Source organism: Blennius ocellaris (genome assembly GCF_963422515.1).
Source record: "Blennius ocellaris genome assembly, chromosome: 22".
Classification (NCBI taxonomy): domain Eukaryota; kingdom Metazoa; phylum Chordata; class Actinopteri; order Blenniiformes; family Blenniidae; genus Blennius; species Blennius ocellaris.
Window position 1 is genome coordinate 6622835 of NC_137671.1, and position 144179 is coordinate 6767013.

General features: G+C 41.3%; 4 protein-coding genes across 5 annotated transcripts in view; all 4 read left to right on the forward strand.

Annotated features, from left to right (window-relative positions):
• Positions 1 to 4024: 4024 nt before the first annotated feature.
• On the forward strand, positions 4025 to 64250 carry LOC308146294 (proton myo-inositol cotransporter-like; the record flags this gene model as incomplete). Its single annotated transcript, XM_080518038.1, has 10 exons — positions 4025 to 4622; positions 14574 to 14733; positions 16398 to 16606; positions 39395 to 39503; positions 57275 to 57438; positions 57531 to 57651; positions 61361 to 61486; positions 61608 to 61726; positions 62875 to 63027; positions 64024 to 64250. The coding sequence occupies 10 exons, from the start codon at positions 4025 to 4027 to the stop codon at positions 64248 to 64250; spliced, it is 1986 nt and encodes a 661-aa protein (XP_080374164.1).
• Positions 64251 to 72841: 8591 nt separating this feature from the next.
• Positions 72842 to 87541, forward strand: abcd2 (ATP-binding cassette, sub-family D (ALD), member 2). Its single transcript, XM_080518621.1, has 10 exons — positions 72842 to 73922; positions 74973 to 75153; positions 75455 to 75576; positions 79249 to 79411; positions 80659 to 80753; positions 81274 to 81419; positions 82841 to 82986; positions 84210 to 84294; positions 84747 to 84872; positions 84999 to 87541. The coding sequence occupies exons 1-10, from the start codon at positions 72978 to 72980 to the stop codon at positions 85201 to 85203; spliced, it is 2214 nt and encodes a 737-aa protein (XP_080374747.1). The 5' UTR covers positions 72842 to 72977; the 3' UTR covers positions 85204 to 87541.
• Positions 87542 to 92316: 4775 nt separating this feature from the next.
• LOC308146511 (kinesin-like protein KIF21A) lies at positions 92317 to 127155 on the forward strand. 2 transcript variants are annotated; one of them, XM_080518381.1, is made up of 36 exons: positions 92317 to 92511; positions 104577 to 104799; positions 106900 to 107082; positions 107566 to 107715; positions 108728 to 108862; positions 108970 to 109134; positions 109495 to 109610; positions 109897 to 110092; positions 110184 to 110373; positions 111001 to 111064; positions 111359 to 111562; positions 113613 to 113673; positions 113767 to 113878; positions 113961 to 114149; positions 114246 to 114445; positions 115056 to 115163; positions 115285 to 115353; positions 115440 to 115579; positions 115663 to 115807; positions 116920 to 117114; positions 118457 to 118558; positions 119076 to 119241; positions 119513 to 119533; positions 120138 to 120195; positions 121125 to 121179; positions 121312 to 121526; positions 121673 to 121846; positions 122423 to 122455; positions 122610 to 122743; positions 122838 to 122922; positions 123015 to 123104; positions 123183 to 123341; positions 123413 to 123530; positions 124235 to 124405; positions 124497 to 124693; positions 125431 to 127155. In XM_080518381.1, exons 1-36 carry the CDS (start codon positions 92468 to 92470, stop codon positions 125486 to 125488), a joined length of 4725 nt encoding a protein of 1574 aa, XP_080374507.1. In that variant the 5' UTR covers positions 92317 to 92467; the 3' UTR covers positions 125489 to 127155. The 2 variants fall into 2 exon arrangements, with proteins under 2 accessions (XP_080374507.1, XP_080374508.1); XM_080518382.1 differs by lacking the exon at positions 119513 to 119533.
• A 6913-nt stretch (positions 127156 to 134068) lies between these two features.
• LOC308146774 (copine-8) overlaps positions 134069 to 144179 on the forward strand; it is a 94114-nt gene continuing 84003 nt past the window's right edge. Inside the window, exon 1 of the mRNA XM_080518696.1 lies at positions 134069 to 134228. Coding sequence (XP_080374822.1) covers positions 134131 to 134228 — 98 coding nt within the window. The 5' untranslated portion in view covers positions 134069 to 134130. The remainder of the gene's footprint in view (positions 134229 to 144179) is intronic.

The following is a 144179-nucleotide window of genomic DNA, read 5'->3' on the forward strand; positions in this document are numbered from 1 at the left end:
AAATTCTTGGTATTTGTGGAAAAAAGTCATTGCTTTTTTGTCTTTAAGCAAAATTCAAAACTGGAATAAAGAGAATGTATGAAATCATATCACAAAACAATTTAAAAAAAATCTTAAAATGTATTTTCCTGCATTTTTCTACATGAAACAACTACTATAGTAATGTATAGAAATACATTACTATAGTATTTGTTTCATGTAGAAAAATATCTCAAATCATACAAACCAGTTTAAAATCTGTTTCAGGTTGAGTTTGTCCAATTTGATTGAAAGTGTTATTGGATTTCCAGGTGCAGAAATGGAGCGGCTGCTGGTTACCTGAGGCCAGTGAAAGGCAGACAGCCAGCGTCCATCGCGCTGGGGTCATGCTGCCCGATGCTGCAAGGAGAGGAGATGAAACCAGGAGGAAGTGCACCTGCAGCCCATCGCTGGGCTTATATATGCATCCTCCGCACGTAAGACACTCACTCACTCACTCTTCACATTCTGTCAATGAAGCATGAAACTCAAACAAATCAGATTAAAATTCAGTTAGGAAAAACAAGGAAGTGGTCACATGGCGCAGGGAAACCAGCCAGCTTCCAAGCATTGTGATTATCATGTTGCTTTAACAGTTTAAGAAATCTATTCCATAGGTATTATAAGAGCCCCAGTGACATGGAGTCCCGTGGGAAATTGTGAGTGAAAGAGAGATTGCTTAACTAAAAAACTTGGTAAAGAAACTCGCACATGAATGGATGCACAAACACAGTTTAACTGACAACTGTTGAAGGAAACCTTGAAACTTGAGTCCATTTTTTTCTTCAAACCTGTTTCCTTAAACAGGAGTTGCGGGAAATACGAGCATTGGGTAAATATCTGCATTTTCTTGTCAATTTTCAACAAGGAACTAAGAAGGAAGATAAACAGAGGGACAAAGGTAATCAGTCAAATGTGTCCAACCTCATTGCTGATTGGTGAAATACTAGGTGTTGTGAACAATAAAGGAAGCTTACTTTGGGTCAACCCAAAGCCATAGTGGAAAATATGGAGGAAAAAAAAAGATGTTGCGTAAATCACCAGAGTGCATGAACCAGGATGTAGTTGAATATTTTACTGCGAGGGGAAGCACCACACACCATTTCTAAGACGTACGTTTCTGAACTCTTGCCGCTGAGGTACGGGGAATTAACTGGCTGAGGCCTGAGAGCTTTTCCCCAACCTGCTGCTATCATTTGAGGAAACGTGATTCATTCATCGACAGATAGGTGAACAGGGCAACTGGGCATGGAACCAAGAGCTCCAGGCATCGAAAAGCCTTAACGAGTCTTTTAAATAATGAAAGAGAATAGAAAACGAACAAAAAGGAGACGTGACCACTGAAAATGAGATTAAAAATTGCTACCAGGTCAAATGAAGCTTCGACATGACCTGGAAATTGATCAAAAACACGAAGTGATCACAAAGAAAAAACTAATTGACTCAAAAAGAGCAGAAAGAAATAAAACATGGACGTATAAAGCTGTAAGATAAACACAGAAATAGAAATATAAAACAATGACGAGAGAAAAACGGTAAAGATGACCCTAAATAGACATGGATATAACATGGAGACAACAGAAAATACATATCAGAGGTGTGAAATAAGACAAGTAGGTATAAATTGGCAGAAAAATAAGCACCTTTAAACAAAAAAATATCTACAAAAGACAAAATGGTCACAATGAGGCTCAAAGTTCTAAAAGGCACAAAACAACCAGAAGGGAGTATAACCCAATCAAATATAGAAAAATAACAAACCAACAAAGTCACTGTAATTAAAATGAAAAATGACCATTGGAATATACAACATATTCAAATCATAAAACAATGACACTAAAAATAGACATGCAGGAACAAAAAACAAATGAAAAACAATAAGACAGTAAACTGGGGCGATTATCAAGGACATTAAAAACATTAGACATTAAAATCAGCATTTGAACAAACAAAAATGCCATTGTGCTGACCTCACATTATTTAATTACAACATTTCACTTTTGTTTTTGCATGCCATTTTCCCACTTCCCAGTCAACACATGGCAGAAGCTTCTCCAGCATTGATGAGGATTTAAAACGACAATTTTTTGAGGTTAAATTAAACCTGTGCATTCCCAGCTGTGGCAGGTCACAGTGTTCTCTGTGGGAAAACTCCTTCCAGTGGTTTGTTCAACTCAAGTGAATGCACTTCCTGTTTCTCTACCGCACATGCCCAAAATACTGCTAGAAAAATCGACACATAATCTCATTATAATTTCATGTACTGGGAGATAAAGATAAATACTGAAATTTGATTATGTTGTGATAATTGGGCCTTTAAAAGAAAGATATCAATCAAAAATCTTTTTTTTTTTTTATGTTTTCTTATTAATAAGATATTTGAGCTTATGTGATTAATGTTGATATATGAATATTATTCTCATATTCTGACACAAATGTGAGTAATTTTACTCCTTAAATTTGGATCAATGTGTGATTTTGCCATGTATATTTTAAAACATTGGATACTTATAATCCTTGCGTTCCAATGAGAACTCCTTACATATGGACAGGAGTTGTATTGATCCTGAAAAAGCTAGTTACTTGTATCTTTGATCCTTCTAGATATCCTATTGTTCGATTGTGCCACCAATACGACTTGAAAAATAAACATCATCAAGCTTTTTCAAATTGTGTGAAAATGGTGAGATGAAGAGCAGAAAGCTCCTGCAGATGATGTTGCTGTTAGTTTTATCATGCCTCATGTGTGGAAGTGAATACATTGCTTTTCTGTACTTTCTGATGAATATACCCTACTCACATGTTTGCTGAAAAATGGAAAAATGTTTATTAAAAATCAATGTCTGCATACTTGACCTACGTTTATACTATGAGGAACAGCCAGTAGGGGGAGTCATCACATCTTTAAATCATTATCTTTATAAGCAGAAGCATGAAAAGTATAGAACATTAACCACAACTGACTTTTCATAATGGGACACATTTTAAGGAACATCTAATGCTGTTTTATGTAGCATGGTGGAGCAGTGGTAAACTGTGTCCAAGCAAAGAATTTTTTTTTTTTTTTTTTGCATATTCAGGCTCCCTGAGTTATTTGACATCTCAACAAATGTTAATACGATGAAGGTAATTCCCCTTAATTTCATTCGAACAGCGACACTTGCACAGGTTTTGTATTTATTGCACATACATTTCATTAAATGTTTCATTTTTCTATTGATGCTAAAACGGTTAACTGTTCTATATTCCACTTATACCGATTTAACCATATGTGAGGGTGTTTTCCCAAAATGTTTTCTCCTAACGTAAAATAATGTTATTCAGTTGGTGTCATTTTAAACTTGCATATGCCAGGTCACACAAGATTTAGTGATTAGGATTTGAGGGGGAATTAATCTGCTGTCTGATCACTGTGCAACACTAACATTAGTCCTGTAGGGGGAAGTCTTTCCCATCAAGACTGTGGCGATAATATGTATTTTTTTTGTCAATAAAAATGTTGTAATTTGTGTCACCGAAACATTGCAGGAAACCACGTGTTCTATACCATGTTTGTGGGATTAATTTCCTGTTTTTTTATTTTTTACATAATCATTTTAGAATAATAATAATATAACCTTTATTCCCCTGAACCCCCACAGTTGACGATTTACTCTCGACTGTACGCAGCCAAAACAATGTTTTCCTTGCGTCACGGCGACGCTGATGGTGACGAGGAGCTCCACACATCACTCCTCTCTCCACCTTTCCTCCTCACTCCGCTCCAACTCTCCCATCAGGACCACTGGAATGAGATGCTCTGATCAGGCTCCGGGCAGGAGAACAACTTTGCACCGCATCTGAAAGTGTGGCCAAGTGGGAGAGAAGAGTGCGTTCTTGGGGTGGGGTGGGGGGTGGGAGGGGGGGGAGGAGGGTTCTGTTTTTGTTGTTGTTGTTTTTTTTGTTTTGTTTTTTGTTTTACGCTTCTGAATACAACTCCGCCGCCCTATCCTGTGTTGTTTCCCACATGTCGCGAAAGCAGGGCGACCATGACTACAACCTCCGGAGTATGAGCAACCTGATGGGCGAGCGGTGGAAGAAAGTGAACGACGGCGGAGAGCGGAGCCTCATCAAGGCTCCGTCCAACGCCAGCATCAGCAGCCAGGGCGCCTCCGCCGGTGCGTCCTCCTCCTCCGCCGGCGCGCCCGCCTCAGCAGCAGCAGCAGCCGCCGCCGCCTCCTCCACCTCCACCGGGGAGCTGGAGAGGGCTGCCCGCAAGCAGTTCCAGCAGGATGTCACGCCCGGATTCGTGTACGTCCTGGCCGCCTTCTCCGCCCTCGGCGGGTTCCTGTTCGGCTACGACACCGGGGTGATCTCCGGGGCGATGCTGCTGCTGAAGCGCGAGCTGGAGCTGAGCGCGCTGTGGCAGGAGCTGCTCATATCAAGTACTGTGGCCGCGGCCGCGCTCTCCGCCCTGCTGGGCGGCTTCCTCAACGGGCTGTTCGGGCGCAGGGTGTGCATCCTGCTGGCCAGCTGCTTCTTCACCGTTGGGGGGATCGTGTTGAGCACGGCCCCCGGCAAGGAGGTTCTTCTGGCGGGGAGGCTCATCGTCGGACTGGGGCTTGGTAAGACGCATCCAGTCCCTTTTTATTTTTTAAATTGTCTAATCAATGTTTACCCCAACAGATCCACAGACTTGGGGTGTGTCTTGTGTCTGTGACATAAACACCGGCAAATACAACTTTTAAGTATTTGTAAAACATTAAACAAGATGTTTGTTTGTTTATTTTTTGACACCTCCTTCTACGCCTGCAACTTTTTGTTGGATGATGGGATACTTTGACCTGAAAATAGCCTACATAAACATACTTGTGTTTTACAACGATCCGAACTAACAAAACCTTATAAAACTGGTTTTAAATAATGTTTCAAAAATACTTAACCATCCATGTTCTTGAACACAGTCTTGACGGCTTGGTGAAAGAGTGTCACAGTTAAACAATTTTAAAACCTAAATGGCCAATGTGGATTGTCAAGTAAACTTAATTCTACACACACGTTTCTGGTTGATGGGAAGAATCTCATAGTAAACCCAGACTTTCAAAGGGAGAACATGCAATCTCCCCCACCAACAATCCGAGATGTGTACTTTTTGTCGGGAGGGAGCATGTCAACCCTGCATGAAAAAAAACAAAACATGCAAAAGCAATAAATACAAGGAATGATTGAGAGTGTGCGCCCGTCTGCAAAGTGGGATCTGCATGTTTGATTTTGTTCAACACCCCAGCCCTTTGAGGAATAATTCGCCAAATAAGAAGAAATAAATCCCCAGAATCTTACCTGATGCAGCTGTTTCAGTGTCTCAACAATCTGGATCAAGTCTGACATAGCTTTTACTAAACTATTAGTAAAGCCTATTACCCAAAGCGGTTTTATAAAGCACTTTATTGATTCTAACTGACCCTTGAGGTCACGTTTCTCAAAGCTTTTTGTGGTCCTGTTTCTGGCCGTCGTCCCACTGTCTGAATACACGACATTACCCTCTACTGTGCCAAGTTGAATACTGTTGGTGGGGAGACGAGTCACCACCCCTATTATTGTCATCATCACCACCATCATTATGATAATTATCAGATTTGGCCGGATACCAATGAGTGATGGTGTGAAAGCTCATTCTGAATGAAGAGTGAGGTCACCTCTAGCCAATTCTGATGTCAGAAATGCATAAACTTGGTTGGTTGCTTCAATCTCCACTTCCTCCACGACACTCTTGCATGTTCATCTCCATCGCTTGGCATAAATGTGTTTTATTTGTCTGGGTTTACTCCCAATTTTGAATCATCCATATTTCTGCAACACCGCCTCCCCACAAATCTGCACCTGCTTCGACGTGCATCGTGCCTTTTCATCAGATATCGGCTCCCCAGACATTATTTACCACGGCTGCCGTTACTCATGTGTTGCCTGCCGTGAAAAGGGGCTGTTTAAGCGGGCTTTCAAGGCTCAGTGCTCGTTTGCCTGCCGCCTCCTGTGAGAGTAGTAAGCAACCTTGTCGGCAACGGAGGAATTGCAGATCATTTTCTCATCTCGGTGAATAACTGGGATGGAAAAGAAAGCTTAACTCTGTAATGGACACCTCTGGCTAAAGGTTAAGATCCTGAAGTTCTTTTCACAAACTAAAGCCCTTCATTACTTCAGCCTCCTGACAGTATCTCCCGCTGCCTCTTTTGATGAATGACTCTAATTTAGATTGTTGTGTGTTTACTGGCTGGCCATAATACAATTTGTATATGTTCATTCAGCAGGTGGCAAAACACAGAATGGGTAACCCACAGATTTCAGGACATGTGGAATGAATACTTGCTCCATTTGTTTGATCTGCATTTCATATCAAAATGACATTCCATGCACTTATTTCATAGGAGCTGCTAATGAAGTTCAAATGCAATCCAATTAAGGAGGCATAGATGTGATGACATTTTTGTTTAGGGCTTCAAAACTCCAAGGTTTCCCTGTACAGGTCAGGTGATTGACAGTAATTGCTGATATGTATGGTGATATATGCTTGGGTGCAGTGAAATAATAGCCGATACTGTGACAAGACCTTGTTAAGGTTTCGTGTTTGCTGTGATGGACTATTGCTGGAGTCTCTGGAAGAATAAAACATATCAGTGATTTGATAGGGCGAAGTGGGAAAGGTGGGAAATGAGCTGTAATAAATTCACCTTCACTGTGTGCATGAGACGCCATTAGAAAACTAAAACTTATGGTAGCCCATTTCTTGTAATGAAAGTGATTCTCAAGGCGACTTGCATAATGCATCAAGATAAAGAACTAAACAAGCTCAACACCTGGCAGAGGGAAGTTGATGACAGCAAATGCCTGCTACTTTGTCTGATTAAAGCAAATTGAACGTGTGATTCTGAGTAGTTAACATGGTAAATGTGGCTGATGGCTCTGATGGTCTAATTATGCTACTTTCACAAAAATGCTATTGAACATGTTACTCCTCATCCAAAGTTTAAATCTGCCCTCCCCGAGTCATCTTTTAGCACTTGTAAATTTCTATGCAATCATTTCCAGTGCTTGTTGAATTTGTGCTCAAAGCCGCACTTAACCTCTGAAAGACTGCATGAGAAAAGTTGTGTTACTGACGTCAGCGTGCTGAAAGGGGACAAAGTTTTAATGGGAAGTCTGTTCACTGTGACACTGCCGTATATCGTGCATCATCGCCATAAAAGAGGAAGTGTTGGAAGATGACACCCCTCACACGGTATTACATTTCATTTGAATGTTGCACTTAAGTTTTTCACATTATGAATTATTACTGTCAATGTCTATGGGATCCACTGGCAATAAGAACATAGCTCACTCCTCTGCTGCAAGATAACGGCATTTAACATCTTGCAAGTCTCTATATAGTGAGCAACTTTGATACCTGTTACACTTATAGGCTTCCACCAAAGCTTAATTTAATTTGTCTCAATTATACTCACAGTAAAGATTTTTTTTTAAATGTTTTATCAACTACAGTAATTACTAGTTTTACCTCATACTGAGGAAAGACGATGCCCCAACAACTCAATATTATGTTGCTAACCAGTCATTGAAATGAATCATTTTTAGTTATTCAGATCATTTGGGGGGGGGGGGGATCCAGATTATGCATCCCAGTTTAATCAAAATGCAAAACTGTGAAGTTTAGCTCTGTGATAGACGGTAAAGTGTCTGGGGTCGACTCTGCCATTGTGATCCTAACTTCGATAAAACAAGCATAGAAAATCAATCGAGCAATCAATCAATCAAATTTTATTTGTACAGCCCTTTACAATAACCCAGTGGTACCCAAAGTGCTTTACAACAAAGCTATAAAAACAATACATTAAGAAATAAATACAAGAATAATACATAAAAACAATAAATAAAACACAGGTGCAACAGTGCTGCAGGTTGGTGGAAGCCTTCCAGAAAGTCATAAAAACAGAGCATACAGACTAAATACACTGCCCTAGACAGAGTTAAAAGCCAACCTGAAAAAAAAAAGGGTTTTCAGCTTTGATTTAAAAATGCCGAGATCAGTAGTGGTGCGAATGTCGGGGGGCAGTTTGTTCCACAGTCTGGAAGCAGCAACAGCAAAAGAGCGATCACCCCACTGTTTATATCTCGACCTTGGAATGTCTAAAAGTGGATAAATTCACATTTTTAAGTATCTTTCTGGGATTGAAGATTTCAATGAAGTGTTGATGGGCTCTCAGAAAAGCTGTGACGGGTAGAAACAGTTTAATTTAAGTCTTTCTGGTTATGTGTCAGATTGACCTGCATGATGGACTGTTGTGTGCGTTGCATGCACATATTCAGGCATTGCTGTGATGCCATAATTGAATCATCCTCATTGAGCCCTTTCAGAATGACCAGTTGTGAAAAATTAGGTAAAATTATCATTATTTCTTTAAAATTCCAGATGAGCATATTATTCGATCTTTCTCAAATGGGCTGATATAAAATGGTGATTGCTAATGTGTCAGCCACACATTATCCTTCACACAACAGAAGGAAAACTAATCATGCAGGCCATTGAAACAGTTACAATATTAGCAGCCGGTATATTATTAGTATCTCCTCCTCTGCTGCCATCTCATTTTCCCATACAGAGGTCTTCATTAACCGAGCATGTATGAGCAAGGCCACGATGGACAATGAAACACATTCTGGCACTATAATTAGCTCCTCGAAACACTAATAAGGCAACACTTCCTTTTTTTTCCCCCCCTCCCTCTTTGCATCAATTATTCTGGCGGCAGCCCATCACCTGCACACAGACATGACTGCCAGTTCTCAGGAACGCCAACTACTTAGCATTTCTGAACTGAACTCCCCACAAAGGTCATCTGAGCTGTTTGTCAAACCAGGAAAGGCCATTCGCCGCCGTGCCCTGCCTCGTTTTATTCCTACACATAAGTGCGTGGCACGCAGCGCTGTCAAGCTGACCTTTGCCCAAGCACAGGGACTGTTGTGAGATATGAGCCGTTTCCTGTCGGAGCAGACAGACAGTATTGAGCCAGATGTTCATGAATGATAATTTGTTCCCTGACGAGGCAGGTGTGGTCAAATTAAGAGTTTCAGAGTATTTGTGGGGAGATGTTTCAATCCCACGCTGATTCACTGCACATGCAGTGGCTTGCAAAAGCATTTAAACCCTTTGAAATCTTTCACAATGTGTCGCATTACAACTACAAATGTAATTTATTTCAACTTATTGCGAGAGACCAACACACTGTTCTGCATAATTATGAAGTGGAAGCAAAATGTTTCCGTGTTCAGCCCTTCACTCTGATGCCCCTAATTAAAATCCAGTGCAACCAAGTACCTTCACACGTCATCTAATTAATAAAGAGACCACTTGTGTGCAATCCAATCCCAGGATAAATGCAGCCATTCTGTGAAGGCCTCAGACATTCACTAGAGAACATTTGTGAACAAACAAACATGAAAAATCAAGGGAAACACCAGACGTGTCAGGGAGAAAGTTGTCAAAAAGTTTAAAGCGTGGTCTTGCAGGGAGCCATGGAATCCTAACGACCCACGAAGACATGGCCATACACCTAAATTCACATGCCGGGCAAGGAGAGCATTGACTTGAGAAGTAGCTGAGGGGTAACTGTGGAGTAGCTGCAGAGATGCACCACTCAGGTGGGACAATCTGTCCACAGGACATCTATCAGTCTGCACGCCACAAATTGGCCTTTATGGAAGAATGGAAAGAAGATGGAGCTAAATACACATCAGTCTGTGAGGAAAACCTGTTAGAATCTGCAAAACGCTTGAGCCTGGGGCGGAGGTTCACCTTCCAGCAGGACAACAACCCAAAACATACAGCCTGAGCTACAAGCAGAAGGTTTAGATCAAAGTATATTCATGTGTTCAAATGGACAAGTCAAAGTCCAGATCTTAATCCAACTGAAAATCTCTGGCTTGACTTAAATTGCTGTTTACAAACACACACAGTCCAATCTGACTGAGCTTGAGCTATTATGCAATGAAGAAAATTTCACTTTCTCGCTGTGCAAATCTGATAGACGTGTAAATCTGAAGACTTGCTGCTGCGATTGCAGCGAAAGGGGACTCTACAAAGTATTGACTCAATTCTTTGGCACGCCACTATATTCAGTTTTTTAAAACCAGAAAACCATGTATCATTTCCTGCCGACTTCACAATTGTGCAGCACATATGTGTAGGTCTAAAATTCCAGTAACAATACATTTATCCAATCTCCTTTTCAGATGGTTTATGAAAAACGAGTTGTGCCTTTCTTTTTTGCTGTCGGCTTTAACTCATTTCCAGCAGCAGCGGAGACGGTCTAGGTTGATCAAAATTTAAGTAGAAGTGCAGATACAACAGTGCAGCCTAAATACTGTGAAACATGAGGGAGGCACCATCATGCTTTGGAGCTGCTCATCGGTCTCGGGTACTGGAGGATTGAAATGTATTAAACAAATTGTTAAATGTGAAGATAACAAAGATGTTTTAGAGACAAACGTGCATCCTGAGCGAAATCAAACTGAAGCTTATTAGATGAAATTGACCACCGTGGCAAAGATTCCTGCAAGTACGAGTGTCAGGAAGTCACAGGAGACGGGTGAAGAAACTCTCTACATTTACACAAGACTTGTTTGTTCCCTCTGTCAGTTATTTTGTCAGAGGGAACACTTTGGTAGGATGTTTTATTATTCATCTTTCACAACCAGTGATTATCAGCAGCACTGTTTGACAATATGTTCTTTGTGTGCTGTCATGGTAATAAGTGAGGGGTGGAAAGAGCCATGAAGTGTTGTTTCCTGTTCAATCTATGAATCTGCTTTAGTTGGTCATAATCCATTTGCTCAAAACCATGCACAAAACCAAAGAACACACAGTCACTCTCTCACTGAGTCAATAATTGTGTTTTTTACCTTTGCGTATTGAGCAGTTGTGAACGTTGAAACATTTTGTGCTTGGTGGCAGTAGATGGATCCGCAAGAAAAGGCCTGTTAATTACATTTTGAAAACATTTAGTCATGACCTGGATGCTCGATAATTAATTGCTAGGTTTAAATAGCTAAATGTATGAGACACTTGTTTGCGTGTCATTGTTTAAAAGTAAGGTTTTTAAAGGAGATTGAAAAAGTAAATAAAAGGCTGAAATAAATGAACATATGCAGTTTTATTTATATATATATATATATATATATATATATATATATATATATATATACACACATAAAGAATCTGCTGTATTACATTAACAAAGAGCTCAACATTTCTCACTTTTACAAGTGAATTTCAATCGCCTTTCACGCCAGTCACCCATTTGAAAGTCAATAAAGACTTCATCTGGGGGAGGGTTTTTCCCCCCCCTCCTTTCCTTCCTTTGCAGTTTCAACAGTCCTCCATCAGCACTGAATTAGTTTCCTCCATCACAGCCACCCACTAAGTACCAGTACCATCCTGCCTGTCTTTTTAGCAGAGCGCAGTGATGGAGGCTCTGTGTGAAGCGTCTCCCTCGCTCTCTGATCAAGTGAGTCAATCCCCAGCTTTGTACGGCGTGCCTCCAGGCGGCCTTCACAGGACCAGACACGTCCTTTGTTTAAGCGCGCCGCGATGCTTTGAGGCTGAGCGTGATCAGACGGCGACTTCAGACTTCAGACTGTGTGTACCAGAGTGCATGGGGAGCTGTCCTTGGTGCTTAATAGGAAGCTCATTGCCACTGGGTTTGTATAGGGAGACGCACTGGAAGTAGAGTAGCTTATTATAGTACCAATAGAGAACTTCAGAGGAATATAAATGCTTGACATATGGTAGTTCTTATTAAAAAAAAAAAAAATCACAGCAAAACACTTAATTCTTCATGTTGGGTCAATTAATGCAAACCTGTCCAGTATTTAACCCTCTTATGGGCCTGTAATGTGTTTGCTTTATTTGGCTGTAACACAATTCACTGGCACCAACTGCAGCAGAAGGGAAAATGGAAACGATCCATTACTCACTTAATGCATCAGCATCAGCTGTAGCGTCTCGCCATATGGGCAGTCTATAGCAACAGGCGGCGCTTGGACACAGATAAGCCAGTGAAACATTAAGTGAAAATGGAGTAAACAATAGAAGGAGGGGGAATTTGTAAAGTGAAATGGGAGGACGAGGAGGAGATATGGCTGCCTTTACTATATTAAAGGTGTGAAACAAAGATGATTGTCTTCAAGACTGAGTATACAGAGATCTGTGCGTAAGACCACGTATCTATGGAAATCTGCATAGTCACAACTCGGCTGTTGGATACAACAGATTTCAAGGCTTTTGGTGTTCCCTGCTTTTGGTGTTCCACAGTCAGTATGACTTTTTCAATGAAACAGTAATTGTTACTCTCTTGTTTTAGATTGAAATGCGGCTCACCAAGAAAAACTAAAAAAAAAAACAGAACCACTGCAACAGTTTCTGCTGTATGGAAGAGCGTACATGAAAATGCGAGAGTCACTCAGCTGCTGAATGTTTAATCGGCCCACTGTCCTCATTGTATGTTGCACCTTTAAAGTAGTGGATCATTGAAATGCGTCCTGGGAGTTGTAGTTACTCAGGCGTGGTTAAAGCGAGGTCTTGCAGGGAGCCATGGAATCCTAACGACCCATGAACATTTGTCAAAAGAAACACAAGCTTACACGTTTTTTTTGCACACCAGCTTCATTCGTTTTAATGGCTATTGAGGCTTGGAAAGTGGAACAGTGGCCCGCACTGTCATCGCACAGCAGGAAAATCCAGGGTTTGATTCTCTGCTTGGAGGCCTGTCTGTGTGAGTTTACATGTACTGTACTTTCTGTAAACTCTGATTTCCTGCCACCGTCCAAAGGCACAAGATTTGGTGCATTGATGTCAATGCATCATCAGCATACAGTATGTTCAGTTTTGATTAAGGAAAATTCAACACGTTTAAATTTTAAATCCCAAGTTCAAGAAATTCTCAAGAAAATGGGTTGGTCATTGTTCAAATCATGTTGTAAAAACATATAAGAGTCATATTCTTGTTTAAAGAAATCAGAAAAGTTCATAAAGACTAAAATACCTATTTAGTTACTTGTGTCTGTGTACACTGACATTGTGGTTATTTACATAACCTAAATGACTGTTGCTTTTTATCTTTCAAATTGGCCATGTTTGAAAGCCCCTTCCCCCAAAACAGAGCCTCTGGATCGTATTGTTCTTCAAGGTATGGTGGTGAGCATTAAAAAAAAGATGATTGAATGACAGGTGTTTATAGAGAAGTGAACAAAAATGTCGGAGTAGTCGGAGTCGGACCAAAAAAGGGTCTAAATGTGATGTCTCCCACTAAGTAGCAGGAGAGTGTGCCGTTAATGTATCTGAAGTACAACGCAGGCGGCAACATCTCCATGCTAAATGGTAAAGCCGAAGTGAGAGAGTCTTTGGCCACATTATTCCACCTCAAGAACACACTGTTCCACTCACTCATGGGTGGCATTGGAGATGTTGAGCATTATGAAACTGCTGTGCCGTGAACACAGCAGACTCGAGTATACCGTATGACCTGCTGATACTAAAGACTTCTCTCAGCCATTGGTTTCCACGGCAACGGGTAGCCATGTAGTCATGGCGGCTGTTAAGGGCAGGGTGGTGGCAGCAGGGAGGGGAGGGGAGCGGGGAGGAGAGGGTGGGGTGAATAGAAAGCATCAGCAGACTATTAATAGAGCTTATCAGGAGAAAGCTGTAGAAAGGCTCTGTCTCATGGAACCGTGTCATAGAAATACACACACACACACACACACACACACACATTTTGTGTGAGTGTGTGTGTGTGTGTGTGGCCTCCACAATATTTAGTATTTGCTTGGGTTTCGGGGGGGGGGGGTCTTACAGCCGCATGACCCCACCACTACGTTGTCAAGCAGGGTCAGAGTTGAAGGTTAAATATATATATATATATATATATATATATATATATATATATATATATATACAAAAAATAAAACACTAACAGAAATGATTGGAAATACTATTATGCATTTAAATTTAGCAAAGGTCACTCGCATTGAAGCATTTATTACTTTAATTGTCGATTTCACAAAATTGTATTATGCATTTTGTGTGTAAATACTGTAAATATTAACATTTACTATGTTTAGCATTTCTATAGATTTTGAAATTAGAATTTTTTGTGCACTCACCGTCAATGTTTATGTCAATCTGGCTACTAACCTGCCTGGTGTTTGTTGTTGTAATTGTATCTGTCGTACAATCTATAATCATACAATTTAAATATTTGACTTTTTTTTAATAGAAACTTCTTTTAGCTAAATAAAAATATTCTCACACATGGGAGCAACTCAAATATGCATCCCACACATGCATGTTTCTCACAAATGTGGCCCCTCTTCAAAGGGAAATAATCAGGCGTCCTAATGGTCAAAGATTTATTTTGAATGCGTTCCTTTTGCTGAATGAACCAAATTATTAGTGTGCATTTTCAGTCGCTGTGCACTTTCTACTTCCCTCCATCCTTGTTAATGCCCTCCTCTCTCCTCCCGCTGTGCAGGTATCGCTTCTATGACGGTGCCCGTGTACATCGCTGAGGCCTCTCCGCCCCACCTCAGGGGGCAGCTTGTAACCGTTAACACCCTCTTCATCACCGGGGGACAGTTCACTGCCAGCCTCATCGACGGCGCCTTCAGCTATCTGCGGCGTGACGGCTGGAGGTCAGACAGCCGAGCGCACACTTTCCACACGCGCTAAATGTGTGAGAAAAGAGCAGCTTCAGCGCTGCCCTTCATTTTGTCAGGCGTAAATGCCACGTGTAGGTAAACGCAGCAGCTGAAATACAAATCGTACATATCTCGTTACGATAGCCACATGATAGTATTGTGTTTTCTTTAGGGCTCTTATCATATCTGATGCCAGGGGAAGGCGCTGCTGCTCAGACCCTCATTTCAAATGTCAGCCCATGTGTGGGTCAGCCCCTAACATTTAGCACGAGTGGCTGTACTGTACATTTGAAAGACTCCAGACACTTTCTTCTCCCGCTTATCTGCTTCACGCCTTCCCACTCCTGTTTCTTTTGTCACGCTGAGCGCTGCTTTACAGCCTCCAGAGTGTTTAAATGTAGTGCGGACAAGAATTGTCCTTTATCAAAGGATTCGTCTCAACTGCAGTTCTGCTGTGTGCAGTGGAGATGGTTGAGAAAGTCCTCGATGAACATGAATCATACATAATGATGGCTTTTTGGAGGCCTTTGTAGGTTTTACCCACAGTTATATACACACCTACAAGAAATAGACATATCAGGAGAAACAATTATATCAGCCTGTCTTGACATGCATAACTAGCAACTCCAAATTCCAAAAATCATTAAATCACTAGTTTTGTAGGTAATTGTGAGATGATGGTCATTTCGGACACGTTTGAACCAGGTTTCAGTTAAAATCACTGAAAATGAATGTATTACTGAGTCTACTTTAAGGTAAGGAATATATAATGTGTGCGTTTTGATTGGCCCTTTACGGAAATGCTTGTTTTAATCAAATGGTGCAACTTTTCTCAAGTTACTAACTTAATTAACTTCACTACATGGCTTATAAAATGGACAACATTAATAGTTTGAACGTCCTCTGGACAGCTTAAAAACAGTAAAACTCTAGTTAAACTAAACTCAATAAAAGTTGATCATCCACAATGCGTCTATTAGTCACTGTAATTAAATGAGTAAAGATCTACTTTTCAAAAACAACAGGGCAAAAATAAATCAGCGATTGTGTGACCATATGAGAAGTTTAATGCAGAAGAGACATTTTTAACATTGCTTACAAAAAATTCTATAAATCTTGAACTTTTTTTCATGTTTCCTTTCTTCATCATCATCAAACAGGAAGAACTATATAAAGCACCCGCTATGATTCTTACAAATGTTTTTTTTCTCAGATCAGTTATGTGTCAATATTAAGTCTATAAGCAGTATAAATTAGAAAAACAAATAGCTTAATCAAGCTCCAACCATTTCATGTGAATCAACTTCTTATTAAAGCAATTAATCTTCTATATTCAGTGTGAAGGTCAAATGCTAAATATAAAAGCTGAGGTTATTTTAAGCAGGGGAATCTGAATAAAGCCTTGACATTTTCCCTGGTGTTTAATTTTAATGAGGTATACCACCTGATGTTTGGTGTCAAATTGCTCAACATTCACTGAATGTCAAACATTTGTGGATCCTCTTTGTGCAGAAGTGGTTGAAGGAATAACGAATTGGCACAAGCTTTGAAAGTGACAATAAGAAAATTTCATAATTTTAACGCCAGGACAGCTCGTTTCTGTGCTCATAATTGGAGGCTCGCTTGCATGCGTCCCCCCTCTGCCCCGCACCTTCCAGGTACATGCTGGGTCTGTCTGTGCTCCCCGCGGTGCTCCAGTTCATGGGATTCCTCTTCCTGCCCGAGAGCCCTCGCTGGTTAATCCAACGCGGGCTGACCCAGAAGGCACGGCGTGTGCTCAGCCAGATCCGAGGCAACCAGAACATCGACGAGGAGTATGACGGCATCAAAAACAGCATCGAGGAAGAGGAGAAGGACAGCGGGGGAGGTGAGGGGCAACAAAAACGGCTCTTTGTGTTGACATCGTTGTTTGATCTTTGCTCTTCGGTCACTGCTGTGTGTCCGTCGGATGGTTTTTGCTCTCGACTGTTTGCTCATGTTTGAAGTCGGCATGGAGTCACGATCAGATATCACAGTGAAGCTGCTCACCTGGACGAGGTCGATGAAGGTGTGCCTGCGAAGCACCGAAGGCAAAAACGGTAACAAATAGACTGAGGCCCTGTCCACACGGCACTTCTTCATATGACCGCATAGTTTTTGATGCAATTCATGCAATTGGTCTGAAATGCCTGAATTATTTTATCACAGAATATTTGAAGTATCGATAATGAACTCATTTGCCTCAAAGTTTAAGCTTGGCACCCAAAAACCTAAATATATATTAAGGATTTGCCCACCTTTAATAGAAGACAATAAGGCTGAGAAAACACAAATATAAAACTCAGAATACAAAACTGATGTTTGGGGGAAAAAATTCTGGTAATGGGATAGAGATCAATTTTCCTGGTTGCAGTTTTAGGAATATCAACCCTGTTGGCATGACATATTTTTAAATTGAAAACTGAAAGGTTTCTTGGCGTTTTGGGTGTCCGTTGACACGACAACGGTGCTCTGAGAGTTGTTTGTTGTTAAAATCAAACTAAAACCGATAGTATATCATCATCTTAGAGTGTAACAGTAGGATTTCTGACTCTCGGGATGAAGGGGCCGGCTAATTAACGCTTCACATCTGACTGGGTCGCAATCCTGAACCTCCCAGGCAGCAGCTTTCTTTTCACTCATTTCGATGTCCCTCTCACCGAGGCCGATTATGCTATTTACTGTCTCGTCCTGCTGCGTCATGTCGTCTTTTCTATTGAAGGAACAATTAGTCATTCGCTCGCTCTGTTGCATTTCCCCGATCTCCCCGTGTGACAGCGCTGACATGCCAATCAAACGGCAGCATTGTAGCATCGTTTGTCTCCGTCGATGCGGTTTGAGTTTTTGTAGGTTCTTGTCTTATGTCTGCTCTGCTTCGCTTCTTGAAGGAATCTTTTCATTTTTTGAATATTAGACCTTGAGACCTTTCTGTCACATTGAGACTGCCGTGATTAACTTTGATTCAGTTGTTGAGAAAGTGAATCGGCACTGTGACTGTCAATCGAGCAGGAGCCAAAAGAGAGACAGACACAGTCACAAAATGTAAAATACTTTCTTTTTCATACTTAATTATCATGTGAGCTGACCTTTGCTCCATCACATGGCGGCAGCTGCCGCTGCGGTTCGATTTGAAGCACAGGCAGTATTAAAGTAGGTCATCAGTGTGATGGCCGATTGAGCTTTATTACCTCAAATTGTGAGCGTCATATAATTGTTTTTTTGCTGGCGGTGTGTGAGGCACACTCCCGAGTCTGAGCCTGCAAATCTTTTTATTCTCTCGTCAATGCTTGTTCACATCAGATGGAGAAGGCAATCAGGAAAACAACATGCACGCACATACAGACACATCAGTGTCCACTAACTGTTGTTATATCTTTATCCACCATCTGTTTGAATGTGTGAGCAAAAGAGAGGCATTATGCACATTCATAGGCATGAAGCATCTGGTCTCATAATTAACTGTAATGACTGAGATTTAAAATCCAGGTGTTAAAAGGTTTCTTGCATTTATTATGGCAGGATTAACTGCAAGTCCTTCAACTGTCTGCCTGGAGGAACAATTAACCTATTTCTGCGTATAATTATAAACACATGTTTATTGAACACGTTGCTCCAACTTTGAAGTAATATAAAACGCAGACTATGGTGACTGTCACACAAAGACACAAATTATGGTGCAGGGGTTTGCACAAAAAGTACAGGAGCAAAAATAACTTAAAAATCCCTGACACAAACTAAGGTGCCTAAAATAGCACTTTTCAGAACAGTTGCTGCACAAAGTGTTTTACAGTAATTAATGATTAAGTAAGTAATTGTACTTAATCTATCAACAGTGCAAAGGAACCATTAATATAAAATAAATAAAGTACTCAATGATAACAAAAGTCGGTACCATACTCTACTCTCCCAATAATCATTTTGTGGTCAAATTCTTCATTGTGATGATTTCCTGATTTTTACGGAAACATGGAGGTGATTCATGTATGTTCTTCTTCTTCTATTGAGTTTAAAGAAAGACCAAAAGTAGGCATGTGGGAGTGAAAAGGCTGTGGAAGAAGGGAAGTGTGAGGAATTTTGGGGTGGGGGGGGTGGGGTGTCGGTGCGCTGAGGGAAGAGGAGATGAAACCAAATTGGAATCATCCTGCAACTAATCAACCTTGACAACAGGGAGCAGCGTGTCTCTGAAGGGAGTGGCGTCCACAGATTCCCCCCGGGGTCGGTGTGGCCTGCAGCGGAGGAGAGCTCTCCATCGCACGCTCACTCCCGAAAAATCTAACGCCGACGTTGAAAAACTCTCGCTCACACGAGCGGCCGAGTGTCCTTGTGGTGGGCCCCAGTGTGTGTCCGGCACTTTCATTTTCAGCCCTCCTCTTCGCTACAGCTCAGCTTGGCAGCCATCATCAGTCTCTGTGTACGAGCAGCATGTTGGCGCCTCGCTCTGAGAAACCTGCTTGTTCTCCTGCAGCCGCTGGTTAACATTTGGGTTCAATGTGAAATGTGAGTCACGAACCGAATGTCAATATTTTTAGAATGTTGTTTTGCTCAAGCTTGTTTCCATTGTATCTGGGGTTTGTTTGGGTTTTTTGTGTGTGTGTCTCTGTTGTCACTCCAATTCACATGGCAGAAACCAGAACACTTTTTTTTGTCACTATTATTCTGTGTGCAGAGTGCTCTCTTTTTGGTTACGGTCAGGAGGGTGGTACTGGAGGATTCAACAGACAGCATTGATAAATAATAGGACAGAGTCATCACTTCACCATGAATGCATATTTTTTCGAGGGGGAGAACATTGTTTGTCCTTGCAGAAAAGTCATGGAGGGAGAGAAAACATCCTGACGCCAGAATCAAACAGGGCATATTAAGTTGACGACGAGAGCAAAATACCGCATTTCGACTAATTGGCCTGAAAATAAGTAAATCGTGATCCTTTGCCTCGTGTTTTAGGTTGTTACACATTTTCCAAAATCAGAAAAGAAGCAGAAAACTATTTGACATTACCACAAGGACATTTTAAAGCTGACTGAACTTGTAAGAGATCTGACTTTGCCAAGCACAAAGTACAGACATGACATGGCACTAAGCTATTTGACCTATTAAAGCCACTTCTCGGCAGAATTAAAAACCAATGTTATGCTGGTCTGATTCTCCTCCAAATTAATTAGGTCCTTTTTCTCTCCGCTTCTGCGACTAACAGAAGCCGAGACAGTCTGTTTTAGTAAAGAACAGAACTCATTATGACCAGAGCTACAAAAGTACTTTAACCAAATCACATGAAGGATGACATATGACATGTATCACCAGCCATCAGCTGAAATCATAAATTAAGGCTGAAAGAGGAGAAACCTCCGGTCATGGTCATGATTCTGAACGCGATGGTTTTCAGGAACGATTTGTTCCGGTAGTTTGCTCCGTCTGGCGCTGAAAGGGTCCAACCACAGCCCACCACTTCTCTTAATGCAGGGTTTGAGAGCCTTTGTAATGACAGCGTGGTCCCTTAGCGCATAGCTTGCACTTTTCTGCAATCTTCAGAAGTATAATACGTACATCATGGACATGGACTGTAATTTTATTGAGGCCCGTCAGTTATAATCGAAAGTCTTTTTTTTCTTTTCTTTTTTTTTTAATAATTCTGCTTTGGCTTTTAAATAAGTTAGCATTGTAATAAAAGTTTATATGTAAATGTCGCAATTGCGGATGTGTTCAATTTGAAAAAGGAAGGAAGGTAAGAGACTTAAAAGAAACATTGATGGCCATCCATGTGAAGGCCAGACTGCCAGTCTGAAGAATAGCACAGATAATATAATGATGAATATGTCCGTTTGCCCTTTAAAATAGAAGTGGAACCTGCTTTTGGTCCTGACACTCTGTAATTGACTCTTTTTCCATCTTACGCCTGGTCACTGGTTCCCTTGAAGGAGATGGAGACGTTTACCTGTAGCTTTGTTGTGTGTGCCTGTGTGTGTTGTCACCTGGAAAACAAAGGCTCACCAGTAACCATGGAAACAACACTCCTCGCCTATTTTCTCTCACCTCAGACGCAACGTGGTTAGTGTTAGTATACACGCACACACACACACACACACACACACACACACACACACACACACACACACACACACACACACACACACACACACACACACACACACACACACACACACACACACACAGTTGATTTGAACAGATCGAACTGGTGCAATGAGTATTTACATATTAAATATTGAGGTTTTTTTTAATTAAATTTCAGCCTCGCCTCATTTATTTGGTACATTTTCTTGCCTGTGGATCAGTGGAAGTGTGGGTTAGGTAACTGCTCGCTTTACAAAAATGTCTTTATTAAACAAGAGACTTGTCACTTTTGTTTACTTTACCACTTTTAAATGAGAAAACATACAAAGATGTTTTATTCACTGTGTTGCAACATATTTCAGAGCATTCTGGAGCATGTTGTTACTCTATTACTTCACTGGGATACTTAAAAGGCACACTTTTGTTTGTTGATATGGCTAATAATTAAGCTATGCTGGTATAGGTCAAAAGATTAATTTATTTTAGTAGTGATAAAAGTTGCACTTGTATGTTGTACAGGAGTATATTTGACAGCAGATTTCTTCATATTCTCAGAAAAAACAAACATACATTGCTGTTATCAGCTGTTATCTCTGTTAAAAGCCCGAGATGACTGTGTTGTATTTGGTGCTATATAAATAAAGTTGAATTGAAATTGAATCAGCCAACAACAATGACATTGACTTTGCTCCGTTTGGGCTTTTGGATGTATCGTCAGCAGGTTTTTGGAGTTAAAGTCAGACACAAAAAGCAGTTTCTGCATGACTGAAGTGTCTCGTGATCAAAATCAGAGACAGCTCGTGTCAATTTCTCTGATTTAGCTATTTTTAGTGCTCTATGCTGACACAGAAGGAAGGACATTCAAACTGAGACATGGGGATGACGATGATGATGATGTGTTGTCAGCCTTAATCAATGAGCTCTGATTACAGTTTTTTTTTCAACCTCAACCGAGGAGAAAGGAGGTGGGGGTAAAATAGGAGCAGACAAAGTGAAAGTGAAGTGGAAAATGGAGGCACTGTGGCAGCAATTACGACAGAGAAGCAATATTGGGGCAATATCGCCGGGCAGTTCTGTCGGCCATTATAATGCTATTCTTCATCTGCGACTTCATGGCACACCTTATTGAGCTCATTGATTTCCTTCGGAAAGCTTGTTCATAACAATTCTTGTTCCAAGCAGCACTGAGCAGACTGAGACGTAACCTTACAAAAACAAAGGGCACGTCTGGGTGCTGAGTGATGGAGGCAGAGTCAGGCAGTCGATCACTTTGTCCTCGGCCATATGTCGTCCCTCCAACATGGAGCACGTTTGTGTTTAACCAAAAGCCTGAAAGGCGATAATTGTGAATCGTTAGGAGTTTTTAGAGTGCGGATTAATGATGATGCTGACATTTAGTCAACATAAAGAAGAGGCTCTTTTTTTATATTTGTTTGACTTGGTTTTGGCCATTTTGGGTGTGAGGCATTGGTCAAAGGCATTGTGTTTTCAGATTCTCTCCTTTATTAGTTTGAAACTTGAAATATGTGTTGAACACACATGTTTACACTCTAATTAGCTCCGGTTACAATTTAAGATGCATTTCATTTGCGATAAAAAAAATCTAATTTCCACTTGCACGTCATGTGTGGAGGAAGCCACCAAACAATTAAAACCTGATCACATCTATTTATACTGAAAACAGCTGGTTGCAAATACTGAGAAAGAACCAACGCTGTGTAGCTATAAAGCCTTGAGCTAGAAGACGCTAAGACGCAGTAGTAGGGAAGGAAATGGCAGAGTAGGGAGGTAATTCTCAGTACAAACATTACAGCAGGTGATCTCTTTGAAAGTACACATAGATAAGTGCAGCTTGAAAGATCAATATCTTGGTCTTTCTTTTTCTCTTTTTTGCTGGAATTTCCCTTTAAATCAGGTTTGCTTTCATTCTGCTCATCCAAAGGGGGGGGCAACCGTTGATTTGAATGGGAAAGATGAAAGGAGTTCGCTCAATGTCAAGCACTTCTGACATCAATGTGAAGCACTACAATCACTGTTAAAGATGTCTGGTGGGCATACAGGTACAGCCAGTAAACAAGATGAATAGATTTAGTGACCACAGATTCATCTGAATAGGATTCAGGGAATATTCTGATTTAAAGCATGGATATAAATTAATTAAAATCAGCGAATACTCTATCACATTGAAAATCTGTTTATTTGTGCTGAAAATCAGTCCCCGATCTATAACACGGCCCTCGGTCACACTTCTTTTTTCACCATCTGCCTCTAAGTAATTGAAAGGTACGCTGTGTTAGCAGTGCTGCGTTCATGTCCCTGCCATGTTTTCAAATGACTGATTTGATGTCAATTCTTTTTTTTTTTAATTGCTGCTTATTCACAAAAGTCCCCAGCACCAACATCCTACAAACACACACACACACACACCTGATACATGTGTGAGGTACTTTCATTGTTTACCTCCAAATCATCCCACCAATCTTTAATAATTCAGAATATTTGAACATTTTATGAAACTTTACAGCTGATCTGTGTCTGGTAAAGTCTGTGAGAAAATCTTCAGGGCTCCAAATGAAGGGGAAATTCTCTTTTTAAAAGGACGGCCCATTCATTCGTGTTCTCCCCGTGCATGTAGGTTTTCATTAGGTGTTCAGGTGTCCTCCCAGAGCAGGATGGAGTCTTATAAAATGTGGCTGCTGACCCAAAAGTGTGTTTACGGCCCATTTTCAGTGGTCATGGGCCTCAAAAATCTAAATTAGGGTTGAAATCAATGTTCCGTCATGCGATATCACTTCTGAACATGAGGTTGTGATAATCCTTTATAATGTGATTTACCACACTGTTGAAGTAGACCCACAGTTTTCTTTGGCATATGACAAATGAGCATAGCAAAACACACATACGAGAAAGAATATAAGATGTGATTTTCATTATATCCAGGACAGTTTGCAACAAAAAAACTTTGGTATGTTTTGTGCAGCCACCAAAGCTGAAACTACATTTCAGTAGAGACCAATTAATTTGCATACTCGTGCTTGAAAACGTGTTTTAAAAAAAAGGCTGAAGTGACGAGTTTTGGTTTTAATTAGATGCAACTAATTGAGCATCAATTGGGAATATTGCTCTCCACATCCAGATTTGCACGTTATTATATTTATCTTTCATGTTTGATTGTATAATATATTAGTCCTTTAAACTATTATAATTAAATGGATTTGAAAAAAAGAAAATGAACACCTTTTCTTGATTTGAATTTCGGATTGTCATTTAAGATGAAGATGGCTGAACTATATTATTATTTTAAACTGCATACTCAGTATGAGAGGTTGTGTGTCACCTTTATTTGAGTAATTCAGCTTGTTTTGATGTGGCAGGCCACTCACATTCAAGCTCCTCTTTTTATTGATGTCTGTGGGTTCACTGCTCTGGACTCAAATCAGACATAATTGAATCTAAACATGCCGGAGGCATTGTCATCTCCGCTTATCTACTTTTCAATTAAAAAAAGAAAAAATAGAAGCTTACTGTTTTCCGTCGCAGTATTTGGGGATTTTTGACAAGAGTGCTCACAAGGCTCGTGGTTGGATGCGCGAGCAGTGGAAATTACACATTTGTGTTGGAATCACTTTAATCGGTAATGAGGTTATGGCGAGGTTAGCAGGGTGGAGTGCAGGGAAATGAAACCAAAGTCCCGACTGGGAATTTATTACGGAGGCTGCATTAGCAGAGGATGCAAAGCAGGCAAGCCGCTCCTGATAAAAAGCAAAGAGAGGAGATTAGGGAATTATCTTTCTCTTTGCTTCAGTAATTGCTTTCTATCCTGGCCTGCTTTGTTCTCGCAAGTTTTGGAAACGAGTACGAACACCGTCAAACTGCAGACTGGTGTCGCCTACCATTTTATCGCCGCTACAATTGATGATAGGACTCTTCAGCTGCGGCGTCACATCGATTTTCAGAGTGTGAGCATGCGCTTGCAGACGCCCGCAGTGTTCATTACGTTTTGTTGAAATGTCAATACACTTAATACACGCTGGAGAAGTTGGGAGATTGCTTATTTATTTTCAGCAAGAGGAAAAGGTAAGCTGAAAATTTTCAGAGCAGAGTAAAGTAGCCTCTTGAGACATGGTGCTGCTGGAAGTTGGTATGAAAAATTTAAATGTTCATAGCCATTGTAATCTTCCATCGATCTTTTATAATGCTTTATCTTGTTTATTGTCTTGGGTACGAGGAGCTCCTTAGTTATATTTAAGCACTTGAACACATTGGTACTACTCTTTGCAATAAAAACATTCTCATCACACTGTTGTGTTACGATATGTTGTAATACGATGCTCATGCTATTTTGTGTTATATTTTGAAGCTCCATTCCTTTGATATATTAACATACATTGTATTCTGTTTTGCCCTCTGTTATTCTACGCTACGCCACATGTTGCTACATTGCACGAGGTTGTGGTATGTGGCGTTTTTCCTCAATCAATCGTTAGATTACTTGGGATTCGTTTGCATAGCATCAGTTTGAAATTAAGTACCACACCACAATAAGCGCTACCTGTACCTTTCAATAGGGGCAGATTCTAAACAAAACCTTAAACAGTTCATCATGCCAACTATTAAACACAAAGTCTAGCTGTTATTGGTTCAAGACTGCCAGACAAACAGAACCTGTAGTTTTATCCCTTAGCACAATATGCATAATATACAATATGCACAAATACATGTATCTGTTTGCATAATCAAGTAAATTTCCGTGTGCAAGCCGTGGAAGAGGAAACGGACAGTTGTCGAGTTGTTTTTTTCTTTATTGCTTCCCACTGCATGACAGTGGACTTGTCAAACATTTCACCCGCTGACATCACCACACTTCCTCCTTTAACACCTCCCCCGTCACCAACACACACCCCCACATGTCACCGACACGCCCACTCTACTCTGAATGACAGCACCTCCCTCGAGGTGCACCACACCACCGTACGAATACACAAAAACTGAACAGAATCACACACTGCTGTAGCAGAGAGAAACACTTCTAAAAGAGATGCAAGTTACTGGATCCTATATAAGATTGCCTACCCACTAGGGAGACCCTCTTTTTCTATAATGTGTTACTTTCAACAAAGAAAACGGAATAGAACTTTATTGGATGCTTTGGGAATCACTTGCACCAAATCCGGCAACTTGACCAATACAGATTAAAATACAAGAAATCTCCCTAAATAGCGTCTTATCTCTCTTTTCATGATGTTACACTCATCAACCCATCATTATATAAGCATTAGTAACCACCACAACCCATATAGGCACAATAAGACCGTATAGGAGAAGCTATTTCAGCCTTCCAAAAAATGTTTTAAAATCGTCTCCATCTGGGAGTCTGCTGCAGTTTTTTCAGCCTCCAATAATCACCGCTCAACACACAATGGGGAGAACAACAAAAGGCGTTTTTGATTTGGCACCAGTGGAGCTTTTCACCTACTTGAATACACAGAATAGAATTTGAGTGAAATCAAAGGCTACTTTAACATGTGGCAGCTTTTCTATGGGAGCTTCTATTTGTGGCTCCCAGTTTCCACATGTAGTGACAGCAGTAAGGCTGTGACTCATCCAGAGATGCCTCATTCAATTAGCACACACTTGTTGAATGGGCATGTTTTGGTGTTGGACACCCCAGTGAGCTCTTAACAGGAACACTAATGGCTCTGACTCAAAAGACTTCATCTGTAACACTGGGTTTATTGGAGCATTAAATTATCCTTGACAGAGTTATCATTTGAATAGTTTTTAATAGGAAATGAGAAAAAAAAAAAGGAAAATCACATGATATGGATGCCTATGTTCCCCCATCTCCCAGAGGCCAGTCTGACTCGGTATGTTTGCGATATGAGAGTCCTTCAGGTAGATCCTTTTCATTTGCATAGGAGCAGGTGTGCAGCCGGGAAGTCATGAATCTCAATAAGTCATGAGAATGATTGCTCACAGATGTCAAAGTGGCTCAGGGGATTTTATTAGTGGGCAGAGTTCTTGCAATTTTGTTCTCGTCTCTTTCTCCAAATGTGACATAACTCTGGATTACAGAATTTTTAGCCGCAATTGCAGCATCTTGTGCCGACCAGAGGAAGGTTTTCAATTCACCACGGCAGAGATCTGCACCTTCTTTTATTAACAGTGGCAGCTGAGGTGAGTGGGACATTGTAACTGACTCAACGAGCGACAACCTCGGATCTTTTTTTTTTTATTATTGAACCACTCACAACTAAACAACAGCTGACTGGGAGGGGGTCATCATAACACACGATACTTGTGAAAAATAATGGCACCAAACTGTACAATCCAACAGCAATATTTCCAGTTTTGATAATATCATTGTGCTTTTTATGTTTTTTACTCTATATTTTTATTTTGCGTGTTTCTTGCACTCAATGTTTGCAACACTTTGTGGCTAATATTATATCCTTTTCAAGCAAAATTATTTTTGGTTTATCCTTTTGAGACGACCTTTGGTCTATTTCTGTTTTCCTGAATCTGAATTCTTGTGATCTCTTAGGATTGCAATGAGATTAATGAGCATGTCTGTGATGCATTTAGATCTTTTTGTGGCTGTTTTGGTTCTTTGAGGACCCATGATACCATATGTTATTTAATTATTTCCTCAAAAGCAATAACGTTCTATGAATATGATACAATTAAGTTAAGTCAAAGAAAACATTATGTGGTGCTTGAAATAGTCTCTGAAGAAAATACATGATGGAATTGTGAGAATAGTGTTATTTGAGAACCATTCAAAAACATAAAATTAAACAATAAATTGGAACATTAAGTGAATCTAAAATTTGTGATATTGACGAAAACTACATATTTACAAACGTACATGTATTTTTTTTTTTTACATTAGTAAACACATTTAAAGAGTGAGTCCTTAATGGTTGTATGTGTGTGTGGTGGTGCTTTCTGCTCCCACTGAATCATGTGGTTTCTCCTCCATCAATCTGACAGCTTCAGTTCCTTTTCAGGTTTTCACACAATAGATGGTGATGAAACAGATTTATGAATGAGAAATGTGTTCTTCCTTCCTTCCTCTGTCATTAATCACTTCGCCACCTTTCGGATTTTATCATCTGCTCCTGAATATAAAATGTATTTACACTGTAGTTAAAGGCGCTTCCGTCCACAGCTTTTCCAGCTGTAACGTGCCGTGAACATACAGATGCAGCACAGTAAATATAATCACATCGTATATGATTATCTGTCAGTAAAGGGCACCGGAATCGATGTAAAAGATGACAGCTGCCTGGTGCTGCAGAGGAAGTGCTTTTCTGGTTGGTGCTGATGCTGCGGCACAAAGTGTTTATCTCATTTCCTCACTGATGTTTTGTCGAAACTGAAATGTTTATCACTGTAACCCTGCTGACGGAGAGCGTCAGTGATCAGATTCGAGGACGTCACTGTTGACATTAAGTAGCACTTAATGTCTTTTTTGTTTTAGAGTACTACAACTCAATTGACTATAAAGATAAATACATAATCTCGCTGAAATGTAAAGACACTTAAAAGATTTGGGAGTGTTTCATTGACAAATGCTCACAGTTTTGAACGTTTTTAGCTTCGCTCTCAAAGATACCCGTCTTTGATGTAGCAGAAGCTTTCCTTTAATGTATCTACTGAATAATTGTCCAATAAATATCGGTTTTAATCGGCATCTTAAAATATCAGAATATAGGTACTTCGATTCATTGTATTTATCTAACTTGACAGGTCGCCAGGTAGACACAGGGAGAGAAAACCACAAACACTCAAATAGAACTTGTTCTTTTTTTCATTCAAGATCTACACAGAAAAGCAAACAAGCCGAAACCGAATAGGGTGGTATTTTGCATAAATGCTTTAATGTGAAGTAATCCATCAACTAAGTCGGATATTTTGGTCAAAATTACCCAACGCCCTTCTTTGCCTTCCCTAATTATTGCCTTTGCTCTTATGTTTTTGAACTGGAATCAGAAGGCACATGTTTTGCTCTTTACCACAGCAGCACAGATTTCTGCTTTCCCCAAACAGACAAATCTGTTTAAAGAGCTTCGTCAACACAACACATTTGTTTTATTCTACTACATTTAAATGCCTCGGGCGCTCTGTGATCACTGAGCCAGCACTTTGAAAGATATGATAAGAAGTTTCAGAGGAGTGTTTACTTCACCTCTGCCTCTCTGAGTTGCTGCTTCGAAACGAGCTTTCTGAAGATTTCTTTGAGACTCCTAATGAAAAATCCCCTCGTGTAGTTACTTTCTCTCTCTCTCTCCCTTGTAGTTCACAATATTCGCTTCGCTTGAATGGATCAATCGGACATTGATTTTTTTCACCTAATCTTCTTTAAAGGCTTTGTGGCTGTAGCAGACCGTCCACAGCATCGTAGGATTGTTCAATATCCCGAAACCCGCCTGGGTTTCGTCTTTCAGACGAGACGTGCCAGCGAGTCATGGAAGGAGAAGCTTAGGAAGATTCTGATGAGATCAAATGTGAGGAGTTTGTCACTAAACTCCTGCTGCCTCCCAGTGATCATGTTGACAAGACTTCCTGCTAAATCTTGTTGTGTCAGTGTGTTTGTGTCTTGGAGCAGAAAGGCCTCACACAGTGGTTCACCTCTGGTGGGGGGGGGGGGGGGGGGGGGGGGGTCTGGTTGCTGTTGAATATAAGTAGCAATGGTAATAGAATAGTAATAGAAATAGTATAAAGTTGTCGCTCACCTCATTCATGTCTTTGTGCTCCTTTCGCTCCTTTCTTCTCTTTGTTTCCTCATGTTCGATAGAAACATATTTGACTCATGTCATTGAGAGTCATGTTGGCTCTTTCTTGTCTTTTACATGGATTCAACCAATTGCACCCACTGTCTGCATTCAGAGTATGTTCCATCTGTTCAATAACTGACACCCAACCGGGTGAAAATACACTGAACACTCATGTCATCTACCTGTAAGTTATTGTAGTTTCTGCTCAGTACTGATCAGGTGGTGTGTGTTGATGTGTGTCATTTTGAAAGAATGATTCGTGGCTTTCAATGCATTTTTCAGGAGCCTTTTGTTTTTACTGAGGGGCTGCCGCAAGTAATACAAAATAACATTTTGTCTTTACCTCATTCTGAGAGGAGGAGTTCAAGCATAGCAGATACCGCATATATAGACGGTTTACATTCGGTTTACAATACTATTGACTGACCTCAAAGCAATAAATGGTGGTGAACTGAACATCACCTTGAGTTAAACATGAAGAAGTGCAAATGACTGAATAGCGGGGGGGGGGGGGGGGGGGGAGTATAGAAGTATATGAATAAGAAGTACATAAATCAATAAAAAAAATCTTATTTTAGATTTTACAGGTTACTGTAGACTGAAAACAAAATGTATCTGTTCACAATCAATATAGAAGTATAAATTGACTATGCATTACCAAATGATGTGAGGGCTAGACTTGCACACAGTTTTCACAGGTTTCCTTTATGCTTTCATACTACACATACGTGTATGCTCCAACATTAATAATTAAAGAATCTCAATGGTAAATCCTCCTATTTATTTGGATACATTCTGCATTTCATGCTTCTTTTCCCCACTCGACCAGACTTTAAATAGTTTTGTTTTTTATAATTGTCTGGCTTATCCTTATATCCAAAATGTTTTGACTGGTTAAGTAGATTGTTTTGTATTTTTAAACTGGTCCAAAATATGCTATTGTGCTGGAAAGTTTGAGGTGTAATTATTTTCAGGCTTAACTTTCTGCTTCTCTCAGCATGCATCGACTCAAACGCTGAGGAGTTTTTTTCTGGTTTTTTTTTTTCCCCCTTGTGGTACAAAAAGCAGTGAACAAAAGAGCTCCATACTCCACTGTCCCCCTGTAGGTTTTAAGCAGCTTATTAATAATTGAGCGAGGAGAGTTGTGCAATGGCGGATCTATCATGATTCGCCCCTCTGCTCCCGTCACCAGCGCTGCTCTGGTAGATGGATATTGAAGCAAACTGTTTCGCACTGTGTTTTATGAGGGCGGGCAGACGGGCCAGCTCCATTATTATTCTCCATTTTCAAAAATTGTGATAATGAATTTCAGCAGAAGCAAATCCCCACATGCTACAGTCAGGCACGGTGTGTGAAAGGAATCCAAAAGAGTGGGCGTATTGGTAGTTGGGATTTACATCACATACAGTTCTTTACACAAGGGGTTGTCTCCCATGTGCTCCTGGGTTATAGAAAATGCAGTCAATGTGAGTTTGTGTGAGTCCACCGAAACTCTCCAGCTGCCCAGCAGGATAATAACATGTGAAATGAAAAGTGATTATTCTTCTGTATATTGTTGCGTGTTCCCACTGAGGCAACCAAGACACCCCCCCACACACACACACACACACACTCTTGATCTCCCACACCGATCTCTCCTTCCATCCCTCGGTACCTGCAGGTTTTTGGTCAAGCCGGCAACATGCAGCTGATTCTTGCATAATAGTTGTTAGAGCATTCAGTTTTACCCAGTTTGTTTTTTTGTTTTTTTGTTTTATTTTTCACAAAGTTCTTGGATCCTTCAAGGCTTTGCTCTGTTTCTAATGACCAATGGCATATCTGAAGACTCTGATCACTGAATAATATAAATCTCGACTGGAGAGTCAGAGGAAGCTGAAAAATACATGTGCCTCTCTGCCCTCTGTTTCAGGTAACACTCTGCCTCATCCTCGGTGGTGCATAACTCGGCGGCTACATTATAATACTTTCCAACCGACAAATGGTTAAAGTCACACTGTAGTTCCGTGTCGTTCATCAGCTCCAATATGGACAGAAACGTGTGACTGATGGGGGAAGCAAAAAGCAGGCTCCTTCCCTCAATCGATTCGTTCCTTTGATTAGTTTCTGGAGATGTGGTAGATTTATTGACTCCCATATTGACACTGTAAGCATGAATGGAAACAGCTGCTCCTCATCACACAGAATTTTCTCTTTGTGTTATTTTATTGCCTTTCAGTGCAAAAGAGCAACGTCACTGAACTGATTTGACGACACTAAAATCCGCTGGAAAGTTCCAGGAGCTTTTAGACTGATATAATGAGCTGCAAGAGGTTGGGGGTGATTTAAAAAGTGGTTTTGTGACATCCTATCTTTAAATCTGTGAGTCTGACTGCGTTTTAAGAACACAGGGATAAATTGGTGACGTTTTTTGGGTAAAAATACAATGCACTCATAGGACCTACATCATTATCAGGGAATGGAAAATAAAGGAGCAAAAGGCATCTATATCCCTCACAACTTCCTTTTAATCTTTTGGAGGCTGTTCCTCAGCAGCTGCCCTGACAATCGGAGAGTGTGGCAAGTGGCTCCTCTCGATGGAGACGAGTAGCAGCTCTACTTTAAGTCTGTCCTCAATGGTTGAGCTGCTCACTTCATAACATGTCACTCTGTGGAGAAAGCCTCTTTCGGCCACTTGGATTCGGAATTTCATTTTCTCTGTCAAGACCTACAATGTATGACCATAAGTGATGGTCCAGATGTAGAATTATCCATTTCTGAAGAGTCACTGTGGACTGGAGAAATGGAAACTTGGAAAAAACATTTGAAATCCGCAGTGATACTCACACTAACCTTGTTTGACTGCAAGCAAAGTTACTAAAATCATCTTTCTTGCGTAATCCAACCCCTATTTGAACTTCTGCCAGTCGTCTTTGACTGTGTCTCAATAGATTAAGGTTCTGCCATGTGATTGACTGATTAGATACTTGCATTAATGAGCAGCAGGTTGTGTAAACGTCATGGCCACTCATGTATATTTTCCTTTCCTTGGCTTGCGCGATTCCATCCATCCGTCCGTCCATCTGTGTGTCTGGTGCTCAGCTCCTGGCAACCGCTGGCCTCTCGGCGCCCTTGGATAAACACAGCTGCTCCCCTGCATCTGCAGACAGGAGGCCAGGCTTCACTCTAGATTTGATCAGCTCCACCTAAAAGGCTGCGTTCCCTCAACATGACGGCACCCGAGTGATTCTCAATTACCCGAGAAAGAACCAATCTAGACTCATCCCTCCTTGGAAATGCGAGGCATTAGTTTTACATTTTGAAGTTCTGCTGCAAGAGGGCATGTTTCCACTTATCGCCGACCGTTTCTTGTTATTATTATCTCGCGTGTCTGCAACAACTGCTCCACTGACAAGCGCTTGACAGGGTTTTGACTGATTACATTTTCTCCATCCTCATTTCGCCACACCTCATTCCAACCTGAAGTCAAAGTCGCAATTGTTATGGACTGCTAAAGAACCCAAATATATAAATAAATCCCGTCTCAAGTGCTTCTCTATTCTGAAAGTGATAACACTCTTGATTTCCGAAAGTCAGTCTGGTTCTCAAGGCAACCAGTTTGTGGTGTTATTTCCTTTTATTCACGTTTGGAAAAAAGCTTTCTAAAGATGCAGAAATGTCTTCTGGTTCATATTCCACAGCCCATTTTGTTGTACTGATGTGGCCTCAATGTACTATAGTGCATATCTAAGGGCTTCAATTGTTTTGGCAGACTCCCATCAGAAATAGTAGCTTTCTTTAAACATCAAACTATTCCTTTAATACGTCAAACTCTTTGAGAATAGTTTAAAGAGAGCCTGTTCTCCCAGCAGGTGTATGATCAGCCGTTGTATTGTAATTTAGTGACACACTGAGTGGGCTGCCCTGTGGTTCGAGCTGTAGCGGAGAGAGATCTAATTTCTATTCTCCATTAGTCTCAACCTTCTGTTCTGCTCTCGACTGTGAAGAGGGTGAGATATGTCATGATCCAGCTCTGATGAGGAAGTGAGAGAGAGGTGAGAAAGAAGGGAAGAGGGGGTTGTATGTATGTAGTAGAAATAATTGGGGTGTGTGTGAGGGGGGGTGCTTCGTCCTTGATTGCAACCTGCTCCCTTACATAAGTGTAGCCCATTTCCAGGCTCTTACTTCCCCGGGACACGGTGATTGGATCGGATGGAGGGAGCTATTCCTGTCCATCCTAAGAGTGACGCTGTTCCTCTTCAAAGTCTGGCCTGATCATTGCTCCCTCTGCTTTTCTAAAAGCCACCTCGAGTCCCGAATTGTACGTCGCTCATGCATCGCCAGATATTTAGCTATATTTGACTGAGGTTTATGCAGTTATAAATCATAATTGTAATCAGTAATTAGTAGTTCTTCATTTGGATGCCTGCCACTGTTCCTGAACAGCAAGCTCCTGTCTTTGCTCCCGTTCTGCTACTTCTTCTCCCTTGTGTATATCTGATTGTGTCGAGTGGCCGCACGTGAGGAAGCTGGAATAAATAAGAAATGTGCGACAGGACCGTCCGCGCTAAACGAGCACTTTAATTGGTTGTGAGGGTCGGATTGTGAAGTGGAGCTGGTGTTTTCCCGAACTCGGGTAGCTGAGGGGAAAAAAAAAACTAATTGGAGATTCCTTCACTGAATATCAAAGACGGGGAGATGACGTGAAGGGAGACGGAGACGGCTGCCGATCTCATTAAAAGCACTTCCCGGGCTCCCCTGGTCGACTGTACAAACAAATTGTATCATGGGCTCCGGGCGAGGGATTTGTATTTGCTAGACTGATAGCTGGCAAGATAATCAAAGGAGGGAGAGTGCAGGTGGTGATGGTGGGAGATTGATCACAGAGCTTCTGTGGCTGGATTGACATAAGAGGAGGTGCCATGGTAGCGAGCCTTATGTGTGAGCTGTGCAGCCTACCGTTGGGCTTATCCCCATTTCCAACAGACGTGCAACACTGCTTTGTTTATGCTGCCAGCGACTGATTGTGGGAGTTTTGCACTGTGTAGTTAAGTCGAGATACATTTCGTACTTTTGGCTAAAACCACTGGGTACGGAGTTACAGTATAGATGGTAATTCACGCGACGCAGATGTAACTGGAAAGGTGGAAAACTAACGTGCAATCACTGCAGTGCTATGAGACCTAATCACTGTGCTTGTGGCTTACTCGTAGCGCGCTGGCTTGTTTTTCATTGCCTTCGCTCTTCTTCAATATCTCATCTGATTAAATTACAGCTGGGTGGTGTTCAACTGAGGAAATGAAGCAGTGTGTTTTGTGGCGTTGTGTGCGTGCATGCGTGCATGAGAGAGTGTGTCCTCATGCCTAAGTGGATTTCAAAGCAAAACTGTGTGTGAAAACGTGTGTGTTAATGTTCTCGCATAGGTAATGTGTCATCACACCATTATTTGTTTGATCTTGTGATTCTGTTTGCACTTTTTACAGAGCGGTAATAATACGGAAAATCATTGTTTTTGTATGATTTATTGTGTGTATGCCATTTGATATGTCAGGGATCTGCAGCCTACAGCTCTAGAACCACATGTGGCTCTTTTCGCCCCTCTGTATATGCTCCTTAAAGCTTTTCGAAAATTTGTAAAACCAGTCAAATGCCTTAAATGGCAAACGCGTATAAATCCACTGAAAATAATTACATTTCTAAAGATGCCTTGCTGAAGCGAAAACAGCTTCTTAGTTGCAGCTATGAGTGTCCGCTAATGAAAATATACACAGATACAGTTTTTGTTGTAATAGCAAAACTATGGATACAATTAAATGAGAAGTTTATTTCAAAGAAATTGACGTTTTTTGCAGCTTCAGATACATTTGGCCAGAGATGTGGCAGATCCTTGGGTTAGGTAGAAGTTCCAGTTACGTATAGAGTGAGTCTGCAGCGGCTGAAGGTAAATCAATGCATTGTCCCTGCAAGGAAAAGTAGATTTAGCCACTCCTCTTGCAGCCATCAGGTTCCAACTCTCTTGATAGTTGAGTTGGGTCCATGAATCCTGATTTCCCTGTCCCTAATCAGATAAGGGTCCTCTGGTCTGGCCTCTTGGGATCAACCAATCACACTCCACTAGGTTAGCACCATGGAAATGGCTCGGCCCATAAACACATTGCTTCCTCTTCATTGTCTGTGCAGGGCTCTGCTTCATATTGAACCCTGACAAATACAAAACTGTTTGAAAACCCAGTTCTGAAAAATGCAGTTGAATATGAACCAAACAATTTGTACTCAGAGCAGATCATAGGGTAAAGGTTTTTATAAAACCGGATGTAGAAGATGACGTAGCCAGATTTAAAAAAGATAAAAAATAAATATTTTTTTAGCTTAATCTGTTTTTTTCAAAAATGTATCTTGTTTTAGGATATTTTCCAGTTTAGACTTCACAAATGATACGAAGCAGTTCTTTTCACAGGCTCAGTCCTCACAGTGACTAAACCCAATGTCATAACATGAAAACAACAGGCCAAAAGTGAACAGGGAGAGAATCTAACTGTGCAAAACAGCATAAGTGTCAAAGCCATTGAAGCAGGTCAAACAAACACGCTAAAGGCTGCAGAAATCCCTTGTCCTCAGTAGTAACAGGCTTTTACACATATTGGTCAGAAGAAAACTACTGTCCATGAATACTTATAATACAATACATGTCCTGAGAGTGATTACTCATCGTGTCTACTAGGGAAGCACCGATACCACTTTTTTCCAAAATGAGTAGTGTATGAGTACTTGCATTTGAGTACTCACCGATACTGAGTACTTCGACCAATACACACATTTTTTTTTCCCCACAGATGTTATTTGAACAACATTCCTACATTGTGATGTACTGACATTCAAAATGAAGTCGTTTATGGCACTGCCACATATACTGTATACATTTTTTTACCAACATTTGACAGTACTAACATTTAACAAAAGTACCTTCAATAAAACTTCGTCAGAAACTGCAGGGTTTCCTCTACATTTATTTAGGAGTGGCAGGCGGTGCATCCCTAGTTTCCACATGATATTTTAGAAAGGAAAACAACCTGATTTAAGCAAATCATCTTTTGACTTGTACGCGGCTGAGCTGGATGATTATTAGTTGTATAGCTACTGTTTATTTACCTAAGAAGTTGTTAGACTTGTGGTATAATTATTCAGTGTGTGGAGTGGGTGGATGGGTACAGACAGCTAATAGTAAATGGAATAGTAAACAAATATGTCTTCCTCCAAAGCTTTAGAAATAGTTACTGAATTGAGCTCATACTGGGCTAATCTAGAAAACTGGAAATTGTCCAAATTTAGCACCTGTCTTCAAGCTCAACATATTTGATTAGCTAGAGGTGCTAGATGTTGTAATAGGAATAGATTACATAGGATTTGTACATTCTGCTAATTGTGTAGTGCCAAGAAGTGGAAGTAACCTCTTTATTGGTAAATCAAAAACACATACACAAATATCAACACAAATGAGAAAACAAACATATTTGCAGTAGCCGTTTTACTGTAATTTCTGGTCGAATACTCACTCGGCCTGTTTATGTGGGAAAATTGATGTGAGATGTGAGTTTTTAAATTGAGGCTCTCTGTTGGATTTTATAAAAAGAAAAGTAATTACATGTCACAAAAAGTTGCGCTTTCAACTGCACGCTGTGAAAAACAACCTGTAATCTCTTTAAGAAGGTGAAAAGTGGCTTCCGCTATGAAAACGCGCTCTAATAGCTGGAAGTCAAAAAGACTTCCAAATCTGGGGAAATAAGAGGTCAACGATAATGTCCCCTCTCACAAGTGTGTGTGTGTGTGTGTGTGTGTGTGTGTGTGTGTGTGTGTGTGTGTGTGTGTGTGTGTGTGTGTGTGTGTGTGTGTGTGTGTGTGTGTGTGTGTGTGTGTGTGTGTGTGTGTGTGTGTGTGTGTGTGTGTGTGTGTGTGTGTGTGTGTGTGTGTGTGTGAGTGTGTGTTAGAGGGAGCCTCTTTCACTGAGTCTGGTCTTCTTGTCAAACAGCTAAAGGAGATGTTCACTGGCCCAGAGTCCTCCCACACACAGCTGCTCCCAAATACTCAGCCTGCATGTGTCATCCCATATGCGCCGGCTCGTGCAACTTTGTTTATGATGTGTTTTGCATGTTGCTTGTGTTTGTGACGTTACCTGCTACTTAGCTCCATGTCTGTCCAGCTCTTCCCTCATCCTATTAAAGACTCCTCCTCCTCCTCCCGAAGGAGTCTGTGCGCGTTGCAGTATGCCTCTGAAGCTGAGCCAAGCAGGACTCCACCAGGCCAAAGCCAAAATCTAATATTTGTTTCATCCCACGCTGCTTTACCCGCCATCTGAATAAGGAGGGGGGAAAAAGAAGAAAAAAAGGGCAGCCAGTGTACTACCACAATCCTCTCCAGACAAATTGTCTTTTCATGTTCCTCCATCACTTTGAGGAGGCTATAGATTGAATCCTTTTGGACTGGGGTGTCAAACATAAGGCCTTCGGGCCAAATCCGGCCCACAAGAGGCTTTATATTGAGATTGTAGTCATTTGCCGTAGTAATTGTTTGGTTTTGTGCACCACAACAAATTTAAAGGTTATTATGGCACTATTTCATATGATATTTTTTGATGTCACGATGGCACAGGTCTGATTTATTAACACCAACTTGACAGCCAAATCATGAATATATGATTAATTTGAGATTTCATAAACTGTGACAAAATAATTAGGTTCCCAGGCTGCGGCTCAGTTCGTCGAGCAGGTGGTCTTCCAATCTGGAGGTTGGTTTGTTTGATGCTCCGTCTCGGATCCTTTGGATTTATTAGCTATTCTTGCTAAGGATTGATATCAAAATCATGTAAAAAAAAAAAATCTATTTTTTTGGTAAATGAAATGGCACATATTTGTTCATCTTTAACTCTGAAATTACATAAATACTAATAACCTAGAATGATAATGAACATTTGCGGTATCAACAGTCCCGTATTTGCTTCTCCACTGCCATTTTTTTGTTGTTTGCTATTAATTCTTATTTCAAGCTGCCTTCAATAGATATGGGATGTTAGTGGGCCGTTGATGTGCCTCTGTTGTGCCCATGCGGCAGTCAGAGTTAAGTACCTCAGGCAAAACACAAGTGAGACAATAGCTGTATAAACAGTTGAATCACTTCTGTTGTGGGAAGGAGAGGTGATGAAAATAATCACACCACAACCTTTTTTTTTTTTTTTCCACATGATTCTGTTTAAATACTAAAGTCCAGAGTAGCAATGAGGCTTATTATGCAGCATTGTGGGGAAAGATTAGTTCACGGGGAGCTTGCTACTAGTTTTGAGGGCGTTTTTATTGAAGTTAACAAGCGAAACGACGACCCCATCGTTCTCCATCTCACCTGTCATTATTCAAGTAATAGGGAAAGTAGCATCTGTCATTACTGCGAGACATAATAGTAAAGATGACCCTGAAGTGACTAATAATTGGCAAACTATGAAAAAAAAAATGTAATCAAATTGCCTATGAACTCTGACTTTAATGTGTTAATCTTCATTGGATACAGAAAAAAGTAATGAGCATTTGCTCATGCGTTTTTCTTTCTTTTCTTTTTTTTTACACACAAGAATGTGACGCGTGAAACATGAAATGGAGGTAAAGTTTTGTGAGGAAAGTCTGCCTCAAGAGCTGCTGAGGTCGGTCTTTTCTTCCGGTCGCGGGCTTGTTTTACAGGGAAACTCTATTAAAGGCTGGGTATGTTGCACAGAGATGTCGTGCTGGGTTGGAAATTAATTTCTGGTGTGCCTCTGCTTGTTCCTCCAGATGGCCCAGTGATCTGGCGGATGCTGACCTACCCCCCGACTCGCCGTGCCCTCCTGGTGGGCTGTGGTCTTCAGATGTTCCAACAGCTCTCTGGAATCAACACAGTCACGTAAGTCGAGTTGTTCCCCTGCCTCACGCTCGTCTGCACCGTCCTGAAGGTCCTAGAACAACAGAATCTCATTTCATGGTGTGTTTAATATCAAAGGATCAAGTGTATGTTGGTTAAAGTTTGCAGCAGTTTAGATTCACAGAATCAACACAACACAAACTAAAGCCGGCTTGTAATGTGACACCATTACTTCCATATGTGTGTGATGTTTTGAGAAGTGTGATCCTGTCCTTAAAATTGTTTGAAATTATACATTATTGTAACATTACTGCTCTTTAGGCACTTTTCTGGACACCCAAAGTCACTGTATATAATTAAAATGTGAAAAGACACTTAAAAGCAGCAATGTACCTAAATAATCTAAGTGCAGAAAAACTGCAATCATATATATTATTTTTAACATTTGTTGACTTTGATATTTTTCATGACATTATTGACTGTCGTTACTACATTTCCAATGTATGTTTTTAATGCAACCAAGATATTGGAATAAAGAGCAAATAGTTAGTATAAAAACTTGTGAAATACCAAAAATATTGTCACTAATGGCAAGTGAATTATTCATTGACTTTATTACATCTAAAATGGTTAAAATGATGATATTATGGACCATCATTGCTACAAGAGGCCTCGGTAAACATCAACATACCTTTTTAGAGTCTTCTGCTGATTGATATTTCTAGTTTAGCTTAGATTTTTTGTCGTTCATGTGCACATTAGTCATGTCATCTAGATGTTTTTATAGAGCATCTTCCTCCAACTAACTAATGCATCTTAAGGTGGCTTACAGAAGTGAATCAGTCATTACACTCACAAAGCTCAGCTAATGCAACACCACAGTAATAAAACTACCTGCACATCTCAAAAGCACAATTATATATTTTTGTGTCCGTTTTAACCAAATAACTGAATGTCACTATGTTTCTCCGTGGCATACAGAAAAAAAAATATCTGTAGTAGCCAAGGTCAATCTGTCATTTCTAGTGACATCAACTGAACAGTGATGCTTTATATTGTTACATCATATTGCCTGAAAGGGAAAGTTCAACTGTGTTTTATCTCTTTTGGCCTCACGGTTCATCAAAACAATGATGTTACATGTAACCGACTCGGCGCGTCATATGCCTGCCCATTTCAACTCCAGGAGTCTAGACGGGTGCATTTGCTCCAGCGGCACGGTATTAAATCAGAAAACATTCCTTTCATCGCACACTGGGGAACAATGGCCCCCGTCATCTTACTGCCCACTTGGCAGTGAAGCGACGGACCACTACCACCCCCCCCCATTTTTTTTCATTCTTTGTATCTCTCCATGCGAGAAGACTGTGCCATCCGTCTGTGCCTCACCTCCCCTCTGAGATGAACTATATTACAAGGCTCTGTAAACAATCTGTGGGTATGTGCTGTTGCCTGGCAACCGTCGGAGGTGAGAGCGACTCGGATGAGTGTGCGCGTGCACGGGTATGTCTGCGAGCGCGTGTGAGTTAACGCACGAAATGTGACACTACGGACTTTGGCGTGTGCGCTCATGCACTCTCGTGGGATTGGAGGTTATTTGCATGTACTTATTTGCACTTCCTGAGTTGCCAAAAGATGAAGAGAAACTCTTTTTTTTTTTTCTTTTTCTTTATTGCCACTAATCTGTCTGTCTCACTGCATATTTCTCTTCATACATACTTGTCAACACTGTGAGCCGCCAAGGGGACAAACTCAATCTGTCACTGCTCCGTCCCTATCCACCTTTCTGCCTCTTTGACTTATGTGTCCATCAGTCCTGCAAGCCTTCCCAAAAATGTCTTCAAGAGAGACACATTTGCGCCCAGTGTTGATGCCTCTTTGATGGAGCCTGTTGTCTGTGTTCTCTTTACACCTGGCATGCTAACGCGGTCCACAAATTGATATCTGATTGCCCTTTCAATTGCAAAAAATAAGCACTGCAGCTTCCCGTGGAGTTAATTGCATCTCTCAAAAATTGGCATCAAGGACCTCACACTGTTGGCAATACATTTTAAACCAAGACGTCCCAATCCCATTTGACCTTTCTGTTACCTTCCAGCAGTTTTCCTGAGTGTAGATTTCTTTTCTTGTCCCAACACAAGGTTGAGTCGTATCAAGAGTAAATAAAAAAAAAAAAACTGCTTGTCATTATTTAAAATCACCAAAGCAATTGATGCTGTGAACGGTAATAAAAGCAGAAATTGCTCGTTCTTACGAGGTTTGGAAAAAGTTGTTGTTCACCCACTCAGTGCCGCAGGTTCACGTCATATCACAGTTATTGTAATTACACATTTCTGCACATGTCTAGGAATGGAGAATGATGTGTGGAAGCTCCCTGCCCGGCAGGGATGTCGTTCATCAGACAGACTGTAACTTGAGAAAATGCAAATGATTTTAAGGAGCCTCAGCTAAAACACAAGCAAACTTGATGAATGTGTCATCGACAGGCTGAGCAGTAAGCCCGTTCATGTACCTTTCATTTACAATCAGGTGCCTTGCAATGGAGGGAAAATCTAAAGCAGGGGTGTCAAATATATGGAACAGAGAGCTACAACTGAGGGATTGAATCGGGGCAAAGAGTGTCAGTCTGACGTCCCGTTTACATGTTTTCAAGTGAAAATAGAAAACATGAGGGTCTGTTTGCACAACAACGCTCCTCGACATAACTCAACACAATTTTTGAAAACGCACCAATTCTGTGTCAATGGGGAAAAAACACTACTTTTCAGAAACTCTACTACTGCCACATGCCACAACAATGGCGGCTTCTAGAGTGGCATGACTCCCAGTCCATATTCTCCTGGGACTTATAGTTTTAAAGTTGTCAACCACAGAAATCCAACATGGTCGTCTGTCCATATGAATGACAATGTTAATGTTTATAGAATATTGTTGTGTGGTTTTATTATAAAAACAAATAGCACCCGCTAGTGGTCCCCATGTGGTAACTACATTATTTTGAGCATTTCTGCTGTTTCTGTGTAAAAGGAAACATCGTTTTTGAAACGTTTCTGTACAAACGCGAAACTCGTCTGAGACGAAAATGCAAAAACAATGCCTTGTCGTGTAAACGGGGCCTGAGGGAGCGAGCCTCCCCCTGATCTCCACGCCTCTTCTTATTACCTTCTGACTGCTAATTGCCTGCAGGCTGCAAATCTGTGGAAAACAGGAAGCGGGGGGGAGGGGAGAGGGAAGGTAGAAAACATCCACCAACAAAGATGTCACACCTCCGAGGACCAAGTAGAAGCCACAAGTCTCACATGGGAGACGCATGGTCTGCTTTCAGATTTTATTATTAAATTTTTTTTGAGCTACTTAAATGATCCAAATTGAAGTTTTAGCACCTGGCCAAAATGTTCCAACCCTCTCCACCAGCTTTGAGTCACTTACAAATCGCTTTCTGTGTACAAGTACAAGATCCATACATCACAACAAAGTGCTGAACATGAATACAGGAGCACACCAAAATTTTCAATGAACGATGTGAGGTGATGACAGATGTGGTGTAAAATAAGATGAGGAACGTTGACGGAGAAAAATAATTGGCAGCAGCTTTCCAATGTCACACTTCATTATATAGCTAGTGGCGTGTACAACGTGTCATTTTCTGGGGGCAAAAAGAAAAAAGAAAATCATTTTTTTGTGCTAAATGACAAAACAGTGCACAAGCCCTTTGCTTCAAGTCAACAAAAGTGATTACGGTGCCCGATAGAGAGATTGAAAAAAAAAATTTGCTTTACAGTGTAAAAAGTATCTCACAACTCATTTGTAATATATTTATTAAACACATCCAGAAAAAAAAGTTATTTTAGATTATTGCATATAATAGGCAAATGGCCAAATCATACACAATCGCAGTCACGCGGAATTTTACCTGAATGATGTTGGACACCAAGCGAGCTGCATGACAGGTGAGGAGAGACGGGGAAACTGCAGGTGTTACCATGACAACAGTCGTCCTTTCATGATGGATGTAATGCAAATATGTAAAATATTAATCAAGGCTTAAAAAATTGATATCTTTCATGTGTTGCTGCACACCTGATTTACCTCCAACTTATCCTCAACGTCCTTCTGGGTGTTTACTATTATAGGACCCCTGCCTGTGTACACCTTACCACCCGCCCTTCTTTTTGTGTTTCCACGCCGAGCTGCCAGGCTCGCCCTAATAGCCGAGAAGATATAAAGGAGGTGTGAGGGGCTAGTAAATCAGCCGGGCTTAGAGACGAGCCTCTCTCTCGCTTTCTCTCTGCCTGTCCCCAGCTGCTTTTCTGATTAAACCACCAGGCTGGCACAAAAAAGAGAGAAGGAAAAAGGGCAGCGAGAAAAGCTGGCTGGCAGGCAAAAAAAAAAAACCTAAGCGAAAAAATTGCAAACTGTACTAGAAAAGCACATATTGGCTGTCACTCTGCTCTGACAGTCCGCTCTCTCCAGTTAGGAACTTGACAGAAAAGCGCTGATGGACTCTGCAGCTTTCTTTCTTTTTTTTTGGTGCTTTTTCTGAGTCAAATATGTTCACAGAGGACATTTAAGTCCATCTTTGCACACTGTCCATTTCAGGTCCTGGATTTAAGCTTTCCAGCAAACAATGCTTAAGGTCAGTTTATTTCTCATGAAAATACTTTCAAATACTTTACAAATTTTAACCGGAAAGCATTGTCAATGTATATAAACGATATTGTATGCATTGATTTGTAAGGGAGTCTGTTGACAAGTATAAAAGGGATCAAAACCATACATTTCCAGCAAATTCTGAATACAGTTGCTTTTACCCTTTTTGAACTTTGACTCTCTTCCACTAATTATGTTTCATTTGCATAAACCCACCCCAAATACAATTTCTTCTGTAGCTTGCATATGTTTTGGGTGTCATGCATTGCTTGTTGTCGGTCCATCTTCAGTTTAGTTTACTTCATTGACCACATAAAGCCACATTTGACCTCAGTTGGGCCAGAGCAGTAAACTGATGATGCATATTTATGCCTATTGATGGAGACGAGCTCTCAGTTTGAGAGCAGGAAATGCATGTACATTCTGAAAATGCCAAATTTTCTTTTATACACTTTGAGAAGAAAGGATTTCTGCATGCATGTTTATATAAACTCACCCTGACAGTATAGCAGTGATGCTTTCACTGCTGCCCCTCTGATCACTCTGTGCTTTACCTCAGTGTTGTGTTTGGACCTCCAGTTAATTTGGAACAGCAGTTAATTTTTATTTTCCTTGGCTATTGTCGCTCTGTGCAACATCGTTGGACCATCATGGTAATAAATTGGAAAGTTTTGAAGTATGGTTGCTTATCCGATAAAGAGTGAAGTTGGAGTTCAGCTCTGTGACGCCGCTACTCTACCCATAATGAAGTAATTTTACATTTTAAATTCCCAATACAGTTTCAGGATACATGGTTGACTTGGTCACCTTACAAATAAAATATCGGCAGTTCAGTCCTCCATCTTCCATGTGGAACATCTTTGTGTTTTGAAATTGAAGCAGTAATAATGCATTGCATAAGTGAACTCCCCTTTTCCATTTGGAACGCTCACCCCTCAGTCATTTAATTATAAAGTCAATTCAGGTATTTTGCAAAAAAATTTACATTTCCATTTGGAGACAATGTTGACCATTAGCTTGTAAATTTGCATGTTGTAGGTTTGGTAAAAGTGCTCACTTATCCACAAAACCTCCCATTTATACATTCTTAGATTTATTCATGTACATTTATATTTTTTATTCTCTGCTCCTTGGCTGTCGTATTAGTCCTGCCTGGAGGTTCAATGCTAAATTAATTTCGCAGGTTCGCATAGTGAACAGGGAATTACAGCGAGTGACTGTCGGGAAAAGTACAGTTGTGACAGACTAACAGAACTGGGCTGATCTTCTGGCAGTGTTCAGGTTCCAGACTTTGTTGTCTTCATTTATACCCAACATGACTCTCGTACAGATCATGACACCATGAAAAAAAGAAAGAAATCATTGTCGTATTAGCAGGATGCATATTGCAGTAATAATCCCACAGCTCACTCCCTCAGAGACACAGGTTGAATAATCACTGCTTGTTCCCTTCGCACCCTTGCTTACACAATACACTCGGAGCAGATCCGCATCCCATCTGTGAATGCAAATGAGGTGTTTTGTGTCGGCGCCGCGCCGTCTAATGGCCGGGATTTATGCAGGCGAACTTCATCAGATGAACTTCATCCAAACTCTTGGCAGAGCGGAGACTCTCGTGCAAAACGCGTAGCCAGCGTTCAATCTGATGACATATTTTGGCCGAGCACACACAGCTGCTCCGGGAGAAAGGACGCTGCTTGTTATTTTGCATAATTAATGTCCTATCCAACACACACAAATAACTGTGAGAAAATTAGTTTGTTTGTTCGCTGACAGGCTTTCAGTGTCATTATTTAAAGCTTACAGTGCGTATTAAAAAAAAACAAAAAACTGTCAAATCATGTAATGTTGTGTAAATGTAATGCAGCCGATCTTACATGACAACATTCAAGTAAAAACATGTTGAAATAAATAAATCCATCTTTCTAGATGCAAATGGGAGGCTGATTGCACCATACATACGCAAAACTGGATCAAATGGGAGGCAATTTAAAGACTGCTCAGTTGAAAACAAATTAACATGCACATTTTATGTGTAATAAAGCAAGTCAACCTCTGGTCACTATACGTCTGCCTTTCTGTGCATGCAGATGAGGAATAGATTGAATAAACTAAAACGATTAGTACGTTTTAAGTATCTCAAAGTGGCACATATTTTTTGTTTTTCGCATTGGGTTTTTACTTCTGTGAAATGTACACAAGAGCTGTGAAAATCATTTTCTCAAACAGAAAAGCAGACAATGTGCATTTCATTTCTTGAACAATCCGATACATATCATGTACATGCACACAGCCAGACGCCTGATGCTATTTTTACAGCAGGTTGATTTGACCTGGTGTGTCAGGTAGCCTCTCTCTGGACTCTCTGTGGTTATTGTACGAATAACCTCCATGTCCTGTTGTAACGCACGCACGCACGCACGCACGCACACACACACACACACACACACACACAGGAGCCTGTCAGAGAAACCTGTGTGATGAGAGATGCATTTGTCAATAACGCATCTCTGTGGAAAAATGGAGTTGTGTCAGACGGTGTGTCTGGTCTGTTTGTTTTTCTGCCCGCATGCGTTTTGAGCCCCCCGAATGAATTCCCGCTCGACTGTCTGCCAATGTGATGAAAAGGGACGGCTGTTTGTCTGTGTGGATTACATGGATTAAACTGGACGCGCCCTGCCACTGAGTTTCTCTCCCAACATTTATTTTCCTTAAAAAAACAAAAAACAAACATCCCCCCTCATCTCTGTTGGTAGATGTGGAATAATGTGATCCAGCAGTGGGTCAAATTAGATTTCCTATTAGTCATTTGGATCATTTTGATTCAATTAGCCACATAATCTTGCATGGAAAGGTCACTGTGGGCTGGTGGAAGCATGCGTGTGTGTGTGTGTGTGTGTGTGTGTGTGTGTGTGTGTGTGTGTGTGTGTGTGTGTGTGTGTGTGTGTGTGTGTGTGTGTGTGTGTGTGTGTGTGTGTGTGTGTGTGTGTGTGTGTGTGTGTGTGTGTGTGTGTGTGTGTGTGTGTGTGTGTGTGTGTGTGTGTCAGGGCAGGTCAGCAGTGTTGACAGAGCAGTGGGGGACAGAAGATGGATGGAGCTGGAGAGCAGAGGGGAAAAAGGAGCAGGTCCAACATTGAAAAGACAATGACAGCGATAGTGATCAGACATTGGGGGAAGCAAGACGAAGGGGATCAAGGCAGATGATAGATGGAGAGGAAGATGGATTTATAAAAGAAGACAGAGAAAGGGACAAGAAATACTGAGCGTCTTCTTTCCTGTTTTTGTTGGGGTTTTTTTAGAGCGTTTCTTTGGTTCACGGGGAGTCTGAAAAGAAGGGTCTTTGCTCTCACCGTCAGAAGTCGTATCATGTCTTCACAGCCAAGAATAATCGCTGATAATGCACATTTGAAGTAAAAGCAAAAGCTGTTCACATATCCAACGGATGACAAAGTGTGAAAAGGAAACTTGCAGTTGCAGTACTACTTTGTAGTTCCTGATCAAATGCACAGTTCTTCAAAATACACACATTGATTCAAGACTATAAATTAGCCAACTCATTATCACAGGAACACACACACACACACACACACACACACACACACACACACACACACACACACACACACACACACACACACACACACACACACACACACACACACACACACACACACACACACACACACACACACACTCATGGGCTATTTAGAATCACAAATCAACACTGAATGCATGTATATTTGGACTGCATGCGGAAAACCAGTGTCATATTAAAACCCAAACATGCACTGGGAGAACGTGCAAACTCAAACCAGAGATATTTGAACTGTTATGAATTATGGGAAAGGTGTTGATGTTTAAAATTTAAGTGAAAATAGCAGAGGAAATCGGTGTATTCAGCTTCCTGGGCCCTTTAGTTTCAAGAGTCACATGTTAGTAACTGGAAAAATGATTTGAACTTAAAAAAAACACAAAAAAAGTCACTGCTTCATGACGTCTGTAAAATACAAAGTGTTGCTGACTTGATCTCTTATTTATATATAATGTCAGGGCTTTTATATGTGGCCTTTTTTGTTTTTTGTTTTTTTAAATCACATGGTTGACACTGGCCAGTTGGCTCTCACAGATGGTCCCGTGGACAAATGTCATGTTGGAAATGTCACGAAAAGCCAGTTTTACGTGGCCACTCTGCTGGCAGGCCTGCGAGGAGCTGGCAGAGCCCACGTTCCATTACGTGCTTGCGTTTTTCGCACCGACATGAACCCAAAATAACAACAAGATTGTTTTTTTTTTCCATCCATGTTTGCATGTTGTCAAGCATTCATGAGCTGCTTAATCATGCCAACCTCTTCCGCAATCTCCCACGGATTCGCAGCCAGACCTCTTTAATGAGAAATATTGTAATTTTTTCCCTCTAATCAAACACATACAGAAACGCAGCACGCTCGCACACTCCTCGCAGCACGGCGTCATGTACCAAGGATGCCTGCTCTGCCAATACAGTGGCATTCGCAGTTAGTACAATACACACGTTTCAACAATTGTATTCTTATGCGATAACGAAATCCACACGTTGTACAAAAGGAGAATTTAAAACCAGTAATACTAAGTTAGGCCATTCACAACCCAGGTGTTTTGTTGATTATTCCTCCTCCCAGAGCCCTGGGTGTGTGCAAAGAGTGCCTGATTGACAGTTCTTTTAGTCTATTTATAACTTTATATTTTATATATCGCAGGAAAACCAACTCGCAGAGCTCTCGCTTGCATGGAGTTCAGTTTTCTCCTTCAGTTGAACAGTCGGGAGTTATACTATATTATGTCCATGTTCAGGGGCTATTATTACACTTGGATGTACAAGAATCCAAAAAATTACCTATACACATAGTCCAGTTTGAGTCCAGGTGAGCTTTGGGGGTCCCTTTTGTGTGATGTTTGCATGTTGCCGCTGTGCTTGCATGGGTTTTTCTCCAGGCACTCAGGTTTCCAAAAACAGGCATTCGAAGTTGATTACTGACTCTGGCGCCTAGGTTACATGATGTTTCAAGTGTTTTTGTATTTTCGATCAAGAAAAGTTTTGCGTTTATGTGGCAACGTGTGTGGTTGTCTCTCTATCTGGGTCCAGATTGTAAACTTCCTTCATCTATGTTCAGCTGGGATTAGCACCAGCCACCCTGAGGTGGATGAAGCCTTTCAGAAGATGGGTGAATGGGTTTCCCAGTAGTAAATTGCACTGTTATTTACAACTGTAGAAAACCAGCATACTGTCTTCTGATCAGCAGTTCTGTGCTTAACGTGGCAGGTACCCTCAGCAGCAGTTAATTAGGAGGATTTACTCTTAATACCAATAATCTACAGGAAACGTTTGAAAGCTCATTTGTAGAAATTGGACAGTATTTTTTGGCTCTGTGGACTTCTTTGTGCTAAGTACAGGGTTTATATGCAGCCTGTAGTGTTTACGATGGTTAAATTTATGGTTTAACTTATTTTTCTTCAGAATTTCAACTCGATTATGCTTCCAAAATGTGTTTTAATAAAACTATTACTTTCCCTGTTATTATTTTCTTTTTTATCATGAAATGGGGAAAAAAATATTTTGTTGGAAAGATTTATCCCCACTCACCACCAGATTTCCATTTTCATTCACTGCTCTTCCCCCCTTTCAAAACTTCAAAAACCACTGATCCCAATTGTCAATAAACCAGAGCTTTTCTGAAAAATTACCATCTGCCGTTTCTACCCCTGCAGAGGTTGGGTTTGATAAAAGCGGAGAGGGCAGCTAATAAGCTATGATAGCTCGCCGTCACTCCAAGTCGCCCAAAGGTCAGCGCCCATCAACCCGCCGCCACTGAAGAGCGGCGAGCTGGAATTTGTTCCACCTATTGGAGGAACGCTGCTGTGAGAGAGACTCAATCAGGCACGGTGTGCAGAATGTGTGTGTGCAGGTGGATTTGCATGCAGGTATTTGCATGTATTCACAGTAGAGGATACATGATGGTTGTATTTGATGGGATCTGCAGCGTACCGGTTTGGACCGAGCGTTTTTATTTTTATTTTTTTCTTCCAGAGCATCATTGTGACGCAGCTCTGTGTTCGTATGCATTTGTTTGAGAAATAGGCCAGTTCCCTGGAGCATTTCTATTCCTTCCTCTCTCCTCCTCATTCCTTCTCTCCCTCGTCTGTCCATTTTGTTTTTTGTCTTCACACCCACATCCCTCCTTGTCTTGTCCCCCATCCATTCAATCTTTTTCTCGCCTAACAGTCCTTTTCTCACTCACTTCCTGCTTTTTCTTTCTACTCCTTCTGTTTCTCTTCTGTAACACCTCATCTCTTGCGCACTGAGGCCGACACTCACACTCCCCCTTGCAGCTCTCTCCATCTTGCTACTTCACTGCTGCTTTACAGTTGACCCTTTCCTCTTTCTTCAGCTGCCTTGAAATCCATACTATTAAGTTATATAATGAGATCAGTACTCTGTCAATAAGGAGCACTCTGTTCGCCAAAGGAAAATAAATCTCTGTCGCCTCTCATCATGTGTCACACACATCCAGTTTTCTGGTATTTGTCAGCACCAGTCCACGAATTGCTTATAATCTTATGGGGATATGTAGGGATTTAGTTTTGGACACACCCTTTAAATGATGATCAAATTAAATGTAATCTGATCTGACATGTGTACATTTAAAAGATTTCCCTCTCGTTGCTTCTCTTTTTTTGGGGGGGATCTTTTATGTCAAATTTGCACAGTGACGACATTCAATTAGAGAAGTAGAGGGTTGAACTGTGGTGACTATTGTCAAATTTGCACTGCAAATTGCTGTCAGATCCACGCAAACACAGGCAGAACATGCAAGCTTCTCTGAGGTGCCAGTGCCAATCGATGCCACACAGTGCTGCCTATTTCTTCCAGTCACTTTCTCTCCAACATCGAAGGTGGAACACACACTCAGACGGAAGAAATTATTGTGAAAATGCAAATTAATGTGTCAAGAAAAGCAACCACATCTCACATTTTTCATGATTTAATCAATTCGTCAAGAGGTGATGTGAATTTTTGTGGATTACCACCTGCTGACGTGCTGATGATGTTCTGCCGGAGAGCAAACAAGCTTTTAGTTTCCACTTCGCTCGGTGCAAAGTGGAAAGTGGAGTGATTGGTTTGCTGCAGGAAATCATCGTGCCTCCAAGAGTCACTGAGTCGTAATACTACATCCTGGTGGCAGACGGGCAAAATGTCTCACCTCAACATGACTTACCGAGTATATTTCTCCCAACTGCAGGGGTTTATTATGAAGTAAAATTCAATTCAGTCGTGTTGATATGAGAGTTTGAATACATGAAATTACACACTGACATTTTCACCTCAGACAAGCTCTTAAAGCAAATGTTGTACAACTTCACAATGAGTCTATTTGTATTCTTACAGTTTTCATCATCCAATTATTTTGGAAAAAAATTCCTCAATTTCTCCTCATCCTCAACACCCCATCTATAATCATCATCGTCAGTCATTGTCATTGCAAAATGGAGAATCAGAATCACAACCTAATGTTCACATTAAAAAACACAAAATAAAACAAAAGAGAGCATTAAAAATGTGTCATTTTGGGTTTTTCCAGCAATGATTTGGATAAAGCTACATTGGTCTTTGACAAGAAAATCCAAAGTGATGAAATCCTGAACGCAAAGGCATAATCACACTAGGTTTTTAATTTTGATTGAATAATCACAAGTGTGCTTCCAGTGTGATGTATTATGCTCGAATTGGTCTCATTATACAGTCAGCGATCCAGAAAAGAGAAAATTGTGAAGTTTCACATCAAAACATCGCAGCAAATTAACTTTACCTGTAATTATTGTGTGTAATTTCATATTATGGACATTTGTTTTATTTAGAAATCTAATTGAACAGTAAGAAATGTTTAACTGAGCCATCAAGTGTTTTCCTTTGAGACCACATGGCGCACGCTCTCCCAAACGTCCGCCAAGACTGTCCTGTAACGTCTCGGAAAATGTCAACCCTGGGTCAGAGGCGTCCTCCACCAACAACCCTGCGAAATGGACAAGGGGCAAAAGCAAATGAGGTCCGGCAAGAACGCATGCTTTGAATCAAGAAACACTGAGCCCGTTTTTATCGAGAGCATCATCCTTTGTACCTTCCGGCTGCTTCTCTTTCCATAGACAGTGACTGACACCAACGATAAACCAACAAACTGACCGGACAGCATTTTTAGAGGCTCGATTTACTCTTTCAATTTTAGCACTTGATAGGTGAAAATGACTCCCTGACAGGGTGGTAAAACGTGGTGGAAGAACTGAAATAGATGTATGAAAGCATGTGTGAAATTAGTTGCCGTGTGTGTGCATCTTTCGCCTTCCACCTGCCACTCTCGTCTTCACCCGTTTGCCCCCTCGGGGCTGTGTCTGTCTCCGTCTTCTTGTTATGTTTTACTTATTTCTCTCCTTCCTGAAGCATCCGTCGGTCTCTCTACTTGCTGAAGTGTGTGTGCGTGTGTGTTGTCACTCTCTTTTAACGGGCTGACTGAGAGGTTCGGAGTCGAAGCATGACAACAGTTTGGATCCGTGTTTCCATTTTCAGACTGGGGTCAGGGCCAGATTACACCTTCCCTTGTTTTCTTTGCACCGGCGCTCCACAGGGTCTCTTATATAAAAACTAGGTGTGTGTGTGTGTGTGTGTGTGTGTGTGTGTGTGTGTGTGTGTGTGTGTGTGTGTGTGTGTGTGTGTGTGTGTGTGTGTGTGTGTGTGTGTGTGTGTGTGTGTGTGTTGACTTAAACCCACTGCCAATGCTTGCGCCGCTTCCAGTTTGTATTTGCACGATACAACATAATCGCATTAAAATGACTGGTAATTATAGAATATTACCAGAAATCTCTAACCTTTGCACATGCTAATACTGGCTGTGAATGATTATGGAAAACTAGATGTGAAAGCTTATTCTTCAGGCCAACAAAAGGCTCTGGATATCAATTTTTCTCATTCTGAGAATAATTTACTGATATTTCCCTTTTCGACAAAATGAAAAATACAATTATGTATTAGAAGAAGGTTCACCTGTTGGAACTGGGAGAATAAATTAATTGTTTAATATAGGAAAGAAAAAAAGGAAATGCACTCTCAACGTGTCTTCAACGTTTATTACCTGCTACATTGCGTAGCATGGATTTTATGAACTTACCGGTATGTATGATGAAGTGGCTGTGGTAATGACGTACGTCACAATTCCGGAGTAAAAATGTTGTCCAGTGTGTGTGACTGACGATCAGAGAGCATCTCTCAATGTACAACGTCGTACTACAGTTTTGATCCTGCAACAAAATATCAAAACATCACGTTTAAAAAAAAAAGATTTTTCTCTTCAAGAGCTTTAGGTCACACTCGTGACTTTCTTTTTTTCCTTTGCCTTTGAGTATGAATTTATCCCGTGGTAAAGCACCTTCTGGATATCCTCTTATCTATGGTTCTTCCATACAAGCTTCATACCAGGTGTGTGTTACTTGATCACAGTGTCGACAACAGTGTCATACAGCACACGAGCTGGAAACAGCTGTGGCTCATGACAACCTGTGTTCTTTTTTAGCACCTGCAAACAACTCGATTGCTCTGCTTTTACTTCCTGGAACCACTTCGTAGTTGTTTATAACAACTGTTCCTTTATATTTTGCCTGATAGAGTCTTCTTTTTCTTTCTGTGGTCATTCCTAATGAGGAGACTTTGACATTTCCGTGCTGCAGCTTCTGCAATTGCAGGTAATTGGAGCAAATCCAGCCCTGACTCACCTTTGACCTCAAGCTGACAACCTCTTATTAAAGCCTTGACTTTCCTTTTGTTGCAGAATTATGACGACTCGCTCAACTGGCCTTTGTTTTTCTATTTCTACTTGCTACTGAGGGTTTGTCAAAGACCAATCAGGCTGTTAATAGAGCGAGTTAAAATGCAAGAATAATACAAAAATATATACATTTTAAAAGGGCACTTCTTATACTCGGGATGCCCCCTGAGAGTCGTCTCAATCATCTCCTGGATGAAATATTATGCCGGTTAGTGATGAGTTGACAAGTAATGGATGTTTCAGAGTGAGAGATGTCACTTTCTATCAGCAGCAATGGCAGAAATAATCTGGCTTGCAGCACTGCAGGGAAAACTCAAAATAAAACGTACGTCTGCAAAAATGTGGCGATTAGCACCTTTTGCATTTCTGTGTCATAAAATTACATTTATTGCATCTATATTGCAAATGTGTCAAATTGTTTTCATACTAGAAGAAATGAAGTGGCTTCTTAACCTACTGAATTGGATTTATTGCTGAAAACGCGAATTTACAACCTTGGTTGTATTGAGGACTTTTTGGCGTTTATAAAGTAAACACCATTATTTATTTAAAACTCACAGACAACTCATCATTGGCAGCTTGAAAACATCTCTAAAGAGAAAGCATTTCTCACTGCAGTCCTGCTCTCATGAGCTGAATGGTACTTCACTACAGGCTCTATGTATTTCTGTAATTTGCACTAATTCAAAGTACACAATTTATTGGAACAAATATCAGATCAAGGTGTTGTACTCTCTTTTATTTTCTTGAAAATTATGTATTGTATGATTGCCTTTAACTTTTATTAGTTTGGAAGAAATGTGATCAAATATAGTCACTATAGTCACGCACCATTCCCAATATGCATATAAAAATAAAACTAACATGAGCCATCTGCCTTTCCAGAGAATTTTAATGATGCTTTAAAATAAATACGGAACATTTTCTATGCCACAGTGATCTGTGTGTGTATCCTTTAAAAGGATATATTCTCCTCTAGGGGGATTTAAGTGGCACTGCTGAGCCTGCTGTGTCATACTAAAGCCTGCTTCTTCCCACATTGATCCCTGGCACAAAGTTTCAGTTTGTAATGAGCATTTTTTTTTTTTTTTTTTAGAAAATGCTCTGAGACGATAGGGTGAGAAAGTATCTTGTAGTGACTCTTTACAGGTGCAACAACATCCTGTCGTAGTCACAAAGTCGACAGAAATCATCCGTATATTAAAATTGTCAGTCTGAATGGGGGGAAAAAATAGAAAAAAAAAACGTTTCTTTCACTGCTTGGTGACAAAATTCCATTGTTCTGCTTCAGCACTTGATTAACCTGTGTCGAGCATTGACGTGAGGAGACCCGATGAGACATGAAAGTGGAACTAAAACAGATGTGCAGATCTGTAGATTGCATACGTTTTCTAGCCACTGATACTTATGGCAACCCCATTATTCACAGTTTAAATTCAACTATAGTTACATGGTGCAGCAGTCACCGCCCCTTTATACAGAGCTTTATATGATAAAAGATCAATCTTACAAGACCAGCTTTCTTTCATTGTTCTTTCATGTTGACTCATTTTATGGTCCAGCTTTATTGTTGTGTCACTGCACGAGATTGATAGTCAGATATAAAGAATCATTCATGTTTGCCCTCTTATCTCCTGCCGAGTGGCTGTAGAGTTACTATTTCAGAAATGCATTGGCCACTTGAAACCTTTGTAGTTCTGTGGGCATAAAGAAATATGATTTTGTGTCTGCAGGCTGTTATTTGCAGTAGTGTTAAGTAAGAGCATAGTGTTTATGTATGTATGTGTGTATACTGTAATCAGTGAGTTTCAGGTCTGAAGATGGAGCACAGCAGGTTTCCACCGCTGAGAGCAGAAATAGTACTTTTGCTCCCGCTGCTGCTCCAAAACCAACTCCCATCTTGTACATGGTTGAAATATGTGTGTGTGCCTCTCTGTGTGTGTCCGTCAGAGTTCATGTTTGAAGATTACTATAAAGGCAAATCTCTGGTCTTTATCTTCTCACACTCTCCGTACAACTGTAGCTTGTGTTTTTTTTTTTTTAATAGAGTTTCACAGCCTCTCATTTGTGTCTCAGCCCTCGTTCTGTCTGACTGGATGCTGTGGCAGGAGAGAAAAGTTTCATTATGCAAATCCCTCAATTGAATGTCTTTGTCTTGAGAGAGCGAGAGAGAGCGAGTGCGCAAGAAAGAAATAATGATGCTTTAGGAGAGATAAAACACTGAATGTTAATTCTTAGTTGCAAGTAGAGAAGCAGACGCTGATGAAAACAATATAGTTTGTCTTTTTTCGTTCATGGGTGTTAACCTTCTCAGCACGTAGTGTATATCATCGGTGAAAATGAGTCATCATGTTGTGCACATCCATTCAGAGATGACACTATAGACTCCTTGTAACGGGGTATCAGAGGGGAACTCAGAAATACACTCCATGCAGGTGTCTGTATTGTTGACCACAGCCTGTTTAGAGCCTTGTTGATGATAATTGGAGGTAATCTGCCTGCATGCTGCCGTGTGGTGCCAGAGATACAAGTATAATTACATTGTACAAGAGGAAGATCCGGGGAAAGTGAGTGGCGATATTCTATTTATAGTCAACCGCTAATTGTGTAGACGAGAGGCAGGTACTCAAGTACAGGGACAGCGATTGAAGGTGAAGTGTTTTTCTGTTAATTAGATGTTTTTTCTTGACTTGTCTTGACCAATTATTTCATTGGAATATTAAAAAAAAAAATTAAAGTTTAACTCCATAAAGCCTTTTTTTTTTGTCCTGCAACTTTGCAAGTTTGAAAAGTTCCAGCAAATTTCTACTTTGAAAATGTGCCACTGCTGAATATGCTCAACATTTGTTTGTGCAATGCTTGATTGTTATTCACAATTTCAATGCCAGCACCTGATTTTCACGTAGCATAAAGGCTGAAAACAGCGAGACACTTCAATTAAAACCTGTTGAAAAGCAAGTTTTTCAGTTCGTTCCCAAAGTTTTTGAAAAAGAGGCAGTTTTCCAAACATAAACCTGTGAGGATGACATCACAGCAAGCGAAAATCAACAATATTAAGTAAATAATCTGCCTATACTCATGTATGTTATGTACCTTAATCTCAGTGATAAAATGTAAGTATTGGCAAGACTAAAGAACCAAAATGTTCAAAGTAGCTCATCTGTGTGGTTTGAGAGTCATAGTTAAGTTGTCATGTAATTTTGAGACGACGTGTGATGATTGTAACAGAGGTTTGCATTGTTGGCAATGAAATACTACATGACAAACCCTTTTCGGTCAATCAGTCAACGCCCTTTGTTTTCCGTTTTCACTTAGGTACTACAGCGCCACCATCCTGCAGATGTCCGGTGTGCGTGACGACAGGCTGGCGATCTGGCTGGCGGGGCTCGCCACCTTCACCAACTTCCTGTTCACCCTCCTGGGAGTGTGGCTGGTAGAGAGAGTGGGCCGCAGGAAGCTCACACTGGGCAGTATGATAGGTGGGATGGAAGAAGGATCAAAATGCAGCATTAGGAACTGTTCTTTTTTGTTTTGCTTACGATGTAGTTTTTTTTATTATTGTTTCGAACAGGTACATGTGTGAGTTTGAGTCTCTTGGCTGTCGGCTTTCTCATATCAGCCCAGCACAGTCCACCTGTGACCTTTCACCCCTTGGACCCTGCAACCACCAACTCCACCTGCGCCAAGTACCAGTGAGTAAACACTTGAATAAACTTACTCAACAGCCACTTACCATTTGTCTGATGAACTACAATCTTAATATAAAAGCTGCAATTAACCACTCAGGATCTCAAATGAATGAGTTAAGTAGGTGAGAAGTGCGAGTCTTTGTTTGAGCCTCCAAAATGCTCCCATTGCTAATTAGCACCGCGGTGGTGTGAGTGCAAACGCAGCATTATATTGTGAAGATGAAGGGATTCAACGCTGGAGTGTCCTCTGGGGGTTGAGAAGTGTCATTACTCACTCTTTGTGATTTTAGGCAGAGGTGCGGGTAAAAACCGCCGACTGCCAAAAATCACGATTTGTTAAAAGAGTCGTGCACAATCTGCTTCCTTCATATTACAAATCAAAACATTCTATTATTGTGCAGCCCGCTATTGACATTGTAATAGACCAAACCATGTGTCCAGTATCAGACCTACAGGTATGATGTTTGCGGCAAAGACAACCAGGTGAAAATCAGTTCAGCATTCAGCGACAACTGTGTCTGTCACATTTGGGTTTTGCCCAAATTGAGTGAGCGCACAGTGGAAATTGAGCGCAGACGTGGAGAGATTGCGAGCAATAATACAGCCATAATGTAAAAATATACTAAACGGGCATGCTAATCGCGTATCACGTTTGTATAATAATAAAATAAGCAATATAAAATATATAATTTCTTTAATTTACATGTAACCCATTAGTAATTCATCTCAATTGGAGTTATTTTGCATGAGACTTACCCAGAGACATAACAATAGTCATTTAGTCTGACTCATCTCAAGAGTTCAGCGTCTCTATAAAAACACTGTTAAGAAAGCCAACTTCACCTCGATTAGAAATTTGGGGCAGAAGAGACACTGCAGTTCGTTTTCCATGACATCAGTCACTTGTCGCTCCTGGTTTTTGGCCAGCAGAAAATCTTCAAATGTTTTTTGACAGCCAATGACTTTCTGCATCCCCTCTTTTTGCTGATGACGTTGAAGATGCATTAAAAGCAAAAGAGCAGATACACTTGTTAAGTAACTGGCTGCGTCGGCCAGTTGAGGGGAACCAAAAACATTGAAATCATAAGGTCATTGTTAGTCCAAATCTAAGATATGTAAAATGAACCCTTCATCAGACAAGTGAACATATTTGGTAACTTCTACATTTCTTTCTGTTTTTTTCTTTTAAACTAATAACAATAAAATGATGACAGTCACATGATTCCATGTCCATGCTATACAGTGAGCGTTACTTCCCGTCTCAGCATTTGATGCATTCAACTTGTATGACAATTTGCAGCATCAGATTTCATTATACACACATGGACATAGACACACGTGAGTTGTATTAAACCAATTTATACAATTTATAGCTGGAGCTGTTTTTTTGAGGATTCGCACAATCTAAGTAACCTCAGAGGCTTGTATGTGAAAAGGACAGCAGTGTTTAATAAAACTTAATAATGTAGAATAAACGTTTGGGGGAAAAAAGAGAGAACGTGAGAAAATTGTTTCACTTTCCTGCACTTCTGTTCTTTGGGGAAAAAAAGCACTCTTGTCTGCGGATTTTCCACATGCGCTTTAATACGGATCTCAGTCAGACTCCACGTATTTGTAAACAATTAGCCGTTAAACTTTGAACATCACCTCACAATAGTACATAACTTCTGTGATCCCACTTCACAACACCCACGAGTCAGCTTTGTTTTAGAGACTGACCTTTGAAAATCTTTGATCTTACTGGGATCAGAATACTGCCTTGCCTTTCTGAGCAGTGACAATTTATTATTCTAACTAATTTGGTGTGCTTACTTTTAAAGGCTCTCCTATTCATGCGTATAGCTTGTGCAATCACTTTTATTCTTAAATAAATGTTATTAATATGTTTATCTTGAGTCATTACTTGTCAGACTATATTGGTTTAGATTATTTTGCTTATAATCTATTGTTGGACTTTAAATATAACATCTTCTTTCTCTGTATTCTATTTTACCTCTGTGTGTCAGTGTTTGTTTCCTGAATATAAACCTTTCCATTTAACAAGCCCTGAGTCATACACGTCACAGTTTACTATTTAACTAGTAGAACAAAGGATCCTCATGGAAACAACTAAGTAAATATTGTTTGTGTGTTTGTGTGTGTGTGTGTGTGTGTGTGTGTGTGTGTGTGTGTGTGTGTGTGTGTGTGTGTGTGTGTGTGTGTGTGTGTGTGTGTGTGTTCTACCTTTCCCTCCCAAAACCAGCTACGAGTCGTTTCATTGTTGAGAGAGAGAGTGTGTGTGTGTGTGTGTGTGTGTGTGTGTGTGTGTGTGTGTGTGTGTGTGTGTGTGTGTGTGTGTGTGTGTGTGTGTGTGTGTGTGTGTGTGTGTGTGTGTGTGTGTGTGTGTGTGTGTGTTTTGATGGGAGACACAGATCAGAGGCTTCCATGTCTCAATTTACTCGAGATGAAACTCCCGTGCAAAGAGCGGTCTTTCATCATGACGACAAACAGCACCTAATGGACTCGGTGTCCGGCACCCACACACTACAACACTGTGTACACACACACAAACAAGGGGGAGTAATTCGAAGAGATGAGTGCTTTTACCACACGCGGATGGCTTCATTGAGTTCACTTTGCTCCATACGAGCCACATCCCTTCAGTGACCACAGCAGCATCCAGAGAGCCTGTCGGGCTCATTATGGATTGGACGTCCCATTTCTGGATGCATTCTTCAGGTTTCTTAGCAATGCGTATTGGACATTGAACTTGTGGGACAGTTTGCATGAAACAGGATAGCCTGTGGTGTTTGAACAACTTATTTGCCTTTGAAAAAGAAGGTGTTTGTACACAAACTTTTGACTTTTGTGTAAAAATAGTCCATTCTTGCAGATATAAGTGTAAAATGTTTTGGAAACAAGTTTGCAAAAAAGGTGAAACAAAGGGTAAAATAGATAGTAAAAACAAACCAGGACAGGTTTACCTGGAAGAACAAAAGGAGCAATAAGAGGGTTAAATTGAATTGTTAAAGCCAAGTCGAAGCCACATTGTCACACGTCTCCCTTCACCTCTTCTACTTCTGTTTCTCTCGGGTACAAATGCATGATGATATTTCAGTCCTTGACCTCGGTGTGTAATTAACGGAAGGTGCCCAAGCACACGGGGAGGCTCTGCAGGCCTCTGAAACAAAACAAAAGGGACATTTCACACGCTTCATCAGGCACCGCCATATCAGACCCGATGAGAGAGCAGGGGGGAAAACAGAGCGTGCGTGCCCGTGTGAAAATTTGACTTGTCAGCGAGTCAGCATTTGAAAGCCTTTTGCATGCAAGCTGACTGGGAAACATGATGGCATGTTCATTTAATTAACAAAGACGGAGCAGAGAGACATGACGAGAATGAGATTGAACGATAGTTACTTCAACACTTTCCATCTTTAGCTCTTGAATCTAATTTATCGCCTCCAATCGGTGGGGAAAGTCATATTATTGTCATTTGGGTAACGAGGCAAATAAAAAAAAGTTCTGCAAAGCTATTTTTCTGTCATCTTGTTAAGAAGGAGAATCATCTCTGAAGTTGTGCTTGTTCCACAACTCGACGCCGAACTCAAATAAGCCTGTCGATATTTTTTTCCCAGAGTAACTAAGCGAAGGCGGAGGTGACATGGAGTGTGATTGATTGTGTTTCGTGGGGGTGGGGGGAGAGCTAACTCACGCTATGTCGGTTGTGCAGGCTGTGCGAGCTGTGCATGCTGGACCCCGGGTGTGGTTTCTGTTACCGGGAGAACGGCTCGGCGCTGCTCGCCTCCTCCTGCGTTGCAGTCAATAAGGCCTCCACCGAGCATGCAGCATGGGGCAGGTGAGTCAGGATGCGCCAGCAGCGTGCGTCGTGGACGGAGAGGCGCGATGCAATCGTACGTTTTGCACCGTACTGAGCTCCCACTTTCAGAAAGAGTTAATATCGTGTGTTGCCCCTCCAGGTGTTCCAACTCCACCCTGATGAAAGATCAGACCTACTGGGCCTACAACTACTGCCCCACCTCCTACTCCTGGCTGGTTCTACTGGGTCTGGTGCTCTACCTGGCTGCCTTCGCTCCAGGTAAGAGGAACAACCGGTTTTTGTTTCCACTCGCACTGCCTTGGAACTGGTTTGTATACCCAAGGTTATCTTCTTGTCTCGCCGTGTTTGCCCGAGTGCTTACTGAGACGGTGAAGATCCGACATAATCCCACTTTGCCCTGGCTTTCCGCTTCTATGGTGTTTAACTCCTTCAGATTTAGGATTGCAGATCTGTTTGAGCTGAACAAACAAATCGTTACTTGCGTATCAGCAAGATGCAACAGAAGTTTGGGGGCGAAATCTCTTAAAACGTCTGCAGAACGTCTTCTAAAAGTGTGATAATTCAAAATGTACTGTTGCTGAAGCTGGAGATTCAAGAGAATACTGTATAATAACAGAACACGCCTTCAACTCGCTATAGGCTTGTGTGATTGAAGCACAAAGGCAGAAATTACAGTGGAAAAGGTCAGACGGACCGAGTGCAAGACAGAGGTGAGCCTTCTCAGACTGCGGCAGAAAAAAGTGCAAAGCAAAAATTTTTTAAAACAAAGGTCACAAGAGGAAAACTCAAGGTGGACTCTGGTATGCAGGCAGAGGGCAAGACAATGAGGTAACCTGTGCAGAAAGGGCAGACGGATGACAAGAGGGCAATAAGATAAGACATGAGAAACACGGGGGAGAGTAAGTACACCAACCATGACAGGAATTTGTAAGAGACAACAAAAAAAGAGTTATAATAGTCGAATCAATTGTAAGTATGCTTGTATATTTGTAGAATCGAAATGATGGAGTAGTTTCAGTTATCAAAAACATTAAAATGAATGATAAAGCTGTGAATCTGTTGTTTCTTTTTCTTTAATTCATACATAGTTATTGACCATTGCATATTTATTTCATGTTAGACATTAAAACTGTTTACATGTATCTTGATGGCAAAAAAACCCACAGAAAACTGCACGGCATGTCTTTTTATAAGCTCATTATCACATGGAAAATGCTAGTTCTACTTAGAAATTGTGCATATACAGTATGTGTAACACAAAGATGATATAACCTAAGCAAACAGGTTTAAACAACCAGCAACTATGTACGAGTTTGGTCTTTGTGTGCAAGACTACTTTAAAACTCTCTGTGTTCTAATAAAGTGAAACCACAGAGCCCATAGCTCATTCTTCCATTCTCTCTCAGGCATGGGTCCAATGCCATGGACCATAAACTCTGAGATCTATCCTCTGTGGGCGAGGAGCACGGGGAACGCCTATGCAGCTGGTGTCAACTGGTCCTTCAACATCTTGGTGTCCCTTACCTTCCTCCACCTGGCGCAGTACTTCACCTACTATGGTGAGTGTCTCGGCAGCACAGTATTGAAAGGGAAATAGTCTTCCATCCTTCCACCCATTCAGAAATATGAGCTTTAGAGTGGGATCCCAGCTGATGGAGGCCACTGTGTAAACTGGATTTGTCCTACAGTGTGGCTTCACGTTATTTTTATGGAAGTATTCTTGACTGAACACATGATGCATCTGTTCCTCTACGCCTGACGTCAGGACCATAGAAGAGGTACCAGCTGGCTGCGGCCCCGGAGCATTGTTCGTCTCTTGCCCTCTTGCGTACATCCTCAGTCAGTCGACAGCGGGTTCCTACGCAGACAGGAAGGAACTGACCTTTGGTGGAGCTGCAGATCGATCCATCGGGGATAATTGTGGAAGCATCCTGAGATGCACTTGGTTAATAATCAATTTGAATCGTTCAGCCATTCATCCGGTTCATAACAATCATGGGGGTATGGGAAAAGAGAAACATCCCACAGTGACGTCGTCATACAAATGGTGTTTAGCATAGCACGTGCTTGCCTGTAACTTAAAAAAATATATATAATTGTGCTTTGACAAGGAGAAAATGGAGATCACAGAGGCCAGGAAATCTCATTACACCTCTGGCATCCTCACTGAGTGAACGCGTATCTCCGAGTGCGTTTGTGTTGGTGTGATGTAGTCGTTTCTCTTGCCTTTAACCCCGCTGCTCTGGCACTTTGACAGGGCCACGTTACTCATACTTCACATTTACCCCACAGCGAGTGACAGCCTGAAAAAGGATATTTCCATTTGGTTAAATATCTTTGTCTTTCAACATGCACGCATCCCCTCAGAGGCGCGTGGGCCGGCCTCGTCCAGTTTCAGCCGTCTGCAGGATCTGCTGTCACGAAAAGCATTTCTTCTCTCGGCCGTGAATAAAAACATGGAAAAGTTGTTTATAAGAGGAGACTTGTGGCATTGTTTCTTCGTGGGGTGGCCGTCCTTAGTGACTGTGGGTTCTCTCTTTCTTTTTTTCTTCCAGGAGTGTTCTTCCTCTACTCCAGCCTGGCCTTGGTGGGATTCGCCTTCATCTACGGCTGCCTGCCGGAAACCAAAGGCAGGCGCCTGGAGGAGATCGAGGCTCTGTTCGAAAACCAGCTTTGTTCCTGTGGCGCGACGGATTCAGACGAGGGGCGGCAGGTCGAATACATTCGGGTGAAGGGTTCGAATTACCATCTATCAGACAACGACGCATCAGACGTGGACTAGGCGAGAGTTTGAGCATTGACGACCTCCTTCGGGGTGTTTTGACCTCCTGTTACTGAAATGTTCCTCGCAATCTGAAGAGCTACTGGTTCCCCTCACATTAAAGTTGAGATCTCTAATTTAGGACATTTTACAATGTGTTAGTTCACTTTCAAATCGGCCAATTCAGGAAAACCCCGATCTACAAAAATGCTTTAGCAGGAGTGCGAATGTTTAACTTTTAGCTTTTTAATCTGAATTGAAAGTGAACTGACATCCGATCTGGTGTCAGACTGTGTTTTAGTCAACGGTTGAATTGTCAAAGTTTTCCACAAATATTTCTTTTGCAAAAGTCTGGGTTAAAACGATTTCAGGGGATCTTGGTTAGGAAGCATAATTGTTTTAACACAAAGTGAACGTACGGAATACACCGGGGGGGGGGGGGAACTGATCTCACTGAATGTCTATATAGTACAGAAAGATTCCCAAAGCGTCACGTCAGTCTGGCTTCTACTGAAATCGTTTAAATGGAAAAAGATACCACATTTATCATTTTAAACCTCGGTTTGCAACCACTAACTTTTGCTTCACCATAAATCGGTCAAAACCTGTTGATTCAGAGTACCATTATGCCTTTTTTTATGACACCGGAGAGTAAAACGCTTATTGGTTGTGTAGCAAAGCAAACAGTCTGGTCCACCTGCTGACGGTCTTCAGCTTGTGGTTGCAAGAGATATTTTTATGAGAAGCAATCAGCCAAGATGCACAGTATATTCCAAACCAGTTACTTGATTTATTAAATACTTTCTTCTTTTTTTTTTAATGTGGTTTAAGACCAATTCTGCTGCATACATTCCTCCAACAAGGTGGCTTTGGTGTAACACTGACAATGATGTACCTACACTATGAGCCAATGTTACAAACGTGCACGTCATGACCCATTCCTCGTACTTACTTCTGGATAGGCTGTATCTGTGGTGTCCAGCAAAAAGCAGTCTGTCTGACCTGTAGCTGTAAAGTAAAAACCTTAGTTTTATGATTGCCATTTTGAAGTATTCTATTTAAACTTGATGATATTAGTGCCTGTGTATTGTGAAGGTGCCTAATGGCCATTTTGATTTTTCAGAGTCACATTCCCTGTGGGTCCGCACAGCTTGTTCTCTTTTCGTTTTTTATTTTTTTATTTGACATGTGCAATTTTTCACCTGTGATGTAATGTTTTGGAGTTGTTGTTTTTTGGGATTGTTTTTTTTTTTTTTTTTTTACTATGATTTCACATGTTTTGATTTTAGTCTTCCTCTATAGCCTTATGTACAAATAGCAGAGCATCATTTCCGTGGTTCTAGTGTCCAAAGTTGAGGAGTAGGCTTTCGCATAATTTGGCTATGTTGTTCTGTAAAGCTGTAAAACCGTGTGAGATTACACCTTGGTAGTTAAATAGGTATGTGCCTGTGTAGCAAAGTCTACTGCAGAGTAGACAACTCTGTGTAACAAAACCAAACATGGCTGCTAACTGTCCTTAATGAACAGATTTCTTACGGCCATGTCCGTGGAGCTAAAAATCGCCATTATTAAGATTCGTTCTCTCTTTCTAATCTTGCCATTAAGAAGCAAGCCATCGGATACACTGGCACAATGAAGAGACTCTTCAGCGACTCGTTCAAATTCAAAGGTATTTGCATTAGGTAGTGCAGTTGTTTTGGTATTCGTGTGTCACAGTCTGTACAAGAACCCTCGTCGGCACACAAAGGGCAACACAGTGATGACATGCTGTAGCATACGAGCACCCTCGTGTGGAAATCCTTTGTGTTCATGTAGAAACGTAATGATTCCTATAAGACAGCGAGAAAAAAAGGTCATATACACACACACACACAGTTATTTACGAAACACTATTCTGTAATTGCTGGTCACTTTCTAAAGGGGCGATGGACTATTTATGATTGGTGATTTCCACTAGTTGGTGTTTATTGAGTGTGGGCACACGAAGACACAAGTCCATTTCAGAACATTGATTAGCCTCTGAGAATGATCAGCATTGATACTGTGATTTGTAGTTGTGTGGTTTAGTGTCTGATCTGATGGGGTTAAACATCCTACATATTTCTGCCTGGATGACATAACAGTCACCAAATTTGCTGGGTTTTTCTACGTTGTGAATGCTAATTCACAGTTGGGAGCTGAGAGGAAACTTTTCAGGCTTCTCTGAATGGTGTAGGAAAAACAACTCTAATTCAAAAATGTGAATTTTTTTTTTTTTTTAACTGTTTCCTTTGGTCCGGGAAGTACTGTCCAACAACCACACTAGTTTTGTACTGAAAGTATTATTACAGAGTTAAAAACACACACACACACACACACACTGATAAAGCTGTCCACAACACAGATTGTGTAAAAGGAAGTTTGTGTCGACCAAATATTTCATGTAGTTGCTTCAGGCTGCACCTTGTGGAGAATACTGGGGTGTTCGGCCCTTAACATCCGCTCGTGTTAAACACTGTCCCCCACCACAGCAGGAGGACGTTTAATGTGTACTCATGGTGAAATGGTCACAGTTTCTTTTTTCTATGTAGATCAAGTATGTGTTTCTAACATTTAAGAGCTACAGTGTTTAAAAAAAAAGGAGTGCTGTATAGTATATTTGATTATTGTTCAAGCTGTAAATGTTTTGCTAGAGTTTATATTATATAAAGATAAATATCTTAATTAAATATTATGTATATGGGGAAATAAATAAACCAATGAATCTGAGTCATGCTTTGGGGCTTTATTTCCAAGAATCACAGTGAGAACAAACACCGTTTCAGGAGTTTCAGAGCTTTAAACGTCAACAATCTGAAGCAGAACAATCACAGAACATGTGTTTTTAACTTTCTGTTGCCTTTCTCCACCTGCCCTAGTAATCAGTTCTTCCTCCTCTGCTTCAGCAGGAGCAGGATGTCTGCAATTTCCCGAATAGTGTCGGTGTCGGCTGAGGGTTTGTTAGCTCGGGAGACAGATGTGACCTCCTCCGTCCCTCCATCAAGAGGCTCGCTCTCCAGCATCTCATTCCCTTCTTGTTCTCCCTCGTCTCTGCCCTCTGCACGGCCATCCTCTATAGTAGAAATGGCAGCAGAAGAAAAATGTGTTAATTAAAAAAAAAAAAAGTGTGTTTTTAATCACCCTATACTTGACGTGCTTCACATAATTGTTCTACCTCTTCCATTAGTTTGGAGAAATGGATTTTGGGGTCCCTGTAAAATGACTTTCTTAGTGTTCGGAGCACTGAATTTGTGGATGATTCTGCTACTAGACGTCGAAACAGTCTTTGATTTCTTCTTCCTCCAGAGCTTCTGCTTTCCATTTTCCCTGGCCTTCTCTGAAAAAGCAGTCAGTGGATCCGCCTGTGAGGTGGTGTTGCCCTGCCACCCTGTGGCCGGAGGCGGTTCACATGGGAGAGAAGACGAGCTCGGCCCGGGGGATTCGCCCTCACCGGTTGTAAGAAAGCTGCACTGAGTCGAAGCGTCGCGCAACTCGGCTGCAGGGCCGTGTGCTGTCTGAGTTGCAGCATCTCGGATTTCAGCAGATGTTCTCTGGCATTTGCATATCTCTGAGCTCTGAGGCTGAGCGAGACGACGAGGAGACAAAATCCGAGCTGTGCAGCATTCTGGCCGTGGGTCTGGATGAGCCATGATCTCTGCCACTTGTTGGTCACTGGATTGTATCATTGGGATAAAAGACCTGAACTGGGACTGTCCTGGATTTGAAGCTTTCAGTGACCCACTGTTTGTGCTGTTTATATTTGCGGCTTGGTCGTGAAGATGTGGACAACACTCTTCGTCCTAATACAGAGAGGGAAAGAAATAATCTTTATTTCCCAGAAAATGTATTTAATGTGCCACTGGAATATCAGTGGCACATTAAACAACTAAATATTAGGCATATGTTGCAGAAAACAGGTTTTCTGGCACGTGTTGACTGGATTAAGAATGCTGACTGTGACTCAACATCAAATCTGCAAGAGGTGCAGTAAGAACTTAACAAAACACTCAAACTTACATCTGTTGAATCTGAGCTCAGGTAACCTCCCCCACATGAGTGACTTGGCAAATATTCACAGCCACAGTCATTCATGCAGTTAGTGTCTGGTCCAATGCATGCTGAGGGATTAAAAAATAAATAAATAAATACAAATTATATATATATATATATATATATATATATATATATATATATATATATATACACAATTTTGCTAATCGTACAGCTCAATAAATCAGTAAATGGATAGTTTAATTGTAACTGTTAAAGACTTACACATGTCCACATCCGTACAGTTGGAGAGCTGAATAGAAATCAGAATAAACATAACATTGAGCAGCATATATATGTATATACACACACACTCGTCAATTATCTAATGCCTGCTCATCTGCAGTTCCAAAATGTACCACTGTGTGGTAGTAAATATCAAACAAACCTCTGCTCCCACACACTGAGAATCAGGCACAATTCTAACAGAAAAAAAAAAAACAAGGTTGTGAAAAATTCCAAGTATTTTTTCATGATTAAGTGTTTGATTAGAAGAACTCACTGAGGTGATGAAGCTCTGGTTGATGTCTCGTCTGTGAGATATATATTCGGTTTTGCAGTTTCAGAATGAGAAACTGGAGTAAAAGGTAACATTTAGCAGAGAGAAAGAAATAACTAGCATCTTTTTTTCTTTTTTTTTTAATGATTTTCCTCTATTCACCTTCTCCTTCATACTCTCCGCGACCGAACCCCCTAAAGACGTCGTGTTGTTGTTTGGTTTCTGACTGGTTCAGGATGAAGTCCAACATGGACTCCTTGCTAGAGAAGGTGGTGACATGTGTTCCATAGTCTCCGTCTTCGGTCGTACTGTGAAAACACATTTGACGGGATTCAAAATGACTGATTAATATAAGAAATTTGAAAAAAACAAAACAATACACCTCGTATCTAATTTCCTCTCACTCTGGCTCTGGACTTCCAAAGAGGGACTGTGTCGCTGTGGGAGTTTGCAGCTGAAAGAAGGGTGTGTTTGATCCGTGGGGCCAGGCGATGGTGTGGGCCATTCCTCTGGGCTCAGAAAAAGGATGAAACTAACAGAACAAAGCTAGTTTTAAGAATAAAACAGCATTATCATATATAACTTTATGTCCCAGCAAGAACTGATGTTGAATATTTGTCTGAAACTACATGAGTACGTCATGTTATAGTTTTTCCTGCGCAGCCAGTACAAATAAGTCTTAATTAGTATGATTTCATTTTTTTAAAGATGAGAAAATGTTTATTTTTCCAGTCCGTTTCTGGTTGGATATAGAGGGCCACACGGTGGTGTAGTGGTTAGCACTCTGTTCAGAGTCAAAATGACCCTGGTTTGATTCTGCAGCTTGCATGTCACTCTGTACTGTCCAAAAACATGCATTTACATTACGGTGGCCTGGAAGTGCAAAACACTACAAACTTTATAAAACGCTAACGAATCCAAAGAACATTTCAAAATAGACAAAATGCTACAAATTAGAGAAAAGACTTCAAATTATAGTAAACGTACAAAGTAGACAAAACACTACCGAATTCCAAAAACACAGCAAATTAATTGATGGGTCTTTAATTTTCCCATGACTGTCTGTCTCTCTATTTGTCCTGTGATGGATTGGCATCACTCGATGACTCAGAACAGACAAATATATAAATAAAACCTTATGTCAAGTGATGTTTGCATGAAATAAGTTGTAAAAAAAACTATCAGTTTTCAACACAAGCATATTATCTCCCAAAGGTGAAATGCAAATAATGTATCATGGCTATTTCTTCAAGGACATTCATCAATATCAAAATAAATTGAGAATCTCAGAGAAGAGTGTTTTGATTCTCTGAAAAATGATGGAATCTTTTCAGTACCGCAGTCTGCTGTACACCTGCGTTGTCCCATGGTGGAGGGGAGTAGTGTAACGGGCTCTGGCTTTGCTTCTGCAGGCTGAGCTGCAGGGGGAATATTCCTGAGGAGAACAGATTTATTTTGTGAGGTGAGGATGAATTAAAAGTTTATTGTAGGAAACACTTCCAACAGATAACCTTGGCTTGAAGAGGCGGACGCGGTGGAGAAGGGGCTGTTGGGGTCAGTAATGGGTGGCAGGTAGTCAGATGCGCTGTTGTCTGAGAAAGCAGACTCCATCACTGGTGACAGCTGACCAAAACGGAAGTGAAATGTTGATGCCAGTCTCAACATTTGCCCGTTATAAAATCAAAAAGTAAGCATGTCTGAAGAGTGAATCACCTGGCGACACTTGAATCCTTGAGGAATAACAGTCTGTCTTCTCCGGGCTTCTTGCACACTTGATTGTTGCCATGGAAAAGTTTCATTAGGAGTTAAATTATGTCGACTGAGTGGATCTTAGCCAATCACTCTCACACACAGACTCAGACGTACCTGTACAGAGGCTGGCCCTCAACAAGACTCAGCTGTGAAGGCGAACAGGGGCTCATTGGAAGCACTAAAGGCTCATTTCCTTTACGCCTGGATCTTCCTTTAGAGCTGCCAAGAACTGCCACTTTTGGAGGATCTATAAAAAGACACGCTATACATCAGTTCCCACGGTGAGGAGGTGTACACTGATGAACACACGGTGCTATGAATCAGGTTGGATTTAAAGTATCCTGCAGTGATGTGGTGTTTGCTGTCTGTTCTACATCTATTTTGAAGCACCTCAACTTTCTTCTGAGTATGTTTAAGGTACGTTTTAGTAGATCAGGGGTGTCAAACTCATTTTAGTTCAGGTGTTACATGAAGCCCAATTTCACCATCTACACGAAATAGATTAAGAAGAAAAATCGGTGCTCTAATCTCACCTTTATTTGCCTTCTTAGCAGCAATCTGGTTGACAATAAACAAAGTCACTAAGTCCATACTCCCTGAGCCTGACTCTGATGTGGTGGGAGCTGGCAGATCCATGTGTTTTAGTTTCTGCTGCAATTTCCTCCTCTCAAAGAATTCCTACAACAAAACTATCATTTAGCTGAAAAATATGAGTATTATTTCATTGACAGGTCGTGAACCGAGACTTTAGCTTATCTCACCCTTTGTTTCTTTGCGTCATCTTTCATCACCAAGCGGTTCCTGTAATAAAAACCGCTATTATTAGGTAGTTAATTTAGCTTCATATTGTTGAATTAATTATCAGTATTCTTGATTCTCTTACCTGGAACCGCCGACCCAATTCATATTATGCGTTTAAAAAAACCCAGGGAAGACCTGTGAGTGGTTTTAGTAAGGTTGGTAAACAGCTCTACTTTAATTGTAAAACATCTGTGCTAATCTTGCTAGTGGCTGCTAATGCTGACGTCATTGAATGAGGCGACACGAGGACTCGATGACGTGTCGTGTGATAGGAAATTCAAATTCATGTGAGGAAATATTACCTTTTAATAAATGTGTGCACGTTTTTTTTAAAGGTTTTTTAAACATGTACTGATACTGTTTTAATTTACATTGCACATTTTTTTAATGAAAAGCATAGTATTATAATCAGGAAATGACGGAATTGTTTGAATTTCATAAATAACTAAATAGATAAACAGCTAAGCTATTACTTAATATGTCAAGTTTTAGTTTAACCCTGACTGCAGGTTGTTTATTAAGGCAGAGGTAGTATAGGAACTGACCATTTACCATTACCAACATCGTAATAGAAAATTGAAGCCGTCAATGTGGCATTCAACCGCAATTTACTGTTTGATGCGAGACTACACATACTGCAGGTGAGATGTAATGCGAAGTCCTTGTATCCATATGCTTATTCTTATTATTGCTCCTGCTGTTATCATTGTTATTGTCGTTCAGTTTTTCATTTGCCTTTTGCTTTATTTGTAAATTACATTATTATGTAAGTTAGTAATAATATTAATATCAATAACTGTCATTACTGTGATTGTTTTACAGTCATACGTATCTTATTTGTTTGATATCATGTTCCTTGTTTGCAGTGTTCTTGCTATTTTCATGGTTTCTTCCAAGATATTTTATTGCCATATATACATATAAATAGATATTTACACTGTACAATGAAAAGCTTATTTTGCTGGACGCCCAACCAATAATTAACCCTGACTCTGTAAAAAAAAGGAAGTGACAGAGCATGTGCTCTGAAGACGGTATGTACAGATAAATAGTTACTAAATAAGTTTACAAAGGATTAAATACATAAGGATAAGGCACATTATAAAGAAAGACATCAGCAGCAATCATCATGCAGCAATCAACCATGTAATCAAAGATTAGAATAAAGTCAAAAGTGTTGGCCGCATTAATTCATGTCCATCTTGGTACAGTCGCAGATAATTTGTTTACGTCTGTCACGCAACCGGTCCAGGGGCGCGACCAATGAAAAAAGACGTATAACGCAGCACTAAGAAGCATAAAGTGTACGAGAATAGCCAATCGCTGGTAAGTTCCTACCGGAAGTTATATTACAAAATAAAAGCAGATGCTATATGTCGCGGATGTTCCTCAGTGCCTCTCGGTTTATTGTGGTAACAGAAGCCGGAAGTGGAAGTGTTGCAGTTTCCCCCGTGCTTTCCGCTGGTTTCGAAACTAGCAGGATGTAGCGGTACATGTATCGGGCTCTTTCTCTCCAGATCAAACCCGGCCATCAGAAGACTCCTCTCGCGTTCTAATGCCGTCGCCGTCGCGGTGATCGCGGTCCGGGTGATGGGTGTCACGGCAGAGGCCACCAACGCTTGAGAAAGATGTCCAACATCCTCGATGCGGCGTCCAAAGTGAAATGGGACCGCGCGGCTGCGGCGAAGCGCGCCGTGTTCCTCGCGGCTGCCGCTTACGGCGTCAAAACACTGTACCCCATCATCTGCAAGCAGCTCCGCAAAAACGCCGAGCAGAGGGGCAGCCACCGGGGAGCCAAAGCCGAGAACGGCGCCACCTGTCTGGAGAAGCCTCGGACCCACGCCGCGGAGAATAAGAAGACTTCCCCCGGCGTGAATGCGGAATTCTTCAAGCAGATCCTCGAACTTGGCAAGATCCTCTTCCCCAAGCTGGTTTCGCGAGAGCTCGGCTTGCTCTCCCTGCACTCGGTGGCGCTCATATCCAGGACGTTCCTCTCGATCTACGTGGCCAGCTTGGACGGGAAGATCGTGAAGAGCATCGTGGAGAAGAAGCCCAAGCTCTTCGTCTTCCAGCTGATCAAATGGCTGCTCATCGCCATCCCGGCCACGTTCGTCAACAGCGCCATCCGGTACCTGGAGTGCAAGCTGGCCCTGGCCTTCCGCACCCGGCTGGTGAACCATGCCTACCGGACCTACTTCACCGACCAGACCTACTACCGAGTCAGCAACATGGACGGGAGGCTCGCCAACCCGGACCAGTCGCTCACCGAGGACGTGATGATGTTCTCCCAGTCCGTGGCGCATCTCTACTCCAACCTCACCAAGCCCATCCTGGACGTGATGCTGACCTCCTACACGCTGATCCAGACGGCCAGATCCCGGGGGGCCAACGCCACCGGGCCCACGCTGCTGGCCGGCCTGGTGGTCTTCGCCACGGCCAAGGTGCTGCGCGCGTGCTCGCCCAAGTTTGGCAAGCTGGTGGCCGAGGAGGCTCACAGGAAGGGCTACCTGCGCTATGTGCACTCCAGGATCATCGCTAATGCGGAGGAAATCGCTTTCTACAGAGGACACAAGGTATGCATGGTGCAGGATGCTGGCATGCAGGAGACAGGGTGCATGCAGGAGACAGGGTGCATGTAGGAGAGAGGGTGCATGCGCTCCAGGAGTGCTGCATGAAAGCAACAGCACGCACAGTAAGATAGCAATAAACACATAGGATGACTACAGTCAGTTAAACATTAATAAAACATTACTGAGCCATTAGTTGAGCTTTATTTCAGTATAACACTCTCTGCATGATCTGCAATCCTGAGTATTACGTTTAACTCTTTATTGGGTGATTAACTACTTGGGACTGGAATGTAAACCGTAATATTGTAGAATATGTTAAGATATTACATTGTATTTAGTAAATGCTGATAATGGACCCTCTTGTATTTCATGTAGCATATCTTAAAATGACTAAATGAAAATATATTAGACCTGAAGATCTGAAAGATTACAGTTTTCTACATTTCATATCTGAGTCTGACAGTATTATACCTATATCTGCATTCGTTTAATGTGCACAGTATACATCTTTAGATATAGAGTCAAAATAGTGTTCTATTTTTCTATGTTTCAATATGTGTGCGGATACAAAATTATTGAATAAACTCAAGATAGAAATGAATTAATGTTTACCAAGTAAAAAAAACAATAGAAAATGCTTGAGTGAGAGAAGAACTTTAGATTGTTTGCATTTGAAATAAAACAGAATTGAACTAAAACAGTGATGATTTTTACAGTATTATACAATAGGCGGACAGTAGAAACAAATTAAAGTGGGTTTGTCTGATCTTTCCACTTTTATTTATGTTTGATAACTTTTCATTTGGACTCTCATAAGGTTGTTTAAATTGCATATGGCAGGACACACTGACCAGCAGTCCACACGTAATAATGACATTGTTTAAAGAGAGCGTTATCATTGAGGGTCATCATGGGAACAAATCAGCGGAGAAGAGCCAACTCAAATGAATGAATGAGGAGTTTCCATCATAGGAAAAATGGACTTCGACTTCCTCTATCTTCACAATAGATTATCTCAATAATGAATTCAAACGCTGTGCTTCTCTTTTGCAGGTGGAGATGTGTCAGCTGCAGAAGTGCTACCGCGCTCTGGCGGAGCAGATGAACCTGATCCTGTCTAAACGTCTCTGGTACATCATGATCGAGCAGTTTCTCATGAAGTACGTGTGGAGCAGCAGCGGCCTCGTCATGGTGGCCGTGCCCATCATCACAGCTACCGGCTTTGCTGACAACGGTAAGCTGTCCTTCCTCCGAGTGTCTTATTCTGTAGGCTGATGCGTGTGAGCATCAGTAGAATTCACAAACCGATAACAGCTCACGCTGATTTGCATGTGAAAACAGTTGCTGCTTCCCACACCTCCCTGATGACTTTTTCAAAACAAGCTGCAGTTGAGTCATCTCCTTTGTTACAGTTCCAGAGTAACTATTTGATAGTCAAACCATTTTCTTCCCCCTCCCCATTACCTTATGCTTGTTGGTTACTCGCATGACGCACCACAAACACATAAACACCTGTGTTGTGTGTCCCTCTGCAGAAACAGCCGACGGACAGACGCAGGTGTTGGTGAGCGAGAGGACCGAGGCGTTCACCACCGCTCGCAACCTCTTGGCGTCGGGGGCCGACGCCATCGAGAGGATCATGTCCTCCTACAAAGAGGTGCTTGCTTTTTTTTTGCTTTTTTTTTTTTAAAGCTTCGCTCGATTCTCAATGTTCTCTTGTCGGTTCTGCTGTCATGCACAGGGAGAACATGCAACCTTCACACGGGCGGGTTCAGAATCTAGAATGTAAAGACACGTTTCTGGTTGTGGGGGAGAAACACTAACTACTTGATCACTGTCAATCAGAGAAGAGGTGAAAACTATTTTAAATTTACTATTTAAAAATAAAAAATATATTTGTTTGGTGATTTATCAAATCCTGCTCCGTTCAAGAAATCAGTCTTGCTTGATTTTTTTTTTATAGTAACCTTCAGACATCCTTCCATCTTTTATACCAGTTAATCCAATTTAGGATTGTGACGTGCTGGAGCCGATCACAGCTGACTGAGGCCAAAGGTGCCCTGGTAACAATTAACCTGGTGGGGCAAACGCAGAGAGATACAGGAAAATAGAGTCACCAATGAGCCTCAAGCAAATGCTTTTAGACTGTGGGAGTAAATCTGAGTGCCCAGAGAAAATGCACACAGGAAAGAAGAGAAACAGTGCAGTTTCCAGTCATTTAAATATAATTCAATTATTATAATTACAGATTTTGACGCATACATATAAATGTCAACAAGCTACCTAAATATCAGGAATTATTATTAACTAGTTTTTGCAGGTAAAAATAAGTGTGTATGCAGTATGTTATGTGTCTTGTGTGGATTATTTTTTCTTATGAAATAAAGGCTGCATTATCCTGCTTATTTCTCTATTCCTGGAGTGTAAAGTACCTAAGACCATTTTCTGGTGGTGACTTGTCTGTTTTTTTTTTGTTTTTTTAACCAATCAAAAAAAAGCTTGTGTGGCAAGTAGGTGGCAGTGAGCAAGTCGGTTACACAAGGCCACACTGAGAGCCGAGTTTGTTCTTAAAGAGATAAAGCAGCCCCAGTTTCTGCACGGCTGGAGGATTTCCACTTGAAGCATTTGGATGCACAAGTGGCGAAGCACATGAATGGGAGGGTCGGATGCGTGCACCCTCGGGATGATGGACACATTCATGTCGTGTTTCCATCTTCTTCCACTTGTGAATCTACACATCCACTGCAATCCCAGCTAAAAAAAAACAAAAAACAAATAAAGAAATCGGTGAATGAAAGACCTCATTCATTGAGGGCCAAACCCCTGATCTCTTGTTGCATTTTAATCCAAAAAGAAAAAGAAAAAAAATAGCCAGACCCATTCATGCATTCTGTCTCTCCGGCTGCATTTTGAGATCTGTAAGAGGATTTGGCTGCAGCACTTTTGTGTTAAAGCTGTATTGCAGGGCAACAGCTCTCCAGTTTTGATCACATGCCACACTGTGCAATTCCATGTGGACGAGCTCTGAGAGTATCATCTGCTGAGTTTGTAGCATGAATGAGACAAGTAGAGAAGAGCGAGAGCGCTGACACTTATAGCGCTGTCCTCCATTCTGCCACTGCAGTCAGTCAGAAAGGCTTAAAACGCTGTTGATATTTATAAAACATGAGCAACTCACACAGAAGACTGTCACCCCTGTCGTTTGGGTTGTGAAAAACACCTCCCTGGAGGATACGACTTTTCGCAGCGCATTTCTTTCTTGTGTGTGTGTTTGTGTTTGTTGGAGCTCATCGCTGAGATGTGGAGCAGCATGCCCCTGCATGCAGAAGCCGAATGTGTGTGATTTACCAGGCAGCAGGGATGGAGCGCATTCCTGCGGCAGAGTGCCCAACGCACGCCTCCACACACTCTGCCTTTCTAATAAGACACTGCATTACTGCATTTGTTACGTGTCTCATCAGACGGACACGTGACGTGACTCATCTTGTTCAATGTGGGTTTTTTTTTCGACACTTTTAGTTCAGTCAAGGCTTTTGACTACACTTATGGAGGACGTGTTACATTTACCTAAAGGGACACTGTGTCAAATGTAAGTCAAGTCCCTGTTGAGCCATGCTCATACTAACATAACGGCTCTTTTTGTTGGTTTATCGTCGCAGCGCGGCTAAAAGCGAATGCCTGCTAATTATATAAATGACAGTTCTGTTAATTATTTCTCCAGCTACCTCTGTGAGTGACTCAAGACACCACTTTTAGGTGCAAACAGGTACTGCATGATTAAATACGATGGTGCAAGTTGGAAAACTTTCGAAAGTCGACCACAGAACTGTGCTTGAGAAGCTATCAAGGCTGTTGTTTTGACTGGAGTTTTAGTTTAAGGTCATGTTTGCATGAAACTAAAACAATACATGATGTACCTTTCACAAGGTAGTTGGATCACAACGTGTAACTTCCTCCCGCATGTGTTGGCCTGCATGAAATGTTTTTATAGGAAGAGGATTAAAACCAAAACATATGTTCCTGAAGAGTGAATTCACTTGGTCACTGCCATGCTGTCATTTATAGGTCAGCTTGTTTGTGTGTGTATGTGTGTACGTGTGTACGTGTGTGTGTGTGTGTACAGAGCTCCTTTTCTCACGGCTTAGCCATCTGTTGATCTCTCAATCCTGCACTTCTGTATCTCTTCACACTTTCCAGCGCACTTTCTCTCATTTGAACACCGTTTGGATGAAGTGGAAAATGGCGTATTGTCTCCAATATGTAATGTTGCTAGGAATAAGGATGTGAAACCTCCCATGATGCACCTGCATGACGCACACGCAGACTGCAGTCGTCAGGTAGATTTGTGCCTCACATGGCGCGTGCCTGCTCTCAGTGCAGAGTATCACTTATCATCGACTTTAATAGTAAACCATGATTTATGTGAGATTTATTGTGCATTTATGAGCAACTTGGAAGTGAGAAAGGTTTCACTTCCCCGAACACTCAGACTGGTAACTTCCCAGTTGTGGGAGTTTCATTTTATCATAAGATCTACACTTTATTAGCTGAGCTAACACAATTAATTAAAATCTGTAAGCATGAACTATTCTTTGTGGGGACATATTATATTGCAAACATTGTCGCTCATCTGGAAATTTTTGAGAGGCTGATTCGATTGTTCCCAACTGTTTAAATGAAACTTTGGCAACTGATAAATTGCAGAGTTCCCAGATGCACAAATACAACAGAATTTTGTTAATACTGAAGTTGACAATATCCATGATGATGATGATGGCAGTTACTGGAGCCCCTCCCCTTCCTGAGGCCAACCAGCACAGATCTGGTGGCCTGAAGTCTCCGCTGCCGCACTCAAATTCTCAGAAACAGAGTTCGTTGTTTGACATGGTCAAGCTGTGTCAACAGGCTGCTCTGTGACTCTCCGCAGGGCGCAGCACTGAGAGCCGGAGCAACGACCTCAGGCTCCCTGTCAACTCGTTTGACTTTGTCTCGATTCGGTTTCAAGCAGTACGTATATTTGTGCTGATTTTGTGGTTGCAGTACAATTGGGTCATGTTAATGCACTCTTTCATCAGAGCAGAAGGTTGTCAACGTGTATGCATATTTGCATAGGTGTGTGCGTGTGTGTGTGTGTGATAGCCTGCAGGCCTGTGCACACACAAACACACACAAAGTTGCTCCCGGTATAAAACCACTTCCGTACCTTACTCCAACTGGTTTATCAGCCGGTGGCCATGACGGTGACCTCCACTGCAATCTGGTTCACTCCTGCTGATGTTCGTCCGGGCGATGTCATCACCTTTGACCCCCTGTGTGTTTGTCCGGGCAGGTCACAGAGTTGGCGGGCTACACGGCGAGGGTCCACAACATGTTTGTGGTGTTCGAGGACGTCCAGAGGGGCATTTACAAGCGCTCCTCACTGTCGGCCACAGAGGCGACGGAGAAGAAGAGCAAACCAGAGATGCACATTGATGGACCCCTGGAGATAAAGGGTGAGGCCTGCTTCCCTGTACGCAAGAGAAAGACACATTTCTGAGCATTATTAAACAGATTGAGGCATCAGACGGATAGATGAGAGGAAACGTCTACACAGGACTGAATAATTATTGTTATGGGGGAAAAAAAAGCGGTTTATTAGTAATAGAAACAGGACATTAAAATAAAATAAACAGAATAGGGGCACACTTAATAAGAAACAATGTCACAAGCATGAAGTTGCACATTCAATTAAACATACATTATTATAAAATAAACTGTAAAATCCACAGCAGCAATATGTAGGACCATTTAAATTCACAGCTCATGTGTCTAAATATAATAGGAATTACAGTGTTTCATTATATATGTTGCATCAAATGCGTTAATATCGTTAAATCTTTGTTTGTACCATACAAAGTCTAATTTCAGTACCATAACTTAATGTCACTGTATTCTTCTGAAGCAATTTATGAAATAACATGTCTTATTATTTTACCATAAATAATTATGCATATTCTAACTCTAAAAACAAACTACTATTTCAATACTGTATTGACTTTCCTGCTTTGTAGAGCACAAAATATGCTTTATTTCATTTGTTTGTGCTTCATCGTTTTATTGATACACAGAAAAGTGCAGTTGAATGTACAAACATTGTAATTGTATGTGCAAAATAAAGGCTAATGAGCAAATGATTTTGGGAGGACACACACCTGTAGATCATTGATGTATATAGAGGCCATTAATACCTTTAAAATAGTGAGGAATACGTATACTATTTAATATACTGGTAATTCAACAGTCAGTATAAGTTGAGCTCTGCTTCAGTTACTTACACGCCAGGAGATAAAGTGTGACTTCTGTTATTATTTTGCTCGGAGCTTTTTCGTCATACAGTGGTCTTTTTTTATCATCTTCTCTTGCTCTCTGACTCTCGGCCACAATATCACATCCAACACTGAATTGTGAGCTTTCACAGCTAAAGACCGCTAACGAGCAGTCACCAGTCTCGGGGCGAAAGATTGGAATCAATGCATGACACTGTCCCTGGAGTGGATCTCATGGAAGAATAGCTGGCTGAGAGATAAATGAGGCGGTATCCAAGGGTTTTAGATATTTTTAATCCCATATGCTCTGCTTTGCGAGTATTAACCCGTCCATATCTGTACTTATGCATCAGCAGAGGGAAAATAATCCCCCTCTTACTCGCTTCGCTATTTTTCTGATCCACTCTTGCTGGTTTTTCCTCTTTCCTCTGCAGGTGAAGTGATCGACGTGGACAAGGGCATCGTGTGTGAGACCGTGCCAATCATCACACCGAACGGGGACGTGGTGGTGTCTTGCCTCAACTTTGAGGTGATACGGCTGTCGCGTCACACTGATATAGTCCACCTAAGGCGCGTCACAGTTGTAATATAGTCTCTTGAGTGTGACACTCTTTGCTGAGTGCTCTGGTCTGTGTGTCATTTATTAACATTAAAGAAGAACCCCCTGTGGTCTCATTACAAACCACACCCGTCCTTCGGGTGCCGACGTGTTGCACGTCTCAGGAGATCTGCTCCTGTAATGAGCTGAAAATTAATCTTGCGGTGCTTATAATCACAAATCGAAGTCGACAAGAGTCAAATGTCACTTTAACAAGCCTTTCGCGCCTTCTATTTGCTTTACACAAAACCTTGAGGTTGCAGCACAGAGATGATATCTCGCTTTAGAGTGCCTGTTGATCTATCTGTAAGCATTCGGGTTTAAGTTACTGCACTCAGTGTACTGCCAGCGCCATGAACGGTGTCCTCTGTATCATTAACATCGGTACCTGTGATGTAGTCACCCAATGTATTGGAATTATGGGGGCGATGGCTGATAAATTGTCTTCCAGGTGGAGGAGGGCATGCACCTACTGATCACTGGGCCCAACGGCTGCGGCAAGAGCTCTCTGTTCAGGATCCTCAGCGGGCTGTGGCCTGTGTATGGCGGGCGGCTGCACAAACCCTCTCCTCAACACATGTTCTACATCCCTCAGAGGTACACACACACACACACACACACACACACACACACACACACACACACACACACACACACACACACACACACACACACACACACACACACACACACACACACACACACACACACACACACACACACACACACACAGTAATCCAATATCGACTTCAAAGAAGTGCTGTAAAACACTGCAGGATTTGATCATCGTATCCTCATAAGTAATCTAATCCATTGTAACTGGACCTGTGTGTGTGTGTGTGTGTGGGGGGGGGGGGGGGGGGGGGGTGTTGCCGACTGAGAAACCAAAGGCAGAGTCAAATCAGATGTGGTATTCTCTCCATCATTTCAGTAACTCAAAAGTCTCACGTCGGTGTTAGTTTTATTCAAGGCTTTTGTGGCTATTTTAATATCCTCACTAGAATGAATAGTTTTGATGTGGGAGGTTTTCAGGCGAGCCTCCATCACATCCCCAGTGTAACGCTTGTAATTTAGGTGAAGAGCTAAAAGATGCAAGAAATAGGACTTGACATTGAAATGCAAAATGCTTTTGATATATTTTGTCTCTTATTTGTGCGTTTACACACTGGAATTAAGAATTGTATGCCTATGAATCAGTCCTCATTATTCACCCCACCCAGGATAGTGCAGCTTTTTATGTATTAATGAAAAAACTTCTTGTTAAAATGCGGGAAAATCGGCAGGCATGACATCAAATGGTTGTGCTTTTTCCTTTCAGCTTATTCTTTTAGCATGCGCTTCATGGCTCCCATTGGAAACATAAAACAACATAGCATGAGGAAGAGCGTGTTAACCCACTTTTAAGCAAGAGATTATGGAACAGTTTTCTGTTTGTCATTTTCTAATACAGTTTTGATCAAAGTGATGACATTTGAAATGAATCCGCTTGTTTGATTGTTTGCTATAACAGGAAAAATCCAAACAGCCATGTGCATAAGACGGTGGGACGTGAGCACGTCGCGTTGCATTGAAACGTTTATTGAAGTTGTGTGTGTGTGTCTGTGATCAGGATGTTAATACTTGAAAGGTTGTACAAATAGATATTCAAAAGAAAGAAGTAAGACGGTCTCCCATAAATGGTGCAGAAGGGAAGATAAGACAAACTTTCAAATGTAATTGTATCCAGAGCTGCAAACGACCAGAGCCTCGGTTGACATCCCTCCTGCGGAGCAGTGAATTTTTTATACAGGGGATGAGACGGCCACCTGGCAGCTGTAACACAATCCAACACACCGGTGACAAAAGAGACAAGTGAAGCAAAACGGATGCCTTGTTGTGTGCCGTTTGTTCTTTAAGTTGTGCTACATTGTTTACACACTCACCTCTCTCTTTGTTAGCTGTCTACTTAGCATACGGCAGGAAGTAAAGGATGAATGAGGTCTGTGCTTATGTGCATATATGCATATGTGTGTCCCCAGGCCATACATGTCAATGGGTTCACTCCGGGACCAGGTGATCTACCCAGACACAGTGGAGGACATGAGCGCCAGGGGACTGAGTGACAAGGATCTGGAGGCCATCTTGGATATCGTCAATTTGAACCAGATCGTCACAAGAGAAGGAGGTAGGGGGGCAACGAAGACTGATGAGGGCAACTAAATCTTAGGTGGGGGGGGGGGGGGGGGATGCTCATTGTGATGGATATCAGAGACAAAATGTTGCTTCGAAATGAGAGAATCCAAACATGTCCAACCGATTATCATCTATTTATAGTCTATTCCTGTTTTCTCCAACCTCGAAAACAATGCAAAGACTCAACAACTGCGAAATCAAACGGGACATAGAAACACAGTGTCGGCAAAAAACTAACTAATGGTCACCATCTGACTTTTGAACACATTCACTTCTAATCACATCTATCAAACAGAGTTGTTGGTGTTTGGGATAAAACAAATGACATGACGTTCAGGACCCATGTCTTGATCTGGTGAATTACTGGTATTTCCCAAACCTCAATCTGACTAATTGGCTGCCACTCTCCTCCAGACAAGCAAGACCATTGTTTGTACTCAACTCCTGTACCAAGCTCAGCCCCGTTAGAGGGTTTTAACGTATGAATGGCCACACTGTGACCACGCCGAGGAAAAAGCTCCTGAACGTTCTCAGATCACACATTTGCAGAAAATAAACGTGGATTAATAAACCCATGCCCTGCTAGTAAAAAGCATTGCTACCTTTTCTTTCATAGACCACGAAGAGTGGCGACAAAATTTTGTTATATTTAATGTATTTCTTAACATGTTTACAAATATCTGTAATGTGAACGTACAGCATTCATGACATCCACTCAAAAACATTTATATGCATTCATGTCCGTGGTGCTGGGGATAAAGCTCCTGAAGTTAGTAAGCAAGTTAACCAGCTATCAACACCCTTATTAGGAAATACCACTTTGTATCACAAGATGGTGGAGAGAGTCTGTTTTTAATCAAGCAAAAGACTTAAAGCCGCTGCTACCGAGTCCTGAATACTATTAGTGACCGTAACCATTAATTGCTGAATCTCCTACAATCACATTTATTCCTCTTTCTGAACTCCTCTCAAAATCCACATTGAGATTTCAGATTTCTCCACAACGCAATGGAATGGCCACTATAAATACACCACTTGAGACACACGTTCTTAATGTGTGCACATCTATCATTTTACGAGTCAAATAGGTCTGGGAGCAGATCTGACTACAAAATTATACTCATCGCTGACACCCAACGTATCAAATGGTACAACAAGGCATGCTTTAAATCTTATCTGTTAATTTTCTTGGTGCGTCTTCCTGTTTTGGTCCAGGCTGGGATGCTGAGCTGGACTGGAAAGATGTGCTGTCAGGTGGTGAGAAGCAGAGGATGGGAATGGCTCGCATGTTCTACCACAAGTAAGACGAAAAAAGATTGTGGTCTGCTCACGTTTGTTGAATGGTTGATCACTTTCTTCCAGAAAAAATAAAATATCTTTGCTCCGAATATATGATACTAAATGTCACAGTCAAGGCTGCATTTTGGCCTTTGCGTTGTTGTGTCTGTTTAATTTTTCCCCCAAAAGAAGCAAAGTGAGAAATTCATTCCAAGTCTGACAAGAATATCTATTTTGCATTTAATCTTATTTATCAGTAAATATATATGATGTTTTTTTTGTTTTTTTTTACCTTCATCCTACTTGTACGAAAGGAGTTCAAAGCTCTGTTTCTTTGCTTTTTGGTCATTTTGTATGAAATTTTTTTTTTTGTAGTACACATGTGAGATACTGCCTCAGATAAGAGTTAACACAGCCAGTCTCATTAGTTGAGGTGTGGCAAGTATTAAAAACTGTTTCCCCTGTTTATTTCAGGCCTAAGTACGCCCTGCTGGATGAGTGCACCAGCGCTGTGAGCATTGACGTGGAGGGAAAGATTTTCCAGGCTGCCAAGGATACCGGCATCTCCCTGCTCTCCATCACACACCGGCCCTCCCTGTGGTAAAACACGTCAATACACCCAAATATTAGCTTCCGACGTTTGAATGTGAAGTTTGCTTGAATAGGCTGTACTGGAGCAGCTTTCCCTCCCTCCCACATTCAAAACCCTCTCCTCTCCGCCTCCAGGAAGTACCACACCCACCTGCTGCAGTTTGACGGGGAGGGGGGCTGGCGCTTCGAGCAGCTGGACACGGCGACGCGCCTCTCCCTCACCGAGGAGAAGCAGCGGCTGGAGTCCCAGCTGGCCGGCATTCCCGAGATGCAGCATCGCCTCAACGAGCTCTGCAAGATCCTGGGAGACGACTCCGTCCTCAAAACAGCTGAGGAGTGAGAGAGGGCGAGAGCGGGAGAGAAAGAGGGGGGAAGACAGAGACAGGCGGAGAATTCTGACAATTCGTACCTACTTTTTCTGGCTTAGATTTCTTTGCTTCTTTAGTTTTGATTCTCTCCATTCCTGCGAAAAGCTCAAGACCTCTTCTTTCAACCCCTTCATTTGAACCAGCTCCATTCTGAGAAGTGGGGGGGGGGACGGTAAAGGGCACTCGCGGGAACTTTTCCCCCACGTTGGAGCGAGATTTCTTTTCTTTTTTTCTTTTTGCATTTGGTTTTAGTGCACATCGCTGTAAAGATCAATTTGCTGCCTTCCCGTGTGATATACCCAAATTAACTGAGATATTCGATTTGTTTAATTGCACTTTACGCTGCTTTTAGAGGGCTTCTACTTTTAGCTGAATTCAGACGGAAATCTTTTTAACCCTTGAACCACTATCTTGTCCAAAGCAGTATTCCAGGCCCTGTGCAGGGTCCTTCTTGTGTGTACCGCCATCATTTAGTCACAAATTCAATGTTTTTTGTGAATTTATTTCATTGAGAGAGGTCAGAAGAGGCTATTTTGCGTAATGTCCAAATATGCCTTTGTTGGATTTATTGCGTTTGGAGCCACCATACAACCCCGCTCTTTGATTTCTCATCGTGTTACAGTAACACAGGCTCACATGCAGAGTCTGCTCCGTCTATTATTAGAGCAATTAGTGACGCCGGCCAGGCTCCCAAACTATAGGTTTCTGGTTTGCTGAACAAATACAATGAGCCGAAGAGGGTCCTCTCTGGAGGGGCAGGCCGACCCCGCTGTGTCGACAGTGTGTACGTCGAGGCAGGTAACCATCCAGGCAGAGAGTATGCAGGGTGCGATTTAAGATAAAAGCAGATGAGAGGAGCGTTTGATGTGTCCCATGGCGACTATTAGATTATTAAATGTAATTATGTGATGCAGACGGCTACAAAGACTCTCTGTAGTGTTTAAAGGAACAGCTTCTGACTCGCTCCCGTCAATATTTTACATTCAAATCACTGTGCGAGGTGATGTATTTCATCCCCTTCTAAAAATAAATGGGAGTCTATATAGAAATATCTCAGAGATGGGAGGGTCTATCCTCAAATCGCACCCTGGGTACACAAACACATGCTGGCTACCTGTTGAAGCTGTTTCATGTTTTGATAGTTTTCAATTTCCCATTGTACGATCCAGATAACTCTCAATGAAGTGTGTCTTAATGTTTCAAATGTCAATGTAGGGCATGTACAGGTGGGCGACAAATTAAATGATAATCAATATTTATACAGCACATGTTAGGACTTGCATTACAATCATGTGAGAAAATGCATTTTTTAAAAGGTGTTTTAATGAGTGATTCATTACTGGAAAAAGATGGACTTGTCTGTTTTCAGAATAGCAGCTGTTGATGTCAGAGTTCCAGTAGTAGGAGTAATTTTTTTTTTAGTACAAGCGAATATGAATCCATTCTGAAAATGTTCAAATTGTTTCAAAAATTCTGCATAAAATGAAATGTCCCACTTGACCTATTAGGAGCAGCAGTGACTCAGATTGAAACACTGCACACGGTTTATTCTTAGGTGTTTTTTTTTTACACTGAACCCTTTTGCAAGCCGCTTTTGGTCCATGGGTCATATGATCCCCCCCCCCCCCCTCCAGCTGATTTTCTACCCAATATTGAAATTGTCTGCCAGGAGCAAGACACCAGTTCTGTCTGTTTTTCCTATTCCTGCAGAGGAAGGCATTTTGCAGGCATGTCCTCCGACACCAGTAATGTACGAACGCTGTCCTTCAGGGCCTCAGTCCTCCCGGTTTCAGATCATGTTTCTGCAGAGATTCATGATGTCATATATTATTTTCACATGAGTTAAAGGTGCAGTGTGTACGATTTAGTCACTGTGAGGTTGCATAACTAAATATTTAGCTTGTATGTTTAGGACATGTGGCGACCAAAAAGCTTACCCCCCCCAAAAAAACCTGAATGTCTTTCCGACAGCCGGTATTTGGTAGCCATAAGTTTGTATTCAGATGTAATCAGCAAGAAAAAAAACCAACTTGCAATAAACCTCCCATGTTTTATCCTTATTTCTGAATCCTCGGACCAATAACAATCTTCCAAACTGACCCTTTAAAGCATTGAAAACAGCAGGATCACAGCACTGTGATCCTCTGGGACCAGGATGATGTCCCGATTTACTGAGGAGTTTCCAGGCAAATCAACACTGAGTCATTCTGAATCTTAATCCTTTTTCTTTTTTATTAACGTACTCTGTCAAGATTACTTCATGCATGGGAGGCGAAGCATCACTGACTGGTTTCGTGGGTTTAAAATGTATGTGAGATCTCAGATATTTGGTGTAGCATGGTGTAACATCTTTATAATGGCTTGATTTTTAATTCCCTTTCAGTATCCTCTAATTTGTCACCCATCTGTATACAGATGTAGAAAAGCTCAGGCCTCTTTAAAGATGAAGTTCAGAGCTGGTGGAGGTTTAATGTAACTGCAGGAGTAGTTTGTTTTTCCTCACTCGGCCACTGTAAGTTGTGATACTGTGAACATTTGTTACAGATTATTTTGAATTGAAAAGCTCATAGATGGCTATGCTTTTTTTTATTTTTTCTTAGGCTTGTCTTACTCCCATCTGGGGGAAGAAACACCTTCGTAGTTGTAGATGCCACCTGACTCAAATGAATGGGTTAGATGTTTAGATAGCTGGAACAATGGCTTCTTTCTGTAGTTCAAACCTGTGTACATGCTCACCATGCTGTGCATTGAACTGTAATATAGGCTGAACGTTCAGATCATTCGGAGCTCATTGAAAAATATTTCTTTTTCTTCATTTTGGCTCTGTGGAGATATTACAAGAGCCGTTAAAGTTTAACCTTTCCTTGTTGTTTGACAGTAATTCATCTTGGATTTAGTTTCTTCAGTAAAATGATTATAAATGTAAGAGATCATGTTAGAAATATTGTCAAATCTGTGTTGAACAAGGACAACACAGAGCACCGGTGTGTTATTTTACTGCATTAAAAGGCCCCAGTCAACGTCACCTTCAATCTTGAACCCAGTATAATAATACACAGAGTTACTATAATGCCTCTATTTTGTTAAGGATGGACAATCGGGTACATAAACACTGCTGGATTGCAAAGTACACATCAGCCTGTAATGATTCTCTAATACAGTACAGAGGCATCATCTGATTTGTTATGAATTCACTATAATGGATGTGTCTACATCTGTATGTGGACGTTTCCAGATACGAGATGAAGCTGCAGTTTTGACCCTTGAAACCTTAAATATCACTGACGGACTGGTATTTTACCCCAGAATGTGACTAAAGAACAAGAAAATGTCAATTTCCAAATATCACTGGATTTCAAACTCAAGAAATCTACTTTTTTTGTTGTTGTTGTTGTTGTCTTGTGTTATGATCAGGACTGTAGATTATTTCACTGGACTATTTGCTCTCTTTCCTTGGGCATGCCAGCACTCACATCACTGGGTTTCTAGGCCTTTTTTTTTTTTTTTTTACAGTGCATTGCGAGTCTTTTCTGGAGTTTCATATTGTGCTGTCGGTCCGACTCTGTCGACAGGACGGCTCACGAGCCGCAGAATGACACAGAGTGTAAACAGTAACATAATATCTAGAAACGATAGAATAAGAAACTCATTTTTCTCTTTTTTTTATGTTTTCACGTCGATTCTTCTAGTTTAAAGGTTGCTATAGGCTTCATATACAAATGTATTTGTTAACTCAGAAGAACAATAACTTTTTACCCCATTGATGAAAGCATTGCACCTGCATACAAGGGCTGAGATTCAATGATGGAGGGGGGCAATAAGCATAAAAATATTCTGTTTTAGATTACATTACATTTCAGGGAATCGTTTTCGGTTTTTCCAGATTCTCCTGTCCCAACATGGCTGATGATTTTTTTCTCGCATTTCTCAAAAAGAATCAACTAACAAGGAATGCATTATATCACACATTTACATGCCTTATTTTATCACTTGCGTTATTGGCAATTGTGGAAATTCTAAAGGAAGCTTTACTTCAAAAACCATAACAGCTCCAGCAAAAGACTATATTAAAAAAGAACCTATATATTCAAAGCATTTAACTAATACAGAAGGAGTTATTCTGTTTACCTCAATGTGGTTCAAACTCTAAACACACTTTGAAAAATACTCTTCAAGTAACCAAACACATCCAGTGTGGCGCGCACAGCTGTTGCCCCCTAGTGACCAAAAATAGGAACAGCATTTTGAATTTTCTGCATTTTCTCTTTCTAATCTTAAATCTTTAATCTTTAATCTTTTTAATCTTGAAAAAAAACAACAGCTTTGCCTGTATTGCTTTTGAAGTGTAGAGATCAGTTCTACTGTAACTTTTAAAAATGAAGACATCCTTAACAATGAAACTTTGATACTGACCGCCTCTTGTCTGTACATAAGAGAAAGAATAGATCCATTCCGGATGATCAGTAGGTGATTAGTTTTAACTTGAAGGATGGGTGAAGGAGTGAGCACAGAAATACTCCCGATTCTGCAGTATCAAGGTCAGGGCAGGAAATTCCTGCTTCATCAATCCTAGTAAAGAAAATGTCAAATTTAAGAGTCAACTCAACAACCCATCCAAACTTTTATCCCAGTGCATCCAAAACATGTGAATACATGTGATCAGGTCCTATATATTGTTTCTTTTCCGAATTAGTTCTTTCATAATTGTGTTAATAGTGCATGTTGCAATATTTTACTAGTTTACAATTTTACAAGTGCTGGGAGGACGGTAAAGTCTAAACATTTTTTAAAGTCAAACTTTTAATTTATTTGAGTTATTGAGCTAAACAAATATATACATACAATGCAGTTTTACAAATGACCGAATCTGCTAAATATGATGAAATGATAGGTTTCACAGCCCTTAAATAGACTGCTGTGTACCCAGCATGCACTGCTCCTCCAGGCGTTACTACAGTCTGGAGTTACCACTGAATTATCTATAAGAGACTTGGCTCTGTTTGCAAACTCCCAACCCTGTAATTGTTTCATCTTTTAACTTCCTGTAATAGTAGCTCAGACCTCCTTTAATAAGGTCACCTCGTGTCAATGTAGGATTTTTTTTTTAAAGATTACCATCAATTTAGTTACAGCAACAAAAAGTAATCTGTTGAAAAAAAACACATTCTGATGTCACTTTGTGCTGAGAGATGAAGATGTATTTTTCTTGTAAATAAAACAAAACAGATCGACCTCAGAGAATTGAGTCAAGCTGTGTCCTTTCTTTGTGTTTCTTTTGTGAAACTATATCCAAGGGTTTAAAAAAAAGGCTTTAGAGTCACATTTATTGAAATATATCACACCACAGAGTTTTATCTCAGGACATTTCAGTAATTCTAAAGTTTGAGGCAAATACCCTTTTATTGTATTTACATCTCATTCTGATCAAATATGCTGAGAACCACGACACTCACCTATTTCAAACAAATCATATTTTCCAACAAAAACAAAGTAGATCTCACATTCTGAGATACTCTGGGATTTAGTAAGATATTGACTATATGCTGTTAAGCATCACTTTCCAACTATATAATGTATTATATGTTGAAAAAAAACAACATTTTATGTTTACAATGCTTTACTCATATATGTTTTACCCACAGTTATTACATTTTCAAGTTAAATGCAAGGAATTTATGCCCGGCTAAAATACACATTTCTCAATTTTTGGTAGAATCGTTTAACTATGTATTATGTCACTGATCTGGACCTCTCTCTCTCTCTCTCTCTCTCTCTCTCTCTCTCTCTCTCTCTCTCTCTCTCTCTCTCTCTCTCTCTCTCTCTCTCTCTCTCTCTCTCTCTCTCTCTCTCTCTCTCTCTCTCTCTCTCTCTCTCTCTCTCTCTCTCTCTCTCTCTCTCTCTCTCTCTCTCTCTCTCTCTCTCTCTCTCTCTCTCTCTCTCTCTCTCTCTCTCTCTCTCTCTCTCTCTCGACGCTCACTGAACAGCGCTCTACTTAACATAAAGGAGGAAAACAGAAAGTTTATTCTATGAAAACCTTTTTACTGCAAACTTTTCCTCCTATAGGTACGTGTTATGTTCAACCCTTTTTGTAGCTTCTTTAAATTAAATTGGAGAGATGTCTCTCTATATTCAGAAAAGTTTAAAGAAAGGCTACTAACAAGGGCAGAAATAATAGCTGCATCTAATGGTTACTAAAAACGTTGACTATCGCTTTTAAGGAAAGACACTGGTATATTTTATTGCAAAGTATGGCCTCAAAATGTTTGCTATTATATATGAGACAGTGATCATACTGAAGCATTCGGCTGCTCAGGAAAGATATTTCTCTTTCACAATTCAGACACAAAACAGCTGAAATCAAAATTGCAGAGGCAGCACTTGTATTAATTGTTTCATACAAAGAAAGTTCGTGTTTATTTGGATACCCTGTGTGGTTTGAACAGAAAGATATTTGGAAACTGAAATGTATTCTTTCAAAGGCACACATTAATTATATTTTAAGATTGTAGTAACGTAAATTGACCACTTGGTATCAGCAAAGGCAAAGCAGAAAATTACCACATGGGTTCAGCAGGTGCCTCCATTCATTACCTTCGCCAACGAAAGTTGTTTATGTTAAGTTAGGTTTTATAAATTTTTATTAATACAGTTCGCATTTAGATTGATATTTATGTATTCGTGACCATGTCAACGTGGAATTAGGAATACATAATTCCCTGGCTTCAGGAAACAATTAAAAAATATTAAAGTAGGAAATGAAATATATATCATGTACAATGAAAGAATTTGATATTATAAAATATTTATTTTATTGCGTTATCCATCAGGGACTTCGCTGTGTGGGAGGGGCCTGCTGACGTCACTCCATGCCGGGGTCTGGAGCGCTGAGCGGCCACTCCGCTCGCTCTCGCACGCTGCTCGCTCGCGCTGCTCGTTCTGCTCCTCCCGGCCTGGAGGTTGTGACTGTGCCCACCATGGCTCTTCCTCTGGAGAGGCGAGCACGGACATTTCCACCACCATGACGGGAGAACACGCTCATTTATCGCCTCTAATAATGTGCTTGTTGACGCGCAGGAGGTGAACGGAGAGGCGGAGGAAGCTCGAGACAAGGAGCGCGTTTACACGGGAGGAATACAAGCAGAGAGAGGGCGGCCGGGAGCTTTTCTCCTCCTGTAAGAGGATCAAGAAGAAAGGGAAATCAAGCTATTTTTAAGTGGAGCGTCCGAGGCTGACACCATGACCAGTGGAGCGGATGAGAGCACGGTGCGCGTCGCCCTTCGGTAAGGATGCAGCAGCAGCAGCAGCAGCCCCTCATGCAGAGATGCTCCGGTGGTACACCTGCTCCAGGAGCTGCACATGTCCCCCCCTCCCCTCCTTCACTTCTGCAGCAGCATGCGCCAGCCTAAACAGAGACTTGTATTGTTGTCTGCGCAACTCCATGCACAGCAATAATAACCCAGTATTTTTCCCAAGAGCTGCAGTCGGATGCATGCTTTACAGATAAATAGACCAGTAGGCCTTGATTACTTCTTATCTGCACAGTGTACGTACGTGCTTTGTTGGGGAATTATGAATGAAGACCTGGCTGTTGGAGGGATTAGGCCTTGGGAAAGCCTCATGAGCTCAGAACCATGTGCAGAGTCATCATCTACCGATATTATGTAGCTACACTGCATGTTGTCACATGATCCAGAGCCTTCATAATCTGTTTTCCTTTCTCTTGTATTTGTGTGCGGAGCGTCAGGCAGTGTGTGTTTTGCTGTATCACTCTTATCTGACCCTTGTCCCTGAGGCCAGTCAGAGCGGCTGTCACTTACGCAGCAGATATAGACCGGCAGGGGTGTGTGTGTGTGTGCGTGTGCGTGTGTGTGTGTGACTGAACAGGAGCCAAAACAATATAAAACAAATCAATACCGCCATCAATAGAGTTCCATGATATGGCAGCAGCTGAGGTCAGTGGAAGCAGCTTGTGTGTGTGTCTTTGCATTGGAAAGACAACCTGAAACGTCACATGAACTGGGTGGAAGCAGAGGACAAAAGCTGCTCCCTCTCATGTTTCTCCTCTCCAGGCCTTGCTTGTTATTTTGCATTCAGACTTTGACCTAGAACTCTGTTTACTGAGTCAACTCGGTTTACAAGCCCACATCTCCCCTCCTTCCGACATCATGAATAATCTGTCAGAAAACCCTGTCCCGTCATTCGCTCTGTCTTGAGTCCCATTTAAAAGAGCTCTTTGATATTTTTTCGGCTCACATTAGTGTGGCTGCACAGTGTCTGGCCGAGAGTCTTCATGTTTGTAAAGTTTCTCAGCTTCAGTGCAGCTGCACGCTGCTCTCAATCGGCTTATTGCCCGGCTTCTGGAGTTAACTGGCTGAATCAAGTCCTAAAAGAAAGTGAACACATCCACTTACAAACCTTCTGACAATGTATTGTTTTTCCTTTTCATTTTAAACAGCTTGGATGTCCATTAAGGTGAAAACAGGGTCACTTTAGACAGTTTGAACCAATAAATCCAACAAGCAATTCTCTCACATGTCTTTTAAAAAGCTTAACTTCATGAATTATTGAGAGGTGGTTGTCATGTTGCCTTGTGATTGGATTTCTGTCTCAACTCATGTTTGCGCTTAGAAAAGTTGTTTACTCATGCATTAATTTGTTTGATGTATTTTTCCTCTTTCATATACTTTTGGGTTATGTGGTTTTGAGTGCATCAGTTACTTGACAAGACCTGGTTGCCTTGAAGTGTTGAGTCATTGGAAAAAAGTGCTTAGTTTGCAGATACTTTATATTTTAACTATGTGAACTTGTTTTAAACGTTTGCTAAGACAATATACATTTAGGATGTGGACAATAATCAACTTCTTTTTAAATAAACCACGTTAATTATTAGTTGGGTACTTTTAAACTTAATATCTTATACAGCTCAGACTTCACAGAACGAGACAAAGTAGTTAAAATTGCATCCTTGTTTCTTTCATTAAAGTTTGTTGGGTTTTGAGAATCCATGAGATGATCCTGTCTCAAACTTATTTAGGTTGAAGTTTGCTTCATATGCAAAATTTCTAACAAGAAAAGTGGAAAATGATTGTGTGCTGATTGACCTCTTGTCACGCTGACCTTACCTGCAAACTCACACAGAGCATTAATGTAATATTAACCAGACACAGTCCAATGTCTCAAAGAAATTCAGTCATGGAAACATGCAGCATTTTAATGAACCAGAGGGTTGTTTTAGTGCTCATTAAAGATTCCTTTTTCTTGTCTTTTAATTTTATTGTCCAGCATATCTAAACAAATGTTGATGTTTTAACACTTCACTTTGTTTATTGTGAACAGAGCTTTAGAGAAGATATAACTTATCTGACTCAATTCTATCAAGCAGATAAAAGTTGTCAGTAAATTGGGATTTCTTAAACTCATAATAATCTTATGTGGAAATGACACTTTAAATGAAGCTGTGAGCCTCAGACGCATGTTAATTAAAACCTTTTTGTGCTTCCAGCTTCACATAACTTACATTTATCGTGTTATATTTAAAATTATGGTGCTCAGAGTAGCTGCAAATGCTCACGTTTGCTTATTTATGAGTCAATATTTAATGAAACGGGTTTTTAATTCAGCACACAAGTTGCTGAGGTCATAATGCTAAAGGATTTTTATTAATTCTTTGAGTTGTATTTAGTATACTATAATATAGGAACAAGAGTGGAAGGGAAAGTTTCCAAAACCAGACTGGAGAGGAGGAAGACCTACGAGAAAGTTTAGAGCTGCATGATATTCGGAAAATGTATCATTATATCAACATGCGCCATGAACAAAAGAGTAACTGGACTGTGATAAATTGTGTTTCCATGCACTGTGCATTCATGCTTTGCAAATTCAATATGAAAGGATTTTAAATGTGCAAATAATCGCAATTAATTCACAAAAAAGTAGCCCAAATAAGCAAGTTTAAAATGATTAATTATTGACAACCCTAATTATTTGATACCTGATGGCCACAAGGCAGAAGAACAAAAAAAAAAAAAAGAGGGGCGTAGACAAACTGTTCTGCTTTGAAATGCTGCTGGTGAGAACTGAAGATGGACAAGTGATTGAAAAGAAAGAAGAGAAACGGTTCAGTTATATAGGCAAGAGAAGAAACACTGTTATTTAGAAGAACAAATCTAAAAGACGTTAACATAATCCAAGTAAGTGTTGAATTTATCGAAGAATAATGTACTGTGATTGCAGTTGGTACCTCATGCCTGACTGTATAAACACCCCGAGACAAATGAGCCTTATGTTTTCTCAAAGTTGTCAAAGCTTTTTGCTGATGAAGTTGAAACCCGAGGAAGCCGACGGCTCATTTGACCTGATAATCGCTGGGAGTGACGCCTTTTCATCTGCTGCCGTCGGGCTCGTCTCGTCCGTCTGAACATCAAACCCGGAGACGTGTTTTCAGCTCACATTGATCACCGGGGCAACACTAATTATTTTGAGGCTTTGTGTCGAATCCATGTGGGACTGTTGACTTTTCTGCACTTTTCCTAATAGTTTAGTTAGGCGTGTGTGTGTGTGTGTGTGTGTGTTTTCACCAATCAGCGACCAGGTTGCCAGCCACTACCTGCCTGAGCTTGTGAGGCTAATGCCGTCTGTTGGCGAGGTCCTAATCCCCCATCCCAACAGGTCCGCAGCGATGAAACCTTCCTTTATCATCTCCTTTATTTGGCAGCGGCCTGGAGCCTGAACAGAGAAAAGGCATTACAAGGAGGTCCTGTGTCTCTCTCTTTTTTTTTTTTATTTATTACTGGAAAGATGATGTAACCCGAAGTTCTGTTAGCCCCTCAGACGCGAGATGCGTTTGCTCCGCTGTCATTAGTGGTTTTTTGGGGGGAGGTTTTTTAGAGATGTTTTTCACACCTGACAGCACGCAGATGGAGCCGCTCACTCGTACATTGTTGGATCTGTTTACTGGGTTATCCCCCATGCGACCGTGTGGTCCACATCCCTCCTCTTATGCAACTCCTCCGTCTGTGTGCATCGACGCTCAGCCACTCCACCGATGTTCTTTTCTACGAGAAGTTAACGATTTGTCCGAGGATATTAGTTTGTCAATATACATGCAGCACAGCTTTAATAATTCATATGTCCCCACTAACAAGCTGGAGAGGACTCCAGTTTCGTGCTAACTCTTCAATTCACGGATGGCTTTTCCTCCTTAACTAGCTCAGAGTAAATGCTTTAAAAAATGTTTACTTTTTAAACCCTTATTTTTAATACTTGACAAAGTAACATGCATACAGAGGGCACAGCGTGCTGCAGCAGATCAGGCGCCATGCATTATCATGCAAATGCATTTGTTTACCAATATGCCCATGACACTGTTGTGTATCATTGTGCTCGTGTTGTATTTGACGTCACCCAGAGACGACCTCAGAGCCACATTACATCCACCAGTTCTAAAAATAGGACATTAGTCATGACGGTTGGGGTAAATCGACAGTAAGCACGAGATGCTTTCAATCTGAACTACATGGTGAGTCTTTATAGTTTGCAACTGTCAAAACTGTCTGACTGATGGTTTGCAGTAAACCTACTATAATTTTGATTGGTCAATAAAGTCAGTTCTTAAGAATAAATCACGTTCCGTTTCAGCTTCCACTTGTGCTGTTTTTAATCAATACCTATTGTCTGAAATTCGAATGATGATAATAATAATGCCGGGGAAGTGGAGAGTCAATAACCAGCAGAAAGTCACTAAAACACTCAAATAATTCCAATAAACTAAAGGTCCAGAGAAAACTATTCAAGTGGTTTTTTATTTTGTTGCTGCTGTAATGCTTTTCGCTCACAACTGCACCTCAATGTGTTCATAATATGGGAAGTGAGAAGTTAAAAATGATGAAAGTAATTAGGATCCAATTCCCTAATTCTCACATCCAGATGATCCAAACCACCCCGGCTCCCTTGTGAGGTCATCTCGGCACAAGCCCCTCCCCCTTTTCCCATGAGGCCCGCTGGGTGTAGCAAAGGCCATGTGTATGTGTGTGCGTGTGCATAATCCGGTGTCCATCCAAGCATATTCATGATGAATATTTATGAATCCAGCCAAGTGAACTGAGACAAAGCGAAGCGTGCTCGCAAGCCATCTGCCAGCTGCTGTCATGCGATATCACGTTTACCCAAATATTCAATAACCTCTGTCTAGCTCGCTCCAGCAGAGGTTAATTCACTCTGGAATTTTCTGCTAGAAGCGTGGCTTTTGATTCAGTGTGGCTGCATTTTTTTTGAGCCTCCTGTTTCAGGACTTTGCTTTAAAAAAAAAAAAAAAAAAAAAAAAAGGTAACAGAACATGAGTCGTTTGCTGTTTCCATCCTGAATTTCCATTTCATTTCCCGTGTGTGCCACGACTGTCCTTTGTCAACAAGGAATGTTTCCGTGAGGCTGGTATCGGCACCGGAGCCCTGCGAGTGTGTGTGATATCCTCGTGTGCCCTGTCCGACTGCCGCTCAGCGTGATGACGAGCATCCTTCCGGCTCGCTGACCTCTGACCCTAGAGGCAGTCAGAACTTTGATCAGCGACCCGTCCTGGCAGCCCGTATGGGATGTGCTCGTCAGCCCTCTCAATGGCGGCCGTGGCATCTTTTCAAGGCTTTGGGTTTGTGCGACGGTCTGTGATTGGCTGGCTGTCAATCACCATTCTGAGGGTTCGGCTCCAAAAGGTTGTGTCAGCAGAGAGACCCCCCCCCCACCACCCACACTGTGTTTTTCTTCCCCCCTCCCCTCGCCTTTTCCCGCTTGGGCTGTTCTGACCTCCCTCCATTGTCCGCCGTCGCTCCCAGATTCCCTCCGTTTCCACTGCATACTCGAGAGAAAAGACGGATTCAAGGTCTCTGTCATACAGTAGTTCTCTCTGCAGAGGGGTCCGAACTCTTCTCGCTCGCCACTCAATGACAAGGAAGTAGCTTTCACTTAGACTGAATGGAAACACAAGACCCCCCATTATCAGGAAACTGTGAACATTTGTGCCTTAACTGGTAGCAAAACTCTGAATACGCAACCATTTCCACTCAGAATTGTGCTAATTGCTTTTTTAAATCAAGATTGGAAAGCCAACAAAGCAGGTGATTCTTTACATGATCATCTTTACATCTTTACTGTTTAGATTCCATTCGACTAAGTTGGAAAACAGTGGATCATTTTGCACACTGAAAGCTCTTTCCTATGCATCTTTAAAATAATGACCGGATGGAGAGGTTTATTGCTTTAAAAATGCAGCCTGCACATTACCATAAAGATCCCTGCCTCGAGTTTCCCCACGCCACTTGTCTTTTCAGCTTCCCACTAACAGAAGTAGCTGGAGAGAGTTGTCCAATGAATGGGCTCTTCATGACAAGATCAGCTGCCGCACAGTAGATGCTGTTACTAAAAACAGCAGCACTCCATCTGACTTCACCAGTTTTTTTATTTATTTTTTTTTTTTTTTACTTACTTTGTCTCTTTATGTTCATGTCATTCTTCCTCTGGCTTGAGGCGACCATTAGAACCACAGGAACATTTTACATTTAAGCTGGTCGGCACAAAACACAATGAACAAATGCATTTTTCTGTTGGAAAGAGGCATATATTTGTACATTTTGCATGTGTGTTTGCATGCTGTTACATAAGGAAAGCCTGTCGCCGCACCTGAAAGTCCGATATGAAGCACTGAAAATGTGTTTACATATCCACTGTTTGTGTTACTAAGTGTTTGCACGTTTTTGTCTAATTTCCATAATCCCCACATGGTTAAAAAAAAAAAAAAGTTTTGTGATTCTTCATGTGACATATAATATCAGCAAATGGTTCCATTTTAGTTTACATGAATCGGGTTTACTCCCACTTTCATGCACAATGTTTTTCTCTCTTTCTTGTTACAACATGAGAGCTTCTGCCTTTAGTCTAATACCAAAACTACTGTTCTACACTCACTTGTGCCTTGTGCTCTTTTTAGTTTGACTTTTTTACAAGTACAGTCGAAATTACTACCGGCTATTATATGCAGCGTTACTCCAGGATTTCACAGTATGGAAAGAACAAAAAAGTGGTGACTTCTCCCTATTAATGCACATCAGAAGGCGAAATGCTCACATCTCCATCAGAGCGCTTACAGACATTCTTCAGGTGCTTAGTCTCACATGTGATTGAGGCTTTTTGTTTGACATGTCCCGTGTAAATTGTGACAGGACACCCAGACAATATAACTGTGCTCCCAAGTCTAACCAAATCAAGCAAAGATTGATCCCACTGTAACGTTGAAAATGTTTAGTTTTTTTTAATTAACAGATACTCGTGTAAATTAAAAAAGAAAAATGGTAGAAGTGCTGAGTCAGCCGTTTTGCTTAAGAAAAAGTAAAAAAAAAAAAATCTGGCTCTGAAATGGGTTGCACATGCACATTATCCGACTTTTTATAAAACTGTCGGCATGGATTCTTCAGCATGAATTTTTTTTTTTTTTTTTTTTACGAGACCACAATTCAGTGTGTCTCAGAGCCTTTAATTAACCCCATTGAAACAAATTGAAACTTAAAAAAAGATGTATGAAGGGAGGATATAACTACATAAATACCACCATGCTATTTTTACTTCTATGAAATCTGTTGGAAAGCTGCAAACCAAAACAACTCTTCTTTTTTTTTTTTTGGTTTTTAGATCTTTCTAAATGGTATACATTTATTTATAAAAGCTTCATGCATCCTGCTGTCATAGTTTGTGTACTAACTTTGACATTATCTATGTTTTGCACATATTTAATTCTCTTGCTTTTGAGGGTAATTTTGAGGGTATTTATCTTTTTTTCTTAAAACCTAATAATAAATAGTGAAGCAAAGTAATAGTCTGGCAGCACAGTTCAAGTACATTTCCCACTTCCTTCTGAAGAAGACTCACAGAGATGATAAAGCTGGGTAAACTTGCACCGTCATTCCCCCAAAGTATTGGAAGGTCTAAAAATACAGAAGATGATGTGAGGTGATGATGTGGTGGTGACTCTGCTGTGAACTCTGGAGAAAAGCTCTGGTTGTCTGCAGCCTCGGGAGACTGACGCTTCCTTTTCTGTTCCTGCTGAGTCACCGGTTGCACTCAGATGTATCGGGATTAGATTAGATTAATTAGGCAGGGGTCCAATAGTGTCCTTTTGTTCCTAATGTTATTATCAGTGCACTCCTTTGGGAGTGAATTGATTGGTTTGATCGTCAGGGTGACGTCAACGTAGGATGTTTGAGATCGGCAGCATGGTGGCGACACACTGACTCATCTTGTTTTTCGATATTAGTATCTCTTGCTTCCTGTCATGTATTTACTTGGGCTGGTCTCGGAGGGACCAGAGAGCTTCAGGGGGCACAGACAGAAAAAATCTTGCATGCAGGACAATGTTTTATGAGTGTAATGGAGAGAGTCATTCTCGACCCCAGTTGTTTCCAAAGAGATCTCATGATGTGAATTTCCCTGAAAGTCTTTAGCCAACCTTCATATAATGAACTTTAACATCTAAAAACAGGATGAAGGTATCTCGTTTCTTGGTTGTTGTTTTTTTGGTTGTTTTTTGGTTTTTTTCATGGTATGTGTGTGAATGAGGAGGTTTCACTTTATCTCTAGCGGTCAGTGTAATCGCAGTAATGAGAAGGAGAGCAGGAGCCTAACAGGACATGTCACATGGGGGGGGGGGGTCTCACAAAGCCCCTCTGTGTGCATGCTTCAATCTCCAACTTAATGTGTGTGCTTGAATAGGTGTATAGTGTGTGCGTGTGCGTGTGTGTTTCATCTCTTAAAGGATTCAGTCAACTCAATCTCATCACTCTGAACTCAGACGCTTCAAACTCTCCTCCAGTTGTTCTTTGTGGGAAGCTGTGTGGTGTATTGCCATTTTCCAGCTTTTATTGCTGAAATACCACAAGCTACCGAGTGAAACGTCTTAAAACGTGTTTGCATTTGTGCCTTAATTTCTTTACTTTAATTGTTTTTGAGTAACTTGGATAAAGCAATGCCTTTTGTATAAGGCAAACAACAAAACGGCAGTGTTTCCAGGTGTGGAGAGGTCAAGTTTATTCATAAAATCGACTTAAAAAGCAGTTATTTGTTATTTTTAGTTTCATTGTCTGCTTCCTGTTATGTGAAAGCTCCCAACTTTGTGAATAGGACTTTCTTAACTGGTGATTATCCAGTTACCAGTTGAAAGCAACATTATACTCCAAAGCAAAAGGAGTTGCTCAGCTTCTTCCAGCCTCACTGTGTAAATACAATTTATATTTAGAATGTTATTTCTGTATAATACTCTATTTTTAATTAATAGATTTCTCATTTATTATTATTTTCAAGGAAACACTGACTGTAGCAATAAAGCAGCATACAGTTAAGAGGTGTTGTGTTGGTATTTTGCTTATCCAGCTTCACGACACTAAAGTAACTGGAAAAACTACATATGTTTGTCTGCCAATAGTGGGGTTTTTTTTCACTTGTTTTTCGAGTTTCCAATTATAGTAACTCCTGTATTGAACAGTAACTCTCTTGATTGAAAACCTTCTTGGATTTTGCATTACAGAAATGTTACAGTACTTTACTATATGTGTAAATGCAGTGTAAATGTGCCGTGTGAGAAGCACTGCAAATTTCAACCTATAAATCTAATCCTCCCCTTTCCAGATCTTCTGTTTTCTTCGCTTCCACGAACTCGGCTGATTAATGTGTTACAGTCATTATGCAACGTCTCTGCCTTGGGATTTGAGGGGACCCTGATCTCTCCATGGCAATGAAAGACATCCGTATTCCTTTCAGTATGTAAAACAAGACACAAGAGCCCACAATACTCTAAAAGTGTGGGGACTGTGTTGAATCAACGTGAGTGTGTATGCTCTCACATGTGCACCGAAAAGCAGGCGGCGGGGGGTTAAATTTCCTGGCGTCTGTGCATGTCACCCTAGAAGGTGGATTAGCTCTCTGTCAGTCTGCAGAGTTGAAGGGCCGCCCTCATTCTGGCAGGAGAAACGAGTGTTTTGGGTTGAACCACGGAGTGAAGCCTGCCAGCTGATAATCACAACCGAAGTCAGTCAGTCTCGCTAATAACACGCCGGCAGGACGCACCTCTCACCTCTCACCTGCTTACTTTTCTCCAGACACGTTTGGTGCCAGGACTCGTGGTTGTTGTGAACACATACACACCCAAGAAACACCCAAAATAGAGGTGCAACACTGAGGCCACTTTAGGCTGGATGATGCACAAAAAGTATTAAGAAATATGTGATGAGAGGATGATGGGAAACGTAGTCCTTTAGTCAGATTCTATTTCTCTCACCAACATACAAAATTGACTTGCATGTATATTTGTAAGCCTCAACGTTTCACCTGATCTTCTACAGCTTCAGTCATGATGTGCATTTTCTGTCCTTCCTCTCTACATTGCTTTTGTTGTCATCACCACAGCCACTAGAGGGCACCTGAAATAACCCAAATGTTGTAAATCTTTAGTTTCTTTATTGTTGACATTGAAAATTACAACATGCAAGAATATCTTGTCTTATTTTATGTCTAAAATGATTGAATCGGTCTTGTTATGTAAAGATAAGATTAGACAGTCTCCTTGCTGTAACCATTTTAAGTGTCCAGTTTTCATGTCCTTTGCCTTCTTTTTTCTTTATCTTTCCATCCCATTTACTCAGACATTTCTTCTCCTCTGCTGCCCACTCTGGGCCTCTTGTAAATGGAGGACCCCGGGGATGTCGTGAAGCTCAAGAGAGTGAATGTCGTGTCACTGCTTTTTGCAGAGAAGCACAATCAGATAGTCCCTTCCTGTCTTCTCAGGATGCACAAAAACTGCAGCCTCGGTTACATTTGACAGGATTTGACATTTCTTCTCTCTCTCTCTTTTTTTTTTTCCACCTTTTGCTCTCAAAGTGAACAATAACCCAGTGACTTAATGTCCTCACTGTAAGCTGTGAAGAGTGGCTCCTTTGTTACACTGGATTACAGCTCTCTGTCGAGGCTTTTGGGAAAGTGGCCAAATGGATTAATGCAGATCAACTTCTGTACCTGCTTAACTATCCTACCATTAAACCGCCGCAAGCTCAGATGATCTAAACCCTCCGACTGCTGCAGTTACATCAACTTTATCTGCAGGCGCCATTACACACGGCTTATTGCGCACATTAGGCACACGCACTCAAATTCAAATGGACAGGCAGTTTTAAGACTGTTGGAAGTAAAAAAAAACACACAAAAAACCCAACACATACTCACTGGGAGAATATGCAAACTCCAGCCTGAGAAGGACCCAAGCCTGGACTCAAACCAAGGATATTCATGCTGGGATGCACACGTTTTAACCATTACAGCATCGTGCAGCAGTGTGATTGATGATTTACTAAAATGTGGTTATAGATTGTAATATTGTGAGTCTATAGAGAAACGAGCCCGTGATTCACCAGTATTACTCAGCTGTACAGAAAATGATGTCATTTTCCAGCACCTTGTTTCAGTTCTACAGCCTGAGACATCACTGTTTGGTCATTGTGGTGTTCTATTAAGTTTGTATGAATTCTTCTCTGGTAATTTCGATTCTTTCTGACAATCTAAAACGTACTTGACTAATAGTTACATTAATACCATATTTCCATGTATTTCAATTAGAAACAATTTATAACACTACTTATTGATCAATTTTCTTTCCCTGGTCTGGAAGCATGTCTTGTTAGATGACCACAAACTCCTTTAGATATTTCTCCCCCTAAATCTCCTATAATATCCTAAATGAAAACGTGATGGCACTCGTCATCTAAATTTTGGAACTTCCTGTATCTGTTTCACGTTAAAAGCCTCCTAATGTTTCAATCACACCCTTCAGCTGCATTCGGATCTTGCTTGTTCCATCAAAGCCAAGGATATTTCAAAAATGTTAATGCCTCCAATATGTCCAAATATTTCTCTGCTCTGCTTTTAATATGCCCACTTCCTCTTCAGGCTCAATGTATGTCCAGTGATGAAAAGTGACCAAGGAAATTGTGTTTATTTGAAGGAAAGCAGACAGAGCAATTCCTAAATGAAAATCCAGGGCGGGACTGTTTACCCAGAGTGCTCTTGCTCGGCCTCGCGTCTGAACAGTGAGCACACTGTGCTGCGTGCAGGGTGTGTGCTGGCACTGCGTGGATTTCACATACACAAACATGCTCGTGCTGCACAGTAGCTGCACTCATCCCCTCCACCTTGAGGCAGGGGGGGGTGAAAAGTTACCCTCTTCAGCTCCTTTGACCAGTCACATTCTGACCATTTTGACTTAAATAACCAAACCTATTATTACTGACCCCTTGTGTTTCCTCTTGTCTCCGTCCACCAGGATTCGTCCTCAGCTGGCCAAAGAAAAGATTGAAGGATGTCACATCTGTACGTACGTGATGCCCGGGGAGCCGCAAGTGGTCCTGGGGAAGGACAAGGCCTTCACATACGACTATGTCTTCGATATTGACACCCAGCAGGACTCCATCTACACGCACTGCACGGAGACTCTCATTGATGGGTGTTTCGAAGGCTATAATGCCACCATCTTTGCATATGGACAGGTCAGTCAACATTTCGGAGGCTAATACCAGAATGTTTGATGGAAATAAGGTTTCTAGTCGTATATCTTTTATCCAACTTTGGGTTGCTGGGGGCTGCAGCTGATGGACGCAGACAGGTCACCTGTCCGTCACAACAGACATTCACAAACCCTCAAACAGACAATTTAAGAGCCACAAATGAGCCTCAACACAGATGGGAGCAACCTGGCTCAAAAATGTTGCATGAGGAGTAGCTATTCAAACGAATCATGTGGATGCGGTGGGATTTTGCTCCAAAATCAGTGGTAACATCAGTCTTGCTTACAGTGTTGAAAATATACCTGGCTTCATGTAATCCTATATCCTGAGCTGAGCTATGCAATGAATTGCCAAATTCTTGTCAATACACAACTCGAAAAAAAGCAGTTACCTTTAAGCGGTTCTTACTTTTGCACTATATACCCACAAGGCTGCATGGCTCAAGGAATCGGAGTAGCTTCCAGGATCTTAAGATTTATTGCAGCATGTGACATGAAGCTGATTTCATTTCATATCATTAGGCATGTAATACGGAAGTGAACAGGCCTCCGGCCTCGGCAGCTCCGTCGGAGCAGCTGACAAGTTGCAGCCTGCTCTCTCTCTCCACCTTTATATTGGCTGTGATAGACGGGGCTGATATGGAGTGATAGAAGAAGCACTTTATTACACAATCAAGTGAGAACAGTCCACTTCACCTCATACCAGGGCTGAAAACATTTATATCAGAGCATATCTTAAAAGTGTGCTACACCAACATGACTCCTGAAAGCATTAAAGTCTGTATGAAGAGGTTTTCTTTTTTTCCCCCAAGTAAATCTTTATTCATGAGCGTCATTCCTGGGGGGGGGGGGGTTGCATGAGAATTGAAAGTCAATGTTGGGTTGCTTTAACCTTCCTCTCTAGAAGATCAAATATGCGTCCTTGCGTTCCAACTTGTGGCGGACTTCAGATTCCATGCAACATGAATACACACACAGCTCGCTGACGGACTGATGTCCAGGGTGTGTCCTAAGCTCCACATGTTCCTTGACGGATGAAATCACCCAACAATGCATCATTTCAAGCCGTTAACTTTGCTTTATGGGATATGGAAGCTTAATAAAAGGGAAAAATCAGTCCTGCTTGTGTTTTTGCAGACCAAAGTTCTTCTTTTTTTGTTGTTGTCTTGAGGACTGACTGTACATTAGACCTTACTTAAGTGAGCTGTTGTGTAGCATGCTGAAGGATAACGTGCACTATAGGCCAATCTGTACTTTATCTTTAGATTCACATATTAATATCCAAACATTTTCCAATGTTCTTTGTATGTATCTCTTCTTTTTTCCTGAATGCAATAACAATATGGATTATCTGTGATAGAAGAATCTAAAAGCAGGTGCACCAACATAATAGCTATTTAGGAAAGAAAAGACCTTTTTGAAGTATTTCAAGGTTTTTTTTCATCGACAAACTGAAGTTAAAGCTGAATAGAAGGCCAGTGTAAAAGAAGAGACATTTTCTACTTGAAGAAACATTTGTGAGCCTCCCTCTTCTTAATCTCCCTCTGTGCTCCTCTGCTTTCTCTCCATTATTCTCTCCTCTCATTGTTCCCCGCGCCTTATATTCCCGTCAAAGAGCCTTTCATGGAGCGCGAGTGACTCTGTGTACTCTCACAGAAAGAAGACGAGTGCATGAATGTGGCCATCACACAGGTGTGCACTTGTGGAGTAAAACACACCAACTTTCTCATGCACACACTCATCCATCAACACAGAAACACACACATATACACACTCCTGTCACGGTCTCCTTTCAGCAGCGGGTGACGTCTGAATTTGAACCCCAAGTTGCATTCCTCTTTTTGTCACCCTGGTGATCACGCCTAAATTTCATGGAGCTGCTGCCCATCCCCCTTTTCCAGCCCCCAAACCCCAAAGACTTGAGGGATCCTAGTCAGGAGGATTGTTTTGATCAATTTTACCGACGTGACAAATTGATTCCAACGCTCTCTAATGTCGATTCTGGTGCTTTCTGGTGTATACAGACAGGAGCAGGAGATTTCTCATTTCACATTGCTATATATTTCCCTATGTCTACATGCAGACGGGTTCGGGGAAGACCTACACCATGGGAACCGGCTTCGACGTCAACATAGGAGAAGATGAGCTGGGCATCATTCCCCGGGCCGTTAACCACCTGTTCAGAGGCATTGAGCAGCGCAGACAGGCTGCCACAGAGCAGGGCCGCCCTGTTCCCGAGTTCAAGATCAACGCGCAGTTCCTGGAGGTGCAAATCACACAGACACACACACACACACACACACACGCAAAACTGGATGAGCTCACAAAGCATGACACAGCAACTGTCAGACATGAAGACCTCAAATCGAGATTTGCAGCACAATCTGAAATGCAAACATGAAAACCACTTCAAATCCATCAGTCAGACACCGTCAGAACATGCAGACAGCGAGAGGTCAAAGGTCGGGTGTAGGGCGTATGTGTTCAGGTTGTTAAAGTGCCCAGATGACCCAACTGCCATTAAAGTGTCATTAGTCCGTCTCTGGGGGTCAGCTCCTGGCTTTATTTTTAACAGCCAACAAGTGGCTGCTAACAGCTGGTGAGCAAACAGCTGAGGGGAGAAGGTGAGGGTGGGAAATGAAGCACAGCCGTGCCACTGACGAGCTAATCATTCACGCAAAGATCAATTTTTAAAAACTTTTTTTTTTTTTTATGTCTTGCATGCGTTTTGTTCGGACTTCCTCTCCAGCTCTATAACGAGGAGGTGCTGGACCTGTTCGACTCCACTCGGGATCTGGAGGCCAGGAAGCAGAGATCCAACATCAAGATCCACGAGGATGCCACCGGAGGCATTTACACCGTGGGGGTCACCACCCGCACCGTCACCTCTGCAGCCGAGGTCAGCGTTAACACTCCGACACGTTCCGATGGCTGCGTCCGTCTGCAATTGCGCCTTATTTTTCAGTGATTCCAGCTGTATTTACTTAGCACTGACTGAAGCTTAAACTGGCGCGAGCGTGACTAAAGGACAACGTTTAGGACGCCTACTGGGCCGGCAGTGCATACGATGCATATTTAAAGAAAACTGTCAAAAGCAGCAGCTCCACTGGCTCATGATCACCAGTTTATCTTTATTTCTTTGTGGAATTGTCTAATTTGACAACAAGACCACCAACAACAAAACAGGCTTGTATCCTCAACTGGTTCACTTTTTATCATGTTTTTTTTTTTTTCTCGTGCCATGGATTTGTTGAGCAGACGTGGCTTACATCTGATTTTAGATAAAGCTCCATCACCATAGAATAGGTAGAATACAAATACCGGAATGTCATTGATCGAAGAGGGAAATTCTTACGAGTTTGATCTAAGACACAGTGCTGACACAAAGTAAAACATTTCAAGTAAATGTTTAAAAAAATATTATTCTTTCTTGAGCCTAAATTTAAAATCAGAATATGATGGAAACTTGATTTCTTATTTTTAATCATCTTCAATGACAGTCTTATCTTGGCTATTTTAATCATTAATCAACTAATATATGCATAGCATCCAATTTAAGTGATCTGACCAACACCTTTTACTGTTTCTGACTCATGAATAAACCAAAAAATGAGGCCCTGAAGTTTTCGTTAGACTTTTTTTTAACCTGTGGCAGTGTCCGATCAAGATGACGATTCATCAAACGGCTTGTTTAACCTCGAGGCCACTTCTCATAGAAGCTTATTATTGAAGTACTGTTGTTTCATGTATTATATGCATGCTGCTGATAGAAGCAGGTCAACAATGGCAGTTTTGATTGTAACGGTTGCTTAAGACTGAATCTGTACATGGAACAGTTTGTTTTGAATCTTATCATTATGTATGCACTTGTCTGTACGCTGATTGTGTATCTCACCCCGTCGTGCTGACAGATGATGCAGTGTCTGAAGCTGGGCGCGTTGTCTCGCACCACCGCCAGCACCCAGATGAACGTCCAGAGTTCACGCTCCCACGCCATCTTCACCATCCACCTGTGCCAAGTCCGAGTCTGCTCTCCCGATAACAACGTTCGTATTGTCATATGCACAAAGTCTGTGCCGCTGAGTGAAAAAAAAACCCCCGACATCTGCTGGAAACATGCGTTCTCTTATATTTGCAATCCCCTCCCTTCCAGGATAATGAAACCGATAACCGCCTGGCCAACAACTCAGAGATTGATGAGTTTGAGACGCTGACGGCCAAGTTTCACTTCGTGGATCTGGCGGGTTCAGAGAGGCTGAAGAGAACCGGAGCAACTGGTGACCGAGCCAAAGAGGGCATCTCCATCAACTGTGGACTGGTGAGACCTTGATCATCTAACCTGGCTGAGGAATTCATGTTGAGGTTTTCAGTAGACTGATGGAGCCCCCTACTGGCCAGGATGTAAGTTGGTGCTTATTTTTGTGAGAGCACACAGCCCAGGTGGGCAAGCCTGGCCCTTCACAAGTTTGACATTTTCCTGCATTGGAGAAACGCCAGATTCACAAATTATTAGATTTCAGATGTGGACCATGAGCCTAAATCTTTATTCAATCTCATCACTGGTGAATTTCCCACAGAGGTATGAAGGCCACTTCAACACTTTCACTGGCAAATGTCTCTCTTTCTCTTTCTCTCTCTCTCTCTCTGTCCCTCGCCCCTCCCGCCTCTCCTGCATCAGCTTGCCTTGGGAAACGTCATCAGTGCTCTGGGCGACAGGAGCAAACGCTCCACTCACGTGCCTTACAGAGACTCCAAACTGACCCGCCTCCTACAGGACTCGCTCGGAGGCAACAGGTCTGTGCAGCTTAAACTCACAGGAAATCCTAAAACACTGTTTATCTGAACATTTTCTTTTTTTAAGGACTTCGAAATCAAGTATTGAGGCTTTTAAAGAGCTGTGGTTGTACTGCTTTCTACAATAAAAAGAAAAGTGTGTACTCAGTTGGGGTGAATAACAACAAAATCTTATTTAGCTGCTTGATTACAACTTGACAAAATTTAAATCATGTTGATCCACTGTTTACGGGGATTAAATCAGGGACGTCAATGTTCAGTGTTTTTCACTTTCCGATCACTACAGTCAAACCGTCATGATCGCCTGCATCAGCCCATCGGATCGCGACTTTATGGAGACCCTAAACACTTTAAAGTACGCCAACCGGGCCCGAAACATCAAGAACAAGGTGATGGTGAACCAGGACAGAGCCAGCCAGCAGATCAGCGCCTTGAGGACGGAGATCGCCCGGCTGCAGATGGAGCTGATGGAGTACAAGACGGTGAGAAGACCTGCATCAGAGAACGCGGGAGATTTGGGAAGTGCGACTCTCAACGAGTATTTATTTCACAACGGTTGCTCTTCCTGTGTAGGGAAAGCGCATGGTGGGCGAGGACGGCACGGAGGGCATCAACGACTTGGTCCATGAGAACTCCATGTTGCAGACGGAGAACAACAACCTGCGAGTGAGAGTGAAGGCCATGCAGGAGACCATCGACGCCCAGAGAGCCAGACTCACACACATCCTCAGTGACCAGGCCAACCAGGCCCTGGCCAAAGCAGGTGGGACATGCTCAGAAATGTTCACAAAAACCACAAGTTCCTGTCATATTTCCCTCTATGAAGGTTTTCAACAACCTCAGTAGTAGTTTTAGTTCCTTGGCAGTTTTTATGTGTGAATATGAATCTTATGCCGTAGTCATGTTCTTAAAATTCATGATAACGTGTTCAAACTTCCCAAATCCAATTGAAGGATAGTCCAAACGTGATGGAGTGTTCAAGTCATCACAGCATGAATTATATTAAAAAAAAGTTTTTATTTAGGTTTTTTTTTTTCCATTTAAAAGTCAAATTAAACTTTGTTTTATTGTATTTGGAAACTTAAAAACGAATTTCAGTTCAATAGTTTGTGTATATCGTGTACATATTGTATGTATATTTAGATTCAATAATTTTTTTTTTTTTTTTTAAGCTTTAAAACTATAGTTTTTATCTTTTCTTAAACAGATGTTTTGGGGTATAAATCATTGATGAGATATGATAAATTCCCATATCATTGCATCTCTTAATGCACACTTGTGCCAAAGCCGAATCCTGCCACAGCTGGTGAACTTTTTTACTCCCATACATGTTTTTTTTTTTCCCCGTTTGAATTCACTAAAAAATTTCATCCATCCCTTCTGCTTCCAGGTGAAGGCAATGAAGAAATCGGTAACATGATACAGAACTATATCAAAGAAATCGAGGAGCTTAGGTATGAACAAAGACTTATTTCTCTTTCATATGTAAGCATTAATATATTTGTGCAGATGTGTATGTTTGCAATCGTCAATCATGAAGCACTTTGAGTTGTGTTTTATTTTCTGTACGGTGCCTTTTGAATAAAGATTGAATGATTGGTTGACTTGTTTGCCACCCAAACAATGAACTCGAGCATCATTGTTATTCAATAATGACACAGATTCCTAACTTTTAACTCGAGTTTATCTATTTAGCACATGTAAAAAACAACTGAAATGCTGTTTTTGGCTTTCTCCTGGTTCTTCAGGGCCAAGCTGTTTGAAAGCGAGGCCGTGAACGAGAACCTCCGGAAGAATCTGTCCCGTGTCTCCACTCGCTCCTCGCTGTACACCGGTCCCGCCTCCTTCTCCCCAGCCCTCCTCGCCCCCGAGAAAGAAGCCAGCGAGGTCATTGAGATGGCAAAGAAAGACCTGGAGAAACTCAAGAAGAAGGAGAAGAAGAAGAAAAAGAGGTACACCACGAGACCATGGCTGTTTTCTTGCTTTCCCGGTTTGTTTGTTTGGGGGTTTTTTTTAAATCAAGGCCACTTTGAGTGTTGCTGATGCTATCAGTAACCCTCAACTCACTAAAAAAAACATTTAAACTATCAAGATCCTTCAGAATGACGGTGTCAGAGATACACAGTGAAGAGCTTTAATGTTTCCAATGCCTTGGTGTGTGGCCTCGTGTGTTGTGGGTAATTATCTCCTGATTTCCGGCATCAGCAGTTTACCCTCGATTTAAAGGAGCTGGATTTACAACATTTAATGACAGTTATCATATAGATTAGTATATTTGGTAACCTCTGCATCTCTGTGTTTTCTTGAAGGAAAATAAATAAAATAATATTTTTGTATGACTTGTAAGATAGTATAAACATCACAGTTTGGCCCATTCGCTTCAATAAAACATCATTTATTCCCAGTGAGGGCATCTCTGTGATGCATTAATCTCCGCTGATAGGACAGCAGTACTCAATAATGTATGAAAGGGGAGCTGAAGCTCATTTAGTAAACTAGAAATGGTCAAATGTGTGATCTTGGTCATTTTCACATCACATGGTGGGGGGGATTTGATTGTATGATGGACATGAAGTGGTGCATCTTTGTACTTGAAATATCCAAGCACAGTGATAACTCACCCTTCACTTGTGTGTGTGCACAACATACATGTTTTGTCTCTACATGTGAAGGCCAGCTTCAAACCATACTCTGACACACACACTTTTTTTTTTTAAGTCAGTCTTTAATGTCTCCATATTACTCATCATTTTGACTGTACTATGTCTGTCAGCTCTCGCCTGGACTTTCTCGCTGCTGTGCCTCACTCTCTCTGTCTCTGCTGTCTTATAAACTTTCCTCACCTCCTTTCCCTCGCCCACATTTTGCGGCCTGTCCGCTCCCTTTTCCTCCTCCACACCTCCTCACCCTCACCCCTGCCCTTCCTCTCTGAAGACTGCAGCGATGCGAGGAGAATCACCACCACGAGGTTGAGTCCGCCAGGTTTGCTATTTCCCATCCAGAATTGGGTCAAGTGCAGAATCTGAAACTGATTTGGTTGTCGGCCGCTCCAGTTTGTGATTTCATTGAAATGATTTCAGCTGATTGTTGACCCAAATCTTGCTCTCCAACTTCCCACAGTGACTGATACTAATTTTTTTTCTGCACCGACAGGCGGTTTACACTCCTGGGGGAAAGCAGATACTTTAACCAGCTCTAAACTCTTCCTCCTAACCCCCTGTTCTAGCTGTGCTTCCCTCGTACTGCACACTGCAAGATGCTGATCAGATCGTATTCTAAATCATTGATAATAATGCTCCTTTCTACAGGACAGTAGTATGTTGAGCAGAGATCTTCAGGATGCTTTCAGGACTGTAAAGCGCTGAGATCTTAATGTCTGAGAACATTTGAGAAAGTTCTGACCATAAAAGTTATTAATGAAACTGCCGCCAGTGCATAGAGCTAACACATGTAGCTCATTTACACACAATTTAGACACACCAATTTTATTTTATTTCATGATTTCTGGGAGAAATGTTCATCTTATACAGAGGGAGAACATGCAAGCTCTGCATAGAAAAGATCTGTTGGACGGCAGGTTTTAAAACAAGAACATTCCGGTATTGCTTAAAATTTAAACTTCATGGAAAAAAAGCCCATAAATAATCAAAATATCAAAATCATGTGTATATGTTCTTGTCCATGGTATCTGGTCAGCAGGCCTGTGCAGTGTGCGGCCGTCCCTCTCGACAGTGATATGATTTTGCAATGTGGATGCCTGTAGCCGATCAATGGTGATCGTTTAATCGTGTCATCAGTCCCGTTGTGTCCCATTCTGTGCAATCGCCATGAAATCATTCATTAATCAGCATTGATCCCACAACTCTTCATGATCTGAAGTGTGTAATCATTAGCATGTGTCCTTTAACTCTCATTGTCATCATCTCAAATGCTGTTAATCCAAATCCAAACCATGTGAGGTGCGCTTGACATCAAGTGGTTGAACCTCTTTTTCTCACACAGTGCCAGCAGAGAGGAATTCCCAGACAACGATCAAGAAAGAGGAAATGAGGAGCCCGAGCTGGTAGGTTGATAATCATAAGATTCATCTGTTACATTTTGTCAATATCTCGACATTTACAGAGTATTTGTTGTTTTCTGGTGTTCACTTCATCAGGAGGGGAGCGATCACGAGGAGGGCGAAGACGCAGACGCTGAGGACGACGACTCAGATGTGGCCGGCGAGGAAATGTCAGATGAGTCCGACTCTGAAGAGCTGGATGAGAAAGGTAAAGTCGATCTTTAAGCTTCAGCTTAACAGTAAAAATAAAAAAAGAGCCTGGATCATTGTCCACGTGTGTTTGTGTGCAGAAAACGTCCAAGCTGACCTCGCCAACATCACCTGCGAGATCGCCATCAAGCAGAAGCTGATCGACGAGCTGGAGAACAGCCAGCGGCGGCTGCACACGCTGAAGCAGCAGTACGAGCAGAAGCTCACGATGCTGCATAACAAGATCAGAGACACGCAGCTGGAGAGGGACAAAGTGCTGCACAACATGGGTGAGACAGCAATAGATCATCCCGTCCAAGCCCAATCTCAAACAACAGACATCAACTGGATTGAATGAAGACCTGCTGATTGTTTCTTTTCTACAGGTTCAGTGGAGACGGGCTCGGAGGAAAAGGCCAAAAAGATCAAAGCGGAGTACGAGAGGAAGCTGAGCTCCATGAACAAAGAGATGCAGAAGCTCCAGTCGGCCCAGAAGGAGCACGCCCGCCTGCTGAAGAACCAGTCGCAGTACGAGAAGCAGCTCAAGAAGCTTCAGCTGGACGTGACCGAGATGAAGAAGACCAAAGTAAAACCTTCATTCCGCTGCTCCGTTTGCATTGTCACATTTTCTTTATCAGCCAAATAGACCAACAAATCAACGTAGTACACAACCCAAAGTGTCCAAAAATAAAAACGACCTCATTTTCTCAGGTGTTTTTATGGCCAGTGACGTGTGATTTATTCCGGCATTAAGTATGTGCAACAACCAATTAAATTAACTCTCATACATGTTAGAAACTATAAAATCCCCAGAGTGGTGTTTAAACTTATGGCAATCTATAATCTATTGATGGATTACCATATACAATGCATCTCAGATAATTTGAATTCAATAGAAAGGTTATTTTCTCCCATAATTTAATGCAAATGTTCTATATTGAGATTTCTTGCACATAAAGTGAAACGTCTCAAGAATTCTTGTTTTAGTTTTGATCATTTCAGTTCCTAAAAATATCTCAAATTATTAAAGTTGAAGAGAATAATTATTGCATCATTGTTAATTATATTACTTGAGGTTTGAGTAGAGCGAGACAATTTAATTTTGAAATTCACCTGTAATTTACCAAGAATTTGTTTCTCTTCAGACTCTCTTAAATGCCGATTGCTGCTGTGGTGTTTTTCTTTTTGTCCACCAGGTGACGCTGATGCGTCAGATGAAGGAGCAGCAGGAGAGGAACCGGGCCAGCGAATGCAGGAGGAACAGAGAGATTGCGTCTCTGAAGAAGGACCAGCGCAGAGCAGAAGTATGACAAGTGGAAGCAGCCAAGACTTCTCATTTCTAGCAATGTTTTTTTTCTTTCATTTTTTTTTTCTGTGCTGATTCATTTGCATCGTTCATCTTTCCATTCTCTAAAACCTTTTCAGCACCAGCTGAAGCAGATGGAGGCTCAGAAGAGGCAACAGGAGCTGATCCTTCGCAGGAAGAACGAGGAGGTGAAACTCCCACTTTCTCCCTGGCTTCGAACTCTGCACCTCCGCTCTCTCTTCTAATGTGGAGAACTTCCCGCTCATGTTTTCAGGTGACAGCTCTGAGGCGCCAGGCGAGGCCCGTGTCTGGAAAGGTGAGCAGGAAGGCGAACACCCCGGAGCCTCACCAGGACCCCTCACACAGAGCCATCCCAGGACGGCAGCAACTATCCAACCCCTCCAACGGCGCCAGGTACGCCTGTCTAGAGGCTGTGCGTGAGTTACAAGCTCAAGTTTGTCTCGGAACCGTCGTGAAGGAATTGTTTTTCATATCAGGAGTGTCCCTGTACGGATGGGAAGCATCTACCTCAACAAGACCGCCAGAGCCAAGTGGCAATCCCTTGAAAGACGAGTCAGTGACGTCATCATGCAGAGGATGACCATCTCCAACATGGAGACCGACATGAACCGACTACTGAAGGTAACGCGATGGATGTGAAGAATCACATTTCATAAGGACACGTTCATAGCCCTACACACAAGATACAATCTGTTAAATTACTTTAATTCAAAGAAGCAGGATTGTGCTGCTTCATTTCATGTAGAGACAGTTAAGAGTTCTATTCATTTCAGTTTCATTGTTTTATTTATAATGCACCAATTCAAACATGTCTCCCAAAAATGATTGTTGGGGACCTGAGCCAACAATAATTCCTAAGAGCTGTAGGAAGGTGGAAAGTTGGATGTTAAAATATCTATTGGCCATGTTGCTTGGGACCACTGCAGCTCAAGGTTGATGGTTTAAATCACATCTTGGTCCATTTACCAAAGTTGACAAGACACTGAACACCTTATTGCTCCTAATGGTGATTAAACACTTAGTGTGCATGAATGTGATTAATCCAAGCATAGAAAACACCTTTGAGATGATAAAGAGGGTAAATACAAGGTGAAGTCCATTTACAGGGATGGAAGATTTTCCAATGTGCACCAGAAACAAGAGATACACATACATATATATTTATAAGAACATTCAAACAAAATTCATCCATTGATCATCCTTTCCTCACAGTCCATGTGGGGCTACAGTGGCAAGATGGACAGCAAAGAGGAGATATAGAGAAGGATGAATTGTCTCCTTTGGGACCTGGGTCAACCTCTAGCCTGGTGTAGTCCTAATGAGTGGCCAGCAGGGGGCACCCTGCTCCTATCTTGAGATGTATATCTGAACATGGAGCTCTTTGTAGCTCCAGAATCACACTCAACCTGAACATTAAGGAAACAAAACAGAAGCTGCTGGTATATTAACTCGGAATAGTCAAGAAAACATAGGAGAAAGATGCTCTAATTTTATTGGAATTATTTGTCTTGAACGTGATTGAAGTCTTAATGAATGTGCACATAAAAACATGATTAAATAAGTACAATAATTTTCCGCAATATTATGGGCAGGATGAAGCAAAACAATTATTTGCAGGATTTCCTTCAGTGTCGGTGACTTTCGTCATCCAAAATATCTTTTAATATTTCCTGCATCCAAAGAATAAACATGACTTACTCTTACATGTATGCCTGTCCTCTCCGTGTTTCCAGCAACGGGAAGATCTGACGAGGCGGAGGGAGCGAGTGTCAAGGAAGAGAGAGAAGATGACGGTGGACGGAGCAGATGCTGACCGCTCCCTGGCCTCCTTGAGCGAGGAGCTGGAGTCTCTCAGCGCCAACATTGACTACATCAATGACAGCATTGCTGACTGCCAGGCCAACATCATGCAGATGGAGGAGGCCAAGGTGAGAGGAATCGGATTACTCCTCAGAAACGTTTGTGTATGTTGAGGTGATAACAGAATGCAAAGTCAGTCACTGCAAATTAGCGACAACAGGCCGGCATCAGGTTGTAACCCTCCGTCAATTCAGGAAATAATTGCACAGTTAAACACCTCCGGACATTCCGGGCGCCACTTTGACAAACAACCGTCAGGCTCACATTTGTCAGAACCACAGTGACTCGATAAAACAACAAGCACTCGCCAATAACTGTAGCCCAAAGCACAGCGGCATGTAATAAGGTAAATTCCCTCACTTGTAAGCTCCTGACGCTCCTCCAGTGTGTAATTATTCCTTCTGAAGTGAGCAGTTTTGGAGTTAAACGGGAGCAGGAAAAAAGTGAGAGTGCATTGGCTTTCAGAGATGTATGGCCACTGTCAAATGGGCTTAACTGTGCAATTATTCATCAGTTGTAACCCTGCAGCCACTAATGAGAAAGCTGTGTTATCCAAAGATGTGTGAGCGCATCTGTTGTGCTGCGGACCCCCTGTGTGGGTGGTCCCTGTGTGGACCGCAGATCGGTTCGTACGTGGAAAAGCTTCCGTGGGAGGATAAGCCGCAGAAGATTGTACATGAGTAGTCTTACTCCGAGTAGTAATTTTTACTTGATTGGAAAACCCCCGGCTGTTTCACACATTAAAGCATGTTATTGTTCAAGGCTGTTGGGATCAATCGGACACGGGAAACAGAATTTGTCTCCTGCGGGATAATTGTTTTTAATTTGAAACATCGTTTAAGTCTTGATGAAAAGTCTACAACTCACAAAACTTGGGTATACACTCACAATACATTCTGTGCTTTTAAAAAAAGTGTTGTAATAGAACATTACTTATTAGTAGGTATTTCTTTCTTTTCATCATAATTGAATTCTGGGAAATGGCATTACCCTGATGAATTGGATTTTCTGGCTACTGCGGAGGAGCTGTTTTATTTGTTGATATGCAATCCTGAGTGCTATATGTAAAGAAAAACCATAATTTCTAATTCCGGCTCAGTCTTGTATGGGGTTTGCCTGTTCTTCCTGTGCATGTGTGGGTTTCCTTTGGGTTATAATGGGATTGCAACTCAAAGTCCAAAGATGGGTCATGCTTATTTTGTGACTGGTTGTCTATATATTGACCGTAGCTCTGAATGTGTGTGTAGAGTGTATCCCTCATGATGGACTCGACTCCCCTCAGCCCAACTCAGAATGAAGCTGTAAAGCAGTTACATGGATTCATGGACAGGAAAATGCCAACTTATAAATCTGAGAAGACTAATAAATGTATTTTCTACCAACTGACTGTGTTATTGTTCCGGGTTGCAGGAGGAAGGCGATACAATCGACATCGCTGCGGTCATCAGCACATGCAATCTGTCAGAATCTCGCTTCCTTCTGGACCATTTCACAACAATGGCCATCAATAAGGTACCTGCGGCTCCTCTTAATCGAAAGTCTTTGCTGTTGTTGTGCTACTTGTTTGTACTTGGATTGTTTGCATTCATACACGTACAACAGGCCAGGTTGCAAGCATGGGTCACAGAAATATATAACGGATTGTATTTTCTTACTTGGAGCTTTTGTCTCTCAAAATAAGTTGACCTGATGGTTTAATTTGGAATACCAGTGTATCAGTTTGGTTCCCTTCAATGTGTTTGTATCCATAGCCAGGGCTCCTTTATGAGATTGAATTCAACAAGACTTTAAATGGAACAACTCGATTAAATTAAGTTTCCATTAGATTAAACTGATTAGGTTTGATGAAACCTAATTGGTGCGCCGAGGAAACGCATTCAGCCCACAGGAAGATGTTGAAGTGATTACAACATCACACGAAACCTTAAAGACATCGTTATCGCTTTAATACGCACATTACCCCCCCCCCCCAAAGAAAAAAAGAAAAGAGAGAGACTTCTTCTAACATATGGTGCATGTTTGTTGTCAGGGTCTGCAGGCAGCTCAGAAGGATTCCCAGCTGAAGGTGATGGAGGGCAGGCTGAAGCAGACGGAGATCAACAGCGCTACGCAGAACCAGCTGCTGTTCCACATGTTGAAGGAGAAAGCGGAGATCAACCCGGAGCTGGACGCGCTGCTGGGCAGCGCACTGCAGGGTACGCAACGCCCAACAGATCCACGCCGGCCGGCCTCAGCACGTCAATCACCGTTTCAGTCATCTTTTCTTTTGTGGCTACACTTTATTTTACAGGCCTCTGCAAATAAAAAAAACATATATATGGTTCTTGTTGTCGAATACAAAACTTCGTCAAAATATCAAGGAAAACTTTAGTCGGTGAAATAAAGAACGGCCACTTTAATCATCTTTGGGTTTGATTTTGATTTTGATTTCTGTTTGTTTCCTCTGTTGTGTTGCTGTGAATTCAGAGTTAGGTTACTGGTCACCAGGTGAGTAAAGGATCGATAGCAAGTATGTTTAATGGACCAAGGCACATGCACACGACAGGATTTCCAGTAAAACGGCTTAATTTAAAGTAGACTAAAACTGTTATTTTGCAGCACTCCAATATGTGAATATGGAAGTTTAAAGTATAAACCTTTAATATTATAAAAGAAGACATTCTGTCGTGTGCATCGAGTGCATCCCATTCCTTTAAATAAAAAATAAAACTAACCCTGATTTAAGTAATTCTGCCATATTGTGCATGACCTGTTCCCTCACCTGCTAGCCGGCACCGGCCCCACCTGACCAGGACAGCAGTAACTAAAACTTACCAGCAGTAAAAACTGGACCTGCTCTTGTGTGCACAGACGTTCGCGTGCCTGCGTCTTTGGTGTTTGTGTCCATTCTCTCTTTCATGCTTTCTCCATTCTTCATGTGCCCAATTATCACCCTTTGTTTTGCTGCATTAGCCCCGGTGAACCCTGTCCTTGTTATGAACTGGGAATGTTCTGCAACATTCAGCTTTCCAAATGGTCTTGAAAATATACCAAGTTTAGATTCTGCGATTTATGTGTGTGTTTATGTGTTTATGTGTGTGCGTGCTTCCAGAGAATGGAGACGACAGCAGCAGTGACGAATCCTCCCCCAGTCCGGCCACAGAGGGCAGGTAAACAAAGACTTGCTCTCTCTTTTGCTTACATCAATAACAAAAAAGCACTTTTTATAGTCAAGCTGTTATTTTGGCTTTTTTTTTTTTCGACTAAAATGTCAGCGTTTTACGTGTAGCAGCAGGTGGGATTAGTACTCACTGTACCCCTGTGGATCAAACCATCGTGGGGGCTTGTGCTGTGAGGAAGCTCTAGTTTGATATTACTGTCATGTGTAAATGTGTGTACAAACTCCACAAGACCAAAGTGAGAAAACAATAGCGTTAGGCTTTTTTTTCTTTCTTTTTTGCAGCACTTGTTTGGGAGAACTTAGCAGGATTTTTCTGTGATTTGTCTGAAGTTTAAAGCGAACGCGGTTGATGCACAAAAGCCAACATGCATGCACTTCTTAAGTTCTGTAAAGTATGAAACGTCCTGGCCAGAGCTTACATTGTTTCTGTGCTTGCTACCTTGGGTCAATTAACTTATACATTTGTTCTCATGGCATTTATATCCACCTCAGTTGAGGAAGTTTTGGTTTTTGAGAAGAAAATACAATATACACAGGAAGGATTAGAGCAGCAAACTGACATTTCAACTTGATAATTGAATAGTAATGCCTTTATCGCTGAAATGGATGGATTAAGTGATTTTTAGTTTAATGGTGGAGTACTGCACCAATAATTGTTACTCAAACATGAAAGATGTGTGATTATCAGTAACATAACTGTATCCACAGTACCTGTGATGGCCCCCGAATAAACATTAGCTGAGCTTTGCAAAGAAAACTCAATAGTAAACTGTATTGTGTCAAAGTAAGCAGTCATTTGGCACTGTTTAAAGTGGGAAAAACAGAGTAGAATTTACTTGTTTATTCATCAGATGAAGAATATGATAAGTGTAACAATATAATGAGAGTAACTGATTGAACATCCTTTGTTTGTTTCAGCACACTGGCATCGGATTTAATGAAGTTATGTGGCGAATCCAGAACGAGAGGAAAGGTATAGTATGAGGCAATTGCAACGTCCACTTTGTCAGAAATTACTCATTTTAATCCAAATGAAATGCCATATTTTCATCATAATTGACTTGCACGTCAGCTGTGGATGGTCCAAACTATTTTGTCCCCTCAGGCTCGAAGACGGACCACCACCCAGATGGAGTTGCTGTACGCCACTAGTGGGGATTTGTCCTGTGAATCTCCCACCGGAGACTTCCCCGCGCCCCTGCTGCCCCTCGCGGAGCGAGCGGAGGGGCCTGCAGACATGCCGGGGCAAGTTGCTGGCCAGACCCCTGACAGAGAGCAAACCATTTCCCCATCTGCGCTGCCTGTCCGGCCAGCTGGCATGTAAGTTCCCGTCTCTCGGCTGTTTATGACGTGCCGAGAATTTCTTCCTTGTTGTTTGTCATTCTGCGATGTCGAGCTAGTAGCAGTTGAGGTGTTCCATGTTTCTCACCAAAGAAAACCACTCTTAAGCCTTTGCCTGTGTGCAGTTCTGGATCTAGGTCACCGACAGGAACTGAGCGGAGGCACCTCGAGCGCTCTCCACTGAACCGCAGGAAAATGCCAGAGAAAGCAGCCTTACCGTCACACATCCCTGCACCTACACACTCACTTCCTGTTGGCACAGCGGAACCGAAAGCTAAAGCCAATGACTACAAATCTGTGTAAGTCTGAAATCTGGTCTTTCAGCCTAAGCAATAGAACTTTAGAAAACATGCATCCCCAGGACAGCAAATGAGTAAAAAGAAAAACATTAAAATCAACAATGACTCCCTCAGAAACGGGACAGACTGAACACTAGATAAACTAACCCCACCATGGAATATAAAGAGTTGGAGTTCCTTAAATCATACTTAAACTAACAGAGTTTAAATCATTCATTTGCATTTTAACTTTCTAAGCATGTTGGCATGCTGAACACACTTCAAAATGTGTATATTCATCCCCAGCGAGGCTGAGCACTCATTCATGCTTCATGCTTGCACCTTGTCATATAATAAAGGCAGATTTGTTGAGCCGGAGTGAAAGTGACAGTATTATTCTCAGGTGATATTCATTATTGTGCGCTTCTTCACTTAACAGACTTTTATTGAGATGTCAGTGGTCGTAATGCTTCAATATGCACATTTAACACTGGTACACTGATGGATGCCTCTGTGAGTTGAAGATCTTCCATTTTGGCAGCAAAAGTGCTTAACTGGAAAAACAGCTGTGTTGAAGTTTGCTGTTTTCTGTTTCAGGTTAGAGGAGTCGCCTATATTTGAAGGCCACAGGTAGTTCGTTCTGATTTGATTCATTTTCATTAAATTGGCAGCTTTTTTTTTTGGTTCACTGTAACATTTTATCTGCCATATCGTGTCAAAAGCAAGTGGCTGTTTTAGAAAAGCTTCTTTGTGACAGTTTGTTGTTGAATGACGTGTGTTGTAGAGGCGTGATCAACCCTATGGCAGCTGCGAAGAGCCGGGCAACCAAACTTCAGTGCGTTTATGTCGCTGAGGGACACACCAAACCCGTTCTCTGTGTGGACGCCACCAATGACCTGCTCTTCACCGGATCCAAAGGTAAAATCAGGGGGAAAAAAACAGATTGCTTTCTTGAAAGCTGAAGTGTGGGAGTCTCAGTGGAGCATAGTATCATGATGGTGTGTATTTTCAGACCGCACATGTAAAGTCTGGAACTTGGTGACGGGTCAGGAGATCATGTCTCTTGCTGATCATCCCAGCAGCGTCGTCTCAGTCAGGTACGTTTTCAGGACTATTACCGGAGATATTTGCTTTTTCATGCATATTTTTGATTTGCACTATTGCCTCGGTCGTTGTTTTTACATTTCAGGTACACATCCAGCCTGGTCTTCACCGTTTCTTCCGCTTATATCAAAGTCTGGGACATACGAGACTCCGCCAAATGTATCCGGACGCTCACGTGAGTCACGTGAAGATCATAACTATATTTAATGAAGCTCTTGAGATCTTATTGACTGTTTATTGTTTTTATTGTCAGGTCGTCGGGTCAAGTCAGCTCCGGGGATACCTGCTCTTCTGCAAGAGGTTTATCCATCCCGCCAGGAGAAAGTCAGATCAACCAAGTTGCCCTCAACCCTTCGGGCTCCTTCCTGTACGCTGCAGCTGGCAACGCTGTGCGCATGTGGGACCTTCGAAAGTACGAGACCGGAACGCCGATCACTTCTCAGAGTCCAAACAGAATATTTATGTAGTATTCTTCCTTTTTAGATTTGCGTCCACGGGGAAGCTGACTGGGCATCTCGGACCCGTCATGTGTCTCACTGTGGAGAAGTTGGGCCACGGGCAGGACATGGTGCTCACAGGCTCCAAAGACCACCACATTAAAGTAAGATACACGCGACAGCTAGTTGTCATTTTAACGCAAAAGTCCAATGATTTAATGTGATGAAGGAACTTCGCTTCCACAAGAAATGTTCATTACTGCCAATTATAAGAGAAATCTCAGTTACTGGAGTAATTAGTATTAAAAAAAAACATAGACTCCATTGCTTCTTTGCTGCTTTAGTTACAATGTAATATAAATAAATAAAGAAATGTGCAGTTTTAGATACAAGCAGAACAACAAATTAAAGTTGTGATGTGTAATAATGTTTAGTTTTGATAAATGGAAAATGAACTACACCGGCACACCATGTCTCTAATTATATCCTACCTCCCTTGATTTGTAATTAAATATTGTTTAAAACATTTCCTTGCCTCACTATTGCAAAAGTTCTGTGATGCAATAAATGCATAGCTCTTTTGGCCTCATGTGAAAAGGGGACATCATTGAGGAGGGAGAAATACGATCTTTTAATCAAATTTGTGTAAAAATTAGATGCATGAGGCGATGATATTGGAAAGTTGGACATTATATTGGTAGAAACAAAAAACACTGAAGATGATTAAGAATTGGGTGAATTTGACAGCAGGGGAAGTGACGGAGAAAATAAAGCAGCAGAAATGTTTTGTGTGTGTGAATTAACAGAAACCTCATTGACTCCATGCATGAGCTTCACTTGGATTGTATTTGACTGCTTGTTCTTCCAGATGTTTGAGGTCGCAGAAGGCGCCCAGGGCAGCGTCAGCTCCTGCCATACCTTCGACCCCGCGCATCAGGACGGCGTGGAGTCTCTGACCGTCCACGGAGAGATTCTTTACAGCAGCTCCAGAGATCATTGTATTAAAAAGTGGGACTTGACCAGTAAACGACTTTTGCAGGTGAGATTGAAAATGTTAACCGTCTCCTCGTATTGTTTGTGTTCGTCGTAGTGATGATGCGCTAACTGTTGGCCGCTGTTTGTTTGAGCAGTCTGCGAGCGGTCTGGCGGACTGGGTCAGTGCCCTGGGCGTTGTGCCGGGCTCCCCGGTGCTGCTCAGCGGCTGCAGGGGGGGGCTGCTGCGTCTTTGGCACAGCGGCTCTCTGGCACCCCTCGGCGAGGTCCAGGGACACGACAGCCCCATCAACGGCCTGGCTACCAACGGCAGCCAACTGTTCACTGCCTCAGAGTAAGTCTCAGGAAAACACTACTCACTGCAGTCTAGGACTCGACCATATTCAGCCGTTGTGGAAAAAAATATGCCGATAAATAACAATACACTTAAAATTAGACTTAAATATCCATTCGTCTAAATATGTTCAAAAAAATACACAGAGCCTTTTGTAAGGTGTCCTAATTTTTTCACATAACTGTATATGTTGGTTCAGATGTGCACAAAAGGCAATTATCACCGTCTTCATGTAAACGGTACAATTTGATCTCGAATGAATTGAATCAGACTGACCAAAAAGCCACCATGTGACTGTGGTGAATGCCTCGGAGAGATCACCTGCACAAATCTGTTCAAAGATCGGCGCAATGTTTGCCACATAAAATCATGACATCTTTTGTGGGAGCTTGTCACGAGCAAACAAATGTCGTGCAACAGTTATGCAAGGAAGTCTTCAATCGTTTTTTTAAAGACCTTCTACATATCCTTACATGTTTTTCCTCTATCATATATATATATATATATATATATAATAAATTCAACTAGATATGAAGTATATATTAGAATATGTTTCTCTTTTTACTTTCTAATTAGAGAAACTAAATGAGGGATTTGAAATACATCTGCAATTAAAATTTAAGCCACACACTTTTTGAGATGTTTTATAAACTCTTTGCAGAAAAAAATCTGTAGCAATTTAGCCGTTTGACTTTTATGACCAGTTGTTCCTAAACTCTTCTTGTCTTTCCTTGCAGTGATCGCACTGTCAAGATTTGGGAAGCTAAAGGATCTCTGGAGGATGGAATAAACTGAGACCTGATAATTCACTTTTTTTTTGGTCTGTTGGCCTTGAATCAATCCACACCAATCATCTGAAAACCCAAACACGTCAATGAACTAGTGAACCAGTAATTTATTTTTTTTCTTTCAATAACGTGGCTTCCAGTCCAAATACCAACTCAGTACAGCACCGATCCGTCAGTTTCAGGGAAATCTAATCTCAAGCTGTCTGGAAAATACAATATTTCATTTCAAACGAGATGAAAGTGAAGCTTGTCGAGTGTCGGTGGACAGAAAATGTCATCGCCGCGAAGGACATTGACACAGCAGAAGTAAGAACATGGATACGCTCCCATTTCCTCCTCGATTCGACATGGATCTATGCAAATGGAGAACTTTTAAAAGAGCAGATTTCGATGAACGCTCTACCGCGTCAACTCGGAGATCTTTGCTTCCTGTCCTGACTTGAGTCTGTCCTGTGCGTCTTGTGTGTTGTGTCGTGTCTTCCTCGCCTCGCTGTTCAGGTCATTTTTATTGAAAATGATCAAGGACCAAAGCAACTACTGAAGCTGCATATGATCTTACTATGAAGCCGTTACTGCCAAACCCTCCTGGACAGATATAAGGGGGTTTCCATTCTCCACACAAGGCCTTACAAAACAAAACAAAACACAGCCGGGGCTCAGATGTTTGGATGCTCCCTGTAATGAAAAACCTGTAGTGATTTTGGGGACTACACGGTGACCTTAGTATGTTGAATCTTCATCAAACATACAATAACAGGAGCTAGTGGTGTTTCCCACTGAGATCTGGCTGTTTTTCTGCTTGTTGGTGGTGTCGGATCGTTTCCCCGATTTCTCTCGTTGATCCACAGTTTCCACCTTAAAGGTTGTTTTTTTTTTTTTTTTTTTGTCCTTGCTGCTGTTTGGTCTGGCTGACCTGCCGTCTCTCAGGAGAGCAGCAAACATCTTCTCACTTTCAGGTTTTTTTCACCCTTTAAATGAAAAGGCGACACACTGAGAAGTTTCTTTCTGGAAACTTGTCTGGAAGTACTTTCGAGGAAGTGTGTGTACTTTTAAAGACTCACCGAGACATAAACTGGAGGATTTCTGATCGGGATAGTATGAATCATTCATGTTGATGGAATCAAGCACCTTGTAGTTATCTAAGTCATTAGATACTGTCTGAGTTATTCATTTCTTAAGCTTTTCAGTCTTATAAACATGTTTGATATGATTGTATTTATTTATTGTGTCCTGCATTCGTGAAGTCGCCCTCTTCTTTCTCTGTATTAAACCCTGCAAGATGTCAGCATTGCAGACGACGGACTGCACATTACTTAACGCGATGGATTCCTCCATAATCATAGCGGCGTTATCAGTGCCTGTAATAAATCTTAAACTGGACGTAGTGACTGTGGAATTGGCGCCTGATCGATGTGGACGAGCCCTCTTTAAAAAAAAAAAAAAAAAAGATCAGGTCAGCGATTTATCACAAACTACTGAGTTGTTCTTTGTCTTTATCTGAAACGTCTTTGCTGCTCTGGTTTTGGGTGTTGGAGCGAGACTGAAGTCAGTTGCACTGAAATTGTTTTGATGACTTTATAAGGATTGAATTCAATGGGTAGCTTATTTTTTCCATTTGACTAAATAATCCCCTTGGAAAGTATCCTTAATTTATAATGAATCATATCCTCCTGACTCTTCCTGTAAATATGTTTACTTGGTGAACAGTTTCATGTGACTGAAATAAATGCTGTGTGGAAAATACATTTTAATATAAAAAGTGATCTATTTATTTATTTTACTTTTTTCCTGCTTGTCTCTTGCATACATGTGTTAATGTCTTATGACCACATGGTGGTAGTGCTGCATAATATCACCCTATGGACATAGGAGGTCCATAGGGTACACTTGACATTTTGTTGTATTTTAAGTACAATATTTATGTTTTTGAGTAATAATCAAATTGGATATGATTAATGCTTAAATATGAAGAATTTCCAGGTTGCTCACTGCTGTCCAAGGCCGTACTGAGCTGCCATTATGTGTAAATGCTGTCTGCGATCACTAAATCACTTATCTGCATCCTGCTTCATACCTTTTAATTATAACTGCAGGCAATGGTATCAGGCTTAATAATGAAGGAGACAGAATAGAAGTGGCAAAAAATAAATAAAAAATAGAAGAAACTCCCCCCCTAAAGACGAAAATGAATGAGAACTGTGATGGAATGATCAATATTTAATGTTAGAGCTGCTCCGAGAGCAGCAGAGTGTTAATTGGCCTCGTGGGAGACAAACATTGAGTTGATGCCTCGCGTGTGCAGCATCTGAACCCCTGTGTCTTCATCCTGATGTTTACTTTCCTCAGCTTAACTTGTTTCATTTTAATGGGGGGGGGGGCTTTATTACCTAATTTAAGTGTGATGGCTTTGTGTCTTTTGTGGCAGCTTGCAAATCAGTTGGTAATGTGTGTTCAATTATGTGTTTTAACTGTGCCAACTTTTATTACGCCTCCTGTCACCATTCATATTGAAAAGCTTCACTTTTTACACTCAAACTGCCTGATGCGAGTGTGGTGTCCTCCCTTCTTTAGCTTCAACGCTATGTTTAATATAATGGTTAACCCTGAAACTCGATGACTTAGTCGTGGAATTTTAGTAATTCCAAGAATCAGTTGACTTGTTTTCAAAGGGCTGTCGGCATGTTCACTTTCAACATTCAAGCTTGTAAAAAAAAAAACATAAACATGAAGACAAAACAAAAGTAATCTCTCATGAAAGGAAACATCTTCCATACTTGACGTCGTGACTCCCTGCCCTGCTGACATTCCGGCTGTTTATTGGAACCAAGTAATGGCCCGCAGTTACCGGCAGATAGAGTGCAAGCCTGCTGATCAGGTTCCACCAGAAATCAATAACAGCTCCTCAGACAGACGGTGTGGGCCGAGAGTCCCGCTTTCACTTTAATTGTGAAGATGACTTTGGATAATGTATCCTCCTCTAATCTGCTCAGTGAACACATTGATTGGTGGTGTGTATGTGCGCGCTCTACTCCTGTTTCGCTGTTAAATCCGTCCGAATAATGGCATTTGTACAGCTGCAGGTGCTTTGTTTTTACCCAGGGAATAAATTCAATATGGGCCCATTGCTGTGTGTAATGGTTAGCATCCTGTTTGTGTTGCTCTCTTTATGACTTGACGCAACTGAGGTGCAACTGTTTTATCACCCTTATTTATGCTGTCATTTTCTACTATAGAAAAGGTAAGTGGTGGCGTCCACACAGAGAACAGGTTTGGTGTGTCCCTCAGCGACGTAAACGCACTGAAGTTTGGTTCCCCGGCTCTTCGCAGCTGCCATAGGGTTGATCACGCCTCTACAACACACGTCATTCAACAGCAAACTGTCACAAAGAAGCTTTTTTTTTTAAAACAGCCACTTGCTTTTGACACGATATGGCAGATAAAATGTTACAGTGAACAAAAAAAAGCTGCCAATTTAATGAAAATGAATCAAATCGAGGTGACTCCTCTAACCTGAAACAGAAAACGGTAAACTAAAAAAAATAAAAACTGAAGGACACATAAACCCTCACACACATAAAATGGCAAGAACAGTCTCCCGGGTGTGAACTACGTCTTATTTTTCTATATTGTAAATTTAACTTTGAATAAAGCAAAACAGGCAACCTTGTGACCTCTGGAAGGGGGGCCCTGACGTCAGGCTGGGGGCCACAGTATAGAACACGGTTGTGTGGCTGAACAAACATCCCCATTATTTGCTATTTATTATTTCTCTACTTTTACTTAAAAATTCAATGAATAATTGCATCATTGACGGCATCAATGCTCTCTTTTTCTTTCAGGTCGTTATATTTTGACCTGCAGTGCAAAGAAACCCCTACTTTAGAAACAACAACAAAGCAAAGTGCAAGTGAAATGTTTTTTCTTCTTCTTTTGCCTGAGCGTCAATGAGGCTCAGGAGGACGGGGTTAATATTCACCAATGCTTCGCCCCCCGGCTCCCATTTTTGAGCATCCACCGAGTGAATCCTCGGGCTAAAAATACCAGCAGCTTTATGACCAGAACTGATGAGCCGTGGTACTGCTGCCTGCTCTCTTAATGCGACTATAGAAATCAACCTTGTCCCCTCTCGGCGGATCTCAGTCACTGAATGAAAGGGAGAGAGAGAAGAAGAAGAAAAAAACAGATTGAGAAGAAAAACATCTTTAATGTGCCTGTGAAAGTGTTTTAGTGTGAAATTAGAGGGCAGAGCATTTGATGGAGTCACATCTGAGATCCAATCATTGAATCACGGAGCAGTGGAATGCAAAAGGAAAGGATGGGTGGATGAATGGGACGATGGATGGATGGATGGATGGATGGATGGATGGGTGGATGGTTGTGCTGACAGATGTGGTATTAGAGCTCCACTGTCTGGTTAACAGGACAGAGCTTTATGATCTTCACATCTCCAAATGTGACTGGAGGTACTTTAAATGGTATCGCTGTTGTTCAGGCTAATCTTTTTAAAGGGAATTTATTAAGTATTTGGAAATAGAGAATTGCTATAGATGTGTCAAAAAAGACATATTTCAGCCCATTTTGAGCATTTTTGACTTCAGCATTAAAAAAAGACAACTGAGTGTCATTTATACATGACAGACAATCTCTTCAAAGGTCTACAATTCTCACTGGATGTCTTCAGAAAGCATTACCATGAGTAAAAAAGTGTTTTTAAACAAAAAACTGATATTATTGTTATTAACTTGATAGAAGTAATCATGTATGCGTACTTTCCTTATTGAGGGTTACTTTGCACATTACTATGGATTACAACTAATAGTTAATAAGGAATTCAACAATTCTGAAATGATTAGCAGTGGAAGAAAGAGTACTGAAAACTGTACCCATAAGAGATCAGATAAATAATATGTGAAGAATATATGAAAATAAGAATGTTAAAGAATAAAACAAGTATCTAAAAATAGTATTGTGAGTACTGTGAAGACGTCCACCGCTGAGAAATTGGATACATTACATAGAACACCCATACTGCACACACAATAAAAACACGCAGACTCCTGTGTCGCAAAAAAAAAAGGCCCGGTCAGTGTGAATGCTAACCAAGATTAATTTCATAATTATGCTGCACACGAGATCCAGCAGCAAAATATCATATATTTTCTTAAACGTCAACTCCCGATATTTGCAATAGAAGTCGTTTGCACTCAAAAGATATAGAATACCGCTTAATACAAACGCTTCTGAACAAATTAGTGGTGACTGTGAATCATTTGGGTGGGCGTTTTTAAATTGGCACTCGTTAGTTGGCATCATGCTTGTGTGTACCAATTACTGTATGTGGCAGTTTATTCATAGCCGCGTGCTTCATGTTTTATGCATGTTCAGGGATTGAGCCGCTGAATTATGATTAATAAAATTCAACAATCTTAGGGCATGGAAATGAAAACTTCTGTATGCACACGTGTGTGTTTTTGTGCGCGTGTACTGGACACACACTGCCAAGCCGCCGTATCTCTGTACATTGTTTGGATTAGTTTTGATGATGTGATGTTTGCTCACACAAATAACTTCTTTCCTTCTGTCTGTAACGGGCCCGCCTCATGTATGTATGCATGAGTGTGCGCATCGGAAAGGGACATGGTGTTTGCCCAAAAGTGATGTCATCATTTTCACCATGACGCCATGTATAAAAGTGTGTCTATATCTGTTTGCATGAGGTCATAACAAGGATATGTCTTATTTACATACATATGAGGCAAATCCCAATGACGCAAATCTTTACACTGGAAGGTGGGCGGCACATTCAGAGGTTGGAGTGAGGTCAGATCGAGGTTGGTCAAGTGGTCGTCACTGTTAGGATTAGTCTTGAGTGTCCAGGAAATGAATGTAAGTCAATGCAATGTCCCCTAAAGTCACAAAGACGTGACTGTGTGTGAGTGTGAGGCGAAACTATATTTAGAGACGTGTCCGGCCAGTAAACACACTGAGTAATTGTGAGATGTGTCATTCTAAAATCCCATGACTCCCAATCGTCTGAACGCAGCACTCGCGCAGACACACACACAGAAACAGACATGGCAGCACTTTTTCTTCTCCCGCTGCAGGCCACTGTGGGACACTTGTGATGTGCACATTTGCGCAAGTAATGCAAGAAGAAGAGGGAGCACTGTTTATTTCCCTGTTTACTTCGGGGTGAAAGCTCATATCATCTGGGTTTTTATTCCTCCTGATAGCTGGTTGCATGCGTGCTGATAAGCCTTTACAATCGAATCTAGAGTAACGCTGCTCAGAGGGCCACGGCTCGCTTTTTGGAAGCACACCTCCGCGTCCTCACAATTTGACTCTCCTCCTTATCCCATCACATTTATCATGCTGTCATTCTCGCCTCTGCCAGCGGAGGGACTCCCTTTCAGTTAATTAAATTGGATGCTTATCCTCATGGTTTGGAGATGTAGAGAGAAAGGAAGAGAGGGAGGGAGATTTATTAGTGTTTCATCACAAACACTGATAATAATAAAACTGACAATCTTCTCATGTATGTTACTGGAGCCGTTAGACTGTGTATTTGAACCATCTTATGAAGGCTGCGTTCCCAGAAGAGTCAGAAATACATGTGGCCAGTGTGGTATCGCAAAATGCTACAGCCTGAAGAAAAGTGTCCAGGGTGCAAATTCATATAATTGGTGATTTAGTAGTAAAAGTTCATCAAGTTGAAATTTCTATTTTCGGGGTTGGGAAAATTGGACTTTATGGAGGAAATTCATGGTTGCACAGGGGGAACATGCAAACAGGGACAGAATAGACTTGGACTCAGATTTGAATACCAGAAAAAAAAGGTTTGTTTACGACAAGTCTTTGCTGAATCCTATATCTCGGGTGTCAAGTAAATCATTAGACGACAAATATAGTGTGACACTGATTATATAAACTCATCAAAACTAATACTACAAATACATTTAGCTTAATTACATCTTCATGTTTTTTGTAAACTTAATACAAGAATAACTAACACTCAACATATGTACTGGCTCTGCTATTGACCCAAATGTAGTTTATTTAAAAAAATACATGACATTCAAACTAAATGTGAGACATTAAGGAGCCTCATGTGCCAAAGGTGAATGTTTTACATTTTAACATACATCTATTTCATGTGTATTCACTTCCCACTTCCCAGTCACTCATTGTGGGCTTCTACTATAACCCATGCTTTCATTTTGGATTTTACTTCCTGAAAACCATTTCACATTAACAGGCACTTCATTGTTATGTTTCACTGCAACACACAAAGTATCATTGTGTGACAGCTGACAATGAAATAAAGGAAATTGAAACTTCCTCATAGGTTATTATATATATATATTAAAAGAAGCACATAACCAAGCTCTCTCCTTAACACTGCTACAGTTTGGAGTTTAAGACTGTTTTCATCTCACTCATTGATATTTATACATGTCACCAGTTTTCCATATAACAAGTCACATAACCCCTTTTTTCAAACAATGAGTAATCACTGGAAACCTGTAGAAGAATGTTACTTTACTTTGTAATCATGTATGATTAATGTGTGCCTTTTAATACATTATGCCTTGTGAGAAGAGCCCACATTTCCCAGAATGCAGCCAACATTATATTTCACGCTGGTGAATGCAAATATCTTAATACTTTTTATATTAAAATACAGTAGCTTCTAAACCACACACACACAAAAAACATCTAGCCAAGCACATCTAACACAGGGATTTATAGGAACGAAACGAAAATACAATGATTGTATGTCTTATTTTAATCAACATACATCCACCCACACTCATATTCACACTTATAGGGACAATTTCAGGGTCAGCAATTAACCTCACATGCTTGTTTTTGGACTGTTGGAGGAAAATCGTGCATGCTCCAGACTGAAACCCTCGACCTGTATCTAAACCCATGACCTTTTTGTTGTGAGGCCAATGCATGCTTTTAATATTTTTTTACCTTGAAGTATACCCAGTAATTTCAATTAACTATAAATTGCACTAAAATCATCAAAGGGGTCGAGCTGTGAATTTCTCCCCTGGGCCCTAAGTTAAATTGATGCGGCAATGGAAGATATGGAAGGATGTTCTTCTGCCAATATCTATTGACTTGAACTGAATTGAACCCATGTGAATGACGATTGACGGCAGGGGGAAACACACACGCGCGCGCGTACACTGGAACACGCACACAGGAAAGACTTTTCAGGACAAAGTTTTGATTCTGCTTGACTGATTGACTATTGTCATCGCTTCTATGCCAGTGAGATGGGAATGAAGCTGCCGGATTAAAATGTAGTGCACAGAAAGTCGGATGAAGTGAAACCAAAGAGGAGTGAGAAACGTGCGTAAAGAAGCGCGCGGGGAGGAGGCACGGGAGGTGGGAGGAATTTGGAAACAAGGCTCCTCACATCGTGAGTGGGAGAGATCGAATGAGAAAAGTGACATCACATCTCCCTGCCCCTCTCTCCCTCTCCCTTTCTGACACCTTTGCTCCACTTCTCGCCGAGGAGGCGTGCGCACAGTTTCTCGCTTATCCGCTTCCATCGCGCGTAACGAGGGGGCTGGACTGCTGTCAGGGGGAAAGAGGAAAAGGCGAAAAACGAAAAGAAAAAAAAAAATCGCCAGGATGAACAACACTTTCTTAAACATGGCGTCGATAGGGGACTTCGACCCTCTCAACGCGTCTATTCCTGCCACCAAAGTTGAAATCACGGTGTCCTGCAGGTAAGGGAATGCGTCTGTTTGACCTACCGCTGGGGAGGAAACGCTGAAAGTCAACTGTGCTACAACTCTGTTTAAGTTCCAGTTTAGTTTCACTTGTACGTGACTTACTGTCGTCTAGAAAACAGCCTCAACGTACCCGAAACTGTGCGCGATTTACGACACTTTAACGCCACACCGTCTCAGTATTTGAGGTTTGTTTTTAGCCTTAGCCAGATTCCACTGTGGCTGGTTTTCCACTTTGACTCCATTCCAGCGCCGTGAAGGCGATTTATTAGAGCCAGTGGGGGGACATAAAGGGAATCACAGTGTGTTACAGTTAAACTTCAGGTAATATGTAGACGGCGAGACGTTTACTGTCCGAACAGACGCGCATTGGAGCGCAAAAGCGCAGCGTGGGGATTGTGGGGAAGTTATCTGGAAGACGAACGCGAATGGTTGTAGGAGCACACGTGAAAAACATCACTTAAATGCCACATGTTAAGGTAATATGAAAGAAAATGGGAATATAATTCAGAGAAGGAATACATGTGATGGCAAAGGCATTGAGTGCTCCATGAGGAGCTGCGATAAGAATGTTTGACGCAGGGTTGTTTTGACATCCGGAAGCCAACAGCTGACCGAGGTGTATACAGGTTAAAAAACAGTCGGAGGCACTAAAATATGGATTTACTATGGGAAATCACAATGTGATGGTGTGTGGGAAAAAAAAAAAAAAAAAGATTAGATGGTAATTAAACTAGGTGAACGAACAGGCGCATAGATATTTCGAGTTTTTTTTGGACAAGAATGTTACAAACCATAGTGATTAACTCTATGATAGAGCAGCGTGATTGAAAACCACAAGCTTGCTTCACATGAAGATATATGAATGGTTTGAATTGATCTGAAAGATTAATGCAAACAGTCACATAGATACATATATTGGCTAAATGATTGAACATGGGAGCGTCATTCTGGGAACAGGAATGCGATGAAAGAGACACTAGAAACTCCACATAAAAGACATTTATGACTTAACTTCATCACTGTGTTGTTATTTAGCAGGAACCCTCATGCTAATTAAAGTGTGCACACAGATTATGAGATGTGACGGCAAAGACACTTGGTGTGTCACTGTAAGACTTCATGACATGTTGTGTTAAGACTTAATTAATAACATTTTAAAGGTTTTTGGAAGACTGTGCTAATCATAGTGTGTGTACAGGTTATAAATCATACTTAAAAGCACAATAATCTAGGGTGTTGTGAGAGAAAATAGGGGAAAAAATTGATAAACTAACAAGATTTGATGGCTGCTCTACAAGAAGATGTTTATGAGTCGCTGCTAATTAGTTTGACATGTGTTTTTCCCTCCTCGGAGAACTCAGGAGTGCTGTCATTGCAGTTTTTGACAGCTGACAGTCTCCTCTCTGTTGTTGTTATTTGTCATCTGTCAGATGAGGGTATCCTTTCTGCATATCCAGTGCATGTAATGTGTGCTGCATTTGCCTCGTGCACATGTGAAGTGATGGGTTTGGACAGGGAGCTCGCTGGAGACTGGCGCTGGTGTGTGCTTAACCCTCGCCTTCTCAGCGAGGTCTTTCCTCCATCGTGGAGGATTTCTACTCTCCGCATGACGGACAAGATGATTAGCTCGGAGGAGAAATGCGGGTTCATTTCTGCCAGGGCGGTGACCCATGGTGGGAGGCTGCAGGCTTTATGCCTCACAGGTCAGCCACATGTGAGGCAAAGCCCCTCCTGTGAGTGAAATCGAATTAAACGTGTGGGCTTCGTTGAACGAATTGGGGATGAAATGTCAGGCCGGGCTTCTCGTGTGCCTCGGTACACCTGTAAATGTTTGGAATAGGGAGCAAACAGCTGGCGGGCCTCTGAAGCTTTCACAGTAAAATCAGCCCCAGTATTTCTTGTTAACAGTGAGTGGTGCAAATGGACGCCATTAGCAGTGTTGCATCTCCCAACGCTCTCTCAGGCTTTGAAATAGAAGCTGATAATGCCTTGCTGCTGGGTTTGTTTTACACTCAATGTTGTTTTTAGCACTGGTTTCCCATTTCCTCCGCTGCGTGTCTTCTATAAGATCACATCATTTTAGAGGTTTTGAGCCTCACAGAAGTTGACAGAAACTATTTTCTGCCCTTGCATACTGTACTGACTGTATCTCCCAGACAGCTTCAGTCCCATCTCCTTAGTAACAGTGCCATCTCCACTCAGAGACTATATGAACATGTTTGGCAGACTTTTCAAATATCTGAGTCACCCGGCTTCCCAGTCAGTCCCTGTGTGTGTGTGTGTGTGAGTGTGTGTGTGTGTGTGTGTGTGTTTTAGTGACTGTCCTCCTACCTCCTAACCGGAGGTAAGGAGCTAAGCGGGGATGCCATGGTTACAGCCAGGTGCGATAGTGCGTCTTCACGACTGTGGGAGCTCCCAGCAAATATGTTTGTTGTTTTTGTGCACTTTTCATTGATTTTGGAAGTGGACATTGTGGGCGGTGCCGACTATCGCCATGGCTACAACTGTTTTTAAGTTTCGCACACGTGTCAAGGTTACCGTGACGGATTTACGAGCGACGCAGAGAGAACAATATAAATGAATGCACAGCAATGTGGGGTGGATGGTTTCTCTGTTTGGAGTTTGCATGTTCGAATGCCATGATTCTCAAATTGTGGTACATGAGCTCTCTCTAGTGGTGCTTGGGGGGGCAAGTCATGAATATATATTTTTTGATACAATTATTTTGAAAGTGTATAAAATTATCCAAATTGTACAAAACCTAGAAATAAACAATATAAAACACGAAATCCAGAATTTAAATAATTATATAAGTAAAAAGTCCAGTACAGCTAATAGGGTAAACCTCCACTACTGTATGCTAAAATTAGCCATAATGTTGGTAGTTGGGCTCTTGGAGTACTCCATGTATTCTCAGGTACACTGGGAAATTGAGAACTGCTGATCGACTGAACCTAATCATACTTTGTTAATCCATCACAGCGGTGGGAATCGAACCTGCAAACTCTTGAACCCAAGTCTACCCAGTAGTGTTGCATTATGTAATAATGGTGCAATATGTAATGTATATAATGCATTCTCAACGCATTATGTAATACGACCGCATTTTGTAATAACGTTTTGTATATTGCAACAGTTATTACAAAATGTGGGTGTTCCACTTTTTTTTTTCTAAAGAAAATGTCATGATTTGGTGCATTATGTAATAAATGTTGCCCTTTATCAGTAGACATGGTTCTATGTACAATAACTTCCAATCAGTATTTCTATGAGCTATTTCTGTTTTCCTGAAGAAATGAAACCAGATTGTGAGTGCCACTGAGTGCATTTAATCATTTAACCTGCATTTTGTAATCACTATTGCAATGTGTGGCAAGTTATTACAAAATGCAAAGTTTATTAGAAATAATGGCGATATTACATAATGAGTTGAATATTTTTTACGTTATTACATATCACACCATTATTACTTAATGCAGCGCTACATAGCCTCGAGGCCACCACTGCCCAACTATCTCTTGAGAATGCCTGAAATATATCCCACTCTTTGGAGATGTGGTTATTAGACTAATTAATGATTCTATATTCCTACTGTGGGTATGTCCAAGGTGCACTTTGCTTTATTTTCCCTGAGTCAGCTGGGATTGGCGCCAGCTTTTTTCATATCCAGTTGCAGATGTCTACAGTTAGTTTTGACTGAGAGTGAAAAATATTGATTTGGCAGATCCAAAGTCTTCCTCGTCTGATTGCAGTGAGTGAAGAAATCTTATAGAATGTTGGATGAGCTTAGCTTATCTTAAAAAAAAAAAAAAAAGCTCCAAGTGATGATATCATCTTTCTTGGGTAAAACCAAAATATCTACCTTTTTCATTCTTTTTCAATTTAGTATCCATACTTGCAAGCAGATGCTAAAAGAGTACATCTCTTCATGTAATTGCTGTGCAGTTGGTGGTAACAGAACCGCCGTAACCCTATTGACGGGTCCTTCTCGCTCGCGTCTCCTGCTAATTCAGATAATGCTCTGAATCTGCGGGGACATGAAGTCAGAGCTTTGGCTCAGACTCAGCGGTGCACTGGAGACATTTTGCTGATCGATGGGAGAGCCCGCGGCATCGGCTGGAATCAATATGCCACCAGCTCTGCCCGCTGCGCCACACAAAGGCACACACGCACGAAAGCCTGTTCACACATACTGTATACGGAAACGGCGCAAGGAGAATAAATTACTCCCTCATGCACTTTAGCATTTGCCACCTACGTGTTGGAGCCAACGGATGGCTGAGCCACAAGTGAAAGGCCTGCAGTCCGAATATTCCATTACGGTCATCGATTGGACCGTGGCGAGGCGTTGCTGCTGGGTTTTCCAGCCCACAAAACCCACGCTCGGTCTATTTTAGGTAAATGACATTGGTGGAAGTTTATAGAATTTGACAAGAGATGCACATTAAAACGTGCACACAGATGAGCTTCCAGAATGTTATATAGGTCAGGACAAGATTGATCAAATGAGTCAAAGAAGTAATTTTCAAATTGATTTTAAGTCTTTCTACTAATTATCACAATTGATGATGATGAATTTTTGCTTGAGTTGATTATACATGAGCCTGTTAAATACATAAACAAACGTCCCCCACAACCTTCTCCAGTTCTTCTTGACGAGCCTGAAGTCTGTTAAACCTCCAACGGGATGCGACCAGGGCCATTTTAACAAGTTGAAACACCTCAACTAGCTCTTCTCAATGTGGAGGAGTCGCGGCTGGACTTTGATTCCCACCCGGGTGGCTGAAATCTATCACAATGAGTGGTGTGCCGGCCTCGATGCAGAGAATCCATTTCAGCCCCTTTGATCTGCTTTAATCTCATTGTTTCATTGTCTCAAACTTCAAGACCACTGCTGAGGGTGGGGATGTAGATCTAGACTCGTAAACAGAGAGCATTTGCTTTACAGCTCAATTTCCTCTTCACCACAACAATTCAGTACAGTGAGTGCATGACTGCAGCAGTCAGTCACACGGCCCTGTGAACAAGACACTAAGATACTTCAACTGCTACACCTGGGAAATATATAAAACGTTTGCATGTAGGCTGTGTCAGGAATTTAATCACCCCACTACAGCATTTTGGTAATAACTTGGCATTAGGAGCCACACTCAGGGCAGTTTGTTATACTTTACCCACAAATGATGGGATTCTACCCAGACAGTAAAGATAAAGCAGCTCATCATGATGCTGATCTTGTAATGAATTTAATAATTTTGTTGACAGGAACATCCCTGGTGGTCATGATGCATTACTACCATTTAAACCCAAATTCGACAGAAACCATGAAAAAAAAAAAAAACCCCATCAGATGTTTTATTTCTGTATATTTGCATATCTGTGGTCAAAAGGCAACATCACAATGGGTTTTTATACTCCTCAGCAGTTAAAACGGATATTTAAATCCTTTGCTGCAGAGCTGAATATGCATTTCTTTTAAAGACGGGATAAGGAATTTGATGTGAGAATATTCCAATGATGATTTTATCTGACGAGCATCTGTCACAGATATATAGAGAGTTAAAGTAATAATTAGCACATAGATCCAAGATAACAGCTGGGAAATGTATCTTTCAATTCATGTTCTTTTTATGTGAAGTGATATAAATCACACACTGTTTGCTCTGTCTGTTCTGCACTCGGCTGAAAGTATACATTAAGTAGATAATTATAGTTTTTTTTTTTTTTTTCAAATACATTTCCTGTTGGGGTTTCACCTGTAAAGGCCTCCAGTAGGACGGCACCTTCTCCACTCTGAAAACCACAGATCCAGGTCTTTTCTGTCTTTCTCAGTTTCTGTCCACCTGATCAAAACATTATTTTCTACCTTCTATTTCCTCCCCGTTTCCCACCAGGCGTCCCAACCAACTCTGGAACTGTTGACTAATAACTGTCTCGTCCTCCGTCTGCCCTCTCCCCGGTGTTGAGTGATGGGAGGGATAAAATGTCCAGTAATCAGTGTAACCACAACATACTAGTTGTGGTAAATGACAGCCTAGCGAGGAAAAGTACACACAACCTGCAGGGAAATGCAAACGCATGGTCTCATGAGTGTGTCTGAGTGCCTGTTGTTGAAACGTCTGAGCGGATTGTTTCTGATTTCCATAAAAGACTGCTCAGAAATGTGAAATAAGGACAAATGTCAAAACAAGGTTGTACTTGCTTGTACTGCCAGATTCATTTCTCCTGTGGCTTGTGTTTTTTTCTTTATAAGAAGGTCTAATTTTGGGGGAGATTAATTGTGGACTTTGGATATTGTAGTATCAAGACATAAGTGTTGCATTGTTGTGGTTTTGAAAGCTGCCTTATAGTGATTACTGTTATTTCTTAAATCCTCTGGTGTGTATATATTTTGTGAAAGCACCTAAAATATGACTTTGTCAAGGTTTTTTGTGTTTTTGCTGAAAAGACCAGTCATTGTCTTATGGCTTTTTATTTGGCTATGGAGAGTAGCCCATACTTGCTAAATGACAGTGGAAAAACTGGCAGTAATACGAGCATGATCTTCCTCAGTGAGTTCAGCTTTTTAATTTACAGTTAAATACGGAGAAAAAAAAAGTCTAAATATCGATGAAATTGCTTCAAACTTCAAGCTTCTTTGTGTTGCTGTCCAGGCGAGGTAATGTTGTCGGTTTGTTTGTATCAACACACACATTTACAGTCTTTCCTCAAAGAGATCGTCATTTTAGTTGTCTTGTTTGTCCCATTTGCTGGTCCAACATGAGATACTGCACAGTACTGCCCCCGGAGGTTATCACTGGTACTCTATTTGCTGCACATCCGAAATTGACCTGGAAATGTCCCAAAACGTGTTCGTATCACTCTGTGTATTTACTGTTGAGTATATTTCATTGTTGACTTCTTTCTTTTCTATATCAAAGAACTTGCCTTTTCTTCTTGGTGTTTGGATAAAATGTTGATTTAATGTCATTACAACAGTGATGCATGGAAGTATAAACGCAGTCATCTGCACTGTTTAAAGCTCATGTATGTGTTATTGTGCATATTGACTTGACTGCTTAAAACATGGAACATAACCCAAACCAATCTCTTAAACATTAGCATATTATCTCTTGCGACGACTTGCATTCTCTCCTTTAAGTATGTATGAATATATCTTGTGGATACACAGTTTGGCTGTGCACACACAGGTAGTTTCAGTGTTTGCCTTTGAGGAATGTTTTACACTTGTCATTCAAGGTGGGTGCTATTTAGTGCAGAGAAGACACGCAGATCACGATTCAACAGATGGGAGGATTAAAGTGAAATAGTGTCCTTATGTTGGGGAATTAAAATGAACCACATGTTTTTTTTTTTTTTTGGGTTCCTGCTCCCCCTTGCAGCCCACTCGGTCTGCTGATATGTCACTATGGAATGACTTAATTTCCACCCAGACAAATCACTGTCAGTCACACTGTCAGACTTTGGTCACGTTGCCTTCACGCACAGCAGCAGTCGGTCTCTGAGGAACTTTGTGTGTGTGTGTGTGTTTGCTTGATGCAAACACACCTTTGCCCTTGTCTTCAAGCTGTATTTACACTGTTGACTGTGTCCATGTTTACAGCTCTCATTGACGTTTGTACAGTGAAACAACTTCTCAAGCAGAGAGTTTAGTTTTGTGATGCATAAACAGGTTGGACTGTGACAGTGTTTCCTTGTTGGAAGTTGAGTGCTGGAAGTTAGTATAAACAATTCAAACAAGTTTCATGGACTACTGATTCTAAAACTTTTCACATTTTATGCCAACTGAAACGTGTCAAACTGTTAGAATAGCTCTAGAACGTACAGTCTTGAAAGGTTACCCAGTAAGCTATATACAGTTCTCGTGTTTACTTCTTAGATGACAAATAATTATTGATCATATGCAGCATCACACCGTACGGACTAACAGCATTATAACATGTACTTTTTTTTTTAAATATACGTATCTTACATTTTTTTCAAAACAATTTCATTTTCAAAACATACAGTATTTATGACTCCTGACTGTACAGGTACAACAGTTTGAGGATCAACCACTTCAATGATTTTATTTTTATCCAGTTCTGCCATAGTATGACCATCAAGACAAAAACAAACTCAGGAGATGAGAAATAAACTTTCCTCAAACACACAATAAATAAAGTTTAAAGATGAGTTTCATAGATTTTGTGATAGCCTATAGTGCTTTTTGTGTGCATGAAATATGAATATACTGCAGAATTACAAGGAGATAAAACCAAGATATGCAGGAGAGGAAAGAAGCCCAATAAAATGCTTCCTTAATGAGAAAAAAACAAACAAAAACAAAGGGTGAAGGAACAGCAAGCAGAGAAGCCAAACAAAGGAATAATAAAAAAGACTCACCTAAATCACACAACGTGCCAACAGACAATCAGCAGGACACTATTTGAACGGACATAATTAAATAATTTAGCCTTGAAGATGCCCAAAGTGGAAAGCATTCTCAGTGATTTGTCCGTTGAGTTTGAAATTTGATAGAAAGTTGATGCTTGGAGGCATGATAAAGTGGTACATGAAAGTCTTATGGGTTTCTTGTTTGGTGGAAGTGAATGGCTGATGATAATAGGATAAAGTTAGATATTTATGAATTGAGTTTTAGTTAGATAACTTCGTCGGAGAGACGGAGTCTGCCTTCCTAACAACTATGCTTGGGTTGAGTTATTTCACTGCATCATTGAGAATCTGTTTCAACAGCTGCTATCATGTTGGCTGAAGCTGTGAATGGAGTAGTCCCTCCTTTGAGACGTTGATCACTACTTGGAAATCACTCATGAGAAATACTTTTGCTAAAGAAAACTCAGTTCAGGGATGTGTTGTGTTATTTTCCGAAATAAGATGCACTTTGTACTGAAGTGATGGCATGTTGTGTCTGTGATAGTGGCACTCTGTTTTATTTTGCGTCAAACCAAACTAATCTTTTTCACTTTTTAGTGTTTGGTGTGTCTGTATTTCAATCCAGAGGCACACCGTGCCACAGCACCGTGTTCAGTGAAGTCACAGTTCACTGGGTTAGTTAGTTTGGCTTCGTACACTTATGGACTTGAGTTTACTGCAACAACACTGCAAACGTAAATCAGACGACCTAAATAGTTTAGCTCCTTGCCGTCTTCTTCTTTACAGAAAACATCAAAACTGGCCCACACACTCATTTGCAGTAAATAAACTTCCTGCCGACGCATGCTGGGGTTAGCGTGTCCTGACGGTTAGAATAAGAAGATTCTCTCTGTTTATTCTTGATTGTATGTGACTTTTGTGATGCAGTTCATCACTTCATCATGTCTGATTACATTGGACTTCCTGTGAAGCATGTCTTACAAGGCTTCCCGCAGAGATGAGTTTCCCCACAGTGCTCTGGACCGATTGATGGGAGTCATATCCCCATCACTGCACCAGAAGTGATGATCATCATCCTGAACCGTGACACGACCGTTCAGACTGAGGCCGCATTGTAAAACATTGGTTATGTAATCCGATTAGGGTTCCTCGTATAAAAGAAATGAGATTCCTTGTCATTCGTGCAGTTCAGACTGTCATAAAAAATCAGATCTGAGCTGCATATGGGTGACAAAATCAGATTGGGGCCACTTTTGCCTGCAGTCTGAAGGATTCACTGGAGCACAGCCAAGAAAATAGTGAAAAGTAGGTTGGATAAATGTGGACTGCAACATAAACAAGGACAGAAAATGTAGGCATACTAGACATGATCATTGCGAACATTTTAATAGTTTCCTGACTAAAAGGTCACATTTTTTGTTGTTGTTTGACGAGTTGTGCAACTTTCATTTAGAAGCGACTTATCTATCAAAAATTACCAGTGCATATCATCTCGGATCACAAGGTGTCACTATTTGACAACAGAATGTTGCTACAGAACTGTGTAAAATCTTGTTATTACCGTATTAC

Bases quoted from the DNA above. Each gene is read 5' to 3' on its own strand.
- abcd2 (XM_080518621.1), top strand. From the start codon at position 72,978: ATGTCCAACATCCTCGATGCGGCGTCCAAAGTGAAATGGGACCGCGCG. The intron at 73,923-74,972 runs GTATGCATGGTG...TCTCTTTTGCAG, and splicing joins CTTTCTACAGAGGACACAAG to GTGGAGATGTGTCAGCTGCA. The intron at 79,412-80,658 runs GTGAGGCCTGCT...TTTCCTCTGCAG, and splicing joins TGGACCCCTGGAGATAAAGG to GTGAAGTGATCGACGTGGAC.
- LOC308146511 (XM_080518381.1), top strand. From the start codon at position 92,468: ATGACCAGTGGAGCGGATGAGAGCACGGTGCGCGTCGCCCTTCG. The intron at 121,527-121,672 runs GTAAGTTCCCGT...GCCTGTGTGCAG, and splicing joins CCTGTCCGGCCAGCTGGCAT to TTCTGGATCTAGGTCACCGA. The intron at 123,531-124,234 runs GTAAGATACACG...TTGTTCTTCCAG, and splicing joins CCAAAGACCACCACATTAAA to ATGTTTGAGGTCGCAGAAGG.